Source organism: Pollicipes pollicipes, unplaced genomic scaffold (assembly GCF_011947565.3).
Source record: "Pollicipes pollicipes isolate AB1234 unplaced genomic scaffold, Ppol_2.1 Scaffold_4219;HRSCAF=4965_pilon_pilon_pilon, whole genome shotgun sequence".
In the NCBI taxonomy this organism is placed as follows: Eukaryota; Metazoa; Arthropoda; class Thecostraca; order Pollicipedomorpha; family Pollicipedidae; genus Pollicipes; species Pollicipes pollicipes.
This window is the reverse complement of record NW_023596448.1, coordinates 28,847,218-28,956,775: the sequence shown is the minus strand read 5'-3', so window position 1 is coordinate 28,956,775 and position 109,558 is coordinate 28,847,218. Positions and strand designations below refer to the sequence as shown.

Here is a 109,558-nt window from a genome sequence, read left to right as displayed (position 1 = left end):
CGGAGCTCGGTCGTAACTGTGAACGGAGCTCGGTCGTAACCGTGGCCGGAGCTCAGTCGGGACTGTGAACGGAGCTCAGTCGTAACTGTGGCCGGAGCTCGGTCGTAACTGTGACCGGAGCTCGGTCGTAACCGTGGCCGGAGCTCGGTCATAACGGTGACCGGAGCTCGGTCGTAACTGTGACGGGAGCTCGGCCGTAACGGTGGCCGGAGCTCGGTCGTAACTGTGGCCGGAGCTCAGTCGTAACCGTGGCCGGAGCTCGGTCGTAACTGTGACCGGGGCTCGGTCGTAACTGTAGCCGGAGCTCGGTCGTAACTGTGGCCGAAGCTTGGTCGTAACTGTGGCCGAAGCTCGGTCGTAACTGTAGCCGAAGCTCGTTTGTAACTGTGACCAGGAGCTCGGTCGTAACCGCGGCTGGAGCTCGGTCGTGGCTGTGGCCGGAGCTCGGTCGTAGCTATAGCCGGAGCTCGGTCGTAACTGTCACTGGAGTTTGGTCGTAACTGGACTCGGCTTGCGCATTGAGGCTTCTTGATTCAATGCGAGATATGCAACGCGAACCCCATGGATAGCAAGCATTGTGGTAAATTGACGCTGCAGCCTGTACTTGCCTGATATACACCGCACGAGACACCAACAATGCCGTGCATTTGTCAGTCCACTGAGTGCCGTTACATTGCGGTAGGCTGGCCCGGATCCCTCAGAAAACAATTAGCCTTGCCACCATTCAAGACAATCATATTTTGCGGGGAACCGGAAGCTCCTTCGCCCGTGAGGTCGTGACCTTCCTGCCACTGCAGAGCACTGGGGCAGCGCACCGGGCCAACGTTCTGTCACCGGGCCGTGACCTTCCCATGAGCACGGGGCCGTGACCCTGGGCGCCCAGTGTCAGGCCCGCCCGCCCAGCGACACTGTGCCGCACGCGCCCTCCGGCCCGGCCCAACGGGACGAGACCGATGGCACCATCCACTGCGCGGTATTGATTTCCGCAGGCCTGCCGCCTTATCATGGACGCGTTTTTGCTCCGTCTGGACGATTCTAGTTTCCAGCGATCGTTACGGGACAAGTCCTTCCCCTGGCGATGCAGATCTGCGTGTTTGGACAAGTTCTGCTGCGTGCTCGGTATACGCAGCGAGGAATGCTGGAATGTGTCCTCAGAGTGACACTGGCCGGCCAGGTGTTCTATTTATGGCGTGAGGAGAGGATGTGACAGCGTCAGTCGAGGAAAGGAAATCAAAGAAGCGGTGTTTATAATTCGAAAACTCCCTCAAGGAAATCCTACCAACCTTCTTCACAATAGGAACGGGCCGTTCTCACGCTAATGGAGACACACATTTGCATGATCTTCGCAGTTAAAAGAGTCGGAAAGAGCGTGTCACGCCCACACCGCGGCCGCGTGAGAACTAACCCCGCCCTCGTCTTCCGCAGGTGGTTCGCTGCCGGCGAAGGCACCCGTAACTGCGCAGCTGGGTACACCGCCAGAGTCTGGCACAGGCGAGCCGGAGTACCCAGCTCTGCTGCGAATCGTCAAGAGAGCGACCGCAGCACCCAGCCCTGCTGCGAACCGCCGACGGGCCGACCGCAGCAGCCAGACAGGCTGACCGCAGCAACCGGGGTTGAGCCCAGCTTTGACCGACTCGGGCTGAACGCAGAGTGGTGCGGAGAGGAGCGGCCACGAGGGGACGTGCAGCGTCACGCCGTCACCGTCCGGGGGGCCGCGCGCCGCCATCTGACGCCCCCGACGAGCCTGAGCGCCTCTGAGGCGTAGAGCGGACATTGTCAGCCGCGACGCCACGGGCTGTCCCGGCGCTGGTCCGACTCCCTGTCCGGCTGGTTCGACTCACTGTCGACTCACTGTCCGGACAGTCGACCTCGACCGACCTCCCTACGCTCGTCTCCCCGCCTTTCCCCCGTGAAAGGCGCCCGGAGCGCGCCAGGGTTCACCACAGACGCCTCGGTCAGGTCAACCTGGGTCAGCTGACGTCTGAGGTTTGAAGGGCGCCCGAGGTCAACCGACGTCCGCCTTTTTGGGGTCGCACGAAGCCAGCTGGCGTTTGCTTTACGAAGTTCAAACGAAGGTCAGACGGCGGTCCTGCCAAGGTCAGCAGAGCTCAGGACACCTCGGCGCACAGCCAGGTCAGCAGCTCGTCTCCCGGCAGGCAGGACGTCCGCCGGGCCGGGGTCAGCAGAGGTCAGAGTGACACCACTCCGCTCGGCAGGAGGGCCGGATCCGCGCGCGAGGCGCCGCCACTCACGTCATCACAGAGTCAGGGAGTGGCCGCGAGGCGCGCTGCGCCGCCCAGCCGCCGGCTCAGAGCCGCCTGAGCTCCACCTCCGGAGGTGCTGCGCCACCGGCGCCGCTCCGCAGTCCAGCGCCAGCGCGCAGCGCGCGACCCAGCGGCAATTAGCGCCTCTGGCATTCGAGGGAGCGGGTACGGGGCGCCGACACGCCAGCAGCGCCGCTCGGCCGGGCCCTGTCGCCGACGTCGGTTGTGGATCGGCCAGTCGGCGCGCCGCGCGTGCAACGTGACTCACCGACGGCTGGACGGCTGAAATTCAAACTCGGTCGGTGTGCCCCCGCGGCGCGCTGCGGTGATCACCAGGCATCTGGACCAACGGAACGGACCAACGGCATAGTGGGCACGAGACGCGCCACGAGTGGACCGGTGATCGCGAACGGTGGACTAATTCGCTGCGATTTCGGATCGGTGAAACGTTGGACCGGCAGCCGGGCGAGTCGGTGACACGCCGAGGGTTTGGTGCGTAGGCCGGTGAAACGTCAAGGACGTCATCACTGCAGGGCTGTGGCTTACGTGGAACGATCGCTGCGAGGTTGTGGCGCACGCGGAACAATCGCTGCGAGTTTGTGGTGCGCGTGGAACGATCGCGGCGAGTTTACAGCGCACGCAGAACAATCGCTGCGAGTTTGTGACCGCACGCGAAACAATCGCTGCGGGTTTGTGGTGCGAGTGGAACCATCGCTGCGAGTTTACAGCGCACGCGGAACAATCGCTGCGAGTTTGTGACCGCACGTGGAACAATCGCTGCAAGTTTGTGGCGCACGTGGAAACAATCGCTGCGAGTTTGTGGTGCGCGTGGAACAATCGCTGCGTGTGGCGCGCGTGAAGCGATCCCTGTAACTGCACAACCGACGTGAAACTACTGCTGCTTATTTGCAATCCACGTCAAGTGTTCACCGGGATTCTGCGACAGTATCAACTGAATGAGTGAAACAAACAGTGGAAAACGATAAATCTTCAGTGCTTACGCTGCAGAGAACACCATGGGAAGATCGTGGTGGAAATTTTGGCAGCGGAGGAAACCGAAGAAGGAGCAGCCCAACATCAACATATGGGTGAGTGCTATGAATTGGATCCATGATGCCCATAAAAGTTGGCCCATCCCTACTTTCGATCCTAAAGCATGTCGAAAATCACTGACTCACTGACTGCCTAATCACCGACTCATCACCCTGCGACCACTGGAACTAACGATTGCCTTATCTGCCGACTACCATTTGATGACGTCACTGGCTTCCCTCAGCTCTACACACATAGCACAGTGCTGCGTCCAGATTGTTCAGTCTTAGTCCCATGCTAAGACCGCCTCCACGCCGCCACCAAGCGGGGGTTCGTTTATACTCCGACATGACACATGTTCACCGACCCCTGCGTCCTCGCCCCCCACAGGAAGCCTGCGCGACAATGGGACCCCCGCCCTGATACCCTTCGCCGGTCGTGATATCTCGCGCAGCATCACGCCGTCAGCCGTCAAGCCGTCACGACGCATGCCGTCACGATGTTGCTGCCTCGCAGCAGGCCCCGTCGAAGCCGCGGGACTGTTTTGGTCCGAGCTGCGCCGCGCGTCACGTGGCTGCGCCTGCGCGCGCTGCTCTCGTCACAGACGATTTATGTTGATTCTGGGAACTCCTGCATACCGGGCGGGCAGGCGAGCGTTTATGCGGTCGGATGCCGGGCAATAGCGCCCGTGCAGTGCGGCAGCGTGAGTTCCGTTCCAGCCGTAATTTGCATGCGCCCGTGTGCGCTGCACTGCACGGAACTGCCGCCAGTCGCTAGGCTCGCGCACGATATTCTTTTATGGCGTTCGTCGCTGCACGTAAGTGCTATATGGCCGCGAGTGGATGCGCAGAAAAAATTCCGCTGGCCTCTAAAAGTAAATCAAACGACTTCGTTACAATTTGGTCGGTGGGAGGCGTTCCCGCGCCACCACCAGGTCACTGAGACTTGGCTTGGGTTCTAGCCTGATGGCTGATTCCATGGAGCGGGGGTCTGCTGTCGCTGATGTCCATCTGCACGGCGGCTGTGACATCCTGCAGCGAGCAGCGAGCCGGCGGCGGCACGCTGACCTGACACTGTGTCGTCTGACACTGACACTGCCAACCTGACACTTGTCACCGTCGGCAGCGAGCCCTAGGCGCGGGGCCGTCGGCGACATGTCACCCGCAGGACGTGACGTGTCGTGTGCCCCGTTGCTGGTGGACGTGACACGCCTCGTGTCACGCTCCTGGGGGGGAGGGGAGGGGGACGTGTCGTGCCGTGCGTTCGGCCTCAGGTGACACCGGTGCTGCCGGGCCTGTGTGAGTTACGGGACGTCCCGAGGTCGCCCCCGCCCCGACACAGCGCCAGACCCGGCGGAGCTGGCCCGAGGTCAGGGGGCGGAGGGGGGCACCGAGCGCCTCGCTGCGATCCGCCGCCCGGTACGACCGGCTCCTGCCAGAGCGGCGGGCCACCAAAGGTCCTGCCCGTGGAGCCGGCTCCGCTACACAGCTGCACCGCCGGGAGGCCAAGCATCCCGTGTCCACGCAAACTAGCCGTGCCGACGCGGGGCCTTTACGTAGCTGCACTGCACCGCGGGAGTCCAGGCGCGCCCGGTCTTGCCTCTGCACAGCACCTGAGCCGTGCCGACGCAGGCGCCACTTACCGCGGCTGCAGCACCGCCGGGAGTCCAGACGGTCCCTTGTCGTCTCTGCAACGCGCCTCAGCCGTGCCGACGCGGCGCCGCTTACGCAAGCTGCACCGCCGGAGTCCAGGCGTCCCGTATCGCCTCTTGCACGCACCCGAGCCGTGCCCCGACGCAGCGCCGCTTACGCAGCTGCACCGCCGGGAGTCCAGGCGTCGCGTGCGCCTCTGCACGCACCTGAGCCGTTCCGGTGCGGCGCCTTTTACGCAACTCAACCGCCGGGACTAGGCATCCCCTGTCGCCTCTGCACGCACCTGAGCCGCGCCGGTGCGGCGCCTGATTGACCCGCACGTGGATCGGCTATCCATGTCGGCGGTGCGGCGTTATTGTCCCTAGCTGCCAATTAGCGCCGCTCGGCCGCTGCAGCGATCACTCGTGAGGCCCGGAGCGTGACCGGCACGCCATCTCATCGCCTCACCGCGGCGGCCGTAATGGGCCACGTTTGATCGGCTGACTACGGGGAGGGGACCCGCGGGGGGGGGCAGGGGCGCCTCCAGGTGGAGTGGGAGGGGGGCAGGAGCGCTGCGCTTTATACCTGTAAGGAACGCACTGCTGGGAAAATCATGCCGGTGTCCGGTTTGCAGATTGGTGCCCCACCCGACCCCACCCACTCCAACCCCCAGGTGTGACGCCTGGGCGCGTCCCTACCGGCGTCGTTGCGCGCGGCGGCCGAGAGCTGAGGGCGGTGCGGGCGGCCGAGCTTCGCGGCGCGCAGCCCGGCCCGCCTGACCGGAATACCAAACGGACGCGTGCGAACTTTCGCTCCGCCCGCGCCCGCACTGGAGTCGTGACAGCCCGGGGCTAATGACTCCCGACGCGACTCATGACTCGCGAGTTAAGACTCGCGGCGCGAGTAGAGGCTCTGATCTGAGACACCTGATCTGACTCTGGTGTTGATAGGAGGCTGCGGACTCCAATCATGAATCCCGGGCATGACTCCCGGGCATGACCCCCAGACTGAGACTCACACGCGAGTCAGGGCTTTAATACGAGACGCCTGTGAGGACTAAAATCCCGGTCCTGGTACTCCCGAACGGACTTGTGCCTCCCGATCCGAAACTCCTGAAGTGGCTCGAGGTTGAGGCTGGTGGTCTTGGCAAAGCGACAGATCTGTGTCACAAACTGCGAAGACGTTGCCAAGTGCTTGATGAAACCCCCAATGTAACTCATTTTCGTCGTTTGGTGGAAATGGAACTTCTCTGAACCCCTAAAATCTTAGTCGGTTCTCTCTTTCTGGCGATAGAAAACGTTGGGCGAGGCGTGATCGGGACCCCTGACAAAATGAGGGCCTGTATTGACGAGACAGAAAGGACCTGGTTGGATGCCTCTGACAGGCAAACGGGACAACTTATCAGGTGCGTGAGGATGCACGAGACATTCACACCTCCCCCCAATTCACATCTCCTCTCCTCATGCAACAGAAGGCTTCAGATGGACAACTCCGTCCGACCTCTTGTCTGAGACCTTGACCAGCTCCCAAATCTGATTGAGACTGTACACTGTAAGCGGTCCGAGAGACGTTGTTAACACGCTGCAAACGATCATAACAGTCAGGTTACCTGACTTAACATGAGTTGATTCATCAATTACGCCAGCCGTTGCGTAGCTTGTAGCTGTAGGGCGCGCCAGCATCTCTGGCGATTTACCGGCCGTCGAGCCGTTTAGTTCTAAACGGATAGATAGCTTACCAAGAAACATGGCAACCTGACTGTCGCTTAGCAACTGAAAGGTACGTCATTCCAACGACCAAGTCCATGAATAAATCCGCCGTCCAAAGGTTGTGACGGCCTGCGGTGCGGTCTTCAGTTTGATGGAGCGCGCCGAAAAATGAACATCATGCGTGACACACACAAGCCGTCGGCGTCACGCTCGCTCTTCACGGTGTTTCGTTTGATTATTTAGCCGTTCCCGTGCCGCTTCACGGACGACGAGGAGCGCCACCGAACTCCAGACCGGTGGAGGTGGCGCCAGTCCACAGGGCGCGTTTTGGTCGACATTCATCCAAACCTGTTTGTGTGATGTCGTCTAATTGTCCCAGGTAGGGCATCGAAAGTCCATCAGGGAGACAAACTATGACTGGCTGGATTCGAGACCCGTCACGCCACGGCTGTCGCGGCCTATCGGGCAGCGCCAGGCGAGAATCCTGGCGTCAGGCGAGAATCCTGGTGTCAGGTGAGAATCCTGGCGTCAGGTGGGAATCCTGGCGTCAGGCGAGAATCCTGGCGCCAGGCGAGAATCCTGGGGTCAGGCGAGAATCCTGGCGTCAGGCGAGAATCCTGGCGTCAGACGAGAACCCTGGCGTCAGGCGACAGACGACTGGAAGGACGCTGTGAAAACTTTCATCACCGCCGAGGCCTAAACACATGTCAGACGCCGGCTAACGCCCACCGCCGGAGCGGGTAACCACTGGTCCACAATCTGGCGACGGAGCGGGCAGGTGGTCGCCTGCGAGGCGTCCCCGCCGCACTGGGTGCAGGGATGTCCTCCCCCGCGCTGTGTGCGCCCCTCGCCGGATGCCGTCCGGCCGCCGGTATGCGCGTCGCAGCAGCCGTGCCGGTCGCCAGTGCACGGCGCTGCGCAGGCGGTGGGCCGCGCGCCGAACACGCGTGCCGGCGGCACCCAGCGCTGAGTGTGGTCCGCCCGGCGGCGGGGCCAGGGCCAGACATCTCCCGTGCCGCCGCTCGTTAAACAGGGACGGCACGTGAGAAGTGCTTGGAAAAGGGGAAAGTTTAGATTGTCATCGTGTATTCTGATGGCGGCTCTCGTCTAAAAACCTCTCGACCCCCCCCCCCCCCCGCCCCACACACACACACACTGTGGTCCTGTCACGAGTGTGGAACACAGCTCATCGGTCTAAGATCGGGTGTGACCCCCGGCCGGGCGCGGCTGGGCGCGCCTCTGGCCGCCGCGTGCGTCAGGGGCACGCCGCAGACGCGTCCGGCTCGGCCCAGGCGGTCGGAGGAACGGAGAGCGGCCGCCGCCGGCGCCGGCCGCCCGCCCTCAGACGACAGTGGAACACTCAGCTCGGCGAGCTGGCCGGCTGAGGCCTCTGCCGGCGGCCGCGGCCTGGCCGCCCCGCCCGCCCTCAGGCGACGGTCCGGACCCGTGCAGGTCACCAGCAGCACAGCAAGGCCGGGCCTGTAACAGATCGGGACGGAACATCACGTGCTGTCGTGTCACATTGTCTGACCGTTTTACACCAGTTACTTTGCCTCTGAGCTTGAGTGATGTTCATGCTACATCCATACACAAAGGCTATTTGTTTTCACTGCACCATGCAAAGAGGACCGGGAAACAAAGGCTAGCACGGTTGTCGCGGTCTTGGCAGCGCATTTGTTTGGGGCGAAGGTTGATCCTTGTTTTGTCATGTTGAAAGCTTGATGTTGATCAAGACGAATCGTGACTCTTTCACTGTGCAGAACGGCTCTGACATATGCTCATAACTATACATGAGGTAGCGTTTAAAGCGTTACTGGTGGCGATTCATCAGTGAAACATGCGAGGCGATGAGTAAGCTGTTTCTCTGCGCGCTTTTTTACGTACATGAATAAGGTTTTGAAGGTCTCGTTTCTTGTGATTAGTAGGCGCGTTTCATCTCCGATGGATCTGAAGAAGCGAGCATATCCTGCGTCCTTGATGTTAGTGGCTCGTGCGTCACTGGTCTCTCGCTGTTTCGGGAATTGGCAAACGGAAATAACAAAGCGGTTAGAGTAAGATTCAAGCCGCACAGGGCGTTCTGCGTCAGATTATCACGGGAAATGATTATCAAATGAAATTACGTGCGTGGGTAGGTGCATTCCCCGATAACCGTGGGTAGTTCGCGGGAGCCCGAGTCCATGTTGAAGTCGGTGGATGTTGGTGCTGCATCTGCTACCTGTGTTAATACAATGCGTAGTTCTTCACATAATATTACGCATAGTCCATCAATAGACCATCTAAAGGATGCCAGCATTAGGGCTAGCGATAGAACGCATGGTCTTTGCGGATGATATAAGCAAGACACGCCTGAAGTGAATGGTTTTCAGCATTGTCATTATGCGTATACTACATAGTATGGTCACAGACTCGTCGTCACGAGGTTAAAACGTCGAGTTTTATTTCGATATAGGCAATACAGGTCTGGTCTAATGAACGTCAGTCCGTCTAACGTCTAATAAATAAACAACGTCTAACGAACAATAAACGTCGATGATTGTCAGAATAAGAACTTTCAATGCATGTCTTTACAGAGACAAGGCTCTATCAAGGTGATATCACAGTTCATGTGCTGTGTGTCTGGATGGTATGTACAATACGTGCTGGCCATGTCACGTGTCATGACAGCTACAGAGACCTTGCCGCCGCCGTCACCATCTCATCTGCGGTGTGCTATGGGACTGACCCTCGGCCGTGCGGCTGGCCGCTGTGGATTGGTTGGAGCGGCACCCTCTCGACCCGGAGGGCCGTCTTCTCGGCCCGGATTGGTGCTCTCACGGCCCGCAGCGGTGTCCTCTCGGTCCATATCGGCACTCTCTCGGCCCGGAGCGGCGCCCTTCCGGCCCGGATCGGCACTCCCTCGGCCCGGAGCGACACCCTCTCGGTCCATATCGGCACTCTCTCGGCCCGGAGCGGCGCCCTCCCGGCCCGGATCGGCACTCTCTCGGCCCGGAGCGACACCCTCTCGGCCCGCAGCGGCGTCCTCTCGGCCCGGAGCGGCGTCGCGCCGACCCTCGTGCGTCAGTCAGCCGTGTCCGGGGTGGTGATACCATCTCGGACACGGCGCGGTGCCAGGCGACAGAGTGCTGGCGCCGTTTATCATTCCGGGCGCCGACAGCGCCGCATGGAAATTACCGGACAGCCGCGGTCGGTACCGCTCCCAGCCGGCATCCCGCCGACCGGGACGTCGCGCCTCCATTGAGGCGCTGTCATGACTGTTTGGGGATATGAATCAGCATGCTGGCGTCGTGTAAACATTGGTGGGGTCGTTACGAGCTGATGACGGGACTCGCGGGTGCTCCACTTATGCGCCGCAAGAGGCCGCCGGAAAACATGTTTTGAGATTTACGAAGTGGCGCTGAATTCCGATCGGTGTAATACCGCTAGCACGTGGGCGATCTTCGGCGGCGCCTTCGGTGTAAACATCTGTTCCACTGGATGTCGCACTGCGGTCTAAGCAGCAGCAAAACCGTGAGTGCATTCCGTTGCTTACTAACGGACGGTGAACCATTAGCAAGTGGCATGCAGCACCGTCTGATATAGGTGACTTGGGGTCCATAAAGTGGAATTAGGCGGCCACTGCCAGGTCAACTACAGAAGCCCACACTTAAGCGCCTAGATGCATGCTCTTTGACGGTTCTCTAGGCTGAGCAATTCGCTACATGCTGACTGAAATGCTCACATCACAAGGATACAATGTGCATTTAAAGTGAAGAACATGGAGCGTAAAGCGTCAAGTGTTTTTCCATTAAATGAGGTTTTCAGGGTGGGCCCGAAGCATTGCACGCGCTTTCCCGTTCGATGGCCGCCTCGGGCGGCAACTGGTGGTGGCCGCAGGCCTGGCCTGGATCTGTCCGGCCGGGAGGCGGGGTGTTACATGATGACGTCATGTTCCGTCCAGGCCTCATGACTGCTGGCCGCGGCGGGCGGCCGCCGCACGGTCCGAGTGGGAGCCGCCCCCATCCCCGCGCTCCGGGTCTCTGGCGAGCTGGGACCGATCTGAAATCGCGCCAGGGCGGCGGCGGCGGCCCTGTGCTCTCACATACACACATACGCACGCACACGCGCACGCACACATGCGCGCGAGCATGCACGCATGCACGCACGCGCGCAAGCACGCACGCACGCACGCACTCACGCGCGCAAGCACGACACACGTACGTACGTACGCACACACGCGCACGCACGCACGCACGCACGCACGCACGCACGCACGCACGTACGTACGCACGCACGCACGCACGCACGCACGCACGCACGCACGCAATCAAATCCGAGTGACCCTGGGTGCCGTCAGAGCAGTGGCATCCCAGCCCGGTACGCAGGCTGGGGCTTCTGACGCCGGTGGGGTCGCAGTACGTCAGTCAATGTCTTATTCATGAGCTCTGCTGTAGCGGTTTTGCATCACCGCTGGTGCATAGCAGATTATGTTAAGCAGATACTAAATCAAACCAATGAGATGTTTGGAGCATGAATCAGCTTATCATCCGCATATCCCGGACGTGTACAGTTCGTTTGGTATCGTCTTCGGATGATTATGGCTTGTATGTTACGGAACAGCTGCAATTTACAGCGAACGTTTTGGGATAATAAACCTGTTCGATATCCAAACACCTCGCATTTATCACGCTGTCATTTAATGATGAGTGTTGATTGCTGTTAGCTATCGCTGCAATGTGTCATCATATTCAATGTTGGTTGTCCAGCACTGTCGAAGGCGTGAATAAATCATTAGTCATTGTACGTATCGCCTGTATAAACATGTACATTTATGTGCCTGTATACGTACATAGTGGATTCTGGAGCGAATTCCACGCACGCCTATGCTGGAGCAAGAATGAATCCAACGTGTAAGATTGGCAGGGAAGAAATGTTCCGAATACCGAAAGACAGTTGTTCGCCCCCTTGAGGGTAGGGCACTCAAAACAGTAGCGGATCAGTTCGAGGTGCTGCATGGACAGATCCAATGCACAACTAGTGCTGGTAGGCTATCAGGTTTAAAGAGATTGGTCCTTCCCGGAAATATTTTTAATGTTAACCCTCCTATACCGAACAGAAAAAAGGGTTTTTCAATTGTAGCAAATCACAGCAATGGAAACACCACTAAGATTTGCGGCGTGGCGAACTGAGATGACACTGGATGTGAAGCGCAAGCGATTGGAGCTTGTCATCGTTTGAAAACCATCGGTAACCAGCCAGTCACCTGGAGCGTCGTGTGGTAACCAACGTCGTCTGTCGCATCGTCGTGGTAACCGACCTGTCACCGACCTGTCACCTGGGCAGACGTGTGACGGCCAAGGCGACGGCAGACGTGTGGAATAAATCAGGCGCGATCATGTGCATGTTGCCACGACTGAGCTAAGGGACTAGGCGCCTTTGTGAATCCCTGCCAGCGAGTCGGATCAATGCGTTTGAAGGTTACAGCCTGAGGCCAAGACTGACGGCCTTTCGGGAGGGCCTGTGACAGAAAAAGGCTCGCTGACACCGTGTGTCAACGCGCTGACTCGCTCGCTGACACTGTGTGTCGCTGTGTGTCGGCGCGCTCCCCTGTCGGGATGTGACGGTCTAGTGTCGCCGTCGAGATCTGGACCTGCTCTCAATTCATATTCTCCAGCCTTTTCGGTATAAAACAATGCCACGTTTCTGCATGTTGATAGAGTCGGAGAGTTGGAGTGACAGTGATTGCGCGATGGCACAGGAAAACTTCAACTGAGCAGCTCGCAAACAAATACCTTAAGCATCTTACATCACGGCATTTGGTGAATTGCGTGACTTGCCTCTGAAAACTGCACACCGGTGCGATCGGCGGTAGCAAAGATAGCCCAACAAAAGCGTGACTAATCGGGCGGGACCGGCCCTGCTCGGCCTGTGGCCCTGCTCCTAAAGACCATTTTTTGCGCTACGCTGTGGCCTTAACGGTGTGTACAAAATGCGGCCATATGTGAAATCATTGCTATGTGGTAGTCGCTTCCCATACGGCCAAACATCCAGGGTTAAACTGTGCGTGTAGTTGCTGTCGTGAGGAGCACGCTCCTTGCAAAAAGGTGGTGGCACGACTTTTATGCATTCGGGGAGTATCCAGATTTTGACATGGCAGCGAAGGCAGTGATTTTTGCAATTACGCAAACTGCAAATCTTTTGCAATGATGTCATGACTCTTGCAATGTCCATTTAACGGATTGCATGAACCTTCGACGAAGGGCTTTGCCGGTTTTCAGTAGTTTTTGTAAGAAAAGTGTTCCACCAGGGACGCCACCCATCACTCCTATCGTCGCCTCAGGCAACACAGATCCGTCCTGCAGTCATGGAGTCCTGCAGTCAGTTGGCGGCACTTTTTGTCCACGTTTCCAGCTTTGAGGCATTATGACGAGAACATAATAGGGAGGATCCAATAGGAGAGTCATCGGTGCAGTAGGCCCCCTTCAGGCGTATCGCGGGACCTGGAAAAAATGAGAAAAAATTTTGGACCCGCGAAATTGATCACACCCCCAGGCAAACTTTACGTTCACGGAAGCTTGAACATGACCAAAGCGCGTCAGTGACCAAACGACCCGGCTTTTAACAAGTGGTGTTTCGACTGAAGTTTTGTAAGATGGCAAAATGTTGGGTAAGTGCGTATTGGTTGAATAGTGCAGGGTCTCAGTCCAATGGAGGAGCACCAAAAACGCAGATCCGCGCCTCCCGCTCTGCAACCCGCATCCACCCTCTCATGGCGATACCCCAAATCCGCCCTGGCAAAGAGCCATGTTCAGCAGGTTGTTTGACACTGTTGAATTACCACCGCTTTCTTGTAGATGTACACATGCGTGCTGTATGTTGTACGTATTTCGCTTCGGGCTGTAATTAAGTTTTCAGGAAAAAGTCTGAACACTCCTTTTGCCTGAAACGAGTGTTTGGCTGGCTGAATCCTTTGAGGTCTATAAGACACCTGTACTTTTTACGTTCACGTATATTTTTTAATTCGGCTAGTGATTCGAGATGTATAACACTCCTGCTCCATCGTCAGCCAATTCTAATCACTTTTTTGCCAAGGCATTCTTTGCGTTAAACCATAACCTGCCAAACCGCTTGCCGGGCCGGCGTAGGAACGAGGGGGGGGGGGGGGGACCAGGACCAGTTCTTTTCTCGCGAATTACTTACCTGAGGCTGCTACCTATGACGTCACAAGCTTGCAGACAGCGTATATAATCACAGGTCTGACGGCGCTCACCTGACATCACTGTTCAGTTTGGCTACACCAGCCCCCTTCTCGGTACACCAGCATTTTCCACGAGCCCTTTGTAAGAGTCATCGCTGTTAACAATGGATTTTTCACATGCCTATCCTTTGTCTGCAATTGTTTTCTTCAGCTCTTTCCTTGAACCGACTTTTTCCAGCCGACCAAATAATTTCGGTCCAAGTTGTTTAGGTTCGCCCGTACATGGGGAGCGTTCTTTGATGACCGTTGTGTCTGAATGTGTAAGGTGTATGTATGACTGAATGTAAGGCGTATGCATGTGTGTGTGTTATTATGCTCTTATTTTTTTGTGTATGGTGTATTTATTGCTTTTAAAACTGAACTGTTTCGGGCACTGGATTTTTGCGTGTGGATTGCGTACGGTCTAAATGCACAAATAAACAAGTGATTTCGTCACGTACAAGCAGCTGTATTCCAAGGCGTAGGAACTGATGTGACGCACTTTCTTGTGACGTCATAGATTGCAGCTTGTGAACGACGTTTGGCAATGAGAGACGGGTCCCAGTTGGACCGGGGCTTACAAACTCATGAATATTACTGTGATGAATGGAGATCATTAGCATGGGCAGGCCCTCTCATTTTGTGAAACATTCGGACGTCCCTGACCTGCCACCAAGCAGCCAGTCCCAGTGACAGAACTGCTTTCTGCATCAAAACGATTTCTCAGAGCCGGGGAGTGCGGGACCCTTCGGAGCGGTACAATGTCCAACGTGTCCCATAGCGGTAACACCATATTCGGCGGCTTATGCAGGGCTCCGGAATGTCAGTTTAGCTCAGTTCAGATCACCAGCCAGACGCGGCCATATACTACAGCAGCGCAAGGCGCACTCACGGCGTATAAACGTATAGATTTACCCCGTGATTAGGCCATGGGCCGGGGTCAGTCGGATACCGAGCTGAAGGCCAGGGTCGGTTGGGTGCTGAGCTGAAGGGTTGGTCGGGTGTCGAGCTGAAGGGTTGGTCGGGTGTCGAGCTGAAGGATCGGTCGGGTGCCAGGCTGAAGGGTCGATCGGGTGCCAGGCTGAAGGGTCGGTCCAATGACGAGCTGAAGGGTCAGTCCAGGGCCGAGCTGAAGGGTCGGTCCAATGCCGCGCTGAAGGTCGCGGGGTCAGCTGCGCCGCCGCCTCCCCCGCGGCCTCCGATTGGCCGCTGCTCCGCATACGAATGGAGGCCATGATGGCCGGCGGCGGTGTCGGCGACTTCTGACGCGCCGCCCCGCGCGCCGCCGCCGGCCGGCGCGCAGGGCGGCGCGCGTCGCCGCCGCGGCGCTGTGTTGCGCCACGGCATAACGAGTGCGCGCGGCAGCCGCGGGCGCCCCCCCCCCCCCTCCCACCTGCCGGCCACGTGCTCGCCCTGAGAACGAGGCTAATCAAGCCCGTCGCCGCGACCTTGTGCACGATTGCAGGGGCGGAGTGACTGGTCCAATTCGGGGACGAAGCTCACTGACGCGCTGCAGAGGCTTGGGTGTCCTGGTCGAGCGAAGATCTGGACGAACGGGCGTCGTCGTGGTGACAATGCCTGGAAGACGACGTTCTGGCCGCTGCTTTGGTGACCATGTCATGACTGCGCCTCTGGTGATCACGCCATGACTGCACCTCTGGTGACCATGTCGTGGCTACGCCTCTGGTAATCATGTCATGACTGCGCCTCTGGTGATCATGCCATGACTGCGCCTCTGGTGACCATGTCGTGGCTACGCCTCTGGTGATCATGTCATGGCTACGCCTCTGATGATAATGTTATGACTACGACCATGGTGATCATGTCATGACTGCGCCCCCGGTGATCATGTCATGACTACGCCTGTGATGATCATGTCATGATTACACCTCTGGTGATCATATCATTATTACATCTCTGGTAACCATGTCCCGACTAATCCTTTGGTGATTATGCCATGACTACGCTTCTTGTGATCATGTCATCACTACGCCTCTGGCAATCATGTCCTGATCACTAATCTAGTGATAATGTCGTGACTACGCCTCTGGTGATCATGTCGTGACTACACCTTTGATGATAATGTCATAATCCCACGTTTGTGAGCATGTCATGACTACGCCCCTGCTAGTAATGTAATGGCAGCTGCTCTGGTGACCGTGCCATGAATACGCCTGCAGCGATCATGCCCTGGGTGCACGTCTGGTTTGTGCGATTCGTCACTGTCCCAGTTTCCGTGATACTACAAAGCTCCGATTACTGTCCACGCGATGTGCCCCAGCGCAGACCCCCCCCCCTCCCCACCCCAGCGCAGGCCATAGCTTGTCCAAGCCCCCAATTGAAGCAGCTCGTCCAAAGCTCACGGAGCGGCGGGCGCTACCGTTCTAAGCTATTATCTCTCCACGCGGTCACGCATGGCTGATGTGGCTGTTCTGTCAGAGGCTTCTGGCCGCGCAGTCACGCGTGGCTGATGTGGCTGTTCTGTCAGAGGCGCGCTCCGGTCGCGTCTCTGGGGCAGGGGGCAGCCACACTCTGCGGCGCCCAGTTTTTGCACCGGTGCCGGCCAGCCGGCTGAGCGCCGCGCCGCCGCCGCCGCCATGTCCGCCTCCATTCAGACGTCGCCGTCCGTCTGCGGATTAGTGTCCAGCTCTAGCCCGGCGATGCCGTCACAGCGCCGACCGACCGGGTCATCACGGCGGGCTGAGCTCGGTCACCGCCGGCGTGTGACGTCATACGACGGGGGCGAGGAGCGGGGCTGACCCGGGAGGGGGTGGTCAGCGCTGCGGCGGGCCAGGCTCCAATCAAGGCGTTTGTTGGTCTCATCCTCCTCAGCCGGCTGGCTCCCATGGCGAGCCTGTTGCTGCGGCATCCTGTCAGCTGCGAAGGGTATCAGCGTGGCGCCCTCTGTTCTTCACGCCTCACCGAGGAAACGGCCGCTCTGTGCTAGCGACGCAAACTCGCCTGATGACGGTTCAGACGCCACTGGCTCCCAGTCGCGTGGAAGGTTGTTACCCGGTGTAGCGTGCGTTGTCAATATTAAGCCATTAGTGAGCTAGCTAGTCTAACCAGCTTGCTCGTGTACAAATGCTCACACTGGGAAAATACTCATAAATATATGCGGATATGTAAGGTGTAAGATATAGATATAGATATAGATATAGATATAGATGTAGATATATATATATATATATATATATATATATATATATATATATATGAAGAACAAACAACTCTATGTTCAGGACAACCGCCGCTACTATTTATGTTAAATCCGTCAACGTTTCGATTCACTAGACTATGATCATCAGCACACTTTCTTACACAATGAAACAAAGCTATATTCAACAAACGTCGTTAGGCTGTTGTACCGATAGCGCTGATGGCAAGTGAGTTAATAGTCATGGTTAACACACTTCAACACGAGCACACGCTGTTGTTGCACATGAGCGCATGTGTGCTCGTGCTTAATCGTGCTCACCATCACCACTAACGTACTTGCCATCAGCGATAAAGGTGATATAACCTCGTGATGTTTGTGAAATGTGGCCTTGTTTCCATTGTGTACAAAGGCGTACTGACGATGATTCCCGAATGTATCGAAATGTTGACGAATTTGACCTCAAAATAGCGACTGCTGTCCTTGACATCAAGTTTTTACTTATTCTAACTATTCAAGGATTTCCATATTTTATGATAGGCGATTGGAACTAGTGTAAGAAGGGTGTATCAGGGTTGAACGTAAGCCAATGTGTGCTATTGTACAAGCTGGACGTTCTTGCTAAAGACGTGTATAGACGGCTTGAAAATCGTTCCAACACAGCATAAGGTACCTGCTCACTAGCTGAGACGGACTATTCGAACGACTGTTCTCATTCACGCACTAAACACGCACGTTTTCATTCGAGTACAGAGCTGTGATGAGCCCACCGCAGCTCTGGGGTGGGATCCGTTGCTGGCTGCCCCGGGGGAGGGGGGGGGGGCGTCCTCGGGCCGGGCGAGACGGGCGCCAACGGGGTGACAACCTCGCTCACCCGCATGCCGCCGGCCACGGCTCGGGTCAGAGGTCAACAGTCGGCGGTGCGCGCGGCGGCACGGCGCGAGCTTGCGGGCGCCTCGGCGTGGCTCTGTCAGCACCGATCTGACAAATGATCAGCAAAAACACAACGTGACTGGCGACATTCCACGGGCCGGGGCGGAGACCGCCGGTGGGCCGGACACAGCGGCGCTCCTCGGCCATGGACACAGGGACCGCTGGCAGGATTGTCTCGCGCCCACCGCCGTGAAAATGTGCTGGACTTTACACGCGTGAGTCCACCTAATGGCGCACGGGAGCGGCATGCGGCGGCATGTCACTTACAGCGAAGCGGGTCTCGGCACTGTTCGTAGTTGGGGATTTTCTGGACACGCAGTGCCGTAGTTGGGAATTTGCTGGGGGGGGGGGGGGGGACGCCAGGCCGACTCGCCTCCATGGCAATGTGGGCATGCTCTCAGCCACACTGACTACGTCACAGGGCAACTGCGGGAAACCTGGGGGCAGCGTGGCTCGGAGCTACGCTGCCGACCTGCTCTGTAGCGGTAGCAACGAGGCTCATTCCCCCGACTGCCTATGGACGGACGATGCAGGTTTTGAAAGGCAATGCAAGATGAGCGACAGCCATCAGCAGACAGCAATCCCAGCAGATAGCAATTGATCGCAGTTCGCAGATCGTAGACAACAGTCGATCGACAGCAGACAGCAATCCCAATCATTGGTTCACATCAGGGAGCAGTGATCACTCAACAGCAAGCCGCTGGCCTGGTCCGCAGGGTCCTGGAGGCACTCTTCCTCCTCACTGCGCGAACTGAGCCGGCGCCCGGGTGTGTGGGCTCCAGCTCGAGAGGACGCGGTCCAGAGAGTGCACAGCTCCTCGTCACAACAAACAGACGAGGGGCAGGCGGGCCCGTCCGCCGGCCCGGCCGCCTCCCCCGGGACACCGCCCGCGGCGGGCGCCGTCCCGCCGGCACCGCCGGCGGCGGCCGCCGGGTGAGGAGTACACGGGCAGAGCAGCGGCGCCTCGCGGGGAGCGGCGTCAGCGAACGTGTCCAGGAGCGAGAGCCTGGGCGTGCTCTGACATTTGCGCAAAAGTTTTAGTTCCGCTATTGTCCCGAGTGCGCCGTCAGTCGCAGACCAGGGCGGCGTCGCCAGCGCGGTGCAGTCTTCCCTGGGCGCGTCGGCGGTCGAGGTCACGCTGGTTTGGGTGGGACCCACCCCGGCAGTTAGATCCGACGTCCCCGTTATACGTCTCGCCTGCCTGAGAGCCACTCCCACTATCTGCACATCTTGAGAAGGCAAGATTGATGCGTTTCAGCCCTCCAACTGATCTGATGCATAAGACCGCAGTGCGAAACTGGGTTTTGCACTCTCGTGTTTTAAATCCTTATAAAATTACTGAGTGGCTTTTGCGGTCAGTGGTCTCATTCCGTCAGCGATCTTCATCGCCACCGAAAAGTCGTGTGGTGACCTGGACTGATTACGCAGCCGCGCTCTGCGACCCGACCCCAAGAGCGCGTGACTCGTGTAGTTATTGTTGGCCAGGCCACCTCCGCTCCGGAGAGCCGGGCGTGTTTGCCGAACCGCACTCGAATTTCAGCTTCGCGCGCCGGCATAAACACTCGCTGTGCCCGTGCCGACGCACTCACGGCTTAACGCTGGCCAGGTGACAGGCTACTCTGTTTATTTGCGTTCGTCGAGCGGCGAAACGGAAGTGGTTTACCACCAGGGGGCAGAGCTGCGGGGCGAGGCACGACTCGGACCGGTGCTGGCGGCCGGCCGCCCGCGCCCGCCCTGGCGGACAAAGGAACCCGTCCGGCGCCGCCACCGCCTGCGGCTATGCAAACAGGCTTAGGGTATCCCCAATCTACCACGGATGTCTCGGTTGATGGCTTGGCCTCAGGGCCGCAGGATCTCGCAGGGATATAAAACAGATGTCGGTTGTGGTGTCACGCGCCGCCACTTTGGACGATGCGGTGCTGCACCCCCTCGCGTGGTGCTGCACACACGGTACGCCTACGTCTCGCAGCACGGAAGTATCTCGAGTCACGTGACAGATCGAAAGGGCTGATATAGCGATCACACTTGTAGTAGCATCCACGTTGCCTTCCATTGATATTGATTGGTATCAATAGTAATCATTTTCATTTGGCCCCTGTTTAAGTGCCGTGCATTGAAAGTTAAAGCCAGTGCTTTCCATTGTGAAACTCTGCAAAGAATAAGCTTAAAAGGGTAATGTATCGACTCGTTTCAATGGACCACCAGTGGATGAAAGAGCATAAAACAGTGAAAAGAACGTTTTTGATTATGCTTAAAGATTTGATCCGAATCTTTTGAGTGATGAATCTCTGGGATTAGAGCTCGCGCTATGTAGCGCTCGTGCAAACCCTGACGAACAACCATCCGACCGTGCAATTCTAGGTTAACGGCATGATTTGGTGGCGAAGGTTTAACGTGCCACAATGTTCGGTACGGCTCGTCCTGCCCTCTGACGTCACGTGACTTTTAGCGCGACCGCTGCCGCCGACCGCGGAGCATGTCTGTCAAGGGCAAATGGCGAGAGGCAGAAGAGACCCGACCCCCCCCCCCCCGCCTCGTGTGGATGGATCGGATGGAAGGCGCGCTATCCAACTGGGCCAATGGCGCGAACCGTGTTGTTAGAAGCACTAAAATATAGCAGGCCTCACCAGAAACAATGTGCGCTTACATGGTTGTTTGATCGACAAAGCAATTTATCATTCCGCATCCCGTCGCATTAATACAGAAGTCTCCATATTGGAGCGGATGGTGCTGGGACTTAAAGATAGCCGTGATACCTAGATTTTGCATATTGCCATCGACGACGACGTTGATATCCTCATGTGAAGGGAGCTATGTCCGGCGAACTATGAATGCTGAGTGTGAGAGCACCTCTACCTGATGTGCACACTGGATGTTCCCGAGGCAAGGACGGCACCACCGGCGGATGATTGGGACCGGGGGGGGGGATGGGGGGGTGGTGCTTCAGATGCACTCTTTCCATGCAGCTCGATTGCGATTGATAACGTTGAATGTCGATAGAGTCCAGAGACTCATCCCCGTCCCCCCTGGGGTTCCGCTCCGGTCCCGAAGTACGGATGATTGTCAAGATTTTCGTCACAATTAACACTAAAATCGCGTCCAAATTTTCACAGATATCACGCAGTGATATTGACTGGGTGCTTGATGCCATTCATACATCATTCCACTGAATCATATTCACACATGCATGATGTCAGTGAATCACTTTCACATTCATACAACACCGAATAGAAGGCGCTCGCCAGAATTACTCCCTACATGCAAAGATGACTTGCGGTTCCTGATCCGTGGGAATAAATCTACCTCTAGCGGCCTCTTTTCCATGACGTTAAAGCTCTCCGCCGACTTCAAACCTTGCGCCAGAATGTGGATAGACCCGTAACTTCGTGACCTTGTCCCGCCCGAGCTGCCGCACGAGGTCGGCCGCTGCTGCCGCCATCCGCCGGTGCGTGTCTGACCGAGTCGACCCTCCGTTTCAGAGCGAGCTCGATGCAGCAGCCAGGGACCTGCAGGACCGGCCGGCCGGCGACGGACCCTGCCCGCCGGAGCCCGAGGCCACGCAGCAGATGCAGCTCCTGCTCAAAGGTCAGTGACTGCCGCGGCCGCGAGCAGGGTCCGTCCCTGCCGTCTCGCGTGCGGTCCCTAGATTGATGGAGGGAGGGGAGGGGGACAGGCAGCAGGTCGGCGGGCCACCCACACAGCTCAGTCTGCTTGCAGTACACGCAGCGGTCTGATTGTAACCGCCGCAGGTGCCTGAACCGAAGCAATATGTTTCGGATGGTTGGATGGTGTCTTCCTTATTAGTATCAGCGTGCGACAGAGGACTGGGTGATGCGTTTCACGCGGCCGCAACGGTGCCGTCGCTGCCCGCCCTCTAGCGTGTGGGACAGGAACTAGATGGAGACCTCGGAATAGGTGGCGCTGGTGGCGGGCGATAATTGGGATTACGTTTGGAGAGCAACGGTACACCTATTTCACCCATCTGAGGCCACAATTACCAGCTCAACTTGATACTTAGTGAGACATCTATACTGACCCATCCAAACACGGTTGACCCCACTTAATAAGCGTGGAGGTGTACCAACAAATTCACTGGCGCCCATTGCTGTCGTGGAAACATCACTGCATGCAGACCTGCGCGAGGCTGTCGACCTTAATCAAGTCTTGGGCCGCCACAAGTGGCAGTTATATTAAATTGTCCCAGCGTAACGTGGTAGCCGGTTTTAGAGCGTGTGGCGGTTTGTGGTCTTGCCTCCATCGAACCATTGCAGCGTCTGCGTCATAATATCGTTATCACAGCTGTCTAAATAGAAAGTAGCGTGAGGTACAGATCATGATGTTATTAAACATGCCGCGTACCATTTTTAGCTGTTGCAGGCACGTAACCAGGTCTTTCCGCAGGGGAAGAGTCAAACATTAGATTTCACCCGAGCTCCTGCGAATTTGGAACGAACTACTGCTAAATCACCGAGTACCTCGTGTAACTCTCTTGGCATGAGAGAGGCCTTGCCCGTCCCCCGTGGCTACGTCTCTGATCAGCGGACTGTGGTGCTCCTATTAGGTATTGGGATGATATTTAGTTTTCAGGCAAACTGATGTCATTTATCCGGGCTCAGCATCTAAGCCGGACTGGCAAGAAAAGCATGATAAAGATCAAAATATGAGTCAATGGCTGGCTTTCTAGGCTATCTGAGCCGCGGTCTTTGAGATGTGTTATCGATCAGCTTATTGGGCCTGTTCCATTGGATCAGTTGTTTAGAACGTCTGCCTTCGACTTCATCCACCCGCGACGGGGTGGGCTCGTGCCGCTATTCGCTCGCTCACTGTGTGCTCCTGACTGGGATGACCCAAGGTCGGGCTCCTGACTAGGATGACCCGAGGTCAGGCCCCTGACTGGGACGGCCCGAGATCGGGCTCCTGACTAGGATGACCCGAGGTCGGGCTCCTGAATGGGACGGCCCGAGGTCGGGCTCCTGACTGAGACGGCCTGAGGTCAGGCTCCTGACTGGGACGGCCCGAGGTCGGGCTCCTGACTGAGGCGACCTGAGATCGGGCTCCTGACTAGGATGACCCGAGGTCGGGCTCCTGACTGGGACGGCCCGAGGTCGGGCTCCTGACTGGGACGGCCCGAGGTCGGGCTCCTGACTGGGACGGCCCGAAGTCAGGCTCCTGATTGGGACGGCCCGAGATTGGACTCCTGACTAGGACGGCTTGAGGTCAGGCTCCAGATTGGGACGGCCTGAGATCGGGCCCCTGACTGGGACGGCCTGAGGTCGGGCTCCTGACTGAGACTGCTCGAGGCTGGTGGCAGCGACCACGCGTAAGATTGGTTGGCATCGAAGGGTAGGACCGTGCGTGTCGATCGTGACACATTAAAGCATGACATGACATAAAGCGTGACATCGAGCATGACACATGACACATGCAGTTTTCGCCACAATTTGTTGCGGTTTGCCAGGAATTGTGCGATTGGATGCTGCGGTCCGGACTCACGCAACAGCGCGGGTGCTGCTGAGCGTGGGTGCTAATCCCAGACACTCATGCTGGCAAAAGGCTTTGGACGAAATAGGAGAGAGTCTAATCAAGGGTGCTGCTGAAATTCATTAGCGTGGTTCGCTGTTCTTTTAACTGATCGCTATCACGACTCACAATGAACATGATTGCGTTTAATCACATGAGAATCCCGGCAAGGGATCGGCCGGATCCTAGAGCCCTATGCTGAGGCACACTCATTGCATTCTTGCGAAAAACGATGCATTGTAACTCCCCTTTCGCAAAGCTGAGGAGTGCTCCCAAGCTTTTTCGCACGCGGAAACGACATTCGTAGCTCTGGAAAATCCCAACCAATCATGTCAAAGCGGATATTTTTTTACTACGACGCCTCCGTCCATGTTATTCTTGGTGGGAATGCACGTCCACTCAGCGGCATAACCCGCGAACAGGGGAATAGCCAAAGTACGTGCGAATGGGCAAATGAGCTCTGTAGCTAGTCCTGCGTCGTCTGTCTGTTGGGAGAGAGCCGGTCGCGCCTGTCCCGCCACTCCCATCATCCCCCTTCCTGCCAGAGCCTCTGCAAACGGCGCGTCGACTGGGGTGCCACTCCCCTTTATGGTCGGAGGGGCGATGACTCAAGTGGGCGATTGTCGTAAGGGCCCTTTTCCCTGCAGCGCCGGCGCCAGATGGCCCCTGGGGTCTCGCTCCGCGCTGTCGGGACTTCCGGACGGCGTCGGTCTTGTCGTCGTCTCCGGAGGGGACCCAGCCGCGCGCTGGCGGCAGACGTTCGGTGCAAAGTGGCAGGCAGTGCTTGTGGGATGTCTCCAGGCTGGTGAGGCTCCTTCCCAGCAGACCACATCCGTCCCGCAGGACACGACGGGCGAGTATCCACCCCCACCCTCGCCTCCCGCCCTTCTCGTCACTGCGTGGCGACGGGTCAGGGTACCCAGCAGACCATCTCCGTCTCTCTGGCAACGACGGGCGGGTACACACCCCCGCCCTGGCCTCCTACCCGCCTGGTCTCGACGCCGCGTGGCGATGGGGCAGGGTACCGCCACATCTCCGCGTGCTGCAAGCGTATCTAAGCCGGTGGGGGAGGGGGTGCCCACCCCACATCGCCTCCATCCCTTCCGCCCGTCCGTGAACCTGTGACGACGCCGCGTCGCGTTTCCCCGCGGCTGTAAAACGCCGATTGGCAGATTAATCCCGCCTCTGGATTCGAGTGGCGGGTGCGGCAGCGCGCCCGAACTGCTGCCGAAGGGCCCCCCCCCCCCGAACGACCGCCAGAGGGTGCCGAACACCTCTCACGGCGCCCTCGGCGGCGAGGAGGGGGAGGGGCGCTGGAGCGTGGCTCGACACACACGTACTCGATTAGCTGGCTTCAAACGCTTCTCAGAGTCTGTGAGGAGCGGATGAAGGGACGTCTGGGGCCAGAGCTAGGTCCAGACCTGTGGGGAGCTTGGCGAAGGGACGGCTCCTCGTCTGCTCAGAAGAGAGGTACTCGCTTGTCGTCGGTGAAAAACGTGCTAGATGCGTGCTTTTGTGCATGCCCAATTTTCTATTCTTTAGCGTGACCACCACGCAATTCTCCTGAGCCGCTCCGCTCGTCTGCAAATGACCGCAGCAGCAGGCTACACATGTCAGCTCGATTTACAGAAGACCTGAATATTTCTGGATTCGTAATGTTCGACTATTCGAATGAATTTTGAGTAAATATTGTGATGACGAAATTGGTATTCGGATATTCGAAACGTAGAAATGCCTGGAAAAACGCCTATCTTCCAATGCGCGCAAGTTGTTTTGACGGTTGCATTTTAGTTATCCAAAATCCATTCTGAACCTAACTGACAGTTAATTTTGGGGCCATTAAGGCTGTTTTATAAATTGAGTATATTGCACTGACACGGATGCCTAGTCCCAGAGAGAGAGCAAGCTACGTAGAAACGCCGGCACACTATTGATGTGTCAGGCTCTCATTTGGCCCTGGCTGAAATCAACCATTCGCGAAAATCTTGCGGTGTAACGATTGAAAGGCCCGTAGTGTCAAGATGAAATGAGAATCGGGAGGATAGATATAACGCAATAGTCTACCTGTGCATAGAGTAGGGACAGCAAGCTGCGCCTGAGTCGGTGACAGTTGCTTGAGCTAGTTGATTTACGCGGGTAGCGCAAAATTACAAAATCTCTGCTCTGACCATGATAAAACGATGCTTGATATAAAACGGGGACGACGTTTGATAACTGGCATTGTCTGTCATGCATTTCAAGAAATATTTTTTGGGCAAGTTATGTGGATTTCCGTATATTCAAATATAGTGCTGTAATTCCGAGACTAAACCCAACACTCAGCTCTCTAATTCGCGACCTCAGAATACCGTACGCAGCCGTCGGAGTACAGCGAGCTGGATTCAGTCCGTTTGAGCTTCATTCGGTCAAACGGCCCCGTTTTCTGTTGCATGTCAACCGCGTCCTTGCAGCCAGCGCTGCAGTGTCAAGCTGCTTTGCGCGTCTTTTTTAGCGTTCATTGCTAGGGATGGACGTCATATGCTACCTTGGTTTTTTATGTTTTCAGTCGGTGGGATTTCCGGGCACGTTTTGGAATCATTCGAAGGAAAATTGTCCCAACCCATTCCACATTTATCTTCCGCAATGGCCGAGCTATATCGGATCCTGCGCCGGTTGGTGCGGAGATATTAGAGTTTGTTTGCATTCAGGTCTGAATTATGACCCACTTCCCTCGTCTTGCTTCACCAAACTCATTTGCATAGATTTCGCAAATACCGCCGTCTGCAGATATTGTCGTAGCTACTGCCCCGAGTTGTTTTCAACACCGTTCACTTCTCTGAGGAAATGGGAGGGTGGCAGCGTCCAAAAGCCATCTCGAAGAGCAATGCCAAAAACTCTTGGAACAAACGAGATACTGGCGCTAGCACAAGCACGCAAACTTGTTTTGGGCTCTCAGAACTGATGTATGGCTGCTCCATTTGCTATTTGTTTACCTGCAGCAGGGAAATAAATAGCACCGGTTGTGCGCGTATGCCTTGGATGCTTACCGATTCAAGTGGGACTATTAAAAACGTCTGCTGAAAACATATTGCATTTGATGCATTTCAAAAAGCTAGCGATCTGCACCAAGTCATGAGGCTTCTCAAACACTGGATCATCGGGGTCTCCTAGCGCTCGTTATGTGCTTTGGTATGCGCCATGGGGTGTGCCATGGTGTGTGCCTCGGTGTGTGCCATTATGTGTGCCTCGGCATGTGCCAGCAAACCGCCCTGTGCGACGCCGAACCACTGATGTGACAACAGACGTGAGAGCTGGGAGTGACGATCGTGCAGATGATAACAAAACCTAAGCTAGTGAAGTACGGCACCGTTCGGCAGCCATTGGGGCTTTAAAACGTACTGAGCTGCTGAGGCTATAGGGCGTCGCCTACCTTTCACCTTTAAAAAAAAATTAATCCGAACTTTTTAAGTGGACTTTGTGGACCTGAACTTCTTGGATGCATTTCTGGGATCAGAGGTCAGGCTAGACAGTGCTTGCTGTGTGAGCACTGACCCCTACCATCCAATCGCGCAATTCCGGGTCATCGTCAGAATAAGGTGGCGAAAGTTTAACGTGCCGCAGTGTTCGGCACGGTCCATCCTGCCCTCTGACGTCATCCGATCTTTTGCGCGGCCGCGGCCACTTGCCACAGGCCGTACCCGTCAAGGGCAAACAGCGGGCACCTAAAGCGACTTGAGCCTATCCCACAATAGGTGGGTGGATCAAGAGGCAGGCGCTCTAACTAAGCCATCGAAACGAACATATCAGGAAGCGCGGACACCGCGGGGAATCAAACCCCGTACCTTTGGTTTCCCAGGCGCACAGTTTGACTGCTACACTGCCGATACCCCCCCTCCCCCCCCCCGGAGTCAGACATCTTTTCGGCTGGCTTTGTAGTTATGCAGCGGCATAACTTTGCAGTTGGTGGGAGTATTGCAGACGTGGAGATTACGTTGTGGTGATATTTGAACCTGCTATTGTTAGTTATTTGACAGCATTTATGCTTTGGAAATCATGCGCTTAACCAGCAACCAGCCATCGAATAAAGCTCCTGGAAAACTTGGAACTTCGGATCAAAATGTGACGAATTTAAATCAACTGGCTTTCCCCTAACGCCACAGTTCCATGTCATTATGCTCAACGGCGGAACAAGAAATTACGAGAAGAACCAATGCCCGACGGAAAAAACCGTTGTCATACTGAGACATTGAAGTGGACGTTTTGCCTAACGTGGGAGCCTTCTTTTTCCCTTCTCGCATGAATTCTCGCTTGGTGCATGGAGATAGTGTCAACAGCCTGAAGTTCCGCGGCTGTTTCGACAGCATGAGCTCGGCCTGCCAGGCGTCTGCATTTTTGGGGCCTCGGAGCTGACGTGCCTTGGGCCACTGAGTGGTGTGGGCGCCTCTTCCGCGCGCTGTATCACTATGCTGTGTTGGAGCACCATGTACTGTACACTCGGGCGTGTTTTGATCTCACCACTACGGACATTTGATTTCAACACTCGATTTGCAGCGCTTGGGCAGCGCGATTTTGCAATGGGGTTTATCGCAAACTTAGCACAATTGACGCCTGCTCTTTCTTGGCATAATTCCAAGAGTTACACCATTGCCAGTGTCAGTACGTTGAAGTCGTTTGAGCCGATACTTTGCCTCCGAAGTATGGAAACGCGTCCCTCAACTACGGACAGGGACGCGTCTTTTGCCAGGGGAGGGGAAAGCTGCCACATCCGTCGAGATGCGTTTCGCTTCACTCGCTGTTCCGTGGAGCCCTGCGCCAGCATTGCGCCTGAGTCCGCCGCCTGCTCCTCCGGTTAGGGCCTCAGCTAGCGGGCCGACTGCCCCCCCCCCCCCCCTGCGCCTGCTCCTGCTTCCGTGGGCCGTCGTGGCACAGCCCGAGCATGAGAGAGTCCCCGTTCGCCTGGAATGAGCCCCCTCCCCCCTGCGCCTGCTCCTACTTCCGCGGGCCGTCGTCGCACAGCCTGAACGTGAGAGAGACACCCCGTTCGCCTGGCATCTCCTGAGCCTCCGGCTGCGCGCCTTATTAACCGCCGGCGCCGATTAACATGGGAGCCATCGATTTTTTTCTGGCGGCTCGGCCGGCCGTCGGCGTCAGTGCCGGCCGACCAGCAGCGGCGGCCGCACCGCCCGCCTCGCTGGCGCCAGGGGCCGACGCAGACGGACCAGGCACCGCGTCGGACACGCCGTGTCGCAGGACGCGTCAGTGCCCGCTCCTGTCGCGCCGCGACTGTGTCGTGGACTGCCCCCGTGGCCGCACTGAGCGGCCGTCAGTGCTGGGCAGGAAGCGCGGCGGGGATTGCTGCAGTGCCGACAGGGAGCGCGGAGGGATCACTCCGGTCGCGTGTCGCCGGGATTATTCTCACCTTGCTCTGCGGACGACGCCTGTGCCAACACGCCCGGGCGGAGCTGGTGCTGGTGATTAGTGATTGAGTGGCCTTGTGCTGACTGTGCGAAGTCGAGTGAGTCTCGCTTTCTGACGTCACCGAACCTCGCTGGAGACGCAGCTCTCACTGCGGAGGCCTCTCCGCTCTGGTGACAGCGGCGCAGGTTAGTGCACCTCCTTGCGAGCACGTCTAACTGGGACGCGTTTCAACGCATGGGACCTGTGTAGAAAGAAAAGCCGACCTTTAACACCATGTTCATGCGCGTTGCTTGCAGCGCAAGAGGTTTGTGTCATTTAAACGATTCCGTTCTTCTTAACCACATACATACTGAGAATAGGGGATGAATTGGATATAATTATTCTCCTTTTCCCTCGAGATTGCTGGCGGCATTCCTGGTGGTGCGGGTACCCTAAACCTCTACTTCCACGTAATTGCACAGGGCCTGTGGTGGACCTTTGGGGCATATGCCTGGAGTTTCCGAAACAAATGTGTGTGTACAAGTATACGGACAGTATTATCTGTACGGGAATTAAACATGCTTGACACATTTGACGTATTGTTGTCATGCTTAGTAGTATTAAATTGATATATATATATATATATATATATATATATATATATATATATATTACATCATATATAATATGATGCTATATATCATATGATAATATACATAATATAATAATATATGATATGATAGTACATAAAAAACTTATCGATTTAATGCTACAAAGCATGACAACAATGTGTCAAATTTGTCAAGCACGTGAAATGCCCGCGCAGATTATACTGTACGGCATCATGTGTGTGGTGTTTTGGTAACTCAGAAATGACTGCGAATGAATTAATTAGACTTAACGATGTAATAGACGCTAGTGACGATTCACTTTCCTGGCTTATTTGCCTATGCTTTGCTTGCTGTTTTATATGGCTTATTTGCCTATGCTTTGCTTGCTGTTCTATTTTTATGGCCTCTCCGTCCTTTTCCCCCAAATAACTCGGAGCCGAATATTCACGGACTACTGAATGATGACGGAAGGCCTAGACGAACGGCTGCTAAGGAACCCATCTCGGCGCAATATGACGAAAGTTTGATTAGTCCCTTGTAACAGCTTGCTGGAATAGGCGCCTTAACTTTCGCTTCCTCTGGTCGAGAACACTCCAGCACATAGGCACGGCTGGGAAGTGGCTGCGCTGCGTTGTCAGCGTTGTTGTCGGGCTTCCGGTATGTTATATTGCTCGTCCGCCTCCCGCCGGGCTTGAAGTTGTGCGAAATAATGAACTTGTTGAAGCGTCTGCCTTCTTGATAAACACGGGCCAGCCCCACTGCGCCAGAACTAAACGAATCTTGTCCTCATACATTTCCAGGAAGTGGTCCTTTGAGATGTGATGGGCAAACAGAAGGCAGCGATGCGGGCGTCTGGTGTTGTTCAGTGCGCTCCAGACAACAGCCTCGTCTCCGCTATTGATGCCGATTATAATGGCCCGTCGCGTCTGCCTGTGACTGTCTCGCCGTCTAGCACGGCACGCTCAGATGACGGCGATCTCTGCGATCTCTGCGATCTCTGCGATCTCTGCCGATCCGCGATCTTCGCAATCCTGGTGGGGTCTTGGTCGAGGTTCTTCCAATAGGTCTGGATGCGATGGTGATGATTTCCCTGGTGGATACTTGTTACTGGCCGAAACATTATGGCAATCCGGCCGCAGTCGAACTTGGGGATGGGGGTCGCTCGTCAAGTAAATGAATTCGAATTCAGTGCAGTGATTTTCAAAACGTAAAAAGTTTCTCGCGCATCACTTCCCATGTCTTCCTGTATCGCCCAACACGTGCACGCGATGAGATATCAATGAGCCACTTCCAAGCACCTGCACCGGCTTATTTCAAATAATAAGATAATAGCTCATATTAGCCGCATTTTTGCGGGGCTAGGCGTGATAAGTCCTGACGCAACGCATTATACGTAACGATAAGTAACGCATTCCATTGGGACAATCCGAATATGTGCGCCGTCACTGTGGATGAGATCTTTCAGATCCATCCAAAGGGGTACTCGTGCGGGGCCGTCGCAATGCTGCGCATAGCCGCCTGGCGTGGCTGGAAGTGTCTGCGCGATGAATGTGACATTCCCTATTTATGACGCGTCTGCTTCTGTGACGTTTGTACTCATTCATCACTCACCATGAGCGAAACGTCGATTTATTTCAAACGAGCAACTGCCACGCGCACTGGTGGAGCAAGTCCATTGAGTTTAAATTCATTTCATATATGCTCTCCAAGAATTGCAAGTCCGGTAACATTGTTTGCCCATTGCCAACCTTCGACTCGTAAGAAATGCAATGGGAAAGAATGTTCTGTGCGTGACTTTGGTGACAACGTTGTCTCGGGTGCACTCGGGCACTGTGACGAGACGGGACAGTCATATAGAGATGTCATTCCTCAGTTGTTAACTGTCGACTGGCGAGGTGCTAAAAGAAGTTGCGCTATGACCTACGGCAATCTCCCGTCGTCATGACCTGGGGCAATCTCCCGTCATTATGACCTGGGGCAATCTCCCGTCATTATGACCTGGGGCAATCTCCCGTCATTATGACCTGCGGCAATCTCCCGTCATTATGACCTGCGGCAATCTCCCGTCATTATGACCTGCGGCAATCTCCCGTCATTATGACCTGGGGCAATCTCCCGTCATTATGACCTGCGGCAATCTCCCGTCATTATGACCTGGGGCAATCTCCCGTCATTATGACCTGCAGCAATCTCCCATCATTATGCGAGCATGCCATGCGCGAGGTTTGCCACAGCTGACATGGCTGGTGAGGTCAGGACCCCAATAAGCTTTGGAATACATGTCTATTCGGGAACTTTGGCTATATAATTAAGGCAGACAGAACCCCAGAAACCTTCAATTCCACTTCCACTTCCACTTCCACTTCCACTTCCACTTCCACTTCCACTTCCACTTCCACTTCCACTTCACTTCCACTTCCACTTCCACTTCACTTCCACTTCCACTTCCACTTCCACTTCCACTTCCACTTCTACTTCCACACTTCCACTCACACTCACACTCATGGTGGAAAAGCAAATGTTGGCCTTGATCTGGTGAAGGGGGGGGGAAGGGCACCCAACTTTATGAAGTAGGCCACAACAGGGGTGATGAAACAATTTTTAATGTATGCCAGGGGTAGTTTAGCCATTTTCCATCAGTCATCTCCTCCATTCCAACTCATTTTGCTAACCATACCCTCGGCTTCCGCCGCAACCAGAACTGGGTGTGATGAATGCTCTTTTAACCAATATTGCTGCAGATGCGCTGTGGGGCACAAGACCCCAGCTGCCGTCGTGAGGTTGGACACCGTCAAGCCAGTCGTGTACACGATGTTGCGGCCGGTCGTCTCGTGCGGCCCTGACCTGACCCGTGAGCCGGTCCTGTCGCAGACACTCGGCCGGCGCCAAGACTCGGCGCCGGGCGTCACGCTGCCACAGAAGCCGAAGATGCCCCGCTCCGGCTACATCAGGTTCGTCGCCGAGACCATGGCCAAGCTGAAGACGGAGGCGCCCGGCACCAAGTCTTCAGGTGAGCCGGGATGGCGCCGAGTGCTGCCGCCTCCCGTCCCCCGCCGCCGGGTGGGGACTGTGCGGTCCTGGTCTGGGGCGGGGTCTGGCGGAACTGCACGGCGGACTGACCGGGCTGGCCGGCTGCGTGTCCTCTCGTCGCGCGGGTCTAACGGGCGTCGGTTTGTGGGGCAAGCTTGGTCAGGAAGGCCGCTCGTGAGATGTCCGGTCCGGCACAGCCCCCGCCTCCCCATTAAGTCACGCCCGGGGTGGTCAGTCATTATTTTCGATGTTTTTTACCGGGTGTAACTACTGCATGTTAATGCATATTTGGAAAGGAGGCAGGTCCAGTTTATGCCTGAGTGACCACGCCGACAAAGCGTAGAAACACCGTCAGCGTGATCAGCAGTTAATTGTCACAGAAAGAGCCACGGCTCATTCCATGGCAAAGCGTAATGCAGTGGTGAGCAGAGTGCCTGCTGCTAACTTTCTTCAGTTGCGCCGGGCGTTGGAGCGCTAACTTGCCTTATTTGGAGCGTCCGCAGCGTCGGCTGTCACCGTCCGGCCGTGACGTCATCACTCCCGTGCTCTCCAGACATGGTGGTGAAGGCGTCGAAGCTCTGGAGGGAGCTGGATCCCGCTGAGCGGAAGCGCTTCAACGACGCGTCCGCCGCCGAGAGGGCCAAGTGGCACGTAAGACCAACGCGGGTTGTACACGACGCGGCTGAGGATTGTGATGAGCTGTCAGGGGGAGCTTTCAGGGGGATCTGAAACCTCGAAATAGTCGTGTGCTCCGGGTCTGGTCCGTGTGCCCCGGGTCTAGTCCGTGTGCTCCGGGTCTAGTCCGTGTGCTCTGGGTCCGTGCTCTGCAACGCGTCGTGATGCCATGCTTTTCTGGCGTCGTTTTGCAGATGACAGTGGCAACGTAGTGGCAGTGTACTTTACTCGCACAGGTCGCCGAATTTGGTCACGTCTCCCTGGTGATGATAATGAAGGTAATCATGTCTTCTTTCCACTTAGCAGTTCATGACGGTGTGTGTGAGTTTGGCTTGCCTTGTCGGGTCATGACTCAGACGCCGTCATCCTCTGCATCTGATGGCGTCCGCTTACACTCGCCTGACTCGGGACTCACTGGTCCGAGACCGCTGGGGGCGACCTCTGACTCGGGACTCACTGGTCCGAGACCGCTGGGGGTAACCATCTGACTCGGGACCCTTGAACTCCGCCGCTCCTCTCCTTTTCCGTCAGAAGAGGACTGCATGTCGCTCCCCCACCGCGTCCCCCACGCCCCCATGCCCCCTTCCACCAGGAACGGGTGACGAGTTCATCTCCCCCGATCCCGTCGAAGGTACCCACGTCTCAGCAGCGCACGAGATAGCTTCCGCTCACCCCGCCAATCCCGTCATAAGTTTGTACGCGCTCCCCTCATCTCTCCCTCCCTTGCGGCAGCCAGTCGCCGCCCTTCCCCCTCCCCCATTTACCACTTGTGCTCCGTCAAAAGGTCCTCATCACCCCAGCCCTGCCCCCGCCCACCAGGGGAAGGTGGCCGCGTTCGAGAGCGTGACCAGCTGGTGGTCCTCGTCACCCAGCCCTGCCCCGCCCCACCAGGAAAAGGTGGCCGCGTTTGAGAGCGTGACCAGCTGGTGGTCCTCGTCACCCCAGCCCTGCCCCGCCCCACCAGGAAAAGGTGGCCGCGTTTGAGGCGCAGCTCAGCCAGCGCGAGCGTGATCAGCTGGTGGCCGAGCGGCAGCGGCAGCGCGACCGGCAGAGGGAGAGCGGCAGCGGCGCCAGCGGCGGCGCCAGCTCACCGACCTGCAGCGGCCGCGCAAGCCGCCCAACTCCTTCATGCTCTTCTACATGGAGCGCGTGCCCGAGCGCAAGGACATGCACCAGAAGGTCGGCAGCGGCGGGCGCAGGCGCGCTGGATTGGAGGTGGTCGGGGGAGTGGCAGGCCACGGCTGGACGAGCGGGGGATGGGGAGAGGTAGGGGAAGTGGTCGGGAAGGGGAGGCCACGGCTGGACGAGCCGGGTAATGGAGGTGGGTGGGATGGGGTGGGGAGGACGGGGTGGGTGGGTGGAATATCCGCCTTGTCTAACGCGAGCGTATAATTCGCCGCTGGGAGTGGGAGATTGGAGAACAAAGCTGGGTCCAGAAATGAGAGATTGTTTTGTTTCCCGGTCATTTCCCGGTTTCTTGATACGTCAGCCACTGGGTCACCGGCGCGACACGGGCTGGGCGGCGAGCAGGACCGTGACCCCGTCCTGCTCCGTTTCAGGAGTTCCTGGCGGAGATTGGCAAGCGCTGGGCTGGCATGAGCGAGGAGGATAAGTTTCCCTACGTCAAGCGGTTCCAGGACCTGAAGGTACGGTCGCCGGTGTCGCACACGCCGGTGTGCGACACTGCTGTCCGTTTTCGTCTGCTCGGGTGTGCGTGCCCTGATGGTGCCGTCCGTTCCACTCGATCAGACTTTGTGTTCGGTTTGTCTCAACGGAGTGGCTTTGTCTGCGCCTTCTTTCAGCGTGCGTGCAGTCCGTGAGCTTGTGACGTCACAAGCGCGCGGATTTTTTCCGAAAAACACGGACGACGTGGCTGAAAAGCTTGGCACTGCTGCTCCTCTGATCTCAATGGCCATGATTGGTGATGGGGTCTGCTTCGTACATTCCCGAGATTGACTCGTGCTGCCATGGCCAATGGGTCAGATCGCTGTGTGTTTAACTGACTTGCAGCAGGAAGCTAGTTCATCTCTCATTTTTTGCCCGCATCGGTTCTGTGCAGGAGACGTACGCCAAGGAGCTGGAGGCTTGGGAGAAGCGAATGATCAAGGAGGGACGGTCCGATCTCGTCCGGAGTGAGTATTCCGACCAGGGGGGGGGGGGGGGGGGGGCGCCGGGTAGACCTGAGCCAGTGACCGGGAGTCCGTAGTGAGTAACCCCAGACCGCCAGGGGGCAGACCCAGAGCGGACCGCTGGGCTGGGACTGAGCCAGTGATCGTGATCGAGGAGCCTACGCTCTGTTGGTGCTGTGCTGCCGGTGATTGCGTGCCACGTGATCGAGGAGCCTACGCTCTGTTGGTGTGTGCTGCCGGTGTTTGCGTGTCACGTGATCGAGGATCCTACGCTCTGTTGGTATGTGCTGCCGGTGTTTGCGTGCCACGTGATCGAGGAGCCTACGCTCTGTTTGTGTGTGCTGCCGGTGTTTGCGTGCCACATGATCGAGGAGCCTACGCTCTGGTTGTGTGTGTGCTGCCGGTGTTTGCGTGCCACGTGATCGAGGAGCCTACGCTCTGTTGGTGTGTGCTGCCGGTGTTTGCGTGCCACGTGATCGAGGAGCCTACGCTCTGTTGGTATGTGTGCTGCCGGTGTTTGCGTGCCACGTGATCGAGGAGCCTTCGCTCTGTTGGTGTGTGCTGCCGGTGTTTGCGTGTCACGTGATCGAGGAGCTTCGCTCTGTTGGTGGTGTGCTGCCGGTGTTTGCGTGTCACGTGATCGAGGAAGCCTTCGCTCTGTTGGTGTGTGCTGCCGGGGTTTGCGTTGCCGAAGGGGAATTACTTTCTCCGCTTCTCCCTGCACGTGCATGAGTTGAATTAGAATGACCGGGAGTCGACATGTGAGAGCATTGACCTGTGGGGCAGCGTGTTTTTGTACACGGAACCGTGTGGAATTGTGAAAGGTCGTCGCATCGTCATGAACCAGACACGTTGCCAGTGACAAACATAGGAACGGCCCAAATGATAGGTCGCTAAACATGCAGGCATTCCTTGTGCTGAATCGACAGTTTCTTCACTTAAGCCAAAATCTGCTTGCATAGGCATTGCTAGATTGAAGGCCTTTTCGTTTTGTGTGAAAGAAAACTTATTGTTCTTGACGTTTTAAAACCGAATTTGACCCGATGCTCGTTGGACCCGACGCTGGATGTTTTTCCTGCTGCAGCAGGGCGCCTGCACCAGCTTTGGCCTGACCTGACCCTTGACCCCGTCGTCAGCCGCCTCTCAGCCGGTGCTCGCCGAGGAAGAGGTCACCAAGGGTCGCCACCGATAGGACGGCGCCGGCGGTGGCGGCGGCGTCCGGCGCGCGGCAAGGTCAAGTCGGGGGTTATTGCTGGGATGGAGGTCAAATCGGGGGGCAAGACCAAATCAGAGGTCAAAACGGGGTTAATGGTCGAGCGAGAGGTCACGCCCGGAGTCGAGGTCACGAAGACTGCTCCGAAGTCCAAGGTCAAAGTTACACCTAAGGCGGAAGTGAAGCCCAAACCTGCACCCAGGTCCAAGGCCAAGACCGCATCCAAGGCCGAAGTGCAGTCCAAGGCGGTACCGAAGCCCAAGGCCAGGGTCGCACTCAATGTCGAACTGAAGCCCAAGTCCTCACCGAAGACGAAGTCAGTGCAGCCACGTCTAAGATCCCACCGAAGCCGGAACGCGAGCGAACAGCCGGGCCCGAGCCCAGCGCCGGGATCCCAGCCCAGCCCTCTGCGCCGGCCGCTACAGGGGCATTGCGGAGGTGTCGGCGGCTGGCGCGGAGGCGGTCCGCGACGCGTTCCAGTTGGTGCCGTTGGCCCCTGGGCCGCCGCCGCCGCCGCCGCCGCCGGCCGCGGGTCCGGCGCCGGAGCCGGAGCCGGAGCTGGAGCCAGAACCAGAGCCAGAGCCAGAGCCGGAGCCGCAGCCGCAGCCGCAGCCGCACCGCACCGCAGCCGCAGCCGGAGCCGGAGCCGGAGCCGGAGCCGGAGCCGGAGCCGGAGCGGAGCTGGAGCCAGAACAGCCAGAGCCAGAGCCAGAGCCGGAGCCGCAGCCGGAGCCGAGCCGGAGCCGGGCCGGAGCCGGAGCCGGAGCCAGAGCCAGAACCAGAGCCGAGCCAGAGCCGGACCGGAGCCGGAGCCGGAGCCGGAGCCGGAGGAGCTTTTCCGGCTGTCGGCCGGTGTAATCGGACGGAGGGCCGCCTGGCGTCCGCTCTGCACCCCTCGCTGCTGGTCGCCATGACTGACAGTCGCCGCGAGGGGACGCTCGCCTCGGCTCTCAGTCACGGCTCCGGGTCACTGTCCCCGGCCATGTCACGGTCCCGGCTCGGTCTCAGACGCGTTATGTTGCGGGTCCTCCGGCACCGTTGGACTCTGGCCAGTCTCGGACTGGGCTGAACGAGAGTCGTACAGGGGCGGCGGGGGGCTAGCGGCCGGGGCCGGGTGGGATAGGTTGGGAGGGTCGGGAACCCGGGGCTGTCAGGTGACACAGCCCCCGCTGACGGGTGCGATCTGCCGCCAAAGCTGCGCTGCCCAGCGCGGGCACGCTCGCGGAGCGCAGCCGGCTGGTGAGCTGGCTGTGGAAGAGCAGCAGTCGGGAAAACGGGCTGGCTGAGGGCTGGCAGCCGGCTAGTGATGAGCTGGCTGAGGACTAGCAGCAGTGGGGAAGACAGGCGCCGTTTTGGCGCGACTTCAGTGCTTCTGGCGGGAACAAACACCGACGCGATTACTTCTAGAGTTGCACGCGCTCAGCACGCGCTGGGTCAGCTGGCTGTTTTTTTCGTCAAGTTGGGTTTTTGGTCTAGGTACTGTCGCGAATCCCTTCCGATGACTCTTTCATTGTCCAAACATGTTTTGCAATGCCCTATGCCGCCAACTTTCCTGTTGGAGCCTGGTCTCTCGTCTGTTTTGCCGCTGCCACTGCCATCTGTTGGTTTGCCGCCATCGCCACAGGCGGCGGTGGGTGTTGCCTCCCGCCCGGCGAATGTCCCGGGCAAGATTGCAGCTGCTTGTTCTGGCGTTTTTAGAGCTTTTGTACCGTACAATAATGGGCAAGGCTGTGTCCCGAGGGCCACCGAGTTAGAGGTGTTAGCGTGAGCGGGTGATAGCGTGACTGTAGTGTTTCGTCCAAGCTCTGGAATTAAAGGCACGTTTTGCATAGTCAGGTGGTCTGCCCTAGCGCGGGATGCTGGAGACCTTGACAGCGGAGAAGGTCGATGCAATGGTTGACACAGGAAGGCAACCGCCCTTCCGCCACCAGAAAACAACGTGGGACACCCAAATTTTTTTGTCCTTCAGATTCCGCAGCACTTTCTTGCGCACGGGAATGACACCCCACATTGACCAGACTTCTTTGTTTCATTTTCCGGCCGCTGGTGATCGCCCTGAAGTCATCATCAGAGCAGCCGGCCGCCGTTTCGCATGAAGTAGCACGCCAAAGTCATTGGAGATGCTTGTGCGCGCCATAAGTTATGACAGAGGGAAAACCTCTGCAGTGGAAGGGAGCAGATGCTCACGTGGAGAAGAGTGGTACCACGCCCTGTGCCCTTGCAGGCGCAAATGGTGCACACTTCGCGCACGTGGCCGCGCGCGACGCACGCGACATTAAACCCGCCCCGTCACTCAATCGCCAAATAGCGTTCCAATCACATTCCTGGCTTCATGCTGGGGCTATTGTTTGGATTTGCTGGCGGAACCGAACATTGGGTCCTCCGTGCTTCACAACCCTCGCACCGGGCATCGGCTTCCATCCAGGTCCTGGGGGCTTGAGGGCTTCACGAGAAAGGCCCCCCCCCCTACCAGCCTTGCACACTCCCCCCGTTTCGCACGCCTGTGCCCCGCGCCCATCCACCACCATTTCCCAAAAGGCTTTATCAACCCGACCGCATTCTCCAGCTTGTTATTAAGTATGGAAGTCTCAGGGAAATTTGCACCCAAACGACTAAAGTGGTGGGAATGGAGTTCTTACGAAAATAATTGCAAACAACACTGGTATTCCGCGAGATATTTACCCATCATTTGATAGATGCCTTATCCATGCCCGTAATTTTCCCCGGCACATTACCGAGCCAAGCCTGTTAGCCATACAAGGATGTCCATACGCAGAGTCGCACGCATGCATAACCCTCGTAGTGCGAGCTTCCACTCACCAAACGTGCGAGACAAATGAAACGTACATGACTGGCGGCTGGGTCATCTCCAGGTTGACTAACGAAAATAGGGGCTCGAGAGCGTGCGACGCTCCAAACCGGCAGATTGCGCGCGCTTACAGCGGTTTACCACGCTTTCAGCGATAGCTTTTGAGTAGATCGCACCCCCCCCCCCCCCCACAGCAAGTTCCCGCGTGAGCTCCTCCTCCACCCCCAACCTGCCAACCCATCTAATGGACGACACATGACGCCGCGTTTGCTCCTCACTGTTCGCCCTCCCCTAATGCGCTTTACATTTGAAATGTACAGTATCGTACTACTTCGCGACCCCGCGCCGTCGCTGTGCTTGCTGTCAGCGCATTTCACACTGGATAGCACTCCCCTGCACCACCAGCAGTGACATCACCCTACCGTCGTTGGTACGTCATCAGCCGGTGACCCTAGGGGATGACGTCGCGCCGCAGACTTGCACGCCCGCAGGCAAGCATACCGGATGGGAGATGACGCCACGTCCTAGACGTGCGTGTCCACAACGATGTGGACACGCAACCACGTGGACATGTGCAACCATCCGCAATTCCCAATGTTGCCAGTTACGGCACGCTCAACGAAACGCGTCGTTTCGTACAAAAACTGTATTGCAGCTCCTCACAGACGCACGTGCGTGGTTGCGCAAAAATCCAGCAAGGTTTCGAACTCCAAGAACGGGACAAGGTCGGCGGCAGAACAAGCACCTACGAGAGGCCACGTCACAACATGAAGACGAATCAGCTTCGGCGACACAGCGGGGGCGGGGCTTCGCGTTCCCGCCGGAATGGCTGTCGAAGCGCGGTTCAAAACGCGGATGGCGCGTGGCAGACAACACAGCTCAGTTGTCGTCGTCCTCGATCTTTGGTGCCAGGAAGTACCGGATGTGGCCAATCTCCTGGATGGTGTACTCGACCATGAGCGGGTACTCAGGCGACATGGACAGTTTCACCTGTGAGCAGAGGGGGGAGGGGAGGGGTGAAAGAGCGCACAGTGATCCAAGCAGCACCATGCAACACACAGACACACACACACAGATAGTAACTTTTGGGACTATCAATGGAAACAAACCTGTGTTGAGAGAGGTGTGGCTTTGGTGAAGAAGTTGAGATAGCGACAGGCATAGGTGAACGACACTGGCTCCTGCATCTCGATGGTCACTGCCTCCTCTTCTTTGTCCACATTTGAAGACTGAGCCAGCTTGACATTTGCTGAAACAAAGGAGTCAACTAAGACATTGAACTTCTTCAACTCCTTGAATAAGATCATGACTATGATGTATTACCTATACACATTCAATCAACCTTTGACCAACCAATGTATGTTCACCATAAAAAAGAAACACATGGTTTCCAGACAAGACAACCAATTTCTGACAAGCATCACTTGGCTAAGAGCTCACCTGAGCCAATGTCTCCCGATGCAGAGAACTTGACTCCCTGCTTGCTGCAGCTGATCACGATGGAGTCTCCAAACTGGCTCAGGTCTCGGCAGATCCGGGCAAATTCACCGGCGGGCATCTTCACCACACACGCATATTCAGTCTCCTGCAAATAATCAATGTGTGCTTTAGGTCTTCAAAACTACAACTGGATGAGCAAGTTGAAGGAAAAAAAGCAGAAACTAATCAATGCAGTTTAAGTTCCACAATTACCAAATTTGCAGGTTTCCAACATTCATGCAATCAACTGAAAATTCATTCAAGCAATGCCAGATATGAACAGTGGTGCAATAAACAATGAGATATGCTGTTAGTTACATAAGAATCATATACAATCCAAAACTAAATCTAGTTTCAAGTTTCAACACAAGGTGCAGTATATGATAAAATGGCTTACAGGAATCTGCAGATGTTCCTGATCCAAATTCATGAGCTTCATTTCATAGTCAGACTGCCTTTCCCCATTTTCTGACTCAAAGACAAATGTAACAGTGTCTGGATTGTCCTGTGCCCGGATTGTGACAATGTCCTCATTGCCAGCACACTTCAGGATCTTGGACATGCTGAAAATGGTGACAAAATAAGTTCCACATTGCCAGCCAGATTAACTTGCCACAAAGCCATCTCAAATACACCTGACAGAACTGAAGGTGGTGATCAAGGACAGCTGCTGACTGACTTAGCTTCATTGTTAATTATTGAGCACACATGTAAAAGGCAGAGGGGGCCACAGACTGCCTGCAGCAAGACACCCATACTTCCTACTTCTTGCATATCAATCCTATGGTACTGCCACATTAAAAGTGGCACATGGTCGGTAGGGCTTCATAAGCCTGAATTGCCAATGCGCGACTCATTCACGGTTGTGTGGCATCCTCCAAGACAAGTGTCTCAACACAAACTCACCTGCCAAGATTCATGCCCATGGTCAGATTCCTGTCGCACCGATACTTGTCAAATCCATCTGATCTCAAATTCAAAGATACGAGCGAGACGTGAGCATTGTCCATGGCTTGAAGCGTAATTCCCATATCGCCACAGTCCCATGATGCCTCAGTGAGGAGGTCCTTTACGGCTTCAAGGATCTTCTTGAAGATAACACCCTTCGTCAGTCGTGCTTCAAACATATTGTATGATTTGATGAGACGCTCTGAACCAACTTCTGTCGACAATGATAACTAGAGACACCCACACCACTGCTAGGAACGTGACTTCCAAACAACCACCCGACCGCAATCCCAGCGCCAAGTGGGCCCGTTTGGCGCCAAGTTCTGTTACAGGCCCGCACAAGTTTTGGCGCCAATGGTGATAGTCTTCGTGGATCTGGTCGGTAGTGAGCACAAGCGTGTACAAACCAATGAACGTACGACTTTGGTCGTTAGCGCTGTTCGCATCTGCAAAACCTTTTTTCGTTAGACGGCATGAGCACAAGGCCACCTCTGGGAGAACCCGAATAAGTTTATCATGCTTTTAAAATAAGTAGTGGTCAACTACGTTTTTGTATTTGGATTACATGAGTTTTGGAAGATGCGCAAGATCTTCTCTACGACAATGAGTATGTTTTAGGCGGGAAACGGTTGCCCCAATGAGAAGGCAGAGCTGCTTATCGATCTCATTCTACTCACTCCTACGATGCTACACGCCAATCCGCTCTACGTGTCCTTTAACACGTTTATGGCGCTTCTTGTACATTTCGTCAGCTGTAAATAATGCACGGACCTGTCTCAAGCCTCCAGGGCCTCTGAGGCCGAGTAGTGGGTGTGGGTCCGACGTGTCTTTTGTTGTGCAGGCCAAGCTAACTGAAATTTTGGACACCTTGACTGTACTTCTTACACGCATGAGGCCATTTTTTATTCATCATTTGTGAAAGTTGGTGGTCGTAAGCGGTTGAAATCGGTGTTGCAGACTAGGTAAGTGTGGCCATATTGTGATAAATTATGTTCATTGCTGTGTCTTAATGTGGTAGTCAGCACCCCGCATATGGGAAACACCATATACTAATGATGTGTCAATTTATTAATAAGCGTGTGTACTATTTGGATTTTGCTGTCTGTGTTATAGCCTTCCATATGCCAGTACAGCAATGCATTGTCAAAGCAAAAATTTAGAGATGAAACAGACAGGCATGACTACTTATAACATTGTTATGATTCAGTTTTCCTGCTTCAGCATGGCATGCCTTACTTTTCACTAACTATGGCATAGTAATGGCAGCATAATGGTATTGGCAGCCCACCATACATCCATTGACGGGTATTGTAACAACCACACCATGCTCAATGAGCTGTGAAAGTTTTAGATTATTATTAGGTGTGTTGAGCACTGTAAGAAAGAGTTGTGCTTCTGTTTTAGCAAGGCCAACAATTTGCCAGAATTTACTTGACCAAACAGAACCCAGTCTACCTCCTACCCCAATGTCTACTACAATGTCTACTACCCAGTCCACCCCAATGCTGTGCTTATTCCTATGAAAACACCCATGCTCTTACTTCTGTCCATAGTCCTACTCCTATCCTTACCCCTTTTTCATGCTACCACAGTGGAGAGCTTCACCCCTACTTAGCTGGCTCATCAGACACTCAGCTGACCCACCTACCAATCATTGATAAACACTGCTGTTTGACACCAGGGTGCTGTGAATGCTGTTACCAGGAGGATCATTGAGCATCCAATTGCATTGTTTTCAATGGTGAGATGATGTATTGCCACTGTTTTCCAAGACTGATTGGTGTATTGCAGTCTGAGGAAGTCTGGTATGGTTGTTTTAGAAAGATTGCTTTATATATATATATATGCACATATCTGAAAGACCCCAATTAATGCCTGAACACCTGTCTAGGAGGCTCCTGAGTTTTTATGTTTTTGTGGCTATAGTTCTGGTAAAGGTAGTACTTAATGTGAGCATGAGGTTAAAAATCCTTATCACCTTGTTGTCATATCCATGGATGTGCATGCACACAAACTTAAATTTAACTGTCTGGCCTGCAACAGCCTCCTGAAAATGAAGCCTTTCTGAAAGGCCAGTAATTTTGTATGGACATCCATGCCACAAAGCTCAGAATGGAAAGACTTTGGCACAAATTCCTCATCACATGTGTCCATTTACCAGCTATAGGAATAACCTGAGGTGCAGAAGAGGAACCTCTGAACTTGATGAGAGACTTACAAGAAGTTGGTGAAAACATCAAAAGCTAGATAGGATGTTATGGGCATACAAACCAGCAATTGATGGGAAAAGGATGTATTGCAGGCATGAATGAAGGCATATAGTCCATCAATGAGGGAGCTTGAAGCAGTTTGCATCATTAACAATCACTTCAGCATTATTTCCAGTCTTTGTCTAAAGAGCAGGAACCGCTACATTGCCGGCTTCTTAAAGAATGATTAAAAACAAAGAGAGCAAATGCAATGGGAACTACACTCTTATAAGTATCATTGCCATCACTAGACATGAGATCAGACTAGACATGAGATCAGACTGAAACATTCCAGTCACATCCAGCTTCTAGGGGGTCTAGGCATGAGATCAGACTGGAAACATTCCAGTCACACCCAGCTTCTAGATGTTGTTGAGGAATCAAACCTTGGTAGGATCTGGATGATCCTGTGAATGTACTCTTTGTTTTCAAAAGGAATTTTACCCAGTTTCCTGCTGCCACCTGCCTGGCATGTTGGAATGTGTCAGAATGCCAGATGAACTATCCCAATGGATGCAGTCATTTCTGAGCATGTGGCACCAACAAGCACTGGTGAGGTAAATTATCTCTCCTTTATCTGACATCAACAGGGGTGTACCTCAGGGATTCATATCAGACCTTTTTTCTGTCTAGCTCATTGATGACATTAGCCATCAGATGCCGTGGTTTAACTCCATATGAGGATGCTGGTGGATGATGCTAAGGTGAATGATGATGTGGCATAAACATCAGTGATTGGCCTTCTGTAGAGAGCCCAGAGTAATGCTGTGGCCTGTTCTGGCTTTTGCAGCTCTCACTTAATAAAGCAAACTCCAATTTTGTCGCATTGGATCCTGCACTACCCAGCACATATGTGACTAGGGGTGTCTGACTTGGCCAGTTATGGACAGAGTTGAGCTGGTGAATTCATGGAAACCCCACCCCGCTCTGTCAGAGGCAAGCGGCTGCAACAGTCTTGTAGGCCACACAGGTCCTGTCTTGCAGACCCCACCCTGCTCTGTCAGAGGCAATCGGCTACAACAGTCTTGTAGGCCACACAGGTCCTGTCTTGCAGACCCCACTCTGCTCTGTCAGAGGCAAGTGGACTGCAACAGTCTTGTAGGCCACACAGGTCCTGTCTTGCAGACCCCACCCTGCTCTGTCAGAGGCAATCGGCTACAACCAGTCTTGTAGGCCACACAGGTCCTGTCTTGCAGACCCCACCCTGCTCTGTCAGAGGCAATCAGCTACAACAGTCTTGTAGGCCACACAGGTCCTGTCTTGCAGACCCCACCCTGCTCTGTCAGAGGCAATCGGCTACAACAGTCTTGTAGGCCACACAGGTCCTGTCTTGCAGACCCCACTCTGCTCTGTCAGAGGCAAGTGACTGCAACAGTCTTGTAGGCCACACAGGTCCTGTCTTGCAGACCCCACCCTGCTCTGTCAGAGGCAATCGGCTACAACAGTCTTGTAGGCCACACAGGTCCTGTCTTGCAGACCCCACCCTGCTCTGTCAGAGGCAATCGGCTACAACGGTCTTGTAGGCCACCAGGTCCTGTCTTGCAGACCCCCACCCTGCTCTGTCAGAGGCAAGTGACCGCAACAGTCTTGTAGGCCACACAGGTCCTGTCCTTTTGTCTGTAGCATGTATGATCATGCCAGTACATGAGCTGGATGGCTCAGTATGTGCTTTCCAGGACTCTTGTAAGACGTTATCTCGAGTATGGTAGCACCATCTAGACTTCATTCAACCTGGCTGATCAGAAGTTGGTCTGGCAGGTTCAGGGACAGGCACTTAGTCTAGTGGCAGGCGGAGGCACGAGCGTACACGGAGAGGCCTTGTCTGCGAGGTTTGCAGTCTCTTCCGCTACGGGAGGCGCCACGGCGACGGCATTGTGACGCAGCAAACCCATTACGGCGGGGCAGCCTTCAGCCAGACAGTTCTCTGTGGAGCATCATTCCACCTGAAGGGGTCGCCGATATAAGCTGGGTTTGGGCAGATCCTGTCCTTAACAGCACTGCGAGCTCACCAATCTCCTGAGTCGGCACTGGCTTCAGAGTGAGGGTCGTAAACGGCTGGCACGCCCCTCGTGACCAGGTGGATACACTGCACTCACGGGTTGTTTCACCCATCGCAGGGTGTTCAGAGCGTTCTGGTAGTGAGACGCTGTGGTGCGCACCTCGTGGCTCGTGTTACTCTGACATGGTCGCCCCTCATGTGATGACATTGCCAAGCTGAGGATGTTGAGCACCAGCTGTGAAAAATGCTTTCTCCATGCTCTAGAGAGACTTGCTATTGCCATGGCAGTTGGCGTTTTTTTTTGTCTGAAAGGCTACATATTGAGAGCATAGCAGTTCTCGTCCTGTAACCGTGGGCCTTTGTAAATTGATGCCATATGAACTGGATTGGTTGTTGGCTTTGAATGATGGCATTTAACAGTGCTTGAATGTAGCATTAGTTAACAAGGTCTCTCTTGAATCCTTTCACTCTGGTCTGATGCCAAACTTGACAAACCCCTCGCAGATGGCCGACATCGGCCCGTCCCCTTTGTATGCGCTGCCAGTGGGCAGCGTGCACATGGCCAATCAGCTAACTCCGACGCTTGAAGAACAAATGTCTCATCTATTCGCACTTTCATTATTAATTCATTTGCACTTGAACGTGGCCGTAGATGAGTGTAGTAATTTGAGTACCACACATTATCACACCAGGCACATTGGCAGCCACATGCACCTGTTTTCAGGTGAATGGGGAACGCACATGTTAACTGAGTCGATATCTCCGTGCAAAAGGACTCGGCGGTTGGCATCGACCACGATCGCTCACGCGTGGCCGAGGTGACCGGACGGGGCCGGACACGTCAGGAGGCCGTGTGGTGGCGTGTCCCCCCCCCCGCCCCGCACAGAGGGAGGCCGAGGTGACCGGACGGCGCCGAGCACGTCAGGAGGCCGTGTGGCGGTGTGTCCCCCCCCCCCCGCCCCGCACAGAGCGTGGGTCGACTGCGCATGCATCACGTGCCAGTGGCGGCCGTCTGTGAGGAGCCTGACCAGTTTGGCATCAAACAGAAGGGTTTCACGGTCTTTTATCAGCTGAGCGCAGGACGGCCATTGCTGGGAGCTGGGTGGAATGCATGATGATGGGCGGGTGAGAGGAGCAGACACAGCAATTGGAAGACAGACTACGAACGATAAAGCACATACTATGACATCAATACGACGAGAGAGCACAATACCAACACCCAGGAACATGACAGATACATCAATGAATACGCAACACAATAGTCACCCACGACAATGATCACCGACAGTGGCGGGTGAGGGACCTGTGACGTCATCGAGGCGCCCAGCGACAGCCGCGTGCGTGTGCCGCTGGCCTGGCTCGACTCTGTTGTGACCCGCCGCCTGGCGACCCTCCCCCCTCCCCCTCGGGACGCGTGGCGCCGCCGCTGCCGCCGGCCCCGGGCCGTTTTTTGCCAGGTGTCCGTGCGGTGGTGCGGTCGTCAGTTCAGGTGACCGCGCACGCGCGCGGCCGCCGCCGCGTCGGGTATGTCGCGTCGTCTTGTTGCGGTTGGTGGGAAAGCCAGCGTCCTGCTGCCCGAGGAGGGCACGGTCGGTTGAGAATCCGTATGAGAGCTTTATGCGGCGCAAACACAGATAAAGAGGCAACGGAAGTGTGGTGACGGCTAGGGCACTTGACGGTTGCACTAGACCGTGTTATCTCGCGAGAAGCCGAGTGTGTTGACGGTTAGGGGACCTGAACGGTTGCACCAGACCGTGTTATCTCGCGAGTGGCTGAGTGTAGTGACAGTTAGAGGACCTGGACGGTTACACCAGATCTTGCTGTCTCGCTAGTAGCCGTATGCTGAAGAATAGCGGGTATTTCTCAATGAATGCAGAAGGATGGAGCGACCAAGTGCAACAGGATCCTAAAAACGGAGGCTCCAAAATCGGAGTCTAACTTGACGACGAAAGTCAGCCTCAATGGCGAAGATTGTTTGGATATCAAGCCGCGTGGCTAGGCCCGGGGTAGAAACACGCTGGCCGCTGTGGAGAAGCTCCCGCGGCCTCTGAGCCCACCCACCGGCGTCCGAGGTTGCCTCTGAGCCCACCCATCGGCGTCCGAGGCTGCCTCTGAGCCCACCCACCGGCGTCCGGGGCTGCCTCCGAACACACCCACCGGCGTCCGAGGCTGCGCCGTAGAGTGACGTCACAGCTAGTGACGACAGGAGGCGGCCACTGGCCACCCCCAAATCCCGTCGGCTGACGCTGCGCCCCGCTCGCACGGGCGCCGAGCGGGCGGCGGCGGGCGGTCTCTTCTGCTGCGGACGCCGGGCGCGGCTGGTGGGTCCCGTGCTCGAAAGCCCGGCCTCTGGGCTGCTGAGCTGGAGCCGAGCCGCCCGCCGCCGAACCCCGGCTCAGGTTAGCCTAACGGACACGGCCGAGGGCGGAGCAAACCTCCCCCCTTCCTTCCACTGGAACGTCTGCTCAGTGGCGGTGTCGTGCCGCCGCCGCTGTAGATGATAATCATCCCTGCGGATGGACGTGTGATGATCATCTCCGCTGATGAACGTGTCATAATCATCTCCGCCGGTGGACGTGTGATAATCATCTCCGTCAGTGGACGTGTGATGATCATCTCCACCAATGGACGTGTGATGATCATCTTCGTCAATGGATGTGTGATGCTCATCTTTGTCAATGGGCGTATGATGGAGGGCGGCAGAGCCTGTCCCGTCATCTGGATGTGGCAGTTCGAAGCAATGCTCTTTTCCACTGAGGTGGGATGTGGAATAGGTGGCGCGCGAGCGCTGTGATGGTTTCGTTTGAATCGGCGTTCTTTGTTGGAGGTATACCCATTCTGGTCCCGGGGGCTGGGGATGCTGGTGTGGAAGTGCGCAGCCTCACGGGGACGTTACAACTCAAAAGATGTGGTGATGGACTTATGAAGGAAGGATTTGACGCTCCTCACTACCCGGTGGGCCGCGGTATCTCACGCCTTTGCCATAAATACTGCAGCGTGAATGGTGGCGGCCGTTGCCTGTGTCGGAAATGGTGGGAAAACAGAAAGACATGGCGGCAGCCAACCCGGCGGTGACGTGACGGCAGTGACAACACGGCCGCATGTCATGATGCTGCTTACGATTTTTTTCACATAGCGCGATTGCCCACGTCAGTACGTGATAACGGCTTCCGCTGAGAGAAACAAGCCCCTGAATGGCTATGGCCCTGGAGCCGTTAGCTGCGTTCGCCGTTCATACGTGGCCAGTCCGCCGCCCTCCTCCGCACCTCCCAGCATCCCCCGGGCCGGGCGTCTTCAGCCGGCGGCTCTCCCGCAGTGCCTGTGACCCCCTCCCCCTGGCCGGGCGTCTTCAGCCGGCGGCTCTCCCGCAGTGCCTGTGACCCCCTCCCCCTGGCCGGGCGTCTTCAGCCGGCGGCTCTCCCCCAGTGCCTGTGACCCCCTCCCCCTGGCCTGGGCGTCGTCCGGCGGCTTGTGCCGGCTCCACACGTGACACGGAGCTGTCCTCGCCGACAGGGCATCACCATGAGGCCGCCCGGCAACATCCTGTACATCATTCAGGGCGAGATGAGCATACTGCTGACGGCTATGCGCCGCGGGCCCCGCTGGTCCAACTACGGGCAACCAGGTGAGTCCCGGGGCTGGGGTACTGACGCTGGTCCAACCACGGCAACCAGGTGAGTTCCGGGGCTGGGGTACTGACGCTGGTTCAGTCACGGCAACCAGGTGAGTCCCGGGGCTGCGTTACTGACCCTAGTCCAACCACGGCAACCAGGTGAGGCGCTGTCGTCGGCGTGTGACTCACTGCTGACGCGGTGCAGGTTTTGAACCAGATGAGCCGCTTCCCAAGCTGACCCGGCGCCGCGTAGAGTCCATATGTGATATCGGCTGGGTTTGTTGGGCTCTGTCTCTGGCACCGATACGGAGCCGTGCGGTTCGGCCGGCGCTGTATCACCCGGGTATCAGCTCACGCGGGAGGGGGGGGGGGGGCGACCAACATCAGCCGTCGCCGACCTGTGGCGACGGCCGGCACCGCGGGCCATGGAGAGCGGTGGCCCGCGCGCTGGGGATCATGCACGCGTTCTGTGACAGAATCGTTATGCCTTGTAGTTACACCCGCCCTTACACTTGCTGTGTTGTTAAGCATGGATTATCTAGCTCCGTCATCTGGGAGGCGTGGTGGGCGGGCAGCGGGCCCTGCAGACGGGTGTGGCGACCCGAGGTGTGCCCTAAGCTCGCGGCGCGCCGCTGCTGACCCCCTCGGCGGGGCTCGTGTGACGGGGCGGCCGGTGTTTTGCGCAGGACGAGAGCCAGGACAACCTGCTGAAGGCGTTCGCCGAGCTCAAGGTCATTCTGAGCCACACGGAGAACTGGGACGACCTGGACCCGAGCACCGTCTTCAGTGAGTGCCGGTCAGCGGCGATCGGCTGATGACGAGACACCTGCCCTGGGCAGCGCTAGCCGAGCGGGAGGGTCGTTTGGGGGATGGGTGTGGAGAGGGGGGGGGGGGGGACGTTACAAACGTGCCGTTCAGCGGAAAGTTGTTTACATTTTGGTTTGGTATTTGATTACGTAAGTTGCTCAGTGCATTCGCGAGGAGCATTAGTCACATAGATAAGATAGTAGTAACAGCCTTATTCCTCGGAGAAAAACCAAGAGAATGGAGAAGTAGATTGATATTTCGGAGACATACCTTTATCGAAGTAATAGCAGAAGTGAATTCAAAATTGCCTGCCGATGATCCTGCCTGATTATTCAGGTTTTGTTTTTGAAACAGCAATTTACAGTTTTTAAAGGGCGTATCAAACTGTTACTTGCTATTAAAAAAAAAAAAATACGGCTGAAAAATCGAGTATGATCGTCGGTGGGGAGTTTTGAATGCACTTCTGTTATTGTTTCGATAAAGGCATGTTACCGAAATATCAACCAATCTAGTTCTCAATTCTCCTGGGTTTCTCCGAGAAATAAAGCTGTTACCACTATCTTATCTTTTGTCATTTGATTTGTTATTTTGATCGATCCGGATCGCAGTATCTCTGTGGAAAAAATCGAGAGACGGGTACAGAACGGTGGCCAGCAAGCGCTCTGGGGGTCGATCTTCGTGCGCTTTGTGCGCCCAATGTCTCCCCGTCACCGCGTCGTTTTATTTGCGCACACGGCATTGCGGGGCTCCGCGGACAAACCTCGGTGCCGGCGTGGAGGCTCCCACAGTGGACGCGGCGGCAAGTGTTTCACGGTGTTCGCTATGAACAGTGCCACGCTGCACAGTCGCACAGAGTCGACCGTTTTGACAAGTGTGTGATGGGGTCTGGTGTCCCGCTGGGGACCATTGCCGCCGCGTATATCTCTGACGCCGCGGATCTCCCCTGTGATGCTGCTGACCTGTGCCCCCCCCCCCTCTCTGCCGCGTGCGTCTGACGCCGCAGACTTCCCCTGTGGTGCTGCCGACCTGTGCCCCCCTCTCTGCCGCGTGCGTCTGACGCCGCTGATCTCCCCCTGTGGTGCTGCTAACCTGTGCTCCCCCCCCCCCCCTCTGCCGCGTGTGTCTGACGCCGCGGATCTCCCCCTGTGGTGCTGCTGACCTGTGCCCCCCCCCCCCTGCCGCGTGTTTCTCTGACGCCGCTGATCTTCCCTGTGATGCTGCTGACCTGTGCCCCCCCGCCCCCCCCCCCCCCCCCTGCTGTCTCCGCGTAATGACCGTCCGCTGACCGTCCCCCTGTGCCCGCCCCTGCAGCGCCGTTCCTGAACGTGATCCGCGACAAACGACACGCCCGGCCCCAGTGACGGGGCTGGCGCTGGCCGCCGTCAACAAGCTGCTCTCCTACCACGTCATCGGTGGGTTGATCGGTCGCCGGCGCCGGCCCGCCAGGTGGCAGCACTGTCCGGCGGACGGTCGGTGCCGTGGCGGCCAGTCCGGCGCTGCCGGCGACGCTCAGTTTTGGAACTGTCCGTCGCTGCTGTCCGGTCGGCCGTCTCGGCGCTGTCCGGCTGTCAGCTGGCGCCGTCCGGCAGTCGCGCACTGCATTGTCCAGCAGCCATACTGTACACTGCTGTCTGGCTATCCCACTGCCTGACTTTCCGGCTGTCTGGCTGGCTGTCCGGCTGTCCAACTGTCTGGTTGTCTGGGCTTTCAGTTGCCAGGATTTCTGGCTTGTCTGGCTGTCCGACTATTTGGCCGTCTGACTGTTGAGCTGTCTGGCTAGCTGTCTGGCTGTCTGTCTGGCTGTCCGGCTTGTCCGGATGTCTGGGCGTTCGGCTGTCCGGCTGTCTGACTGCCCGGTTGCCTGACTGCCCGATTGTCTGGCTGTCCGGCTGCTCGGCTGTCTGACTGTCTGGCTGTCCGGCTCTCTGGGCGTTCGGCTGTCCGGCTGTCAGACTGTCCGGCTGTCTGACTGCCCGAATGTCTGGCTGTCTGGTTGTCCGGCTGTCAGTAGCTCTGTCTGACACACACGTCTGTCCACACGAGATGCGATGAGGTTCGCTCCGCGCCTACAGCACTGCTCGCCTTGAGAGCCGGCGCGTATATGAGTACCCGTCTGTTTGTAGGGGTGGTGGTCCGAGAACGGTATTCAACCCATACCGTGATATGTGCGTCTGTATCTCATCTGCCACCCCACAGTATATCATCCCAGTCGGAAGATGGCGCCGGCTGTGATGCAAAGTATCAGTATCAGTATGAGACTGTGCATCTGGTGCACATCCGAGCCTGGAGCCGGTGCCCCTGTCGTGATGAGAATGCTGTATTTACACGTGTATGCGTCGCAGACCCGAGCCTGGAGTCGGCGCCGGCCGTGATGGAGAGTATCGCCGACGCCGTCACCCACGCGCGGTTCGTCGGCACGGAGACGTCCTCTGACGAGGTGGTGCTCGTCAAGATACTGCAGGTGCGACGCCCGCCGCCGGCCGCGCCTCTGCCGGCCGGTGCTGCTAGGGGGGACAGTGGGACGGCAGGCGCAGTAGGCGCTGTGTGGTGGGGGCGGAGCTACACCCTGGGGGCATCACCATGACAAAGGCCACAGCTGGTGATGCTGTTCAGAGTGTGGTTCACCATAGTTCGCTGCGATAAACTGCAACCGACATAAATGCTTCATGGGACATATAAAAACAAAATATGACGCATGCTCTGTTATAGAATTGGTTTGTGAGTGGTCAATCGTAGAGAATGTACGTGAACTGAATGAAGCTTTGAGGTTCTAATGGCCGTAGGCCCGGACATTGCGTTGTGTGTGAATGCTTGTTGTTTTACACCTAATTTATTGCATTACTCAAGCCACGTTTGTTAGTGCGCGAGATTGAATTAATTTATGGTGTTTGTATGACTGAAGATGCACACTTCTCTTTCCCGCCAGGTGCTGCGGACTCTGCTGATGATTCCGGCCGGCTTTCTGCTTTCCAACGAGTCCGTCTGCGAGATCATGCAGAGCTGCTTCCGGCTGTGCTTCGAGCCTCGTCTCAGCGGTACGGCGGCTGCCCGCTGCTCCCCGCCACGCGCTGGCGCCGCCGTCTCATGTCGCCAAATAGCACACACCACTCCCCGCCACGCGCTGGTGCCGCCGTCTCATGTCGCCAAATAGCACACACCACTCCCCGCCACGCGCTGGTGCCGCCGTCTCATGTCGCCAAACAGCACACACCACTCCCCGCCACGTGCTGGTGCCGCCGTCTCATGTCGCCAAACAGCACACACCACTCCCCGCCACGCGCTGGCGCCGCCGTCTCACGCTGTCAAACAGCACACACCACTCCCCGCCACGTGCTGGTGCCGCCGTCTCATGTCGCCAAACAGCACACACCACTCCCCGCCACGTGCTGGTGCAGCCGTCTCATGTCGCCAAACAGCACACACCACTCCCCGCCACGCGCTGGCGCCGCCGTCTCACGCTGTCAAACAGCACACACCACTCCCCGCCACGTGCTGGTGCCGCCGTCTCATGTCGCCAAACAGCACACACCACTCCCCGCCACGCGCTGGTGCCGCCGTCTCATGTCGCCAAACAGCACACACCACTCCCCGCCACGCGCTGGTGCCGCCGTCTCATGTCGCCAAACAGCACACACCACTCCCCGCCACGTGCTGGTGCCGCCGTCTCATGTCGCCAAACAGCACACACCACTCCCCGCCACGCGCTGGTGCCGCCGTCTCATGTCGCCAAACAGCACACACCACTCCCCGCCACGCGCTGTGCCGCCGTCTCATGTCGCCAAACAGCACACACCACTCCCCGCCACGCGCTGGTGCCGCCGTCTCATGTCGCCAAACAGCACACACCACTCCCCGCCACGCGCTGGTGCCGCCGTCTCATGTCGCCAAACAGCACACACCACTCCCCGCCACGTGCTGGTGCCGCCGTCTCATGTCGCCAAACAGCACACACCACTCCCCGCCACGCGCTGGTGCCGCCGTCTCATGTCGCCAAACAGCACACACCACTCCCCGCCACGCGCTGGTGCCGCCGTCTCATGTCGCCAAACAGCACACACCACTCCCCGCCACGCGCTGGTGCCGCCGTCTCACGCTGTCAAACAGCACACACCACTCCCCGCCACGTGCTGGTGCCGCCGTCTCATGTCGCCAAACAGCACACACCACTCCCCGCCACGCGCTGGTGCCGCCGTCTCATGTCGCCAAACAGCACACACCACTCCCCGCCACGCGCTGGTGCCGCCGTCTCATGTCGCCAAACAGCACACACCACTCCCCGCCACGCGCTGGTGCCGCCGTCTCATGTCGCCAAACAGCACACACCACTCCCCGCCACGCGCTGGTGCCGCCGTCTCATGTCGCCAAACAGCACACACCACTCCCCGCCACGCGCTGGCGCCGCCGTCTCACGCTGTCAAACAGCACACACCACTCCCCGCCACGCGCTGGTGCCGCCGTCTCATGTCGCCAAACAGCACACACCACTCCCCGCCACGTGCTGGTGCCGCCGTCTCATGTCGCCAAACAGCACACACCACTCCCCGCCACGTGCTGGTGCCGCCGTCTCATGTCGCCAAACAGCACACACCACTCCCCGCCACGCGCTGGTGCCGCCCGTCTCATGTCGCCAAACAGCACACACCACTCCCCGCCACGCGCTGGTGCCGCCGTCTCATGTCGCCAAACAGCACACACCACTCCCCGCCACGCGCTGGTGCCGCCGTCTCACGCTGTCAAACAGCACACACCACTCCCCGCCACGTGCTGGTGCCGCCGTCTCATGTCGCCAAACAGCACACACCACTCCCCGCCACGCGCTGGTGCCGCCGTCTCATGTCGCCAAACAGCACACACCACTCCCCGCCACGCGCTGGTGCCGCCGTCTCATGTCGCCAAACAGCACACACCACTCCCCGCCACGCGCTGGTGCCGCCGTCTCATGTCGTCAAACAGCACACACCACTCCCCGCCACGCGCTGGTGCCGCCGTCTCATGTCGCCAACAGCACACACCACTCCCCGCCACGTGCTGTGCCGCCGGTCTCATGTCGCCAAAACAGCACCACACCACTCCCCGCCCACGCGCTGGTGCCGCCGTCTCATGTCGCCAAACAGCACACACCACTCCCCGCCACGCGCTGGCGCCGCCCGTCTCATGTCGCCAAACAGCACACACCACTCCCCGCCACGTGCTGGTGCCGCCGTCTCATGTCGCCCAAACAGCACACACCACTCCCCGCCACGCGCTGGCGCCGCCGTCTCCACGCTGTCAAACAGCACACACCACTCCCCGCCACGTGCTGGTTGCCGCCGTCTCATGTCGCCAAACAGCACACACCCACTCCCCGCCACGCGCTTGGTGCCGCCGTCTCATGTCGCCAAACAGCACACACCACTCCCCGCCACGCGCTGGTGCCGCCGTCTCATGTCGCCAAACAGCACACCCACTCCCCGCCACGCGCTGTGGTCCGCCGTCCTTCATGTCGCCAAACAGCACACACACTCCCCGCCACGCGCTGGTGCCAGCCGTCTCATGTCGCCAAACAGCACACACCACTCCCCGCCCACGCCGCTGGTGCCGCCCGTCTCACTCTTGTCAAACAGCACACACCACTCCCCGCCACGCGCTGGTGCCGGCCGTCTCATGTCGCCAAAAGCACACACCACACATCCCGCCACGCGCTGGTGCCGCCGTCTCACGCTGTCAAACAGCACACACCACTCCCCGCCACGCGCGTGGTGCCGGCCGTCTCATGTCGCCAAACAGCACACACCACTCCCCGCCACGTGCTGGTGCCGCCGTCTCATGTCGCCAAACAGCACACACCACTCCCCGCCACGCGCTGGTGCCGCCGTCTCACACTGCCAAACAGCACGTGTTGTCCGGATCACGCCGCCGCCGACCCGTCGCGCCCCCCGCTGCTTCGTTACGTGTCGTGGCGCCCCGCCGTCGCGCTTTCTTGTGACCTGGTCCAGCCACGCCCTCTGCTCGGCGCTGTACCGTGTCTCCCCGCCGCGTGCTGGGCTGGGGTCGACACTGCACTGTGGCCTGTCACTGCTGTCGCCACTGAACGTCTTTGAGTCAGGTCACCTTCCTGTAGCGGCTCCACTGCCGTCCACCTCTGCTGAACGACGTCACACCACCGCAGGGTCGCTGTAGTGTACCGTGTAGGGCCGCACAATGGGCTGTTACGAACGGGCTTTAATGGAGCTGGAAGTGATATGCAAGAACTACAAGTGATTTACAAGTGAACTGCAATGCCTCTGTCTTGGGCGCTTCCCGCTGTCCATTTGCGCTTGTGCCGTGCTTGTTAGATGCGTTGGGGATTTGGGCCGACTTGAGCAGATCTGCCCCCACCTGCCCTACCCCGACCTGCCCTGCCCCGACCTGCTCTGTCGTGGTCTGACTGACTTGGCCTCAGCCGAACCGGGCGTTGTTTTCACGAAAAATGCACAAATCTACGCGCTTTTCAGTAAAGCCATAAGGGCTCCTGCAGTGACAACTGAATCCGACCGATGATCCTGTTCATCAATATTTGTACAATCTTCAGATCGAGTAGAATTGGCTTGTTTCCGGCTCCCATACTCGCACGATGCAAGCTTAAAAATACGCCACCTCGTACTTTCGCGTTATGAAACCGTGGCCCCGGTCCGACTGGCCCTAAACTGACCTGAGCTGATCTGACCTGACATGACCTGACCTGACCTGATCGCTGCCCAGAGCTGCTGCGGCGGTCCGCCGAGCACATCCTGACCGACCTGACCCAGCTGCTGTTCACCCGGCTGGCGGACATGGCTGAGGACGAACAGGCGTCCACCCTCTCGCGGGTACGTACAGCGCCGCCGCTGACCTGGCGCCGGCCGCTGATGACGTCACCGGTGGGAAGTCGGGCGCGGGCGCTCGGAGGCGCCGCTGTCGCTGCTGGCTGTTGTCACATGCGATCCAGGGACAACGCCCTCGGGTGGTGGTGGTAATAAGTAAGCTATTTTTTAATGATCGGAGGTTTGTGATTGTACCACTGGAAATGAACTCGCTCTTACTTGCAACGATCTGTTCTGCAGGCTCACTGGTGTATGGGTACTGTTGTGTCTGTGATATCATTGGTGTTTGGGGACTGTAATGCCAGCGCTCCTGATATTTTGTACCGGTCCTCATATTTGGGTGCTGACAAGCCGTGCATATTGGTGATGTTGATGGTTGCTGCGGCATCTGTGGCTGTCAGCTGTCGTTGCCGGCTGTGTGTGCTTGTTTCGTCTGAGGGCCCGCTCCTCCCGTCAGGGGGTGTCGTTTAAGGGCCTGCTCCTTCTGTGAGGGAGTGTTCTGTGAGGGCCAGCTCCTCCCGTCAGGGGCTGTCGTTTGAGGGCCTGCTCCTTCTGTGAGGGGGTGTCCTGTGAGAGCCAGCTCCTCCCGTCAGGGGTGTCCTGTGAGGGCCCGTTCCTCCCGTCAGGAGGTGTTGTGTGAGGGCCCGTTCCTCCCGTCAGGGGGTGTCCTGTGAGGGCCCGTTCCTCCCGTCAGGGGGTGTCCTGTGAGGGCCCGCTCCTCCCGTCAGGGGGTGTCCTGTGAGGGCCCGTTCCTCCCGTCAGGGGGTGTCCTGTGAGGGCCCGCTCCTCCCGTCAGGGGGGTGTCCTGTGAGGGCCCGTTCCTCCCGTCAGGGGTTGTTGTGTGAGGGCCCGTTCCTCCCGTCAGGAGGTGTTGTGTGAGGGCCCGCTCCTCCCGTCAGGAGGTGTTGTGTGAGGGCCCGCTCCTCCCGTCAGGGGGTGTTGTGTGAGGGCCCGCTCCTCCCGTCAGGGGGTGTTGTGTGAGGGCCCGCTCCTCCCGTCAGGGGGTGTTGTGTGAGGGTCCGCTCCTTCCGTCAGGGGGTGTTGTGTGAGGGCCCGCTCCTCCCGTCAGGGGGTGTTGTGTGAGGGCCCGCTCCTCCCGTCAGGGGGTGTTGTGTGAGGGCCCGCTCCTCCCGTCAGGGGGTGTTGTGTGAGGGCCCGCTCCTTCCGTCAGGAGGTGTCGTTTAAAGGCCTGCTCCTTCTGTGAAGGGGTGTTGTGTGAGGGTCCGCTCCTTCCGCCAGGGGGTGTCCTGTGAGGGCCCGCTCCTCCCGTCAGGGGGGTGTTGTGTGAGGGCCCGCTCCTTCCGTCAGGGGGTGTCGTTTAAGGGCCTGCTCCTTCTGTGAAGGGGTGTTGTGTGAGGGTCCGCTCCTTCCGCCAGGGGGTGTCCTGTGAGGGCCCGCTCCTCCCGTCAGGGGGTGTTGTGTGAGGGCCCGCTCCTCCCGTCAGGAGGTGTTGTGTGAGGGCCCGCTCCTCCCGTCAGGGGGTGTTGTGTGAGGGCCCGCTCCTCCCGTCAGGGGTGTCGTTTAAGGGCCTGCTCCTTCTGTGAAGGGGTGTTGTGTGAGGGTCCGCTCCTTCCGCCAGGGGGTGTCCTGTGAGGGCCCCTCCTCCCGTCGGGGTGTCCATAGTGTAGTGATTAGTTAGCGCAGACGTGCAGTTAACGCGTCTGCTTTAGCTGCGCGTCTGGGAAACCAGGGGTGCGGGGTTCGATTCCCCGCGATGCCCGCCCTTCCTGCCAGCGTGAGAGGCGGACGACGCCATAAAGCCCCAGCAGCTGAATGTGTCGTGAGAGCCGAATGACTAGGACATGCTCCCGTCAGAAGCTGAAGATGCGCTCCGGCGGGCTGGACGGCCGCGGCAAGAAGAAGGGCAAGTTTCCGCGGCTCAAGTACCGCCGCCGCCAGGAGTCCAAGGACAGGTCCAGAGACGGCAAAGGTCAGTGGGGTGACGCGTCCAGGGGTCAGGCCAGAGGGCTGACGGCGGTTGGAGCTAGCTGACGGTCGGGCCGGTCCCGTGATCAGGTCAAAGGTCGGTCAGGGACGTCTCCTGAGAAGAGGACGTAAAGTCGGAGGTCAGGCCATGACACTCAGTTGAGAGAGACAGGTGACCACATCTTGATACCAGCTGAAACTACCATGCACAAGACCCATCTGCTGAACTGAGACCTGGCTGAACGACCTCAAATGGCCTTCGCATGGCCAAAGTCGTTTGGGTGTGGCCAGTTTTCGCAGCCGCGACTCATCCTGCCCCACGCTGTGATTTCTCGGCTCGGAAGCTAAACTTCCCGTCTGACCGACAGAGGGCAGCAGCGGGCCACGGAAGCCGGACAGCATCCCGCTGGAGGCGACGGAGCCGCCGGCGGCGCCGGCCGACCCGCCGGAGGAGCCCGGCCAGCCCGGTACGGCCGTCTGTTTGCGCAGGCGCACACCCACCGCGAGGGTTTTATGTAGTCTTGAATCGCAGTTTGGAACCATCCTTAAGATGAGAACCCGAGGCCCGCCTCAAGATGCACCATTCGGTCTTGCAGTGCGGGACCAAACCACACCGTCCAGCTGACTGGAGGGCACGTGGTCTAGGCTGCGCAGACACCCATTGATGCTTTGGATTCTCAGAGAGCTGCTCCGGGTCCCGGGCCGGTGTCGTGCTGTCTGTGCGACGGATGCTGCTGAATTGCTCAGACTGCCTAAAAAAACCAAACCTGATTTTGAGCAGGAAAAGTTCCAACTTTACCAGAACAACTGGACGTGACAGCTGAGCGCAGCGCAACTTCGGTCCCCTATTTTTGTTATGGCGCTCACCACACGGTTATTGAAAGCTGCTTTTTTGTGTGCCATTTTTGCCATTGTGCCGTGTGGCCTTTATGCATGTCTGTGCTGAGCAGCCACATATCCTGACAAAGCATCGCGAGTGGCGTCTGCTGGTATTTTTGTGCCTTGCTGGATCCGTTTGTCTCTGGGCACGGCAGGCCTGAGTCCCCATGCTCGAGATACCGCTCGCTGCGTTCGTTCTCCATTCTCGTCGCCGTCCCCACCACACCACCTGGTGGTCTTCTGAACATCAGCTGCCCGGCCCAGCTGTGTGGTGGGTGACCCCCTCCCCCCCCCCCCCACTCCGCCGGCAGACCCGGTCCCCAACGGCGGCGCGCCGCTGGCCACCACGCCGTCGGCGCCGAAGGGAGCCGTGGTCGACCTGAACCACCTGGACCGGGTGCGCGGCCCGCCGCCGACGGAGCGGGCCGCCGAGGAGGCCGAGCGCGCCGGCGGCCAGGAGGAGGCCGGCGGCGCGGCCGGCGCGACGGCCGAGGACGCCGAGTCAGTGGACGGCGCCGACTCGGCTAGTCTGCCGGACGGACAGGTGAGCAGTCAGTTGGGCGCTCTCGCTGGCCACCCAGGCCGGGGGACGCGTGGAGGCAGCATTGCGGTGTGGAGCGGTGGACTGACACCAGTGACGAGCCCCTCTCGAGTGGTCTGGTACCAGTGACGAGCCCCTCTCGAGTGGTCTGGTACCAGTGACGAGCGTCTCTCGAGTGGTCTGGTACTAGTGACGAGCGTCTCTCGAGTGGTCTGGTACCAGTGACGAGCCCCTCTCGAGTGGTCTGGTACTAGTGACGAGCGTCTCTCGAGTGGTCTGGTACCAGTGACGAGCCCCTCTCGAGTGGTCTGGTACCAGTGACGAGCGTCTCTCGAGTGGTCTGGTACTAGTGACGAGCGTCTCTCGAGTGGTCTGGTACCAGTGACGAGCGTCTCTCGAGTGGTCTGGTACCAGTGACGAGCGTCTCGAGTGGCCTGGTACTAGTGACGAGCGTCTCTCGAGTGGTCTGGTACCAGTGACGAGCGTCTCTCGAGTGGTCTGGTACTAGTGACGACCGTCTCGAGTGGCCTGGTACTAGTGACGAGCGTCTCTCGAGTGGTCTGGTACCAGTGACGAGCCCCTCTCGAGTGGTCTGGCACCAGTGACGAGCGTCTCTCGAGTGGTCTGGTACCAGTGACGAGCGTCTCGAGTGGCCTGGTACTAGTGACGAGCGTCTCTCGAGTGGTCTGGTACCAGTGACGAGCGTCTCGAGTGGCCTGGTACTAGTGACGAGCGTCTCTCGAGTGGTCTGGTACCAGTGACGAGCCCCTCTCGAGTGGCCTGGTACCAGTGACGAGCGTCTCGAGTGGACTGTTACCTGCGACGAGCGTCTCTCGAGTGCCGGAGCAGCGGCTGTGTGGTGCCGAGCCTCGCTGCCGGCGGTGGTGAGCTCCGCCGCTCCCCGTGCGCCGTCTTCTGGCGGCCGCCGGTGCGATCCAGCGACTGTGCCTCCCGTCCCGTCCGTGGCCGCCGGCCACCCTGCCGTCGCCCGGCGTCCCCACCGCCAGCCCGTCTGTGTCCTGTGTTCCTTCTGGACCTTACGCCACTCCCCGCTGCCCGGCCTCCTCTGTTTGTATACGTCCCTGGCCTCGCCCGCTCCCTCAGGTCCCTTGCCTCCCCGTCCCCTGAATTCTCCGCTCCCTGAGCTGCCATGGCCTCCCCCGCTCCCTCAGCTGCCTTGGCCTCTCCGCTCCCTCAGCTGCCTTGGCCTCTCCGCTCCCTCAGCTGCCTTGGCCTCTCCGCTCCCTCAGCTGCCTTAGCCTCTCCGCCCCCTCAGCTGCCTTAGCCTCTCCGCTCCCTCAGCTGCCTTGGCATCTCCGCTCCCTCAGCTGCCTTAGCCTCTCCCGCCCCCTCAGCTGCCTTAGCCTCTCCGCCCCCTCAGCTGCCGGACCTCCGCGCTCCCTTCAGCTCTCTGGCCTCCGCGCTCCCTCAGCTGCCTCTGCTTCCCCGGTCCCTCAGCTGCCTGGCCTCCGCGCTCTCTCAGCTGCCCTCTGCTTCCCCGGTCCCCTCAGCTGCCTGGCCTCCGCGCTCTCTCAGCTGCCTCTGCTTCCCCGGTCCCTCAGCTGCCTGGCCTCCGCGCTCTCTCAGCTGCCTCTGCTTCCCCGGTCCCTCAGCTGCCTGGCCTCCGCGCTCTCTCAGCTGCCTCTGCTTCCCCGGTCCCTCAGCTGCCTGGCCTCCGCGCTCCTCTCAGCTGCCTCTGCTTCCCCGGTCCTTCAGCTGCCTGGCCTCCGCGCCCTCTCAGCTGCCTCTGCTTCCCCGGTCCTTCAGCTGCCTGGCCTCCGCGCGCTCTCAGCTGCCTCTGCTTCCCCGGTCCCTCAGCTGCCTGGCCTCCGCGCTCTCTCAGCTGCCTCTGCTTCCCCGGTCCCTCAGCTGCCTGGCCTCCGCGCCCTCTCAGCTGCCTCTGCTTCCCCGGTCCCTCAGCTGCCTGGCCTCCGCGCTCTCTCAGCTGCCTCTGCTTCCCCGGTCATGCCCGTGTGCTGCCCTTAACTTGACCGTCACACCCTCTCTGAACCTTCGTTCATCGACCATCTTTCATCGTGGTTCATCACCGGTCATCTGTATTCATCGCTGGTCCCTGGTGGTCGCCGGCCGCCAGCGGCGGTGCGCGGCCGTGACCTGCCTCGGTGCCCTGCCGATCCGAGCCCGGACTCGCTGGTGGTCTGCGCCCCCCCCCCCCCTGGCGTGCTCGCCGGCGCCGCTGGCCGGCTGGGGTGACCCGAGGTCGTGTACTGTGGGTGACCTGTGACCCCGCCGCCCGCAGACGGAAGAGCCGCTCGCCACGGAGGCGGCGCCGCCGGCCGCACCCGGCTCTGACGTCACCGGATCAGGTCAGCGGCTCACCGGGAGGTCACGGGGTCGGTCGGAGGGCGGGAGGTCAGAGGTCACACCCGAAGCTGTCCGCCCGTTATTGGCAGGCCAACGTGTTTGGTTTTTTGAAGTTTCGGTTCTTTCAATGTTGATTTTTCCGCAAATTTTCGTTTTTAGCGTGAAAGTGCACTGTGATTCACAATTAAGTGCAGTCCTACGCTTCCTACAACCTGGCTGTTACAACACTGAATCCCATGTAAAGGAATCGAAGGGTGCCGTCTCCAGCCTTTGACTTGGGACTGCTGTAGAATAGATCCGCGTCAGCGTCGGCACTGCGCCTCCCGCCCAGCGCCGTCACTTGAAGCTGCGTGTCCTCTTCTTGCATCAACACATGCCAACGTTAATGTCCCCAACAAATTGTTGTTTACGGACTTCAACGTGTTCGATACTCGTGCTCGATTCTATGGCCATTACGAGCCCTGGTAAGTGCGTGACACGTGACGAATGCACGGACATCCACGTTCTGGATACATTGTAAGGGTATTGATGGGTAGGAGTGGGCAGTGGTATTGATTAGTAGAACAGGTAAAAGTGACCCCAAACGTAGACTTCGACACAGCGAGCGCACAGCACAGAAACCAGGTGATAAATGACACTGCCTGACAGTACCTTACACTGACACTGGCTGACAGCGACTGAAATTAGTACTGACACTGGCTGACACCAATTGGCGCCGGCTGAAGTTGACACTGACATCGACTGACACTGACTGACATTGGCCGACATTGTCCCCGATGCCGTACGACACTGAAATTGGCCGACGTTAGCACTGACATCGACTGACACTGCTACTAACACCGGCTGACGCTGACACTGACGCCGACTTACACTGACACTGACACCGGCTGACACTGACACTGACTGGCAGTGTCTGCGTCGGCCGGCGTCTGACGCGCGTGTGCTTCGCCTCTGGCAGAGTCGACCGAACCGGCACCCGGTACCGAGGGCGAGCCCGCCTGCTCTCTGGACGGCGCGGCCGGCTCCAGGGCCGCCTCCGAGCCGCCGGCCGACGAGGCCGACGACGAGCCGCGCGAGAACCCGCAGGGCGTCAAGTTCACCGGCAGGGGCAGGGGTAGGTGCTGGGTCAGGGGTAGCGGCGGGGTCAGGGGTAGGTGCTGGGTCAGCTGCAGCGGCGGGGACAGGGGTAGGTGCTGGGTCAGGGGTAGGTGCTGGGTCGGCTGCAGCGGCGGGGTCAGGGGTGGGTGCTGGGTCAGCTGCGGCGGGGGCAGGGGTAGGTGCTGGGTCAGCTGCGGCGGGGGCAGGGGTAGGTGCTGGGTCAGCTGCAGCGGCAGGGGCAGGGGTAGGTGCTGGGTCAGCTGCAGCGGCGGGGGCAGGGGTAGGTGCTGGGTCAGCGGTAGCGGCGGGGTCAGGGGTAGGGTGCTGGGTCAGCTGCAGCGGCGGGGTCAGGGGTAGGTGCTGGGTCAGCGGTAGCGGCGGGGTCAGGGGTAGGTGCTGGGTCAGGGGTAGGTGCTGGGTCGGCTGCAGCGGCGGGGTCAGGGGTGGGTGCTGGGTCAGCTGCGGCGGGGGCAGGGGTAGGTGCTGGGTCAGCTGCGGCGGGGGCAGGGGTAGGTGCTGGGTCAGCTGCAGCGGCAGGGGCAGGGGTAGGTGCTGGGTCAGCTGCAGCGGCGGGGGCAGGGGTAGGTGCTGGGTCAGCTGCAGCGGCGGGGGCAGGGACACGTGCTGGGTCAGCTGCAGCGATGGGGGCAGGGGCAGGGGCACGTGCTGGGTGAAATACGGCGGCTGGGGACGGGGATGCGGGCAGTGGGCAGCTCTCGTTGATCCAGCGAACGGTAACGTGCCGTGGTGGTGGTGTAGTGGTGAGGGTAGTTTGACGGCGTCTTGTTCTGTCGATGTGCGTCGGAATGGATGTCTGTCTCTAGCACGAGCCATGGTGCAGCGCTACCACTCGCTCACGCCACATGCCACGGTGTCGTGACACGGTGTCACCCGGTGTGCGCCTGCCGCAGGCGCCGGCCCGCTGGTGCCGTATGGCCTGCCCTGCGTACGCGAGGTGCTCAACTTCTTCGCGTCGCTGACCAGCCCTTTGGACCGCAACAACTCGGACTTCATGATCCACTGTGGCCTCGGCCTTCTTGCCGTTGCCATGGAGACGGGCGCCGAGCACATGGCTCGCCTGCCGTCTCTCATCGCCCTGGTTCGGGACGACATCTGCCGTAACCTGTTCTCGGTGAGCGCAGCGACGGACGCCGTCTCCGTCTGCGGTGGTGTGCCCGGCCGGGGGGTGTCCCCTGCGGACCGAGGGGTGTCCCCTGCGGGCCTCGGAGGTGTCCCCTGCGGACCGAGGGGTGTCCCCTGCGGACCGAGGGGTGTCCCCTGCGGGCCTCGAGGTGTCCCCTGCGGGCCTCGGAGGTGTCCCCTGCGGACCGAGGGGTGTCCCCTGCGGGCCGAGGGGTGTCCCCTGCGGACCGAGGGGTGTCCCCTGCGGGCCTCGGAGGTGTCCCCTGCGGACCGAGGGGTGTCCCCTGCGGGCCGAGGGGTGTCCCCTGCGAGCCGAGGGGATGTCCCCTTAGGGCCGCGAGGTGTCCTCTGCAGCCTCAGAGGTGCCCCCTGCGAGCTTCGAGGGTGTCCCCTGCGGGCCGCGAGGTATCCCCTGCGGGCCGCAGGGGTGTCCTCTGCAGCCTCGGGGGCGTCCCTGCGAGCCTCGAGGGTGTCTCCTGCGGGCCGCATGGGTGTCCTCTGTAACCTCAGGGGTGTCTCCTGGGGGCCGCGGGTTGTCCCTGAGCCGGCCGGTGCGCCGCTGACAGACTGTTGCCGTTCCGCTGTGCCCTGTTGCCGGGTTATCCCCGTGGTGGTAGGTTGGTGGGCTTTATGACCACCGCGTCAGAGTATTTGATTTTGTCTCTTACGGTACTTACCGGGTTTCGTCTCCTACGGTACTAGTCAGGTTGTGTCTCTTAAGCTACTGGCCGGGATGCGGTGCAGTGTTCTGTTATGTAATGGGGCGTTTATCTGTATGCTTGTCCGTGTGTTTGTGCATGATCACCCGTCTGTTGGCGTATCTTCTGCGTTCCACGACCCCAGAAAACGAAAGGTCTCGGCTTGTTCGTCTGAGTGAGGGAACGCTCTAGCGGCTGAGGATCCCAGGTTTTCTGACGCTGTCCTCGCACCGGCTCCCGACTGCTCTGACCTTTGACGGCGGGCCCGGCGCCCGATGCTCCCTCTCCCGGGGCCGCTGCTGACCTGCTGACCCTCCGCGGCAGCTGCTGAACTCGGAGCGGCTCTCCATCTTCTCCGCCTCGCTGCGCGTCTGTCTGCTGCTGTTCGAGTCGCTGCGCGCCCAGACCAAGTTCCAGCTGGAGATGTACATCACGCGACTCACCGATATCGTCGTCTCCGAGAACCCACGCACCGCTTACGAGCAGAAGGAGATGGCGCTCGGTGGGTGGGAGGGGACGGGGTGGGGGTGAGGGATGGGGGTGGGGGGCCGGAACGTCAGCGAGCGGCAAGGGACGCACACTGCCCTAAAGGGAGAAGAACGGGGCGGCGCTCGCTGGATGGGAGGTTCCCTGAACGTTGGCCAGTCGCGGGGGAAGCACACTGCAATCTAGGACGTCAGTTTTTGGTATAGCTGTTAGTTGTAGGATGCACATGGCTGCTCGGTGTAGTTGCTACTACTTCTGCACTGTTACGTCAGTGGAGAAACCTGACACCGTCTACGTGGCATTGCCAGGCGTTTCCTGCATTTCCCTGAGGCGTCGTAATAAGAAGGTAGTGTTCTTTTTATGCCACACGGCCTACATTGAGCTCTATCTGCATCACGTATAATCCGTCAGTGGGCGTCGGACTGGTCATACATTGGCAGCCTCGAAAACGCCACGGGCGGCCACCAGTTGGATGGACGGTATGTGGAAACCTTGTCGTCCCCGGCGGCGCGGCTGGCTGGCTGGCTGGCTGGCTGGCTGGCTGGCTGGCTGGCTGGCTGGCTGGCTGGCTGGCTGGCTGGCTGGCTGGCTGGCTGGCTGGCTGGCTGGCTGGCTGGCTGGCTGGCTGGCTGGCTGGCTGGCTGGCTGGCTGGCTGGCCTATCTGGTGGACCTGTCCTACTCGTCGCGGCACACCACCTCCCTCGTCTGACGTGGTGGGTATCGCCTCCGTGTCTGTCCCGTCCCGTCTCCCGCGCCCGGCCGGACGCGTCTCCGGTTTGACCTGACGCCGACATCGTCTGCCCCCCCCCCCCCCACCTGCCCCACCTGCGGGCTTCACCCGGCGCCCGGCTGTCTCCTCCAGACGCGCTGGTCCAGCTGTGGAAGATCCCCGGCCTGGTGACGGAGCTCTACCTCAACTACGACTGCGACCCCTACTGCTCCAACCTGTTCGAAGACGTCACCAAGCTGCTGTCCAAGGTGCGTCGGCGGGGCGTCGGCGCGACGGAATCACCCTGACGTCCCGCGCGGACTCCGGTCGCGCACATCAGGTGTCAGAGGGTGTATCTTCAGCCAACAGCTGACTGGGTGGCGCCGCTCTTCGCGGCGGTGCGATCCTGACGCGGCCGTTGTGACGCCAGCCGCAGAGGCTGTCCGGCGGCTTCAGGCAGTGATGAGCTACAGCGCCGGCCAGTTTGTGACGTCATCATTGCCGCGTCACAGGCCGTGGTTGGTGCGGCTTGCGTATGACGTCATTGCGTGTCGCCGTGATGCTGACCGCGCGGCCGCCGTTCGGCCAGCGCTGACAGCCGCCGCTCCGGCCCTCCGCAGAACGCGTTCCCCGTGCAGGGCCTGTACTCGACCCACCTGCTGTCGCTGGACGCGCTGCTGACCGTGGTGGACTCTATCGAGCATCAGTGCCACACGCGGATACACTCGGAGCGGCGGGAGCGAGCAGAGGCGCACCCAGGTGAGACGCTGGGGGAGCATCAGTGCCACACGCGGATACACTCGGAGCGGCGGGAGCGAGCAGAGGCGCACCCAGGTGAGACGCTGGGGGAGCATCAGTGCCACACGGGGATACACTCGGAGCGGCGTGAGCGAGCAGAGGCGCACCCAGGTGACATGCTGGGGGAGGGAGGAGGGTAGCTCCGCCGCTTGGCGGGAGTGCCGCCGGAGGAGGCTCGCTCCTCGGCATTGGGGGGACTGGATGCCCTATGGCGCGCTACCTCTGGTACTGACGGCCGCAGCGGCGGCCGAGCGACCGGTCGATGGGGATCCCCGACGTCGGAGAGTAGGGGGAGGGGGGGGGGGGAGGGAGGACAGACCGATTGAGCCTCCGACCGAACGAGAGAGACTGGCCGGTAGGGTCCCCCGACCTCGGAGAATGAGGGGGGACCGGTCAAAAGGGCCCCGACCTCGGGGAATGGGGGTGGGGGGGGGCGACCGATAGGGTCCCCCATCCTTGGAGAATGGGAGGGGCCAGCTGATGGGGTCTCCCGACCTCGCAGGATGGGAGGGACCAGCTGATGCCCCCCCCCCCCCGACCTCGAGGGACGAGGTAGTGCCAGTCGCCGCGCGGGTAACGGTCAACATAGACGGCTGTTGAACATGTGATCTGCCTAACTTTGTAGTGCGCCGTTACACGGCGCCCGTGATGTAGTCTGGAATATGGTCTGTGCAGCTGTGTTGTGGACGGCGCGGTGACGAACGATACGGAGCTAGCTTCTGAGAAAGGGTTAGTCGTCGTCCGAGGGCCCGCCCTCCTGACCCGCCCCCCGTCCGTTTTGGCAGGCGAGGCGGCGGCGGCGACGGCCAGCCCCGCCCCCGGTTACGACTATCCGGCGTCCGGCTATCTGATTGGCTGCAGCCAGCAACGGGCGCCGCCCACCGCTGACGCGGCGGCCGGCCATTGGTCGGGCCGCCGCGCACCGTCCGACCAGGAGGTGCCTACGCACGAGGAACTCATGGCCGTCAAGCACCGCAAGAAGGTGGGTATACTGTGCCACGTGCCACAACTGGGCTGACTGCTCAGTGACTCATGCGTTTGCATTTCCGCGTTTTTGTAGGCCCGATTCCTTTTTATTCAAAAACGGAACGCGGGGCACGTCGTCGCGCATCCTTTCGTAGAGCACCGGCGGCTACAGAGGCCATGCTCATGGTCCATGACTACTGGATTCGAACACGGACCCCCACGTGGGAGCTGAAGGTGCTGACCACTCGGCCATTACGCCCCTTGTGAGCCCGACCCCAGCGTTCAGTCCGGGCTCGGGCGTCACTGGTATTCATGGGTTGAATGGTGTGCTCCGCAGTTGCATATGAGGTTCTGAACTGAAATGACCATCTCGTAGATCATCCGGTGCAGTTCACAGCACTGTACTCCTTAAGGCCTAAACCCGTCTAGTTTCTAAGCTATACGCCCGCGCAGATGTACAAACTATTTCGAGGAGACCATTTCAAGGTCACCGTGCATCCGGGACGCAATAACAACGCCATTTAAGTCATGTTTTTCCATTAGTCATGCGGCGGTCAAGGCGAAGAAAAGTACAATTGTCGAGTTGTGAGCACGATTTCCAGATATTATGGCTGTTTTGCAAGGTACGATAACATAAACAATGAGATTTTAAGGAGCGTAATTATTAAACAGAGCAACTGTGGCCTCGAGCGGTCTTTTCCACTCACGAGTACACCAATAGTTATGAGTGAACTTTTTCATCATATCTCATACTGACGTAAGTTGTAAAGTGCATTTGCGAAGAGAGGCGGACCAATGAACGGCCACATGAGCGTGACGTCAGCAAGCGCGGAGGGAAGCGGACCAATGAACGGCCACATCAGCGTGACGTCAGCATGCGCGGAGAGAGGCGGTGCTGCTTCCGTGACCAGCTATCCTCCTCGTACTCTGCGACGGGCGTTTGCGCATGCGGGCTGTGTCGACTCTTGGATACGGCCGAGCAGTGGTGACCGGGTCCACACTGACAGTCGTGCCCAGCTGACTACCGGCTGTCCTCATCAGCTGATTAGCCAGCTGAATATGGACTGTTCTCGTCAGCTGACTAACCAGCTGGCTATCGGCCGTCCCCATCAGCTAATTAGGCAGCTGAGTTTGGGCCGTCCCGATCGGCTGATGGCTGTTGCTGAGTGCTTCCTGCCGCCGGCGCGGTGGATCGAGACAAGATGAAGGGGCTTGCTGACGTGTCGGCGCATGTATCGGCCGGACGGCTACAGGAGCGATCAGCCTTCGCCGCCCGCCAGGGGGCACGTGACCACCGTGCTGTGTGCTGAGTTCTGCGTGACGTCGTACATGTGACGTCATCTCCTGGCGGGTGACGCAATGTCTGCTGCGCTTCAGCTGCTGTCGTCCGGCACGGAGCACTTCAACGTCAAGCCGGCCAAGGGCATCCAGTTTCTGCAGGATAACGGCCTGCTCTCGACGCCGCTGGTGCCCACCGAGGTGGTCACGTTCATCAAGGTCAGTGGCAGTCTGACCCGCCACGGGCACGCGTAGCCGGCAACCGTCGCTGGCGGCGTCATGCCGGCTTTTTGCGACCCCGTCTGGAGGGGAAAACAATAATTTCGTCATTGTCTATAATGCATTGTTAGCGGTGACGATAACAATGGACTGTAAACTAATAGCACTAAACTAATTCCGCGAAACTACCACTTAAGTAATACCACTAAACTAATACCACTACGCTAATTTTTATTGATATCAGAAGGGCCTTCAGCTTCTGTTTTTTCGGCATTATGAGTTGGAAGCTTATGTGTTGAGTTAACGAGTTTGGGTATGTCAGGAGGCACTGATTTAATGAGTTGTAATGTTGAATAGCGGTTATATTGTGGTACTCAATATCGCGAGTTGTGCATATCCTCAGGAATGATTCAACACGTCCCAGTTTGTAGTGCAAAGCTGCTTAATGGGCCATCTTAAGTGAGGTCGCTGATAGTGAAGTTGTACTTAATATACAAGAAAAACTTGTAGCTTCTGGCTTTTCGACATCATGGGTCAAAAGCTCCTACATTGAGTTAACGACCTTGAATATAAAGAGGAGGTCCTGATTGAACGACGTTGCAATGGTAGATAACGATACTACTCAAGGTGCTCGATTTTGTCTTTATTTGGCATTACAACGTTGTTAAAGCAGTATCTCCAGGTACATTGAACGACGTAAACTCAACATAAGACATTTGAACTCATCAACTGTTTTTACAGTTGAACGACGAGTGAGGTTCTCAGCTTGACATTTATGCTTACATTGTCATTGATACAAATAGCACTCTCGACTTTATGTAATGTGATAAACGTGGCCACTGTTTGCTGTCCTGCCTCTGTGCCCTGTATGATGCTGGCAATTGTTTTGCTTGCAGGAGAACCCTCGCCTGGACAAGAAGATGATTGGAGAGTACATCAGCAAGCGAAATAACCTGGCCGTGCTCGACGCGTTTGTCAAGTAGGTGCCATCCCTCTGCGTCTCTGGGCCTGCCACTGACCGTCTCTGGGTCTGTCACTGACCGTCTCTAGGTCTGTCACTGACCAGCAGTCTTCTGACCTGACCTGTCATGACATAACCTGTCATGACCTGAACTGCCCTGACCTGCCCTGACCCGCCCTGACCTGCACTGGCCCGTGCGTCCATCAGGTCGTTTGACTTTGGCGGCCTGTGGGTGGACGTGGGGCCGTCTGCTGCCCTGACCTGCCCTGACCCGCCCTGACCCGCCCTGACCTGCACTGGCCCGTGTGTCTATCAGGTCGTTTGACTTTGGCGGCCTGCGGGTGGACGAGTCGCTGCGGCTGTACCTGGAGACGTTCCGCCTGCCGGGAGAGGCGCCCGTCATCTCGCTGCTCATGGAGCACTTCGCCGACCACTGGCACGTACGTACGCCGCCCCCGCTGCCGTGATGGCGTGTCCCCACCTGTCAGGTGCCATTGCTGTTAGCTGTTACTGATTCGGAACCGTAAGTAGAACTGCATGTTAACTGTTAATGTTGCCAGGTTTAAGTTATGCGACAAGCTGTAATTGCGCTCATATTATCAGGGAGACAGTTTTAGCAACAGCACTTTTCGTTTCCAATTTTCACTAACTCTGAAAGTATGTCGTGCAGGATTATTTCGGTCCGCAAGACGACGGAAAAGGCACGCACTGCATTTACGGTCAGTCTTCCCCTATGCAAAGATGCGTTTTTCTGAACACTGCGCCGCTGTCGCCATCGCGCGCCGCTGTCGCCGCGTCTCCAACATGGAGCGGCGCGTCTCCTGACGGAGCGGCGCGTCCCCTGACGGAGCGGCGCGTCCCCTGACGGAGCGGCGCGTCCCCTGACGGAGCGGCGCGTCCCCTGACGGAGCGCCCCCCCCCCCCCCCCTGACGGCAGAAATCTAACGACGAGCCGTTCGCCAACGCCGACGCCGCCTTCACGTTGGCGTACGCCATCATCATGCTGAACGTGGACCAGCACAACCACAACGTGCGGAAGAACACGGTGCCCATGACGCGCGAGGACTTCAAGCGCAACCTCAAGAAGGTTAACGGCGGCAGCGACTTCAACCAGGAGATGCTGGACGAGATCTACACGGCCATCAAGTGAGCGCGGGGGTTGGTGGAGGGGGCGGGGGAAGGGGATGTGGCGTGAGTGGCCGGATAGGCCAGACTGCGGATTTCGGATTGGAAGATTTATTTACTATCTATTATGATGCGATCACCTGGGCGCCTGTGGTCAGAATTTTGTTTGCGATCCGTTTGTAATGGAGCGTGTTTTTGTGTCCCGTTTGGCTTAAAATCCTAAACAGCTTTCGTGACCTACTAGACCAGTCGATTCTCCACCATGCTCTTCCAAAACCACCCACAAGTGTGAAAGTTCCTGTCGTCAGCCAGTCTCGAACACTCGTCCTGCGGACAGGTCGGACGAGATCGTGATGCCGGCCGAGCAGACCGGCCTCGTGCGCGAAAACTACCTGTGGAAGGTGCTGCTGCGGCGCGGCGCGGCGCGCGAGGGCGGCTACGTGCGCGCCAGCAGCGGCCTGTTCGACCACGACCTGTTCTCGCTGAGCTGGGGACCGACCGTGGCGGCGCTCAGCTTCGTGTTCGACCGCTCCACCGACGACATGATCGTCCAGAAGGCTATCGGCGGCTTCAGGTGAACACCACTGGGGGGGGGGGGGGGGGGGGAGGAGGGGGCCGATGGGGCCGATGGGGGCGGCGCTCAGCCTTGTGTTCGACCGCTCCACCGACATTTTAAGGTTGGCTGCGCTGTGCTTTGAGCGAGGTTTTCCGTAGGTTTTTTTCCATGGCTCGACATAACATGTGACCTGAAATGAGTGGCGTGTGCCCACGCCTGTGACCTGATACGGGATCTGGCTGGACGAAACACCACCCCTCGATCCGACCTATACGTCTTCCTGTTACCTGACCTGCAGCTGACCCTGAGGCCCGACCTCTGATATGACTTTGGAGCTAGCATTTGGCCGGTCGCGGGGCCTAACGTGCGACATGACGGATCTCGCGCAGCTCGACCCACGGCCTGCCTAGTCTGATCCAGAACAGGACCCGGTCTTCACCTTGAAGCCGACCTGTTGCCTAACCCATGACCTGTTCCGTGACCTGATCCTGACATCTGACCGCCGTGACCGTCCTGTGATCTGACCCGTGCCGTGACTTGTGTACTGGTCATGCCTTGGCCGGTGGCCTCGGCTGGTGCCCCGTGCCCGTGACCGCGCCGTCTGACCTTTGTGACCCCGGCGCTGACCCCAGGAAGTGCGCCATGATCGCCGCTCACTACGGCATGTCGGACGTGTACGACAACCTGGTGATCTCGCTGTGCAAATTCACCACGCTCGGAAACAGCGCTGAGGTGAGGCGACCTTGACCTTGACCTGGACGTGGCGTATGACCTGACCCGCGGGTATACTGTCACCTGTACCAGCTCGAAGCCTGTGACCGGGGTGCCGGTTGTGTAGTGGTTAACGCGTTTGCGCAAATAACCACTGCGCGTCAGGAAAACCAGAGGAACGCGGTTTGATTCCGCGCGGCACCCGCCCTTCCTGTTAGGGTGAGGCAGGTGACGTCATATAGCCTCAGCAGCTGGTGCGTCGTAAAGCCCCAATGGCATGACGAAGCCTGTGGCCGATGTCTGTTACGTTCGGAGCGGTTGTCGCGGTGCCCGTCTCTGCTGCTGTGCCATCCTGTCCCACTGACAGCTGCACCGACACAGCAGCACTGACACAGCAGCACCGGCACGGCAGTACGGACACAGCAGCACCGACACAGCAGCACTGACACAGCAGCACCGGCACGGCAGTACGGACACAGCAGCACCGACACAGCACCAACACAGCATCACCGACACAGCAGCACCGATACGTCGGCGTCGGCGGTCGTCCCCGGAGCCCGTCCCCGGCTCCGTCACCCCACTCACCCGGCGGTCGCCCCACTCACCCCGGCGGTCGCCCCCACTCACCCGGCGGTCACCCCACTCACCCGGCGGTCGCCCCGCTTACCCGGCGGTCACCCCGCTTACCCGGCGGTCACCCCACTCACCCGGCGGTCGCCCCGCTTACCCGGCGGTCACCCCGCTTACCCGGCGGTCACCCCACTCACCCGGCGGTCACCCCACTCACCCGGCGGTCGCCCCACTCACCCGGCGGTCGCCCCACTCACCCGGCGGTCACCCCGCTTACCCGGCGGTCACCCCGCCTACCCGGCGGTCACCCCACTCACCCGGCGGTCACCCCGCCTACCCGGCGGTCACCCCACTCACCCGGCTCCGTCACCCCACTCACCCGGCGGTCGCCCCACTCACCCGGCGGTCACCCCACTCACCCGGCGGTCACCCCACTCACCCGGCGGTCACCCCGCCTACCCGGCGGTCACCCCACTCACCCGGCTCCGTCACCCCCACTCACCCGGCGGTCGCCCCACTCACCCGGCGGTCGCCCCACTCACCCGGCGGTCACCCCACTCACCCGGCGGTCACCCCACTCACCCGGCGGTCGCCCCACTCACCCGGCGGTCGCCCCACTCACCCGGCGGTCACCCCGCTTACCCGGCGGTCACCCCGCCTACCCGGCGGTCACCCCACTCACCCGGCGGTCACCCCGCCTACCCGGCGGTCACCCCACTCACCCGGCTCCGTCACCCCACTCACCCGGCGGTCGCCCCACTCACCCGGCGGTCACCCCCACTCACCCGGCGGTCACCCCACTCACCCGGCGGTCACCCCGCCTACCCGGCGGTCACCCCACTCACCCGGCTCCGTCACCCCACTCACCCGGCGGTCGCCCCACTCACCCGGCGGTCACCTCACTCACCCGGCGGTCACCCCACTCACCCGGCGGTCACCCCGCTTACCCGGCGGTCACCCCGCTTACCCGGCGGTCACCCCGCTTACCCGGCGGTCACCCCGCTTACCCGGCGGTCACCCCGCTTACCCGGCGGTCACCCCGCTTACCCGGCGGTCACCCCGCTTACCCGGCGGTCACCCCGCTTACCCGGCGGTCACCCCGCTTACCCGGCGCCGGCGGTCGTCCCCAGAGCCCGGAGAGCCTGGTGCTGTCGTTCGGCGCCAACACGAAGGCCCAGCTGGCGGCCCGCACCGTCTTCACGCTGACGCACCGGCACGCGGACATACTGCGCGACGGCTGGCGCAACCTGCTGGACTGTCTGCTGCAGCTGTACCGCTGCCGCCTGCTGTCGACGGAGGTCACCGAGGTCAGAGCCGCCGCCAGCCGGTCAGGAGGGGGCCATGCGGGGTCAGAAGGGCATTTCCAAGGGGTCGGGAGGTCATCCTGGGAACGCGAGGTCTGGGCGGACTACTGACTGCGTTTGTCACGGTCAGGCCGTTGATCGATCGTCACGGTCGGTTGTCAGCTGCTGTTTGCTGCCGTCGCTCTTGGAAGATAGTTCCGAACGGCGGCAGCAATCGACCAGAAGTTGGCCACAAGCAGCCTTTTTGAAACCAACGCATTTTGGCCATGACAAATTACACAGGCGTGTAGGCCGCTTTTGTGATCATTGCTCACCCAACATGTATGCTTTTTTCCGAATGCTTTGGTCACAATGGGCCAGACAGCGATGATAACCAACTCGTCGATCTTGTCCGTACCCATGTGCTTGTGTTCCCTGTGTGTGAACTCTTCTGACCTTCCCCTGTGGCTGCCTACCCTGTGCCCGTTCTCCCACACCCGCTCGTCCCACGCCTGTTCGCCTGCGCCTGTTCGTCCCGCGCCTGTCCGCCACCGCCTGTCTGACGTGACGCCTGTCTGACGTGACGCCTGTCTGTCGCCGCTTGTCCGCCGCCGCCTGTCCACCGCCGCCTGTCCGCCGCCGCCTGTCTGACGCCGCCTGTCGTCAGGCGGAGGACTTCCTGAGCCGGACGGGCCGGGTCAGCCTGCTGCGGGAGCCGGCGGCCGTCACACAGCGGCCGGAGACCAGCCTGCTCAGCTCGCTGTACTCGTACATCGCGCTCGGCACAGGTACGGCACGGCCGGCGGGGGGATGCTCCCTGGACGGGACAGGAGAGAGTGGAGCGCTGGGAACACGGACACTCGTCGGGCTTTAACAAGTAACCATGCGTGACGCAACCCTGCCGTGAGTGAATAAATGAAAACACTCTTGGTGAAGGTAGTGTGCAAAACACTACCTGCGTTGTTGGCGTTCCCTGCCCTGCACTATCCTGCCCTGCCCTGCCGTGACCTGCCCTGCCCTGCCCTGCTGTGACCAGCCCTGCGTTACCTTGCCCTGCCCTGCCCCACCGGGACCTGCCCTGCTCTGCCCTAACCTTCCCTGCCCTGACCTGCCCGTCTGGCCGCAGAGTCTCAGGTGGCCAAGCAGCCGTCGCCGGAGGACGTGGAGCACAAGGCGCGCGCTCAGCGCGTCATCCGCGAGTGTCACCCGGAGCTGCTCGTCACCGAGTCCAAGTTCCTGCGCATGGACTCGCTGCACGAGCTGGTCAAGGTACACAGCGTGAGGTCATCGTGACGTGACGTGATGTGGTGTGTGTCATGACATGGTGCGAGCGAGGAAAGCGGCGGTTAGCGGGGGCGTGGGGGGGGGGGGGGGACGCCGGCGGCTGGACTCGCTGCACGAGGTGGTCAGGGGAGGCTGGATGGAGCGGGGGGTAGAACGAGGGGAGGGTCAATGTATACATGTCATGGCAGAGCACGCGTGGACGGCGAGGGCTGACCGATGTTAGGGCGCGCTCGCGACGCCGTGATGTGATGGCAGCCGTCGGTGGGCCATGGTCAGGCGGCGCATCACGGCAAGCGACGTCGCTGCTTCAATCTCTGACCACGGCGGAATGGACCTGTGTGCGCGGAAGATCCGCTGCGTTGCGTTACTGGATCTTTCACGATGCGCATGATCTGTGTGGTGGTGCTTGTCGCCGTCGGTGGCGGCCGCCGCCCGCCCGCTCCCGTGCTGTCTGCCTGACGCCTCTCCGCCACATCAGGCCCTGATCCTGGCCAGCCACGGCCCGGACGGCCCCGCGCAGGGCTCCAGCTTCGACGAGGACTCGGCCTCGTTCTTCCTCGAGATCCTCATCAAGGTGGTCATCCAGAACCGGTCAGTGCCCGTCGCCGCCGCCGCCGCCGCCGCCGCCGCCGCCGCCGCCGCCCGCCGCTTCCGTGTGTTGATGGTTCATCGTCCTATTTGGCGGAAAGTCCGTTAGCCACCTTACCCACGTGCATACAACTTTTCATTAGATGCAATCAAGCCTCATGTTTGATTGCCCAGTCTTAATGCGTTAATGGGAAGTTAGCTCGACTGGTCAGACCTAGCAAAGCCTATCTGCCTTTAGCTTTCGTTCAATGCAGTCCATTATGATGACAATTGGCTGCCACGGGTGACTGTAAGAGTGTTGGTGCTGAATGCGCCCGAGGCGGCAGCACCACTGGTGACTGAATGGTTTGCCTCTCTCCCCGGTGCGCACCACTGGTGGGTCCGTGGTGCGCCTCTGCCAGTGTGCACCGCTGGTGACTCAGCGGTGTGCCTCCCTCCCCGTTGTTCACCACTGGTGACTCCGTGGTGCGCCTCTCTCCGCGGTGTGCACCATTGATGAGTATCAAAGTGTGCCTTCCGTCTCCCCTCCACCGTTGCAGTACCACTGCTGACGGTCTCGTTGTTGTTGTCTCGGAACCGTAGCACCACTGGTGACGACACCGTTGTTGCTGTCTCGGCACCGTGCACCACTGGTGACGGTCCGGTTGTTGCTGCTGTCTCGGCACCAAACACCACTGGTGACAGCCCCGTTGTTGCTGTCTCGACACCGTGCACCACTGGTGACGGTCCCGTTGCTGCTTCTGTATCGGCACCAAACACCACTGGTGACAGCCCCGTCCCGCCGGCTCGGCAGGGACCGCGCGGCGCCGCTGTGGCAGTCGGTGCGCAACCACATCTACTCGGTGGTGATGTCGGCGTCGGCGTCACACCACAGCCAGCTGATGGAGCGCGGCATGGTGGGCCTCATCAGACTGGTCATCCGGCTGGTGCGGCGCGAGGAGCTCACCTGCCAGGTACGCACGGCGGCGCGGTGGCCGGCCACGGTACCGGGCGGCACCTGCCAGGTCCGTGTACCCGTCGCAACGCTGTCGTGTTGCTAGGGAATCTCGGTCTTGTGTCTTCGTTGTCGTTTTCGGTGTCGATCACGGTCCCTTTACACTCGTTCCTGTTGTGCGCACGGCGAAGCGCGCTCCCCCTCCCCTCCCCAGCCGTCCCTGCGCCTGACCGGCCGCCGCAGGAGCGCTCCCCCTCCCCTCCCCAGCCGTCCCTGCGCCTGACCGGCCGCCGCCGCGCCGTCGCCAGGTGCTGCAGTCGCTGCGCATGCTGCTGCTGCTGCGCGGTAGCTGCTTGCAGCAGGTGAGCCGGCAGGCGACAGCCGGCCTGCACCAGCTGCTGCGGACGGCCGCCGGCTCGGTGACGGCCGCCGCCGACTGGGCCGTGCTCTTCACGCTGCTGGAGTGCGTGGGCGCCGGCGCCCGGCCGCCGGCCGTGGTGGCTGGCGAGGCGGTGCCGGCGGAGGCGCAAGGTCAGTCACACGGTCATCAGAGCTCTTCGTAACGGGCACGTGAAGGTCACTCACGGGGTCACGAGAGGGTTCCGTAGCGGTCACTGCCACGGTTTCATGCACGTGAGGTCAGTCAAGGGGTCGGGGGAGGCCACGGGGTCATGTACGCGAGGCCACTCTCGAGCGCTGGTGTCACGTGACGAACTGTCGGCGGTGTTTCGAGTCTGATTGGCGGTCTTGTTTAACCCGTGTTTCATCCGCTGAGAGCGGTGTGTTTGGGATAGTGGCCCGTGCTGTGTAACTGAGACGTGTGAATCAGCTCCGAGGTGATTCGCGCCATCACACCGTTCACACAGGTGCTCACCTCTGGTAAATTGACCAGACTGAACTGGTATGTAATCCACTCATCTGTGTGCACTGTATCGATTTAATAGTACCTGCGGAACCTATTTGATGGTCGCGTCTTAACCCGCCCTGACCCGACCTGACCTGACCTGAACTGACCTGACCTGACCTGACCTGACCTGACCTGACCGGATCCCCGCCTGTATTGCAGCCGTCTCCGACACGGAGCAGGTGGCCAGCGACGGCACGCAAGACTCGGGTAACGCGTCGGACAAGTGCTACAGCGACTCGGAGCTGTACGAGCCAAGAGGTGAGCGCGGTGCCGGCGCCGCCTCCTCTCTGGCGCCGCCACCGGCCACACACCGGACCGTGGGGTTAAGGCGGGCTGGGGCACCACTCGCTGGCGCCGGCTGTCCCAGCATTGGCCGTGGGGAAGAGATGCGTCATATGCGGTGCAGGTTTTTTGCGACTGCGGGTACCGGTTGTGTGATGTAGTCGTTGCCGGCATGGCCACTGATCAGTTTCACCGGCGTGGCTTGGCTATCCCGGCAACCGCTGCAGGCTTCTGACTGGAGTGAGCGCTATGCCCGTCAGTGCAGGGTTCTGTCGTATGTCGACTCTTGCCTCAAAGCACGTGACTTTGTTCTCATGCTCCTGTCCACCTACGTGACCTTTGACCGCTGTGTGACCCCTATGCGACCCCTGCGTGACCTCTAGGTGACCTCTGTCTGACCCTGGTGGGACCACTATGAACCCATCTGACATCTGTCTGACCCTTGTGTGACACCTGTATAACTCCTGTCTGACCTCTGTGTGCCCCCAGGTCAGCAGCCGGGCCTCCGGCCGCAGGGAGCACCATTCCACAGCATGTCGGAGCTGTCGGGTCGCGTGGCCTCCGAGCAGACCCGGCCCGCCGGCACCGGCGGCTGGATCCTGGTCAGTAGCCGGTCAGCAGGTCAACAGGTCACCGCTGTCAGCGGCGGGCGGCCGCGCCGAGGCGCTGACCTGACGCTGGGGCGGGGCGGGACACCGGCCCCAGCCGGCGGGCGCGGGGAGGTGCCGCACCAGCCTCCTGTGGTGCCCGGCAGCCGCAGCGGTGTATGCCAGTAGTGGACTGAGGGTGGGGCGGGGGCGGGATAGATTGTTGTCACAGAAGCAGAGTCAAGCCGTTTGCGTCTGGTTTTGATGCCATCAGCGAAGAGGGAAGGGGGAGGGGGGGGGGGGAGCCGACAACTGGTATGAGCCCCAAGGAGGACCCGCGATGTACTGATGTGCTAAGACCTCCCAGTGTACCAGAAAGAAACCAGAAAGTTATACTTCCTACTGCTCTCAGAAACAGCGTTTGATCTTTGACTCTTGAACGACGGCGTTGCGCTCCTGCTATTAAAGCTAAAACGTCCCTGAAAAATCGCCACGCAAAAATTATTTCACAGGTAAACATTTTAGAAGTCGTTTTAAATGGTTTGAAGCGTGTTTCTTAACGTGAGGCTGGCCGTGTGAGCATATCAACACCATTTTCTGATCTACTAAATTTGCTACTGGTTAGTGACTTCTTTGCAGTACCAGACCATGCTGACGTGGTGCGGCAGAGGCGGTGGTAGGGGGCTGTGGCTCAGTACAGCCCAGGCCGGGTCGGACGGTGTGTGACCTTACTCTGTGTTGTCGGCAGGTGGGCCGGGCCGGACAGTGTGTGACGTTACTCTGTGTCGTCGGCGGGTGGGCCGGGCCGGACAGTGTGTGACGTTACTCTGTGTCGTCGGCGGGTGGGCCGGGGCAGACGGTTGTGTGACCTTACTCTGTGTTGTCGGCAGGTGGGCCGGGCCGGACAGTGTGTGACGTTACTCTGTGTCGTCGGCGGGTGGGCCGGGGCAGACGGTGTGTGACGTTACTCTGTGTTGTCGGCGGGTGGGCCGGGGCAGACGGTGTGTGACGTTACTCTGTGTTGTCGGCAGGTGGGCCGGGCCGGGCAGTGTGTGACGTTACTCTGTGTTGTCGGCAGGTGGGCCGGGCCGGGCAGTGTGTGACGTTACTCTGTGTTGTCGGCAGGTGGGCCGGGGCAGATGGTGTGTGACGTTACTCTGTGTTGTCGGCGGGTGAGCCGGGGCAGACGGTGTGTGACGTTACTCTGTGTTGTCGGCAGGTGGGCCGGGGCAGACGGTGTGTGACGTTACTCTGTGTCGTCGGCGGGTGGGCCGGGCCGGACAGTGTGTGACGTTACTCTGTGTTGTCGGCAGGTGGGCCGGGGCAGACGGTGTGTGACCTTACTCTGTGTCATCGGCAGGTGGGCCGCGGAGGGTGAGATCGAGCCGCTGCAGATGCGCGCACTGCCCGTCAACCAGTTCAACATCACGCACGACCGGGAGGTGCTCTTCCACGACCCGGTGTCGTTCGCCAAGGCGGCCGACAGTCTGGCCTTCCTGATCCGCGACGCCGCCTACATCACGGCCGACAACTTCCAGCCGTGCGTCCAGTGTCTGCGCACGTTCGTGGAGGCTGGGCTGCAGGCGCGTCTGGCGGCTAACAGGTGAGGGGGGTGAGACTGACCTCGGACCGGTGAGCTGTGATATTCAACCTGTGACCTGTGACTAGTGACCAGTGACCAGTGACCTGTGACCTCTGACTTCTGACCAATGACCAGTGACTTCTGAGCAGTGACCAGCACCCTGTGACCTCTAACCTGTGACCTGTGACTTGTGACCAGCGACCTGTGACCTGTGACCTCTGACCTCTGACCAGTGACCTCTGATCAGTGACCGGTGATCTCTGACCAGTGACCTCTGACCAGTGACCGGTGATCTCTGACCAGTGACCAGTGACCTCTGACCAGTGACCGGTGACCTCTGACCAGTGACCAGTGACCTCTGACCAGTGGCCAGTGACCAGTGGCCAATGACCTTTATGCGTGTGTGTGCGGCAGGCCGGCGCCGTCAGCTGGGCCGGGCCGTAAGAGGCGCGGCCGCCGCCGGGACGAGGGCCGCCCCCCGCCGGCCGCCGCCGCCGCCGCCACCACCGCCCGCAACTACGACGCCGACGAGAGCGACTCGGAGGCCGAGCTGCCGGCCGGCTACCACCAGATCGCCATACAGGTCAGGACGGGTCAGGTCACGAGGCGGGTCACGACGGCGGCATGCCAGCGGAAGTTACGTCAGATTAGGGTGGTTTAGATCACGTCGGATCACGAGAACGGGGGTACCGGCAGGTGGTCATCTAGATCAGGTCAGGTAAGGTCAGATAAGGCAGATCAGGTCTCCCGGGTCAGTGGGTGGAGTTCACCGCACATGTCAGAGAAGGTGGTCTGGCACCACCAAATGACAGTGTGGGTCAGTGCACATAGTGACAGGTGACAGGTCAGCAGTGGAGGTCAGCAGACAGACCAGGCAGACCAGCAGATTGTCCCAGTGGTCCCGCTGCACTGCTCTGTGGTACGGTGCTTGGGGCCGGTCGAAGAAGCTATTGGTACAAAACAGTTGTGATTCTGTATTGTGTCATTGCTATTACGTGATTCTCAGGGCAATGTGTATGGGCTTTGTCGCCAACTGTCATACACGACTTCCGCATGTTCTCCGTTTTCCCACTGTTGTCAGCTGCTGGACCCCGTCTCCCACGTCCCGTGTCCTCCCCCGTGACAGCTGTGTGTGGCGGCCGTCTGCAGCTGCTGGACCCCCGTCTCCCACGTCTCGTGTCCTCCCCCTTGACGGCTGTGTGTGGCGGCCGTCTCCAGCTGCTGGACCCCCGTCTCCCACGTCCCGTGTCCTCCCCCGTGACGGCTGTCTCCAGCTACTAGACCTCCCGTCTCCCACGTCCCGTGTCCTCCCCCTTGACGGCTGTGTGTGGCGGCCGTCTCCAGCTACTAGACCTCCCGTCTCCCACGTCCCGTGTCCTCCCCCGTGATGGCTGTGTGTGGCAGCCGTCTCCAGCTACTAGACCTCCCGTCTCCCACGTCCCGTGTCCTCCCCCGTGACGGCTGTGTGTGGCAGCCGTCTCCAGCTACTAGACCTCCCGTCTCTCACGTCCCGTGTCCTCCCCCGTGACGGCTGTATGTGGCGGCCGTCTCCAGCTGCTGGACCTCCCGTCTCTCACGTCCCGTGTCCTCCCCCGTGACGGCTGTGTGTGGCGGCCGTCTCCAGCTGCTGGACCTGATGCACACGCTGCACACGCGGGCGGCCCACATCTTCGGCTGGTTCAGCGAGCCCAGCCGCCGCGGTCAGCTGGACAGCCTGTGGGAGGGAGGCTGGTGCCCGCTGCTGCAGGGCATCGCACGCCTATGCTGCGACCCCCGGCGCCAGGTCAGCCGGAGAGGGGCCGGGCAGAGGGGAGGTGACGGGACGACAGGCCGGAGGCAGGCTCGCGTCCCGTTGGTGACGGCCGAGCCGTTGGACATGGCGCTTCGGGTGGTATGTGAGGGAAGGGCTTCATGGGCCACCGATTTTATTTCGATTAAGTATGTTCATGTGTCGTATGTTATGTTTTTCGGTTAATTTGTCTGCCATGTAAGTTTTCCCGACTCTGACAACGTTGATCATTGATAATCAAGCACTGATCTTGAAGCGACCCAAGAGGAGCGCCCTGTGACCTGAGGAGGGAGCGCCCTGCGACCTGAGGGAGGGAGCGCCCTGTGACTGAGGAGGGAGCGCCCTGTGACCTGAGGAGGGAGCGCCCTGTGACCTGAGGAGGGAGCGCCCTGCGACCTGAGGAGGGAGCGCCCTGTGACCTGAGGAGGGAGCGCCCTGCGACCTGAGGAGGGAGCGCCCTGCGACCTGAGGAGGGAGCACCCTGGGACCTGAGGAGGGAGCGCCCTGCGACCTGAGGAGGGAGCGCCCTGCGACCTGAGGAGGGAGCGCCCTGCGACCTGAGGAGGGAGCACCCTGGAACCTGAGGAGGGAGCGCCCTGCGACCTGAGGAGGGAGCGCCCTGCGACCTGAGGAGGGAGCGCCCTGTGACCTGAGGAGGGAGCGCCCTGCGACCTGAGGAGGGCGGACAGCGCTGAGCCGTGTTTCAATTTCATGCTCTGTAGTGAGTTCGAGCGGCTGACCGAGCCGCCGAACCTCGCCGCGACCCTGACCCTGACCTGGCCTTGACCTGACCTCGTTCGGGCGGCAGGTGCGAGCCAGCGCCGTGACCTACTTGCAGCGCTCTCTGCTGGTGCACGACCTGCAGGCGCTGGCGCCAACTGAGTGGGAGGCCTGCTTCCACAAGGTCAGTTTGACGTCCGCTCTGGGCTGCGCTCGGACGGCGCTGCACGCTCCACCCGCCCGCTCGCGAACCCCGGACGCGGCCACACGCTTCCCCGACACACGCAAGCACGCGCGCACGCACGCACGCACGCACGCACGCCACGCACGCACGCACGCACGCACGCACGCACGCACGCACGCACGCACGGACGCTCGCACGGACGCACGCACGCACGCTCGCACGCACGCCCACACGCACGCACGCTCGCACGCACGCCCACATGTGATGTTTTCAGGCAGGACGCGTGGCGGTCCGGGACTCGCGTGCGACTCAGCCGGCGCAGAGCGGCCGACGCGTGGCGGCGGTGGGTGGGGCCGAGCGTTCCGCACTTGAACAGCCAGCCCCGCGGGCCGGGGCGGCGGCGCGCCACGGGAGGGGGAGAGGCGGGCGCACTGCCGGGGCTGGTGGTCTCCTGGTCTGCTCCATCAGGGCCTGGCTTCATGGGGTGAAGCCACAAGTGTGCGCTTTTTGGGACCACGACGTGTAAGTACACGGGCGAGAAATCGGCTTGTTCCGCTGAAGGTGTGTATTCGTCAGTGCTGTGCTAGTAGGTGCGTCGGTTGAACTGCTTCATCTGTTGAAAGCATTCATGCGACACAATTTGAACTTGCGCAGATTCGTAGTTCAGTTCTGTGAGGTTCTTTCTAAAGAGAATGTAATGAAGAAACGAAACACAGTGCTTTAGATCGAAAGCCACAACTTGAAGCCGCTGGTCGACGGCGAAACTCACCAGCAAATGGATGGGATGGGAGTGAAGTGGTTTGGAATGAAAATAAATGCAAGCCACGGGGATCAAGCCCGCCACAAAAGGTCTTCGTCGCACTGTTTTCGCTTTGTTGGACGGGTAGAATATTCGCATCCCCAAATAGCTCGTTTGCAGCCAACACGCGAACTGCTGCCGGTCTTGTGTTATGTCGTAGGCCTCAACTCTATGTACTGAAATGCCACCATAGGTGAGATGCCGTAAGGTGGCCCTCGCCTTGGATCGGGCTTATGTCAAGGTCAATGCATTGTGGCGCAACGGTCTACCTGCGTAACTCGGAAACAGTTCTAGCTCAGAAAGGTCACGGTAGTGTTCGCCGGCTGACTGGACCCAGTCTGAGCGTGCCCTGCCACACTAGCCCTGGTCTGAGTGGAGTTGGCGGCTTCCCTGAGCACGCGCTTGTGCAGGGGCTCTGGTGATGTGAACCGACTCTGGCTTGGCATTAGCGTGGCCCTGCTACCCCGTCAGACGCCGTGTACTCCCCGGCTGATCACAGCCTGTCCCATCCCCACCTCACCGCCTGCCCACAGCCCGTCTCATCCCCGCCTCCTCGCCTGCCCACAGCCCGTCCCATCCACACCTCCCCGCCTGCCCACAGCCCGTCCAATCCCCACCTCCCCGCCTGCCCACAGCCTGTCCCGTCCCCGCCTCCCCGCCTGCCCACAGTCTGGCCCATCCCCACCTCCCCGTCTGCCCACAGCCCGTTCCATCCCCGCCTCCCCGCCTGCCCACAGCCTGTCCCATCCCCGCCCCCTCGCCTGCCCACAGTCTGGCCCATCCCCACCTCCCCGTCTGCCCACAGCCCGTCCCATCCCCGCCCCCTCGCCTGCCAACCGTCTGGCCCACCCCCACCTCCCCGCCTGCCTACAGCCTGTCCCATCCCCGCCTCTCCGCCTGCCCACGGCCTGTCCCATCCCCGCCTGTCATGCTCCCCGCAAGCCAAGACGTGTGCTCGCCCGCCCCCTTCCGCCATAATGAAGTTGCCGTACAAACCCTGACCTGGGCCGGCCCGCCGTCTGATGGGCGCCGTGCAAACTGCGATGTTCCGCCCTGCGCCGAGCCTCCGACTGCCGCACAAACGCGGAACGGTCCTGCTCTGCGTCCGGCTCTGCTGGCGTCGTATAACTCCAGTTGTCTAGCTCACCTCACGGCGTCCTGCAGGTGCTGTTCCCGCTGCTGGCGAAGCTGCTGGAGCCGTCGCCGGCGGCGGGGCTGGAGGAGACGCGGATGCGGGCAGCCACGCTGCTGTGTAAGGTGTTCCTGCAGCACCTGACGCCGCTGCTGTCGCTGCCCACCTTCACGGCGCTCTGGCTCACCATCCTCGACTTCATGGACAAGTACCTGCACGCCGACCGGGCCGACCTGCTGGTGCGTCCTGTGCTGAGGGGTCGGGGTCGGGGTCAGGGTCGGGGTTCGGGTCAAGGTCGGGGTCGGAGTCGGAGTCGGAGTCGGAGTCGGAGTCGGAGTCGGAGTCGGAGTCGGAGTCGGGGTCAGGGTAAGTGTTGGTGTCAGGACCGAGGCCAGGGGTGGGTTGAGGTTCAAGTCGAGGCTCAGGTTTCGGCTCCGGCTTCAGTGTTCCGGTTCCGGGCCGGGGCGAGGGGGGGGGGGGGAGAGGCAACGGTGGGTGGTGTGCTGTCTGCATGCTGGATGACGGGCGTGCCCTGGCGTCTGTGGCAGCAGTTGTGAGGTGTGGCCACCGGAGCTGGGCCGGGTGACGAGACTCTCCGTAATAACCTCACAGTTGGCTGCCGTATCCACTCAGACATACGTGTTTCCCCGCCGCCCGTCGGCCCGGCCTGTCGGGCACACGTCTGTCCACCTGGCACGCGTGAGTGCAGCCCCCGGCGGCGCGGCGCCTGACTGTTGTGTCCGGCCGCAGCACGAGGCGATCCCGGAGTCGATGAAGAACATGCTGCTGGTGATGGAGACGGCCGGCATCTTCCACACGTCGGAGGGCTTCACCCAGCTCTGGGCCATCACCTGGGACCGCATCGACACCTTCCTGCCGACGCTGCGCGAGGAAGTCTTCAGGAACCACCCGCCCAGTACGTGCGGTGATGTGTCGACGGACCAGAGGCGCACACAGACCCGCTCCGGACACACGGATTACCGCACCGGCTAGCTGGCGGCTCAGCCGGCGGCTCGGTGGGCGTGCTCCGCCGTCTGCGGCCCTCTGGTAACGCCGCCGTGTTCGCCTCTGTGGCGGCCGGCGCCGCTCGCTTACACGTGTCGGCCGCCGGCCAGATCGTAGCCAGGCGGTCGAGGCCGCTGCAGTGACGCGCCAGCATCACCCTCCGCGCATGGCGTGTACCGTTGTACCAGCGGCTGGTGCGTGCATCGCTGTGCCACCGGGTGGTACGTGTGCCTCTGCCACTGGCCGCGGCATCGAACTCGAACCGACGCGCGCCAATCCGGCACGCCTGGAAGCACGGCAGCGCGGATGGCCTGATCTGTGCCCTTTATCCTGTAAGCGGAAGTTCAGGCGACGGTCTCAAGGACGAGGTTCGTTGAGGCGACGCTCCGTGGCACAAGTGCCCCGGCAGTTACGACGCCATTGGGCCTGAACCGCCGCCGTATCGTCGCCGTTTATCGTGTGCTGTGCGGGGCTCGTCGGATCGTCATGGTTCCCCGCTTGTCGAGTGCCCGCCGTCGCCTGCCGTCCGGCCGGCGTGGACTGCGTGGCGTCACCAGCGGATGTCTCCGTTTTCAGACGAGATCAAGACGACCGCGAGCGGAGCTGACCTGAGGTCACCGGGCGCCGAGCCGCAGCCGACCGTGGCGCCCAGTATGAGGGAGGTGCGGCCGGCCAGGTGAGCGCCCAGTATGAGGCAGGTGTGGCCGGCCAGGTGAGCGCCCAGTATGAGGGAGGTGCGGCCGGCCAGGTGAGCGCCCAGTATGAGGAAGGTGCGGCCGGCCAGTTGAGCGCCCAGTATGAGGAGGTGCGGCCGGCCATGTGAGCGCCCAGTATGAGGAGGTGCGGCCGGCCATGTGAGCGCCCAGTATGAGGGAGGTGCGGCCGGCCATGTGAGCGCCCAGTATGAGGGAGGTGCGGGCCGGCCAGGTGAGCGCCCAGTATGAGGGAGGTGCGGCCGGCCGGGTGGGTGCGTCACACTGGCTGGTCAGCGGCGCAGCGGCCGCCCCTCTCCCCCCCCCCCCCCCCCGGCCGCTCCTGTCGCACGCTGGCGGTGTGTTGACATGGACGTTACTGACAATGAGCCGGGTTAATCAATGGTAGATGGGTTCGTATGTGTGTCGTCATGTTGGAGTGTTGGCTATACACGTAGCGGGCAGGGGCGCAGCGCCTGTACTGCGGACACTGTGCGTGTTTGTTCTGCGGTCAGCCGGCTCATCTCGGCTGCCTGGCGTACCTTTTGTCCCCCTGTTGGGTGACTCTGGTGTTGGGGTTCTGGCGTGCGAGAAAGCGGTCCTCTGACCTCATTCTTAACCTCCGACATATGACCTTTGGCTGCTGACATCTCCTGCTCACCTCTCCCTCCTTTCCTGCCCTCTGAACTCATCACTCTGCTCTGGCAGTGGATTCGGTACCACAATGCTGACCCTGATCTCTCTCTCTCTCTCCCTCTCTCTGTCCCCTCTCTCTCTCCTCCCTCCCCCCTCTCTCTCTCCCTCTCTTTCCGTCCTCCCTTTCGTTTTCTGCCTCCCTCCCTTCCCATCTTCCTCCCTTTCTCCCTCCTCTCTTTCCCTATCCCTCCATTCATCCCTCTATTCCTCCATTTCTCCCTCCTTCCCTTTCTCCTTCTTCCCTTCCTCTTCCCTCCCTCCCTCCCTCCGCGTGTGCTGGCCCTGACCGCGCCCCTGGCCGCGCGCCGAGGCCTCTCCGGTGACGGCCGTCCCCCGTGTGCCACAGCCCGCTGCACCACGAGGAGCTGGTGCCGCCGGCGCCGGCCGTGGTGCTACACTCGCCGCTGCCGCCGGCGCCGGCCCCCGCGGCGCCGCCGCCGCCGCCGTCGGCCCAGCCGCCGTCGCTGCCGCTGATGACTCTGTCGGCCGGGCCGTCGCCGGTGCCCGTGTTCCTGCAGCCGCTGCCGACCGTGCCGACGGCCGGCGGGCCGGCGCTGGGGACGGAGCGGGCTGCGGCGCAGGAGCAGGCGGCCGGGCCGGTGGCGGCCGGCCACAGCGCGGGGCTGGAGCTGTCCGCCGCGCCTCTGGGGTGTCGCCGCCGGGCCTGGCCTCCGAGCAGCCCGCCGTGCCTTTGGTGATGCTTCCCACCTACTCTCCTGACGCGCCGTCTGTGCCTTTGGTCACACCCGCCTCACCGCCCTCCGCCCAGCCGGCGGCGTCGCCGATAGCGCCGCCCGCCTCCTCCTCCTCCTCCTCCGAGCCTGCTCTCGTGCCGCCGGCAGTGCCGCCTCAGCGCCCGGCCGCAGGCGACGTCAGCTCGGCGCCAGCTGACGGCGCCGTGACGTCAGCAGCGACAGCTGGCCCGCCGCCGCAGGCCGACGGCTTGCCCATGTTCCGGATGGAGGCCGCTGCGGTGAGAGGGCTGGGGCCCTCGCTCACTTCGAAGCGACTGTGGTGTTTTCCACAGTGTTCGCAGCGGATGGCATTCAGATCAGTGCCATTGTATCCCTGTTTGTGTTGATGTCCGGTGCAATGGAAGCTGACGCTGACACCGCCATTCAAGGTTTCCGTTTTTATGAACATGGTTTTGCAAACCTTCGGAACACGCCTCTTTGGACCGTGACCTGGAACGGTCGTCGGCTTTCAGGGTGGCAATCAGCAATCAATCAGCTGGTGCCTATAACCCCAGAACAGCAATCAATCAGCGGCAATCAGCTGGTGCCTATAACCCCAGAACATTCAAAACAACGGAATATTGTCGCTAACACTTCTTCAGGTCACAACCTCATAACCCAGGACCTAAAGTACTGCACTGTTGTGGAGACCACTATGTCACACTGACCTCCAGTAGGACTTTCGTAAATATTATATAGTAATCAGTAGATGAATGCGCTACCAAAATATATTTTCCAAAATATATTTTCTCGTGTTCTTTCGTCCTGTTATGAACCTCTGGCTGGTTGTCGTGTGAATGGTTGCCAGGTAACGGTCATCACTGTCACATCTGGAGTTTAGTCGATACACACTACCTCGTGCCTTGTCGTCGGACGTCTATGTGGTGGAGACACGGCCAGCGGAGCGCATTCGGTGGTGCTGGAGTGTTGGTTTGCTGAATGGGAAACGGGTGGCCGTCTCACCCAGCATTGCCGTGACGTGATGGACGTCCAGGACTGATGACTGATTCGTCGTCCAGATTCGTCGTCCCTTTTTAGTCCAGACGTCCAGGACTGATTATTTCCATTCCTTTCAGAGCACCGACGACTTCTTCAGCAGATGAGCGTGCACCGACCGCTCGGCGATAGCCGTCCCATCTGTTGGGGCCGGTGGTGAATCAACGCCTCATCGCGGTCCACCAGGGCGGCGCTGTTCACGATCGGGTCGCGTGCCAGCCGCGGGCGAAGGCGATGTCTGGATGGTGCCAGCAATAGACGCCCGCGACTTGTCGAGTTATGTTCTGTGTCGCGAAGGCGCGGTGGAAATTCCCGCACGAGTCTCGCCGCGACGCAAAATGGCCGCCAGTGACGGGTCCTCGCGATGTGCTTCGAGTGCAGCCGGTTTTAGCGCAGCGACACTGGGCAGAGCCGCAGCTATCCGCTCCGTCTCGCTGCCTGCGCCGCCCGCGCCGCCCGCTGAGGGTGTGAAGCGTGTGGCCGGGCGGCGGGACCACGCGGTGACGAGGAGGGCCGCGCCGGGCGCGGGTCGGCGGCGAGGAGGGAGCGTCGGTGGCCCCGGGAGGTCACGAACGCTGACGTTTGTCGGTTGAGCCGCCGCCACCCCCTCCCCCCATCCCCCAGGGGCTCGCGAGCGTCGCCGACCGCCACCTGCGCCGCGCGGCTGGAGGCGAAGCCGGCAGTGACGCGATGTGCAGTACCGCGTCCGTGGGGGTTACACGGGGGGGGGGGGGGGGGGGGCGGTGGTCCGGGCCAGGTTCTGTTCGCAGGTTATCTGATGGCACCTGAGGGAGGCGCTGCCTGTCACCGTGCGAGGTGTGCTGCACGAGCACTGTAGCTGGAAATTGACCCGTGGTTTTTCTGTTTTAAGGTGTGCGCTGTGTTAAGTGTCGTTGAAATATCTATATTTTATTCGCGGTGGGCGGGTAGGCGGGGAAACGACTAATAAACACAACGTTGGTGTGATGCTGTTGCCTTCTTCCTGAAACAGCGGTCGACAGAGCCAGTGGCCATTTTCGGGCTGATTAAGTTGAGCCGATGAAAAACCTTTCACGAGGGAACAATTGCCTCAGACGTTGAGGGTTGCCTTTTCGACTTCTGTTCCGCTCAACGCCGTGTAAAAGCCAGCTGTCTGCCGGGGCTGTCTGGCGCTGCCGGCATCGCCGGAGGACGCGCCTCCCCGCAGAAGACTGCTCAAAAGCCAGGCCGGTCTGCCGCCAGGGGTCAGCATGTCATGGCCGGCCTGCCGCCAGGGGTCAGCGTGTCATGGCCGGCCTGCCGCCAGGGGTCAGCATGTCATGGCCGGCCTGCCGCCAGGGTCAGCATGTCATGGCCGGCCTGCCGCCAGGGGTCAGAGTGTCATGGCCGGTGTGTCAAAAATGAAGATCTTAGATGAAATAGGGCACTTTTGCGCGGACGATTTCGGTCGGTCAGTTTTGTACTGCTCAGATTTATGATATTCCACTCAAACATCAAAAGTTCGTTGATTTCGGCCTCTTCCGGACTTTATTGTAGACATTTCGGTCCTCGTGGCACGCTTCAATCCGGGGGAATTTGACACACTGGCCAAACCCGACCGTTGCAGGATCATAACCCTCATACACGGGATGTTCGGTGCACAAGGATCTAAGACGAGAGCGCAGAAGAGGCGGCTGTCCGTGTACGGCAGGACACACTGCCAGTGGACAGGCATCTGTCGGCTGATGAGAGGAAAACAGGTCATTGACCTTTAGGCAGGGACTGAGAGCGGGCGGCAAATTTTTTTAGACATTTTCAACTCTTTTGTTCGTTCATGGCCGTTTAGTTAGGGTCTTGGTGTTGCGAGACTAAGCAGAAAGGTAAAGGTGGAGAAACGCCCGTTTCAACAACTAGCTCGGTTGGAACGCTTACCTTTCAATTTTCCCACCTGTGACGGGGTGGGTTCCAATCGCTTTTGACACTCGCTATTTGTTCCCAACCGGCATGGCCTGCAGCCGATGGCAGCTGGTGCGCCAAAGGTCAGGCCGCAAAGGTCAGGGCACTTGTCGACGGTCAAGACGGGGCGTGCCGAGCATTACGACACGTTAAGCTTAGCCGTGGAATTCTGCCGATGATCAGGGGATTTGTACGATTGGGCGTTGGCTCTGATTTTACGCAGCAGACGCCAGGTAGCGTGGGTGCTGGCCCCAAAGATCCATCCAATCAGAATGTTCGAATTAAACGCAATGCAAACTACGACCATGCCAGGCTCACTTCGGCACCAAGGCACTCCACATACAAAGCCCAGGCCGGGATTGTGCGGGTTCTCTGACGACATGTTCAGCCCAGAGGCAGAAGCAGAAGCACAGGTCTCAATGTTAGGAGCTTTACCATGAGATCCGCGCCTTTTGCTCGCGTTTGATTTGTGTTAGAAACTTCAGTCACGTTCATCAACCGCATCGTTCAAAATGCCGGGTCTGTTGCCGTTCTTACCATTGTTTCCATCGCCCCCGCCACCTGAGCGGAGTTTTTTGGGGCGACCGTCTGCCCCCGGCGGAGGCAACGGCCCAGCCCAGGCAGCGACCGCGCCCGGGCCGCCGGGACCGCCCCTCAACAGCGTCAAGCATCGGTCCTCCTTCCCCTATCGATCGCCCGGCCGCCTGGCGGGCGACCCGCGAACTAACGCCAGTCCCTGCCGGCGGTCGCGTTGGGAAGTGGCACCCGCTGGAAGTGCAGCCGCGATGAATTTCCTCTATGAGATCAGTGTGCTGCTTCTGCTGTGCGCTGTGGGAGGTGAGTCCATGCACGGAAACTCTCCACTCGCAGAAAACCGCCGGCGGCGATTAAAGCTCATCAAAATACGCTCATTGAAAAGGTTCACTTTGTCTTAGCCAAGACATTTTCTACGCTATTTCGCGTACGCCTCAGCGTGTATGTGTTGAGATGTTTTCATCTTGCGGTCTTGATTTGTCCCCGTGCAGAGATTCGTCCACTGCGTGCGCCCCGAAGCACGCGCAAGCCCCGCTTTATTGGTGACAAACAAACTCATCTCCGCTTATAGATAAGCCAGTAGTAATGGCCTTATTCCTCGTAAAAAAACAAGGAGAATGGAGATATAGCTGCGTTAATATTTCGGCAACATGCCTTTATCGAAACGAGCAGGAAAAGCGCAATACACATTTATCGAAACGAAGAGCAAAGTAGCAACATGTAAACTGGCAAAGTGCAACAGACTTCTACGGAAACGACTATCGCTTCTTCTATTCATTTCGATGCAGGCATGTTACCGAAATATCAAGATATCTATATTTTTATTCTGCTGGTTTTCTACAGAGAATGAGGCTTTTACTACTGTCTTGTGTAAACGCATAATGTATCTCGCAAATGCCCCTGACAACATACGTTACCCCGGTTGAGTCCAACAACCCAGGTGGGCGCTTTAATCGAACATTCAATACTCGGGTCGGAGACATCATACCTAGGATAGCCAATATCAGTCCTGGCGGGCGGTAAATATTAGCATTGCCTCCGGCACTCGGAGTCAGCCCGCTGGTGAGTAAGACAGGACATTGTGAGGTGAACTATTTGCGCGGGACATTGTGAGGTGAGCTATTTGCTTCTTGCCATCCGAGGTACAGAGCTAACAGCAGGTTACATGGATGCCCAAGGGGACGCCGAGCTGGTGTATGGTTGGGGACATTCGGGTAATAGGTGTGGGTACTATGAGTGCTCAATAGCCTGCGGTGCAAATCGTGCAAACTATGCGCGATATTTCGGTGGCTCGTCTGGATTTAGGCGGGGCAAGCTACCAGTCCGGCACTTGAGTGGTTACGGAATTGTCAACAGCCCCGCCAGCTTTGTCTCTTGGTGATCGACTCACAATGACCGTGATCTGAGATGTATATTAACGCCTTGCCGAATGTGAAAGCTAACAAAATACAGAACATGCCGTTCTGCTCACACCGCTGACAGGGCTTTCCAGCAGGCTTTCTCACCGTAATGTCATGCATTGTGTGACTGACGCACATTGTGTTTATTCACGTGCACGCAGTACGACTCCCCCCTTCCCCCTCCGCGATCGCCCTAACGAGCCCGTGTGCCGTTTATAAGGTGGCCTGCCCGGCGCGTGACCCTGACCCCGGGACCCTAACCCGCCACGCCGATGGGTGCGCTCGCCAAATCCTAGCTGGCTACATCCCTTCGGACGGATAATTACACCGCGGCGTTTCCACACACACTCATTTCACGTCTGACTGATGTCAGCATGAGGGGGGGGGGGGGGGAGACATGGCTCGGGAACGATGGATGTGGAAAGCAGGCTGAAAATTTTTCCACCGTTTATTCTTGCTCTTACTTTCACATATAGGTGACTTCGGTCATCCGGTACAGAATACCAGCCGTGCCCCCGTTCACTGAGAAAATCGCAGTGAAAGTATCGCCTCTCTCTCGACGCTCCCACCTGGTTTTCTTCCACTTGCTCCCTCTCGCAGGCTTTGTCTTGCATGCGCCGTGTCGCGGTCCGAGACAGGCACAGCTCCTCGAAAGCCATATGTTTTGGATTCTCTGGGGGAAGCCTGGCACGGGTTTTGCCCCGCACCGGTTCGTCTGGGCACTGATTGGCTCAGGCTCGCACTCCGAGACTGTCTGCTGGACTGGTGGCTCAGTATCTTGCCCGGCGTCCGTTGTCTCGTCCGATCCGCTCGGCCGATGCTGACCGTAGTCGGCTTGGTGCCCTGCCCTATCATCCAGCCATCTGCTGCTCCTGCGCGAGCGTGGCAGCATGAGGGCGGAGAACGCTGGCTCTGCTTTGATGCTATGCTAATAGGTCTGTAACAATTTTGTTTTGGACAGTCTCCTGATACTTTAATGTCAACTGTGGTTCCAAGGGGCCATGTATCGCCCGTCCGACAGGGCCATGTCTGCACGGGCGTCTGCTGCCCGGCCTGGTGCACCGTCGCTGGCTATCATGGGTGCAGCCTCCTTTTCGGTTAGGGGGGTCTACAGCCCCCCTCCCAGTACTTGGGCATCAGTCCCAACTTTGCCAAGAAAATGGGCAAAATCCCTTCCAGCCAACAAACAAGCTAGGAGATGCCTGTTTGTTGGCACTGTTTGGGGCAGGTTGGAACATTTTTTTTCACTGTTCAGTCCCCACCTCACTTTGCCAAACTACGCCCTCGGGATATTCTAGCTCCTAGGCAGCGTCCCTGTTGCAATCCCTAGCGGGTGATGGGGGATGCAATACGGAACTAACAAATCAAAAGCGCGGGCAATAACAGTGAAAATGTACGCTCCGTCTTACGTCACGCCTAACACGCACAACGCAATACTACAAGCACATTTGCACAGCCTAGAACAGCGCTGGGAAGCGTCACTGGTATGCACGCTGGCGCCACCGGCTGCGCCCCCCTCCCCCACCCCCACTCACGACGTTTTGACCCGCAAAACCTGGAGGTCGGCGTGACCTGACCAGAACGGGCGCCAGCGTCTGCTGCTGCCCCCGCCCCCCTTTTTCAGGCCACTGACACTGGTCTGCCGCGCCTTCTGATCTTCGCCTCGCCTTGGCTCTTGACTCATCGATCTGACCTTTTCTGTAGTTTTGTTTCTGACCTCTCGCAGACCTCTGCAAAGCCCGTCCATGGTAGGCGACCTGGACCAGATCCTTTACATAGCGGCGGCCTGTCTGGCCAGGGTCGATTCTGATATGCATGGCGCCACCGGTAGCCCGTTGGCATGACGACGATGACTCATGCCTCCTGCCGCTCAGATCAGTCTGTGACAATTTCATTGCATTATTCTCCTCCAGCACTTACCGCGGCCCGTCCACTTACCGCATATGCCCTATTCATGCCGCTATCTTTTAATTACATTCCTCGCTATCGGCATCTATTGCTTAACTCCCCAACACAGTTCTCATCTTATCTTGACGGGGAGTGTCTTTGGCCTGGGTGAGAGTCGCCGCCTCGGCCGCTGGACAGCGGCCGGACCGACAGAGCCACTGCGGCCAGGAACGGTCAGACAGGCGCCAGAGGTCACTGCCAGAGGTCACTGCCCAGCTGTGACCTCTGTGACCCCAGTCCCGGCGCTCAGCCGGCGCTGGCGGCGGGAAACTTAGCAGCATGGCGACACAATCACTCATGAGGGTTCATCGGCTCTCCGTACTAAATGCACTGGAACCTGGCTGTTAACGAGTGCCGCACGCCCACCGCGGCGGAGCACGAGTTTCCAAGCGGATGCCTGTCTGCGCAGTATGATGTTGGTCTGATGTATTGTTTGCGTGAATGGGGAGAACGAAATGCGTCGCTTCGCCGATAGATGAGCCACGTGTTTCTGCCCGCAATGCATAGTAGCAGAATACAGTAAAAACGTAGCACGCGCCCGCTCGAAGCAGACTGGTGGTGTGTAAACCGCAACACCGCTCGCTGGCTTACTCATGCCCCACTTTGTCAGTGCCCCACCCAACCCCAGTGACGTCATACATCTTGACGCAGCCTACCGTCGCGCCCGAGCCGACCACTCCTGCGCGTCCCGATGATGACAGCGGAACACGGTCTCCCGAGGGAGGCTGCCGTTCGTTCCGCGTAGATGAGCACCGGCAGCCCATCTCCGAGGGCTTGTTTGCGTCCACCGCGGCCTAATCAGCTCAGCCCGGCCGAATGGGTCGGAGGTACGGGATGTCGGGACTTGTGATTGGCGGTCGATGCACATGGATGAAGCTATTATCAGCGATATCTGAGTGTGTTTATCGTAACCATTTTGCGTTGAGCTAAATTAGACGATAACATGCAAGGTTGATGAGTGGACACGACCGCCCGGAGCCGAAAGGGCGAAGAAAAACGACCCTCGGCGTCGCTGTAATTAAGTCCTCAGGAGGCGGTGGTGACATTGTGGTCGGGATCCTCGGCTCTAGACCTATCAGTCCTTGGTTCGAGTCCCTGCCACATCCCACCGTATTCCGCAGGAGACCTGGTGAATCATCCTGTCTTGGAATGCCTTTGGCAGTCGGCGAGATATAAAGCCGCATACATTATCATTGCTGATTAGGTTGGCGCCGATGTTTGAACTGAACCGGCTGCGCAGCTCATCGTCTGGCCGCCGACATCGTCCGTGCCGCGGCTGGTGGCTGCCATATTGATTTTCAAATTATAAGCCACAGCCATGTTGCATCATCAATTTACGGCGCTTCTCTAGCATTGTTAATTATACAAAAAAACAAAGCTCCCTACGATGTGCTCCTCGAGCACACACCAAAATTACACCGAACAACGCAACACTTGCCCCGAGATCCGACGCACATCCGACCGAGGACGCTGCACCAGCTCAGCTGCTCCGGCCAGCTCAGCTGTTTTAAGTTTCGAGGTTTCCAGGGAACGCCGACGTCGCAGATCCGCTGACGACGGCCTAACGACGCAAACAAAGCTGGGCGTCGCACACGTCGCGCTGCGAGGACCGCGGCGGTGATGGGAGCCGACCACGCCGGCATGTTTATACTTGCGATTTCTGCATGGCTGCGATGACGAGCTGCAAGCGCATCAGGTCAGGGTCATCGCAGATGACCCTGTCAGGGCACCAGAGTGCAAGCGCAGTCAGGGCATCAGACTGCTTCCAGCATAGTCGAGTGTGCAGCCGCCTTCAACACGACAGTAGCTGCGGTATTTCTGACCTTCCATTTGCTGGGGGCGAGCGGCAGGGGAGGGGGACGCGTGCACCGCCTCCCCAAGAACAGTTTTAGAGCCGATTAACCGCTGGGACTGTTCTCAACGGAAAACGACATCCCTAGACCGTATGACGTCCAGTACATGTCAGCTGGTTGAGCCGAAGGCCACTGGTGATGTCATGGGTTAGGTAAAATGTCAAAATCTTGGGAACTATTCTGACCAACCGTTTGTCCATTCTAACTCATCGCGATGTTTGGATTGAATAGAGCTGGAGATAGGTTTATTATGTGAACAGATTTGCATGAAAATGTCTATTAGGGTATAGTACGGAGGGTTGTGTCAGTCTTCACTCTGAGCTCCTTTCTGCCATAACTAGGGAGGGCAGGACTACAATTCATATATCTGAAGACAGCTGTTACCTTCAACTTCATATGCGACGGTAAAGCCTTCGAGAGCACGCCTTCGTCTCTTGGTAAATGAAACCTGAGTGACCTCCTTTAAAATGAGACAGCCTGTCCCACTCTGGGGTACATTGCATCACGCGGTCGGAAGGGCTGAGTTTATGATTTTTTTTTGGTCACAGAGTAAGTTGCATCGGCAGCAAGCTGAATACGTCAGAACATGAGGACCAAATTACGCTCGTCCGTGCTGTTTCACAATTCGTCGTGATTGTGATGTGAGAATAGATCAGCGTCTGTTTGACGGCCACTGCCACCCCGGCTCCATCATCCAGGTATAATTTATGGGTCTACATAGGTAATTAAAATGTTGACTTGCTTTTTGGAGGACAATAGGTCATGCCATCATAGGACTCAATTATTGACAGTAGGTCAGTCAATGACATATGGTCAATCCATGTATTACTGATGCAACATGCCCCATGCACAGCTCATGCAAGTATCGCCCGACATTCTGGAAGAAGGTTTGCGGCAACCCCGGAATCCTTGGGAAGCAGACGCGAAACGCTTTGCAGTGTATACGACACACGTGATTTGGCGCCACTCAGTGTAACATTCAGACTGGTGTAGTTATACTGTAAGCCCTTGAGCACACATTTACACCGATCCGCATAGTTTTCAATGATATGCAGAAAAGCACATTTGTCGTTCTCATTCCAAGACGCGTGCACTTATGCGGCCGGAAGCACCCTGAAATGTGAATGGAGCGTGCTGCGCGCCAGCTGAGTGGCCAAGACTGCCGTCCACCCCATGGATTTGGAAAAATCACCCTGATACTATTTGGACATGATACCAACCATCCCACTCTCGACTGAATGTCTGGCGCACAGCTCATTACGTCCATGGCTAATCGGGTCCACCCCGACACGGGTCTGAGAGCTAGAAGGCAGACGCTTTAACTAACCAAGCTGTCAGGACGGACTTCAGTGTGCTGCGGACGGGACTCCTTCAGGTGCGATTCAACGGTATATTTTCCATCTAGTGGTGCCAAGAGACGGGCGTCAAGGAACGCAATCAACACATTTTGTGCGGTGTGTTCCAGAGTAAAAATAGCACTGGGTGGGGTTCATCAACTTTTGCGGAGGGCCCTGGGGACAGCTTTGAAGTGCCCCGCGATAAAACCAATGCCTTCCTGGTAACATTGCTTCACTGCTTCCTCCTGGTGGACTGAAGGCCTTATATATCCCACATGAGAATTGTCCACAGATAACTCTCAAACACCAAGAATCAAGGCATTTCTTAGTCATGTCAACTCCCAACTCATGCCAAAGCGTCGGTCACGTTATTTCTGAGGCGGCCGCTCTGGAGAGCCATCCGTTAGTCAGTCTTTATCAATTTTGTCTTTCCTATTATCAATATATATGTTCACAAGGTCCCGCGGGTTCGGTTTTAGTCGTATCTATTTATAATATATATATATATATATATATATATATATATATATATATATGCACTGGTCGTTAAAGATGTCAGCAGCTTTGTTGTTTTCGATCTTCCGGAAGTAGTTTCAATCTTGCTGTCTTCTGTCTTCTTCCTGTCTTGTGTAGTGTTGCACCACGTGTCGCCTGTCTTGTGTTATGTTGTACCACGTGTCGCCTGTCTTGTGTTATGTTGTACCATGTGTCGCCTGTCTTGTGTTATGTTGTACCATGTGTCGCCTGATGACTCGCTGGTCATGGTGGGATTCCGTATGTGTTTTTGAGCCCCCATTCTGGATGTGCATTGTGGTACGGCTACTGAGTGAGATGGTCGTCAATCCAGTGTATGCACAGCTCGGGCGGAGCGCGCAGTTTCCGAGAGGGCACTTGTAACTGTACATTACGTTGGATTGCTTCAGTAGAAGCGTGTTACGGGTCGGGTTGTTTCTAATAAGTAGGGAACATGTAAGATTTTGGTAAAATTTAATCAGCTTCAGCTGGTCCCCTGGGGACGCTGGTTTACACTGTCTCCTGACGATTGATCGGATGATCTTTTTGATCGGCCTCATAGACCTGTGACATGCTGTTCTTGTAGAACAGTTCGTGGACGGACCCGTCTGGAGAAGTGGCAGCACGGACTTGCCCATGTTTGGTGATTGGCCGTTTAGAATGGTTTTACTTTTTGGTAGCAGTCTTGTTTGTCCAAGATTATGCGTAAACAGTAGACTTGTCGGCTTTTCATATCACCATGACGTCGTTCCGCCTGGGATTCCTGGCGGCAAGCCGAGGGCGGGGTGGAAGGGGTCTGTTTCCCCGCCCATGCTCTCTGCTATCAAAACATCTTTTAAGCCGAGATCAATGTCTATCTTTCTCAGGGTTTTAACTTCAAGGCATCTTGAAATAGAGGTTCCAGTTCTGCTTTCTTTTGGTGCGTGAAAAGCGGGGTGAAAGCTGGAAATTCACCACAACATCAAGGACTTCTTTTTTATCTTCGGCTAGTGTTACTTTTGATAGGATTCAGATTTGATAGGCCCTATTTCGGCCCACCCTTATTGGCTCAGCCTCCCGCAGCTGATTTAAAGCAAGTGACATCCCCCGCCTTGGCTCCGAGCAGATTGGGCGTACTCCTGGGCACCTCTGCTAAGGGCGTGACTGGGACTGCATATTGCCGTACAGTACCTTGGGATATATTAACCACTAGTGAGGATGTCCGGCGATAGCTGGCTATCGGGTAATGAAAAATATATGCCGCGATATAGAAATATGGCGATGCGGCCGATTCGAAGCCCCAGGCGTTTTACCCTCGGACTTCCCCTGATGAACGGCGTCGAGCTGGAGGGTGTTTGTGTGGCAGCGCGCTCGGACCGGGGATCAGTTCAGCAAGCGTGAGATTGCCGTGTTAATCACCGTGACAGCGTGACAGCGTGACAGCGTGACAGCATGACATAATGACAGCACCACAGCATGACATCATGACAGCATGACAGCGTGGCAGCGTGACAGCGTGACAGCGTGACAGCGTGACAGCGTGACAGCGTGACAGGAGGACAGGATGACAGTGTGACAGCATGACAGCGTAACAGCGTAACAGCGTGACAGGATGATAGCATGCCAGCGTGACAGCATGGCAGCGTGACAGCATGATAATATGACAGCTTGATGTGTGACAGCGTGATTGTGTGACAGCGTGACGGCGTGACAGCGTGATAGCGTGACGGCGTGACAGCGTGACAGCGTGACGGCTCGTGACAGCCCCAGAGTCGCGTGCGGCGGGCAGAGCCGAAAACAGCGGGGAAAGGAGACTTGACCTAGGAATCAGCTTCTGCATCAGTATGCCAATACCAGACCCAATTATTGACTTTCGGGGGCTCGCCAATGGCTCAGAAATTGGGAGAGGCCTTCACAGACTTTTCAGGCATTTTCATGCAACGGCCATCACAAACCGGGTGGAATATGCCCTTTTTCTCCGTCATGTTTGTGCACGTCAAACAATATTCGGATGCCCTCAAACAACTTCTAACTCATGACGTCGGAAGACCAGGAGCTGAATGCCTTCCTTTCTTGTGCCAAGTTGTTTTCTGACAAGTGTGATCGGGTCTGTCTGAAGATCAACTAAGGCGGCTCAAGTCTTATGAATTTCCAGTGCCAATCCTGGACAACTCTGCCGATTCGCCTTAACGCGCAGGCGGCAAGTTCTGCTCAGATGCGTTTGAAGCATGAAAACTCAAAATCCTAGCATGACGGTCGGGTTTAATGGGTCCGCTGAATTGGAATTGTCCCTGGCTTCCATTGCATGAACGCTTGACATACCAGGGCTGGGCGTCTCTAAAAAAAGAAGAGTTGCTACTTTCCGGCCATGAACTTTAGCTAGCGTTTCAGTAGCGCGGGCCTTTAACGTGACAGCGTGACAGCGTGACAGCGTGACAGGAGGCGTGACAGCCCCAGTGCCAGGCGTTGTCTAAATCAAGGTGAACTGCAATTTTACATCGTGATCATGAAATATATTCCAGATTGCTTAGTATATGAAAATGGGCTATTAAAGGAATGTCAAAAATCATTCCTAGCAATTATTCCTGCCCATACAGACCAATACCCACTAACTTACCCACGGACATACTCACCCATACTGACTGAAGGTGTGGCAATGAGCGGTAAAGGCTCAGGGGGCCTTTCCCCCAGCCTGCCACTGCCGCTGATGGTCAGCCGGCCGGCGGCGTCACCATCCAAACATGCAGCCGTGCCCGGCGCCCGCCGGCGGCCGCCCAACAGACGGTCAATAGCTGGAGGTGAAATGTCCGCCGGGCACGCCCACTGGGGACAGAGGGTCCCCGACAGCTGCCGCCGCTGCCGCTGGGGACCCGCCCGGGCAGCTGCCGCCGCTGCCGCTGGGGACAGAGGATCCCCGGACAGCTGCCACCGCTGCGGCTGAGGGCGCCCCGGGCAGCTGTCCGCCGGAGACATAGGGTCCGCGGACAGCTGCCCGCCGCTGCCGGCTGGGGGCGCCCGGGCAGCTGCCGCCTCTACCGGCTGGGGACAGAGGGTCCCAGGACAGTTGCCAACCTCTGCCGCTGGGGGCGCCCGGGCAGCTGTCGCCACTGCCGCTGGGGACAGAGGATCCCCCGGACAGCTGCCCAACCAGCTGCGGCTGAGGGCGCCCAGGCAGCTGCCCGCCGGAGACATAGGTCCCCGAACAGTTACCACCGTTGCCGTTGGAGATAGAGGGTCCGCGGACAGCTGCCGCCACTGCAGCTGGGACAGAGGGGCGCCCAGGGCACCTGCCGCCGCTGCCGCGGGGGACACAGTGCGCCCGGGCAGATGCCGCCGCTGCCGCCGGAGACGGGGGCGCTCGGGCAACTGCCGCCGCTGCCGCTGAGGGCGCCCGGGCAGCTGCCGCCACTGCCGCTGGCGACAGAGGGCGTCCGGACAGCTGCCGCTGCCCGCTGGCCACGTTATGCGGTGGGGATGGAGGTGGGGATGGGAAGGGCAGGGGATGAGCCGAGCCCCCCGTAGTTTCCAGACGGGACCCCGTGCGCGCCTTAAAGTTGGAGCAGCTCGCAGTGTCACTCAGGCTGCCCAATTAGCTCGTTCGCTTTCGCAAACAGCTTGAGTGGTTAGTTGACTAGCCCATACGCTCCTATAGCTCGATTTGGCGTCACATCGTTCCTACGATTGCGCAGTCATAAGCGGGAGGTCTGTCTATAGAATCCCACCACTACGTCATAAGCGGAAATCGATACCGCAGATTAATCGCTATGCAGCCTGCAGCGAACGCTAAATATGGTTTTTATGCAAACCACACCCTTAGCACTAAAGGATTCTTCGACGAGCGCGCTGATTTGAGTTGCGTTTTTAGCCAATGCCAGGCGTTGTCTGGCATGCACGTAACCAATACTTCGCCAGGATGGAGGGGGGGGGGGGGGGGGGGGGGGGCTCGTAAGGCTTCGCGGTAGGTCTCACAACCCGAGGAAGTACCCCGATTTTGCTGAGGGTGTCGAGCCTGCTTTCTTATCTGGTGTTCCATACCCGACCTACGCAGGGGTCCCATTTCGGACCAGCGAGGGCTTCACGACCGGCCCAGAGGTTCCAGATATCTCTGTAAAAACTCGTAAAAATCTATTTCCCAATTTTTTCGTTTCAATTTGTCAGCTTAGAGAGATGTTTAGAGCTGACTTTGGCTTTCAATTCACCCACTCGTGGCAGGGGAGTTCGAGTCGCTTCGGACGCTTGTGTGGCCCTGAGGGGGATGGGCTGTGGCCGGTGACAGAGGTCACACTAAAGGTCAGCTAACGTTAGAGGGCAACACGAGCCGTGCCGAGCATGGCGGTACGTAAACCTTACGCCCCAAGATTCTGCCGTTGACACCTTAATTTCACGACCCGTTGGTGGGGTCAGGGCTCAAGCAACAAGCGCCGCTTGGCGTCGCACCGATCCCAGAAATCAAAAGTTCATCTAAATGTTAATGCGACTTATCCAGAGAAAAGGCATGAAGAAAATGTTATTTGATGTGTTTTCGGGAGCCACAGTGTCCGCATACCCCCCCCCCCCCCCCATTGGCCTTGCCTTCACTGCCTGCCGCCAGGGCGACGCACGCGTAGAGCTGGAGGTTCGATGAAGCCTGACCAGCTGAAGATGCTAGTAATCAATCAGTGGAATCCATGAGCTGCGAGGTCAGGACCGCGCGGGCCGACAGCGCACGCGAAGGTTACAGGCCAGCGGCGCCTTTCCATCGACGTGGCGTTTGGCTTTTCTGCGTGCTGATGTGAACAGCCTTCTCACAGATACACGCAACTGTCTAACCCACCATCGTCGTCTGCAGTTCTGCTGTCATGCCGAAATATTTTCTGCAGAGTTCTGTGGCGTAAGCAGGCGACGCACGCAATTTCGATCACTGAAGTGTTTATACCTTTTACTACTTGCCATTTACTTACATACGTACTGATACCCATGTAAGGCTTACCTGGACACGCATGGCGGTCCGGGCAGCCCGTTCTGCAAAGCGGCCGGTTCAATGGTGCGGACGGCTGGTTCAATGGCAACCGATTCAATGGTGCGGACGGCTGATTCAATGGCAGCCGATTCAATGGTGCGGACGGCTGATTCAATGGCAGCCGATTCAATGGTGCGGACGGGTGGTTCAATGGCAACCGATTCAATGGTGCGGACGGGTAGTTCAATGGCAAACCGATTCAATGGTGCGGACGGATGGTTCAATGGCAACCGATTCAATGGTGCGGACGGGGTGATTCAATGGCAGCCGATTCAATGGTGCGGACGGGTGGTTCAATGGCAACCGATTCAATAGTGCGGACGGGTGGTTCAATGGCAGCCGATTCCATGGGAGCGCCGCCGCCCAAGCACTGCTGGCCCCGCCGAGACCGCACAGCAGAGTTACTGAGTACAGCAGAGCTACTGAGCACAGCAGAGCTACTGAGCCCTGTCACTTTCTGACCGAGGGTCGCCGGCGCTGGCGGATCGCCCGCAGCCGAATCATTAGGTCTCCAAGCCTTGTCTCTCCACGAGCGAGGTCACCGGCACTGGCGGGTCGCCCGCAGGGGAATCGTTAGGTCTTCAAGCCTTGTCTCTCTCCGACCGAGGCCGCCGGCGCTGGCGGGTCGCCCGCAGGGGAATCGTTAGGTCTCCCCTCCTCCCTGGCGTGACCATGTGTGCTGCCATGCCGTGATCGATTCCGGACGAGTCCACCTGGACTTGCGGGGGAAGGCGGGCGCGAGTGGTCGCCCTCGGCGCCGCGGCTTACCGTCCCGTCCCTCGTGCCGTATTCCTCTGGCCTTGGCACATGCCAGTGTCACATGAGCTTGTCCTCGATCCCAGCACGCTCGCTTCTACGTGAAGCAGCAGCGCAACGATCCCCTGCCGATGCTTCCCTTTTGATCAGCGGGTGCCGTCCCTAGTCTACTCGACCGACTCTGCACATTCCTCGTGCAGTCGGACCTTTTGATCAGAGGCGCCTACCCAAGCCCACTTGACAGGCCCTGCACGATCCTCGTGCAGTCAGACCTTTTCCGCTCCATGTCGGGGTCTGGCTAGATCCTCTCACCAATCCCTTCTGTGATTAATACTAGGCAGACCATCACCAAATCCTACAGTTTCCCGAGCTATCATAGCTTCACACCACAGCTGATTGGCCAGCTGGCGAAGTCTGCGCGGGACCACCCGCGCGCGCAATGGCACGCGTCCCTGCGGGGCAGAGGCGAATGTGGAGTGGTCCCATCGGAGAGAACCTCGCCTTCGTCTTAAGTCGAACTTTGCTGTTGACTCGGAGGTAAGGAATCCGAGGGGTTCAGATCTCAAATGCCCGGTCTGTCTCTGATGACGGATCGCCGTTCTACCTCTAATGTTAGATCACCGGTCTACCTCTAATATCAGATCCCTCGTCTACCTCGGACGTCAGATCACCGTCTACCTCTGATATTAAATCCCCGGTCTACATCTGATGTCGGATCAACGGTCTACCCTAAAGTCAGATCCTGGTCTACTTCTGATGTCAGATCACCGGTCTACCTATGTCAGATAACCGGTCTAACTCTGACATCAGATCATCGGTCTACCTCTGATGTCAGATTCTTTCTCTACCCGTGATGTCAAAGTACCGGTCCATGTCTGATATCAGACCACCGGTTCTACCTCTGACATCAGATCACCGGTCTACCTCCGATGTCATATTACCGGTTTAACTGTGATATCAGACCACCGTTCCACCTCTGATCTACGGCGGACAGGTGTGAGTGAGAGGGTCAGATGTCACATCACCGGCTATCTCTGATTGGCGCCAGAGAGACGTGAGCGGTCGTCTTCTAGAGACCGCATAGCCGTTATTGTTCGTGTGATCCACTGGTTCAATGGTTCAATCATGGCACGGCTGCTTTTTCATTCATTTATTGGATCATGATTTAATTATTTTTTCACGTGGCTAATTTTTGCAGCCATTCCTCTTCCGGCAACGTGAACTGGACCGAAGAGAGGTGCTTGTGTGCTACGGAAACAAGCAGCGCTTAAAAATCTTTCGCGAAAAACTATGTCAAGCTGCAAATAATCCAGCGTGGTAATGAGATCTGGAAATGCTATGATTACCAGGATGTCAAATTCCAAAGACATCCATTCAACACATTCAGTGAAATCTGCCCTAAAGACAGGCTGGCTAAAAATGGGATCGTACAAAATGACGTTTTAATTGCGGCCGTTTGCATCAGTTGCCTTCGACGTATTGCCCCTGGTCTGCTCCTGGTCAGGTCTGGTCAGATCTGATCAGGTCTGGTCTGGTCTGGTCTGGTTTGGTCTAGTCTGGCTTGGCCTGGTTGAATTTGTCACATTCGCTGCACATGAGGAGACTTAACGGAGCGGGTAAGCCCATGGATACCGATGAGAAATGTATCACTGGTTGTGTCAGGTAAGTATTTGGGGGGGGGGGGGAGCGGAAGACATTTGCCAAATTTCGGTTACGCACCTCGGGGAGTGCTGCCTAATATTACTGCTAACGGTTCTGTTGGTCGCAACTGCCGCTTTTACACTCCTTTTGCAACTTTTAGAGCCAAAGGATCACCGTCGATCGAGTTTCCATAGCTTATAACTAAAAAGCCGAACAAAATGCAAACGGCTGGATACCGTGTTTTACACCAGGATGTGCAAGTGTCCCTGGGTTTTGCTATGAACTGTCAACAGGCCTGCGGTGACCAGGCCTGGCGATGTCAGTTCTTCCTGATGATGTACAGGTTCTCACATCCATCGCTAACCCACCTGGTAATCCTCACACCTGGCGTTGCCGGCGCTCTCCATGTTCAGAAAACAGCGGCGCTAACGCTTCCCTGTGTCCTCAGGTCTGGCGATCCGTGTGTTTCGAGTGTAACTCTCGGTACTGTGTCCTCAGGTCTGGCGATCCGGTGTCTCGAGTGTAACCCTCGGTATTGTGTCTCAGGTCTGGTGATTCGGTGTTTCGAGTGTAACCCTCGGTATTGTGTCCTCAGGTCTGGCGATCCGGTGTTTCGAGTGTAACTCTCGGTATTGTGTCCTCAGGTCTGGCGATTCGGGTGTTTCGAGGGTAACTTTCGGTATGGTGCTTCAGGTCTGGTGATTCGGTGTTTCGAATGTAACTCTCGGTATTGTGTCCTCAGGTCTGGCGATCCGGTGTTTCGAGTGTAACTCTCGGTATTGTGTCCTCAGGTCTGGCGATCCGGTGTTTCGAGTGTAACTTTCGGTATGGTGCTTCAGGTCTGGTGATCAGGTGTTTCGAGTGTAACTCTCGGTATTGTGTCTTCAGGTCTGGTGATCAGGTGCTTCGAGTGTAACTCTCGGTATTGTGTCCTCAGGTCTGGCGATCCGGTGTTTCGAGTGTAACTCTCGGTATTGTGTCCTCAGGTCTGGTGATTCGGTGTTTCGAGTGTAACTCTCGGTATTGTGTCCTCAGGTCTGGCGATCCGGTGTTTCGAGTGTAACTTTCGGTATGGTGCTTTAGGTCTGGTGATCAGGTGTTTCGAGTGTAACTCTCGGTATTGTGTCCTCAGGCCTGGCGATCCGGTGTTTCGAGTGTAACTCTTGGTACGACCGCTGGTGCGCAGATCCGTTTAAGCGGAAGGAAGTGGGCTCGGTCGACTGCGAAGACAAAATCACAGGCGCGCACCTCGACGGTCTGAACAGCACCATCTGCCGCAAGATTGTCCACCATGGTCAGTCACAGGTCACACAGAGGTCAGCCGTAGGCCACACAGAGGTTATTCGTAGCCCACGCATAGGTCGGTAGTAGGTCACACAGAGGTCAGTGGCAGGCCGCGAAGAGGTGAGTGGCAGGTCATACAAAGGTCAGTCGTAGGCCACGTCGGGACTACTCACGTGCCAGAAGTTTCTATGAGTTAGCGGAGGCCATTTATTGTGTTTACGTGGAGATTGTTACAAGTCAGGAAAATCGGTTAGGTGAGAACACAAAATGACTGGCTCCGAGTTACAGAGGTCCCTCTTTTGTCATTTTCTCGTTGAAAGACAGGCAAACGGAAGTGTCCTTCCAGATCCGTTTTCCCCGACTGCCGTGATATGCCGCCCAGGATCAAGTCAGAGTGCGACAGTTTGTTATTCGTGACAACTGTGTTGAGTGCCGTAAAGAGATCAACATTGTTCCTCTACAACCCAACGTCGTCTGATCTGACCGTGCCTAATTTGACCCCGCTCGACCTGGTAATGACGTCGGCTGACCTGCATTCTTGACGTCGTCTGATCTGACCTTTGACCCCGCTCGACCTGGTACTGACGTTGGCTGACCTGCATTTGTGACGTCATCTGATCTGACCGTGCCTGCTTTGACCCCACTCCACCTGGTGTTGACGTCGGTTGACCTGTATGTATGACGTCATCTCATATGGCTATGGCTGCTTTGACCACGATCGTGCTCGTACTGACGTCGGCTGACCTGCATCTGTGACGTCATCTGATATGGCCGTGGCTGCTTTGGCGCCAATCCACCTGGTGTTGACGTCGGTTGACCTGCATTTGTGACGTCACAGTCTTCGCCTGAGCCCATTGGCGATTTGTCCTTTGGTCTGGTGAAACCCCGGGCTCTGCATGCGTCCCATGGACCCTTAACCTTTAACCCGTGACCATCAACATCTCGTAGCTCACCAGAAACCTGTGCTCCAACAGTCCTGATGAGGACGACGGCACAGCG

At 58.5% G+C, this 109,558-nt stretch overlaps 3 protein-coding genes across 3 annotated transcripts; 2 read left to right on the top strand and 1 right to left on the bottom strand.

Moving 5' to 3' along the window:
• The first annotated feature begins 34,193 nt into the window (after nt 1–34,193).
• Nucleotides 34,194–36,502, top strand: LOC119096010 (transcription factor A, mitochondrial). Its single transcript, XM_037218879.1, has 4 exons — nt 34,194–34,330; nt 34,711–34,797; nt 35,211–35,283; nt 36,417–36,502. The coding sequence occupies exons 1-4, from the start codon at nt 34,280–34,282 to the stop codon at nt 36,470–36,472; spliced, it is 267 nt and encodes an 88-aa protein (XP_037074774.1). The 5' UTR covers nt 34,194–34,279; the 3' UTR covers nt 36,473–36,502.
• A 3,534-nt stretch (nt 36,503–40,036) lies between these two features.
• Nucleotides 40,037–41,964, bottom strand: LOC119095517 (proliferating cell nuclear antigen-like). The gene is made up of 5 exons (XM_037218364.1): nt 41,688–41,964; nt 41,179–41,344; nt 40,743–40,887; nt 40,412–40,551; nt 40,037–40,292 (listed from the first exon to the last, which is right to left on the bottom strand). Exons 1-5 carry the CDS (start codon nt 41,906–41,908, stop codon nt 40,182–40,184), a joined length of 783 nt encoding a protein of 260 aa, XP_037074259.1. The 5' UTR covers nt 41,909–41,964; the 3' UTR covers nt 40,037–40,181.
• Nucleotides 41,965–42,569: 605 nt separating this feature from the next.
• Nucleotides 42,570–89,392, top strand: LOC119095134 (Golgi-specific brefeldin A-resistance guanine nucleotide exchange factor 1-like). The gene is given in 41 exon segments (XM_037218018.1): nt 42,570–42,691; nt 49,491–49,597; nt 50,270–50,376; nt 51,709–51,729; nt 51,732–51,809; nt 52,740–52,858; nt 53,324–53,432; nt 57,118–57,224; nt 59,034–59,148; nt 59,513–59,611; nt 60,335–60,567; nt 62,825–62,891; nt 63,848–64,003; nt 64,899–65,119; nt 66,153–66,330; nt 67,178–67,293; nt 67,645–67,783; nt 68,608–68,804; nt 70,166–70,285; nt 71,182–71,264; nt 71,563–71,686; nt 72,184–72,392; nt 72,709–72,945; nt 73,560–73,659; nt 75,339–75,515; nt 76,159–76,279; nt 76,618–76,760; nt 77,254–77,366; nt 78,157–78,316; nt 78,606–78,828; nt 79,364–79,462; nt 79,976–80,099; nt 81,434–81,676; nt 82,070–82,238; nt 83,280–83,438; nt 84,253–84,348; nt 86,312–86,518; nt 87,030–87,195; nt 87,861–87,960; nt 89,019–89,071; nt 89,352–89,392. Coding segments are annotated over 40 exon segments (5,427 nt in total). The 5' UTR covers nt 42,570–42,691; nt 49,491–49,499.
• Nucleotides 89,393–109,558: the final 20,166 nt, after the last annotated feature.

Coding starts and splice junctions, on each gene's coding strand:
- LOC119096010 (XM_037218879.1), top strand. CDS start 34,280: ATGCTCTTCTACATGGAGCGCGTGCCCGAGCGCAAGGACATGCACCAG. Junction 34,798..35,210: donor AGCGGTTCCAGGACCTGAAG/GTACGGTCGCCG, acceptor GGTTCTGTGCAG/GAGACGTACGCCAAGGAGCT. Junction 35,284..36,416: donor ACGGTCCGATCTCGTCCGGA/GTGAGTATTCCG, acceptor CCCCGTCGTCAG/CCGCCTCTCAGCCGGTGCTC.
- LOC119095517 (XM_037218364.1), bottom strand. CDS start 41,908: ATGTTTGAAGCACGACTGACGAAGGGTGTTATCTTCAAGAAGATCCTT. Junction 41,345..41,687: donor ATGGGCATGAATCTTGGCAG/GTGAGTTTGTGT, acceptor CACCATTTTCAG/CATGTCCAAGATCCTGAAGT. Junction 40,293..40,411: donor CCACACCTCTCTCAACACAG/GTTTGTTTCCAT, acceptor CTCTGCTCACAG/GTGAAACTGTCCATGTCGCC.